General features: G+C 45.0%; 4 protein-coding genes across 5 annotated transcripts in view; 3 read left to right on the top strand and 1 right to left on the bottom strand.

Annotated features, from left to right (window-relative positions):
* The first annotated feature begins 44,064 nt into the window (after positions 1-44,064).
* On the top strand, positions 44,065-47,708 carry PFN2 (profilin 2). Of its 2 annotated transcripts, none has more exons than XM_088530497.1 (3): positions 44,065-44,305; positions 44,966-45,158; positions 47,070-47,708. In XM_088530497.1, the coding sequence occupies exons 1-3, from the start codon at positions 44,174-44,176 to the stop codon at positions 47,165-47,167; spliced, it is 423 nt and encodes a 140-aa protein (XP_088386623.1). In that variant the 5' UTR covers positions 44,065-44,173; the 3' UTR covers positions 47,168-47,708. The 2 variants fall into 2 exon arrangements, with proteins under 2 accessions (XP_088386623.1, XP_088386622.1); XM_088530496.1 differs by having other exon boundaries at positions 44,068-44,305; positions 46,761-47,708.
* A 6,535-nt stretch (positions 47,709-54,243) lies between these two features.
* RNF13 (ring finger protein 13) lies at positions 54,244-82,409 on the bottom strand. The gene is made up of 10 exons (XM_088530504.1): positions 82,375-82,409; positions 76,143-76,265; positions 74,035-74,115; positions 71,965-72,090; positions 65,081-65,168; positions 62,640-62,730; positions 61,489-61,594; positions 59,111-59,204; positions 56,903-56,983; positions 54,244-55,376 (listed from the first exon to the last, which is right to left on the bottom strand). Exons 2-10 carry the CDS (start codon positions 76,254-76,256, stop codon positions 55,012-55,014), a joined length of 1,146 nt encoding a protein of 381 aa, XP_088386630.1. The 5' UTR covers positions 76,257-76,265; positions 82,375-82,409; the 3' UTR covers positions 54,244-55,011.
* A 3,847-nt stretch (positions 82,410-86,256) lies between these two features.
* COMMD2 (COMM domain containing 2) lies at positions 86,257-88,863 on the top strand. The gene is made up of 5 exons (XM_088530505.1): positions 86,257-86,323; positions 86,434-86,511; positions 86,663-86,745; positions 87,939-88,112; positions 88,632-88,863. The coding sequence occupies exons 1-5, from the start codon at positions 86,257-86,259 to the stop codon at positions 88,827-88,829; spliced, it is 600 nt and encodes a 199-aa protein (XP_088386631.1). The 3' UTR covers positions 88,830-88,863.
* An 11,442-nt stretch (positions 88,864-100,305) lies between these two features.
* Positions 100,306-144,179, top strand: part of WWTR1 (WW domain containing transcription regulator 1) — a 50,348-nt gene continuing 6,474 nt past the window's right edge. Inside the window, exons 1-2 of the mRNA XM_088530511.1 lie at positions 100,306-100,781; positions 131,414-131,550. Of these exons, the coding sequence (XP_088386637.1) occupies positions 100,363-100,781; positions 131,414-131,550 (556 nt within the window). The 5' untranslated portion in view covers positions 100,306-100,362. The remainder of the gene's footprint in view (positions 100,782-131,413; positions 131,551-144,179) is intronic.

Raw genomic sequence — 144,179 nt, forward strand, 5'->3', positions numbered from 1 at the left:
CACCTGAAATCGGTGTGAGATTGCTACAGTTTTATTTGTAGCCTATGGTTCTGTATAACATCTGCAGTTGCTGATCCATAAATATGTCTCTTTCTGTTGATGCATTTGGAAAAGCCACAGGACACTCCTGCCCCAGCTTGTAATAGCAGACTGCATACGAGCAGCCGGAGCACACGGGCAGGTCCCTCTCCCACTCTTTTCTCAGCATCTGGTTTGCTCTTGGTCTGACCCACAACTTAATCTGCATCCTCTGGTCATGATGTTGCTCTTGTCTCTCTGTGGTTTCTCAGGAGGACTCTGATTTTGCTCTAAAAAGCATCCATGTGTATTATGAGAAACCGTTTATCCAGTAAAATTTTAAAATTTACATTTCTTCTTGACTTCCTCAATATGGATAATTTTGTCAGAAAAGTCTGCTTTGTGTGTCATTGAAGGGATTTGACATTTCACTGTCAAACTATAGAGCACTCTCATTAGTATTTATTCATGTTTTAAAGTAAGACTGCTTTGGTCAGTGTCACAAACCATCACTGCTTTAAACATCATCAAACTCACATAACATGCAAAGGCCAAGTAGAAATCCCTGCAAGTATTTCTGGTGTTACTTCCAGCCAGAAATCACAGTCAGCTGATTCAGGAGAGAATGCAGTTCCCGTTACTGAACGGCTCTGTGCAAACAGCTTTGTTAGGTGTGAACCCAAGATGTGCAAGGTTCGGCCTCACAGAGAAGGGTTTGTGGCCTCTATTAACACATCTGCCTCTCGAGAGGGAACATTACAGCTAAGCTGTTTTATACACAGCTTTAAACACGTGTGATGCAGCCCTATGGTCCCCACCTCGCACACCCCACCCCTCATCCCGTTATGTTTTCTAGGACCACCACAGCATAAAGGATTCCAGATTCTTACCTGGGAACCCAGAAAACCTCTAGCCCTGCTGGAACCCTTCACACTCGACAGGATATGTTACCCCAGGCAAATTTGGTCTACAGTATTAGAGAGCTGAGTAAATTATTAATCCAGCAGAATATAACAGAAGCTTTGTGAGAGAAAGAGAAGATGAAAGAAGGACTAGCACTGATCCTGCTCCCAAAGCTCTTAAAGCTCTGGTCAGGACTAAGCTACAGACCTGAGGGCTGCAGAAGCAACTTCAGCAGCTGTGTGCTGCCCAAAGGCCCCATGCCACTGCGGAGCAAACGGAGCCCTGCGATACACGGGCTCCCTCCGCGCTCCTTAGTGCTCCGGGAATTTCCATTCGGGGCAAGGTTTCCCTTAGCACCAAAACAGCTCTGCTGTGCTGATTGCAATCGCCTTGGGCAACAGGGACACACACATAGCAATGTTTTCTCCAGTTGAGAAGCTCTCGCTGCTTCTCTAATAACCATGGGCAGATTTGCTGCAGGGGTCACTGGCAAAAACTGAACCACTGGGAATCCATCTGCGTCCAAAAGTCGTGGCTGGCCAGTCTGCCCAGCATGGCTCAGCCCGGAGCTGCTGGTACCGGCGATGGTCAGAGAATCGGCCTCTTCTATGTCTTTGCTCGCTCCTTCTGATACACTTGATCTCCTAAGGCCCCATAGACACCAAGCTGAGAGCTAGGGGGATTTCTACCCATCTTCCTAGTACTACCACTCATCCGCTTTCCAGCCTTGAACAAATCATAGTACTGATGTACTTTATCTGCCAGCAATCTGTGGGATCTGGTCATTTGATCAGAAAACAGATTTGCCACTTAAAATCAAACATATTTAATATTGCTTAATTATTTTTTACAGTGCAGCTCCATAGCCCAGTGGTTCATCTTCAGCACAGCTTCATAGCAGAGTACAGCCATTCATCAAACCAAATTGTTCCCTGACAGTCTCTGTAGACATATATTTGCCATCTGCAATCTATTCCTTGGTTTCTGGCACATAGTTTTGGGGCTTGCTTTCTAAAGCTGTTTCGTATTTCCGTGGGCTTCTTCATAACTTTACCAGCAAAGCCTCACACAGTTTAATTGTTGACAGCTGTGTCATGAGATGTATTTTATGTTTCTTTTGTTGTTCCTCTTGGTGCATACATCAGAGTTGCTACATTAAGGCCTACTTAGCATTGTAATAGGTACCAGGATGTGGAAAGCACACAATGACTTCTAAGAGGTTTTACTGGGGCTTTTAGTTGTTTGTTACAATTTTATGGATATATACGCAGATAGGTACATTCAAACACTGATAAGTAAAAGTCCTTGAAGAAACACGCATGAAGACAATTTAGAGCAATTACTCTTAGGCAAGCAAGGAGTTAATAAGTGCAACAACTGTGTATCACGTGCTCAGACACCTATTTCTTATCACGCAAAGGAGGCTCCAAGGTTATTCACATGTTTGTCAGGGTGGGGGAAGGCTTGCGAAGGTCCCTCCTGGTCCTCGGGCTCTGCCAGCCGCTCCGGGTCACCGCGACGCCGCGGCCGGCCCCGCGCGCGCAGCCAAGCCGGGCTGCGAGGGCTCTGCTACGAGGGACGAAACCACAGCCCAGCCAAACCTGAGGGCTCGTGATGCCCTCAGCTGCTTTGTGCTCAGGGCTGTGTCTGCAGAAAGTCTCATTCCCACCTCCGAGACCCATGCGGGTGCAAGAGGTCCACATGGACAGCAAAGGCAGCACAGACCAGGACCCGGCACCCTCCTGCACCCACATTTCACTCAGTGCAGAGTCACCAGAGAAAAGCTGGGTGGGATAAAAGTGCATCTTGCCTTGCTGAGTTTTCATTTCAGTTTGGTGGCAGTGATAAAGACACAACCAGTCCACATTTTTCTGTCCATCCCACCACCCCTCCTTTCTCAAATCACTGTTTAATACATTCTTTTTTTTTTTTTCAGGACAAAAAGGGTAGTGCAAATATCTGCAGAAAATGTGGTTTAAGAAAAAGTGTATTAAGGATGTGTGGGGATGTGATAATAGGAGGATAGATGGAAAACGCCAGGGACTAGACTCTTTACACTCTTCTGTTGTTTTTTCTGCCAGGTTGGACCCAAATCCAAAACATCTGTTCACATGACTTGAGAGCAGCTCTCACAGTCACGCGCCACAGGCACTAACTCTTCCTGACATCAGTGCAGAACAATTATTGGTTAACCTTTTTCTGGTTAAATCTTAAGAATTTGGACACTTGATGTTCCATGCAAATGCAGAATAATTACGGGGTTTTTTTTCTACCAATACATACCTTCCAGATAAAAATTAGCATGTCACAAATCCTGAAGTCATTGTTTTTCCAAAACTAAATTGTACACCACCCTTTAGGAGTTACACAAACCAGCCTGTTGTGACTATATATGAAACATATTAAGCCAACAAAATTGGCGTGTGTGCAAATACGTATATATTACCTGTACTCTTCAAAGTTGCAGGAAGATATTATGAAAGATAGTGTTTCAGAGTTGTATTAAAACACAGCACAACAAGGTCTTGATTCAGCTGATTATAAAGATGCAGGTCACTGGAAAATACTCAGCTTTGAATGGGCACGACCACTATTAAAAGCAAGTTCCAAAGGGCAGAGAAAGGGATTATAGCTCAAAGTATCAAAGACAGAATTCACTTGCAGAATTCACATCCAGACCTCGGTTCAGGGCTCACATCCTGCATTACATTCCCAGGATCTGCAGAAGAGGGATCCAGGTTTTACGTAGGGCTCAGTTCTAATATAAATGCTTATGCATGTTCACACACATGGACACACACACAAACCCAACCGAAACCCTTCTCTGCCTACCTGGGATGCAGCGTGTGCAGAAACGAGGCAGTGACAAATGCACTGGTCTCAGGGCTGCACCCTGTTCAGAGCCTCTGCAGCGCCGCTGCTGAGACCTCCTAGAATCCCCGGAGTCCAGAGCGTTTGGAGCAGGAGCCCCAGTTCTGGACCGGACAAGGGGGTGCCGGACAAGGGGGAGCAGCGTGGCCGGCAGGGCCGTCTCCAGCCGGGACTGCGCGGGGAACACCACCGGGATGGATTTGGAGCTGCCTCAGCAAGAGAGAGAGGGGAATAAAAACCAGCCCTCCTGTTTACGTTCACTGCATTCAGGTGTTTGCCTGCTAACAGTGCATCCCTTATGGCATGGGAGGAAGGAAGGGGGTGAAGGGGCCCCTTTCTGCGCTGGAGCAGCTCTTCCCTTCTCCTGCTCGAGCACATCCAGCCGCGCTGCGGTAGACAAACAAACATGGCCTCCCTGTCAGCGTCTGCCTTCTCCTCACGCAGCAGCAGATGGAGCTGTGTTTGCAGCAGCTCCCGGGCGCGGAACGGCGGCACCGCGGCAAATTCTGTGCTTATTCTGCGAGCACCTGCCACGACGGGGCTCGGCCGCGGCCGCGGCGCCCACAGCGCAGGGCCTGGCCCCGCCGCGCCTGCCGCCCGCGCTCAGCGGGATGGATCCCACAAGGGCTGCGAGGAGAATCCATCCGTCCACCACAGCATCGCCCGTGCCTTCCAGTTACGCATTGTGTCATATTCCTCCTTGATTTGTAAATTGTTATTGGACTTCAACATGGAATTCACTACGGTTTGGGAGGGAGAAGAGGGCATGTTTTGTTTATCTTGCTAAATCAAGATTGAGAAATTCTTGTCACACTTAGAGAACATTTATATAGATTGCATCATTTGTGTGGAGACTGAAGATGATTTTACAGGAAGTGATGGTCAAGAGATCTGTGGCCAATTTCTCAACTATTATTTGCAGTTTTAACACCTGCGATCTGTAAAATAGCAAGGCAGAGGAGGAGGGACAAGAGGGGGAATGCTGGCACTTATCTTCATCTCTGCAAGCTGGGAAAAAACATAAATGCTTATGTTGATTTTTTCACTCCCCCCAGGAGTGCAGGAGACACTGCAGTTGACTCCAGTAAATTCCTGCATGGCCGCAGTAGAATTTCCTGGTGTTGTGCCCTGCGGGAGCAAAGCTACAAGTTATAATTGCCTCAGGACATGTGTCAGGCAGATCTTCTGCAAAAATAGCTGATATACCATTTTTTTTCTGACCACTCAAAACTGGTCCTTGGAAAGGAACTTACAAGTCCTTGGAAACTTAGATCACTGTCAGAGCTGCTCTGTGGGTTCAGATGAGCAGCTTAGGCTGTTTAAAATGAGGGTCTTGACAGAGATGCTGCTGAACTTCTCTCCCAAACAGATGCAACAACTACAACTTCTGCCAGGCCAGAGAGAAGGCCAGAACCTGCTGCACAGGGCAGCAGACGGAGAAGCAAAGAGCACTTGCAGCACAGGGATCCAGCTGAGCATCCATCAGTCACCAAAACCAAAAACGTGGCATGCACAAGAGGAAAAATGGGATGTTGTCTACTGAGGAAGAGACATCAGAGCAAAAGCAGAGAGTACAGAGGAATCACCTTGCCCACAAGCACAGGCAGGAGATCTCCCACGTCCCTTAAGGCTCCCTCCCGGTACTGAAGATCACTTGTTTCCCGTAGCTGGGAAATGGTGACACGGAAAGTAAAAACCCAGCCTGAATCTAGAGGAGCCAGAGGAGCTCTCTGCTCCTCCAGGTACCAAGAGAGCCCTTGGCAGAGCGGCCGGCAGTGCCGGGAAAGGGTCTGGCTTGAGGGCTGAGTCTGCGGGCGCTGCGGCACAAGGACTCGGGCTCGGGAGCTCCCAGCCGGAGCCATGCAGGATCCCTGTACAAAACAAGCACAGCCCTGCTGGTCTCCCCCACATTTCCATTCCTGGAACCGCCTTGCTGCTGACTCAGGCCTCAGGGCGAAGACGCGCTAGACCCGTGCTCGCAGCCCGAGCACAGTTTGTGCAAAACAGGTGACATCAGAGGGGCTTGTCCTTGTGAAACAAGTACAGGAATTCCTGATATTTGGAACTCCATTTGATATCCAAAAGTCACATTAAGTTCCAAATTAATTTTCTATACATGATGGCACTCATTCATCTCCTCTCCAATCGCTCTGAGAAAATGTTCTGCTTAAAATTCTGCAACAGCAGAAAAAGGCGAGGTGGGCGCAGATTCGCAGACGCACTTCACTGCCCACTCCCCGGCTGCTCTAGTGTTTGCATCTTTTCTTAGCGATCCTCTCCTTCCATGAGGGGAGGACCAGGAACCTCCTTCTCTCCTATCATCCCAGCACAAACTGAGCTGACAACTAGCACTAAAGTAAAAGTGAAGGAAGCGAGCGCCAAATCAGGCTGCTGGTAGTTCTCTGTTTTTTGAATCACGATGCACGTGCTGCTAAATTCTCCTGCACAACCAAGTGCAGGCCTGACTTTAAACACATGAATAACCTCATGCTATTGACTGCAGGGGAAAGCTATCTTCAAAGTGTGCATTTAACTTGTTATGCTGTGGAAATATGCAGTCCTATATAGGCAAGAGATACAGACACATTTAGAGCTTCTCTAGATTCTTTGAAGAAGATTTCATGGTACGCAATAGGAAAACTGAGAATATTGTAGAGTAACCTGAGATGCTGCAGATGATATTTGCCAGCAAGGTAATTCAATATACTTCTATTCAACATTCAATAATTAACGAGAGGCCCCCAGCAGTGAATTGCTGGGTGATTATCTCATTGCAGCAACTATCCCCAGCCAGCAGAGAAGTGCCAGAGGCTGCAGAGGGGCAACCAGCAAATGCGCACGTCATCTCATTATAGTGAGGCACTGAAATACAAGTGGAGACAATGTTTTGGCCCATTTAGCAGAAGTGACTCTGTCTCTCTAAATAAAGTGGGGAGTTCTACTGATTCTATGATAGTTCCTGTTTGAGTCTGGATTTAAGACCTTATCCTGCCTCAGGTTCTGGGCGGGTAGATAGGATCTGTGCTCTGTTTAGATAGGATCAGTGTTTGGGCTCTCATGCAGCAAAAATCTAGGTAAGGAATTTAAAGTTTAGTCTGTAATGAACAGAAGCCAACAGCTGACAAGTTAAATACTTCAGAGAAGTGAAAATTAAACAGTCCTGCAGTCACGAGTGCTGGCATATGGAAATCTGCCATTGACCTAACAGTAACGTCTACTTCTATTGGAAGCAGAGGGGAGGCTTTAGAGTTCTGGAGAACACCATACATCTGAGTATCAGGAAAAGAGTCACTGGAGAATGTGTGTTTTACGTAGCACATACTTGTTAACCTCCCTGTCAGCTCTTCACCTTGTGCAACCACAAGCTCGAGAACAGCAGCCTGTGGACAAGGTGCTCTAGGGGCAACATCAGGCTCCTGTTTCAACATTTGAATTTCCAGCAGCTACGAGGAACATCAGCAGGTCTTTTCACGCCCATTGCCTGGCTGAGCACAACATCTTTACTTAGTTCAACAAAAAAACAGATAAATGGTTCATCTATAACCCCCTCGCACTTCAATATTCAGGGTACCAACCTCTTCCACACTTTACTGCAGGTATTTATGAAGAGCATGATATTCCTTGGAGACTGAGTCCTCCTTGCCTTACTCCAGCCTGACACCTGCACTATTTCCTTATGCACAGCTGAGCCAAACTGCTGTGAAAGGGGAGGCCCCTTTTGTGGAAGGTGAGCAAATTCTGCAGAAACTGCTGACTACAAAAGAAGAAAGGATTTACAGATAGGCAGCTATGAAGCTAATCAATAGCACTTGTATAAGGCATTCACCCTTTAATAAAAGAGAAGGAAGAAAACAAATCATGATGTTGGAACTGGAGACAAAGAGCTTAGTTTCATTTGTCTACGAAAAACAATCCAAGTTGGGAAAGCAAGGCCAAAACATGTGCTATGCCACAGCAGTCAGCAGCAAGATCATGTATTTACCACACTGGGGTAGGAGGAGTCGCCGCACGCTCTTGTGAAACACAAGTAGTTCTCCTAGAGATGACAGAGGGACTCTAAGGTTGACTCATAGCACTCCTCCCCAGCAGTGTCCTGCACTCTGTAGTGCAGATAGCTGACAGGAGATAATGGGCACTGCCGGGAGATAAAGTACTAAAGAGAAGAGGGAGATAGAGTGCTGAAGAGGAGGAGGAGATATGCCGGAGTGCCTGCACACACGCACGGAAACAAAGTCTGGTAAAGGACCGGCAGCTTCTGCTAGCTTCAGCACTCAATCACTGCTGTTCTTCCTAGAGCATTTGGCCCACAAACTTCAGGATCTTTCACAGGCACCACATGGTTGAATGCTCTCAATTGCATCCTGCTGATCCGAAGGATTCACTAAACCGAAGAAAAGAAATTTCTGCGAGTTGCAAGAGTGGGAGAGGAAAGGGACAAGCTTCCTACTTTGGAAAACAGTAGTTTTAGGAGCGATCAGCATCTTGTTCTCTGTATGTGGGCACAAAGCACCTGGTGCACACACACAGCCAGACTGCTGCTGACAGTCCATAGTGACAGCAAACACAGCCAGGGCTTTTCTTTAGGTGCATACTCCTGAAAAATCTGGTCCTCTTTGCCTGTGATTGTAGGAAGAAAAATAATCTTGCCAAAAGCCTGCCAGTTCCTTTGTTTAATCTTCCAGTGCTTCCAGGTCAGACTTGTTCAGATCAGAAGTTAAAAATATCCCATGTGCCAATTCTGCAACTTCCAGCTGCTTTCATCAGTTGGTTCTACATTATCCATCAGTAGAATAATGCATTTATATCATGTTTGGTGGGAAACATGATCTTTGAGAAGCTCAGAACTCCATCACATGCGTTTATCATTAGCACTTAGCTAATGTCCCTCTGAGCGTGCCAGGAGATTGGAATCCAGCAGCTGGCTATGCCAGGCATACCTGGCACGGGTTTCTCCGGCGCTGGTCAGCGTTTCCCCGTGCAGGGAGACATGCGGCTCTTTCTCCGTGCTCCTGCGCCCCGGCCTGTCCCCAGCCTGTGGCCAGGCAGGGGGCACTTCCAGCCGGGTACGGAGAGCAGCCTGCCCTTTCGGCTACACAGGGTGCGATGGGAGCCACGGAAAGGGATCTTGGCACCGAGGATGGTGCTCTCCTCCCCTGCCAGCTGCTCAGACCTACATCCTCTTCCTTTGCTCCCATTACGGCTCCTCCTCTGCCGCCTGCTTTGGCCCCCGCTGCCCCTTCCTCTCCCTGCCCCTGCTCTGGCTTCGGCCGTGCGAGGAACAGGCAAAGCGTGAGGAGCAGGACACGCATGGAGGCGGCTTCGGGGAGAGCTCATGCCCTCTTATTGCCTTCATGGGACTGTGTGGGTAGGTGACGTTCTGGCTATGAATAGCAACATCTTTGATTCCACACAGGGAGAACTCATAATTTAAAATAGCAGCAACACTGACAGTGCTCACAAGTCTCAGAAGAGAAAGGCATTTGGAACCAGCATGCTCATCTTTTCCATGACAGGAAACAATTCCAGCCCTGCTACAAGAGTAAATATTGTCTGCTTCAGTCATTCTTTGCAACTCATGACATGCTGCATGAGTGCCACACCAATAAAGAGACACTCTGTGCACTTTGAAGACTCTGTCTGCTCATGATTTACGAGTTCTGGTGTAGGATGCGCAAGGTCTAAGTAAGGCGCCTGGTCCCCCCGAGGCAGCGCTCGCTGACCAGGCCGGCTCCTGGTACGGGACAGAGCAAGCGGAGCCGCCAGCCCCACGGGGCCCAGCTGAAACCAGAACCTGTCCAGCTGCATCCGCTGGCGCTGCGGGAAGGAGGGAAGGAGGGAGACGGTGACGGGCTCTCCGGAGCAGACACACGCACTGCCTCAAGCTGCCGCCTTTCACAGAGCTTCCTGCTTCAGAGTCCTTAGCGCAGGAGGAAAGAGGAAGGAGCGATGCAGACAGCAACCAGCTTCTCTTTGAGCTTCTCACGCATTCATACCAAATGGAGCAGAAAACACTAGAAACCAAGTGTTTTCAAAGCTTTGTGGAAAAGTTTGTTTTTGGTTTAAATTTTTGCTTATTTTTCTAAAATGATCTATGTCCAGCAACTGTGGATAACCCAATATGCAAAAGGCAGTATCAGTAACAACTTCCTGAGGCATTTTAAGTTTCAAATAAAGCTTTACAATTTAATAATGTTAACCAAGAATAACTTAAGCCCTCCGTGGAAATTGCAAGTGAATCCTGGAGATTTTGATCTCATTTGATTTCATTTGGAATCTAGCCATTTCAGATCTTGCTATAGTAAACTTCATAATTCTGAAAACAACAACATAGTAGTAAGTATCCATAAAGTGCATAGGAAAAAGAAAATATATACATATAGCAGTATAAACCGGATGGGATACAATGTTAGATTGGATGCCATCAGAACAGATCTTATCTTAAACCACTCTGAGATGCAGAATCCCTCCGTGCTTTGCTCCGAGGCTACCTGGCTGCATTTCGCTTTGCACAGATATTGCAGTCCCGTTCTGCCCTGAGGCACTGCCTGCCCCGAGCTCGCACTGGCCGCAGTGCAAGGACGCAAGGTCGCACTCCCAAAGGGCTGCAGCCCCTCTTGGCCTCACCGCCGCAGAGCGCGCGGAACAGCAACACGGCTCCCTGCCCTGGTCTCCGTCCCTGGGTTACAGAGCACTGCGCCTCGGCCCGTCCTGCACCCACAGCCCTGGGCTGCGGCGCCTGGGCAGTGTTTTAGGTGCCCCTTTGCAGCGCCCTCCTCCCCTGCAGCGGCGACGCTGCCGATGCCCACGCGGGAAGGACGGTGCCGGCTCCGCGGCTTGGCACACAGGTGGCAGGAGGAGCCGGGACGCTCTGCGGGAGCGCGGCCTGGAGCAGCTGCCCTTGCAGCCCCCGGCCCCGCCGTTCGGGGCTGCACACGTGTGTGCACGCGCGTGTGCACGTGTGCGACGCCGTCTTGCCCCCGCCGCTCCCGCTCAGGACAGGACAGAGCGTCTTTGTGCGGCCCTCTCCCCACCCTCACATGACCTGGCTTAGCCTAATTCCCCCTGGCAAAACAAGACCATTCTCGGTGCCTACTCCAGATATCCCTTCCCACAGACTCGACTGAGGAAGCACGAGGCCTCAACACGTGAGCACAGGGTGTGCTCTGGCAGATGAGCGATCGCCCTGGCCCCGGCTCCGTAAACGGCCTTATCTCCTTGCCTAAGACAGATATGCAGAAGAAACGCTTTGATGAACCAGGAGGAAGATCACCTAGCCCTTGACTCACCCCTCCTCGTCACCCTCATGCTCTTCCTGAGGGCTTAATTAGCAGAAACTGCAGCCCGTCTCCCCAGCCAGGCTGCCGGCAACGCGGAGCATCCGGCACCCGGGGATTTTCCTCCCACTCACCGGCAGCAGCTCGTGGCAGTTCTGCAGGGAGCAGAACCGGCCTCCGGCTCTGCGCATGCTTACACCATGCTTGCAGCAAAGACAGCCACCGTTCTATGGCATTTTCTAGTTTTTTGGGGCAATAGGAATTATGCTTCTCCTGTAAAAGACTCCTATTGAGTCTTTTCCTGAGGTGCTTGACTCCTAAAACTGCTGCTGGAGTCAGTGAGACGAGGCGCAGACAGACGGCTCTGACGTCGGGGGGACATCTCCAGAACAGGAGCGCTGGGCGCGCAGCTCCCTTGGGCAGCCCTGGTGGAAGCGGCTCCCGCTGCTCCTGGCGGCCGAGAGCCGCAGGGGTCCGAGCGGGTGGGCACAGACTGACAGGTACCCGACCCCCAGGTACCCCAGGGACTCACATTCCAGCCGCAGGGAAGCTCCCAAGCTCCGCTCAGGTCTGAACCTCCCTTTCCTCTCTGGGGCAAGATGCATCCCCGCTCCTGCACACCTGACTGAGCAGAAAAAAGGAAACAGCAGCAAATGTTATTTCTCTTTTCACAGAAAGGCCCAGTGAAGAAATAAGTTCCATTTTTTGATAGCTTTTAAAACATTTGGCTATATTCCGATTTAGACAATTAATTAGAGTTTTAAGTGCTCACATTCATTGCATTTTTCATCATGGCTCAAACCACCTTGAGTTTAATTGCACAGGCAGTCTTGGGGGGTCTTATGTACCTGTATTTGGTTGCATTGGTATAGCTTGCCTGTCTAGCGCAGTGCAGCTCTTCCAGGAAGAAACGGCTTTGGCAGCAACAAGCTGTCTCAGACCTAGCAGCAGAGTTCACTGCAGCGTAGCAGCCGCTCCAGATTCCTTCCTCACCCCCATCGTTGGCTATTGCACTGCCTGCCTTCCCCTGTGCAGCAGCAGGGCTCTGTGCTGACACTGCTGCAAGTCTCTGCCAGGGCTTTGCTTCACCAGCGTCATTCTCTTTCACGCATATGGAGATCAAAGCACCACTGGTAAAACAACCCAGCCGCCCCGTGACTGGTCTCAAGGTTTCAAAGGTTAGAGTGAAATCTCCAACCCTGGTCCCAAGGTGCCACCAGTATCAGATATTTGTGTACATGAATGTGATGCACAATTACTCTAAAGCAGGCATACACATGTGCCATTTCGATATATATATTTTATTTATATATATATATAAAAGACAGTTTTGATTACAAAAAAAAATCAAAACAGCAAAGGAGAAGACGATATGGGTAGGAATTTAATTTCACATTACGCTAAATGTGTTTCATTTTCCTGGGTATTTGCCATGTCTGGACCTTGAAAAAGACTTGTATGGGAAAAAGCAGCTGAGACGTCCCATCATTTTTCTTACCATCCGAATAAAGACTAGTCATGCAAGCAAGTGTAGAGAAGCAGCTTTTGCAATTTACTTTCCTGAGATTCTTAGGTAATTACGTAAGATGCGAGTCAGCCGTCACAGACATCTTGCCACCTCCCTGTCCCCTCTGCGCTTTGGTCCTGGCCCTCCTCAGCTAAGAGCTGCCCTTTTCCTTCTCTCCTGTCCTGACTCTGTTTCTGCCAATTCTGTTTTTGTCTCCCAGGTGCCAGACTTTCACCTCTTGTCTTGCTCTGCACAGTAATAAGTGACACAAAGCTAAACTTCACCACTAATCTTAAATCAATCTAGTCCACTAAAATGCTGATAAATCCAAGCTTGAAGGACAAGTTGCTTTCATAAGTATCAAGTGGATGGGTAAAATTCAAAGCCCTAGTGTTAGACTAATTTACATGGTAGAAGGAGACCACTCTCCCACTGTACTAGCAGGAACTAAACAAGGAAGCAGCACCAGCAGGTGATCGTTTCCAGGATGCGCGAGAGATTTATCCTATGGCTCTAGATACGACATCTTTACATAGTGTCCTACCTACCGCATTCATCCAGGCACACTCGGGAGATACGGCAGTGCTCACACAAAAACCACCGTGAAGAAAATCCAGTAGGAACACCTGGAAATACAAGGAAATCTTTCAAGTCCACAATGGGAATTAAACCAAGGAGGAGGCCTTTGAACTGTCCCCACAGCTGCCGCTGTGCTCCCTGTTTGACAGCAGATTCTCACCTGCACAAACACCCTTGGGCGCAGGTCAGGGGCCTTTCCTAATGGGCAGCAGCAGAGGCTAATGAAAGTGTCCAATTTAAACAGTTAGTGGAAAGTTATTGAAGATTGTTTCCGTATACTCTTCTTTCTCCAGTTTAAAGCATGTTTAGCTTTTTAAAGCTAAACAATTGTACCAGCACTGTGATCAGATGCCACCCTCATTTCATCAGAGCTTAAAATAGATCGAGTAACAAGGCAAACAACTGTAAAAATCCCAAGCTGCTGCCAAGAGACACACGGCAGGCAGCAGCAGCAGCGCTTCTAATGACCGTGTTGTTCATAGAAGGAAAATCTCCTCCACATTTCAGGAACACAGTGAGCTGAGTGCTAATACAGCCAAAGACAAACTTCATCTGTAAAATAAACACTGCAAAAGAACCCCCAGACAAAATGCAATGCGAAATCAGAGTGGCACACTATTAGAGGTGTCTCTAAGCACAGAGCAAGATTAGCCCCATATGGGTGCCCTTAGCCATGAGCACGCAGGCAGGAGCCCCCTTCCTTGCTGAAATCGCACGCTGTGAACCCAACCCACGGGACAGGCTGTATGTGAACTCACAGACCCATAGTCTTCACAGATTTTTTCAACACCCTCTGTCAAGTCCAGATAGTTTCTTATTTTAGCCATTAGCTCCACAGGTTCTGTTAGTGCTAGAGGCTGAGGCTTTGTAGTAAACCTTGGGGAGTTCGGTACATTCTGTTCAGAGTGCTAAAGATGCCAAATAACCACTTCTATTTGCACTTGCTTAAACATATCCATACTGCAAGCAGCAGGAATAGGTTTAGCACTCCAAAGTACTAGTAAAAAACAGCAGAGACCAAAAGAAAACATATGAAACAATAACTGAAAGGGCAGTTTTGTGTAGACGCTGAAGCAAAAACAAAGGCTACGAATTATTTTTTTTTACACAAACTTTAAAACCCATTCTTAATCAATCACTGTTTAACAATCAGTATGTTTTATAAGCTCTCTAGAAATGCCCAGCAGCTCCTCAACGCCGTGTCTGGGTTTAGACCTTTGCTAGGGAGGGCAGGCGTGCAGCGGGAACGCTCCTCTCTGCGGCAGCGCGCAGGGACGGCGCCAGCCCGACAGCAGAACTGCTGCATTATGAATCAGATCATGCTCATTAGAAAGGCAGGCAGCAGCGCCTGGGTGGGCTGAAGAGCCAGGAGACTCGGGGTTCTACTCCTGTTTTTTCCAGTGATTTGCTGTATGACCTTGAGAAAGCAACTTAATCACTGCGCGAATCAGTTTCTCAGCCTCTGCTTATCAAACATTAGCAGCACTGCATAGCACTCAGCAAAGGCTGTTCTGCTTAAGAAACCAAGAACAGGAAAAACAGCATTAGACTATCTGGAAAAAAAAGAAAAAAAAAAAAAGAAAAAATAAATAATTTAATGCTTCCTGGTACATGCACATTTCTGATTCCAAAGGCAGTTTCAACTATTTGGAACACAGGTACTAAAATGAGAGAAGGTCTTGTAAATAATAAATTAAATGTTAAAAACCCAAAAACACAGTGCACAGTGCTGCCTTATAATCACTTTACGGCACTAGGAGTCTGACGAGCCACGTTACCGCTCGGAGGTGCACGGGTTCCCTCGTTCCCGGTGCTGCAGGAACGCGTGTTCACACTCCCGCACCGAGGGGCGGCCGCAGGGCAGAGCCCGGCCCGCACGGCGATGCCGACCAAGGCGCACAGCGCCAAAAAACACATAAACGTGGACCACACGTCACGAGCAGAAGAGGCGGCTATCTCCATAGCAAGGCTTTTTGGAAGCACTAGTCTCTTAGCCACACAGTTGAGGTTTATTGTTGTGACTGGCCTCTTTAAGAGCTCAGTGTTGAGCTGTGCAGAGAGCATCATCCACCGCCTTGCTACCATCTCTGGGGAATCTTGATGCCTCCAACCTGTTTGAAGAAATCCAGATCCTCATCAAATTGCGACCCAAATTTCCGCTAAGCTATATTTTTTGCCTTTTAAACTCATCTCCCCATGTTACCAGCCTTCCCGTGCTCTTGTCAATCTCTCTGAACAGCAGCATTCATCTGCTACAAGTGAAATCCTGTCTTGCCTACAAGCTTTCAGTTTGCAGGTAGGCATTGCACATAACACAGTGTCTGTGTGTTGAGTTGCATCCTGGTGGTTGAGACATTCCCTGCTACGGGGACACATGCACAGAGGGCAGGGCTGCAGGTGCTTCATCCACATCACACGTGCACATCTCACATTTCAGAGAAACCAAAAACTCCTCCAATGTTGGGATTCCCCTATGGTTAAATGCACTAGTTGGACACCAGCTGTGAGCAGGACTGGTCTCCAAGCTGCAGGCAGCCCCGAGGCGCAGCCAGACCCAAACCTGCTCCAGCAGCCTCTGCCCGGCATCGAGCACATGAAGCCCATCTGTGCAATTTAAATCAAGATTTTAAACCAGTTCCATTAAAACAGTTATATATAAAACACCTCAGTTAAATCAGTTATTGAATACACTCGAGAGCTTCTACACCTGGGTACTTGAAATAAACAAACACACAAATTTTTCAATTACTTTGCCACATATCTATGGTCACACACAAAAAAAAGTGTGAACTGAACAAAAGTTCAAAGCTGATTTTGAATAAAACAAGGCTAGCTAATCCAATGAAAAAATGTCAAAAGTGGTTTAACTGAACTAAACCTAGTCTATCCAAAACAGTTTAAATGATTAATCTGCCAGTATAAATGTACATACTTCACATCTGAAGAGAAATTAAATATCCTAAAAATACCCCACTTGGTGTGTGAGAACAGAAATTTTTTGCCTAGCCAAATATTTTTATCAAATGCATTACAAATGGCAGATTCTTTCAAACTGTAAGATAGATTTGCAAAAAATAATTGGTTTAATTATTTAGAAACCAAATCTGCATTGGGACTGCCTGTTTGAAGCCCTGCTCTAACACATCTGTTCACAGCCTGCACCCTCACATGTGGTGTGAAGTGTTCCTTTATTTCATTCTGTTTGTTTTTATAAAGCATCTTCAATATTGCAAATAGTAAGCCATGCTGAAATTCAGACTACCATTTTTCTCAAGCGCATTATAAACATTTAGCTTCACCTTGTGCTCTTGAAGGCACCTGACAAGTGACATTAATCACGGTTACTGTATGGTCTGTCATTCCTTATTTGCAATAAACAGGAACGCTCCATACACAATATGGGATGCAATAGGGCAGCAGTTGCCAGGGAGAAGTTAATTTAACTTGCAAAATTGTGTTGGTCAGAGATCCATTTGCGCAGGGTTTTTAAAAACAGCAAATAAACCTGTGGGTGCAGATATGAAACTGGCTTTTCCAGGCGGCTGTGGTGAGGTCCCTGGGGCCGGTGCCGGGACACAGCCCGTTCCGGCTGTCGGTGCCGGCTCGGGAGCGCCCGGAAGGCAGGGCCGCTCGGAGCGATCGCGAGGGAGGCGCCATCCGCCCAGGCCGTGCGTGAACGTCCTCCCCGCTCCTGCCTGCGTTCATCGGGGCCTCCTGCCCTCGGTGTTTGCCCACGGTCTGGCACACGAGGGCCTCACACTGCACTAGGGATCCTGCTGTCTTCAGTAAAACAAATAATCATAAAAGATAATCATTGACAATCTTGCTGGCAGGCTGAACGTCAGGCCAAGAGCTGATGCGCAGCCCACGGGAAGTCAAAGGAAACCCCTCTATTTACCTTCTATTTACCTTCTGTTCACCCCCGGGGGCTTTCAGCGGGCGGGAAGGCACTCGCAGGGTGCCAAGAGCCCACGGCTGCTCTCGGGATCCTGCTCCCCTCCACGGCGGCCGCGGCTCTGGATGCAGGAGGACAGGGAACTCTCTCCGCACCGGGGGCGGGCGGCTTCCCCGGAGCTATCCCAGCTCCTGGAAAACGCTGCGGCCACGGATCAGCGCAGGAGCCTTGTCCTTAGCAAACAGGAGCTGGAGCTTATGCAGAGCAGGTGCAAGGTACCCAATTTTACCATCCTTTAAGAACATGTGGAGCCTGCTTTCTATTTATACTTGGCAATGGAAAATGCCTAAGAATCCTCAGACATAAAATGAATTCCCTTTACACTGCAAACTTTAATCCGAGCATGATTTGCCATAAAAGACTATATAAAGTCTGTTGCTGCTGTCTTTTTTCGTTGTTGATGCTTACATGCCATCATAAATTTGGAAAACAGAAAATTATATGTAACATTAACACATTTTTACCAAACCCACTTGTTAGCTGATAATGGTTTGCAACAGATGTATGGAATAAGGGAGGGGAAAACACACACACACACTCACAAAACTCCTGAGTAATATATTGAATTGTTTTGCCATCATTAGATGTTTCACTTTCACCTAGCAGACCACTAAATCAAGTTTAGAATTTTTGAGAAGCAGAAAATAAATATGAAAAAAACAATTAATGACAAGTTGCTTTTTCCATTTAAAAGACGGTTTGTTTCCACTAAAGAAAATATTAAATATTAGCCTTTTCCTATAGTCAAGGACTATCCTAGAATCTAACACTAGTTTGTGAAACAAAAAACTGCTGGGATATGCAAAATGCCTCACACATGAGGGTGAACAAAGAATTTGTGACTTTCCTTTATTTCTGCTATTAAAAAAAAAAAAAAACCTACTCATCAGCCTTCATTTGATATTATGCGCCAAAATCCAAACTTGAAATTAGGAGGTGAAAGTCATGTTGCCCCAGAAACATGTTACCAGTTACACAGCTGGAATCCAGGCCGTATTTTGTTGCTTTCTACCTACATCCCTCTTGGGCAGTCCAGGTTCACCCTACAACACCAACAGCAGGGCTGAGCAGCGTCCAATCCGGTGGGGAATATCAGCATTTGTGCCTTTTTACAGAGCCATGAAACAGCCCTACACAGGTTAGCGTAATGCTCAAGTAGGTGCTTCAGTGACAATCCATGTTGTCGACCACAGTTTTTGCCAAAGGGAGGGCTAAGATGAACTTAAAACAACAGGCAAACTCACTACTTTACAATTCACTCACATGAAGCAACCAACACCTGAACGCAAAGTCAGATCAGCCCAGATTCACAAGATGCTGTATGCAAAGCAATCAAGCTTGTTCAACCCTGAAATAGTAGAATTGCCCCATTTTCAGTATTTTTTTAGTTCCTCAGCTTAGGAAGAATATTGCAAAACTAGAAATGCAATATTTTAGATGTGTTAGAGTCACATGTGGACTGTGGCATTATTTTTGTATTTTCCTGTGATCTCTCCCTGCGCATACAGGGACTGTTTGCAGATACAGCAAAGCATAGATCTACCTACTGTCCAGGCTGTCTGGCACGTCACGACTGCTTCCAGTAGTCGACAGCTTTGCCAAATTGCAACTGTTCCGGCTGTATTTTCATGCCAAGGGTTTGTCCCAAAGCGAAGGCTTTTGAAAGTCTTTACAAAAACAAATCAGCTGTTTCCAAGAACAAGAACAGGGAACCATGCAGTGCCTTAGGGATAAGAGCACTAATAACTATGACCTCAGAGCAGAGTTTGTCAAGCAGGCAGTAGAAGAGTCAGCAGGCCCCAACTAAACAATATAAGAAAGGAAATACTGCAAAGCATGTATTGCTATGTATACAGCATGCAAATTCTTCCCCAAGGAATAATATTGAAACAAAGTTAAACATTAGGACTAATACTTTGACTTATTTTATAAATCAGTCTGCAAAACATAACCTGGCATCCTTCATCCTTTCTAGATTTACTTACAATTTGCAGAGTTAATTTCATTACTTTAACTGGCTGCGTGATATTTTTGTGTCTAAGAGCACAGAATGATAGGAGCTTGGCAGAATGCGGCTGACTAAGAGAGAGAAAAAAGTTGTTCTAATTTCCAAACATGCAAGAACAAGACCCTGCTCCTTAGCCTGCAGAGCTTGATTTTAAAGCAGTAAGATGAAAATGATTCAGCCTATCTTAAAATTAGAAGTATGACAAGATTGAGAACACAAGATACGTACTGAATTAAATGCAATTTTAACTTGACTTAAAGAGGTTTTTCTGTTAATGCCTGGTAACGAAGATGCTGGATATTTATTAACTTTCAAATATGTGAAATAGTGAAGCCTATGGGGTGCTCTTTCAGCTGGCTGAGCATCGCCCTGTTGCTTGGGGAGAGCAGCCAGAGCGGAGGAGCTGCCGAGCCGAGGCCACGGGGCCAGGGCCAGCACAGCCCGACCGCAGGGGACAGGAGAGCAGCGACACGGCCATTCCCAGCGGGAACGGCCCTCAGGAAGGCGCTCCCACCTCCCGCTCCGCGGCCAGGCTCTCCCGCCAGCCCCATCCCAGGAGCCGCAGGACCCCGGGGTCCCCGAGGCGGCCGTTCGCTCACCCATCTCTCTAGGGCTTTAGCAAGAACCTGAAACGTGCAGCTGAATTGCTCACAAACACACGGCTTTTCAAATTAAATACTGGCATAGCTAACACAACTGTAAATCATTTAGTTCCAGAGAACCCTAATAAGTTTTTCTGTATCACCTATTGCTTTTCATTGCACCAAGACAGAAGGACAGTATTCATGGAGCCATGTATCACAAACAGTTACCTGGGGCAAGGAAAAAAAAGAAAGAAAAAAAAAATCCATCCAACATTTTGGATGCTAATAAGATAAAATTAGTTTAAAATAAGGAGAGAAAAGAAAAAAGAAAGAAAAAAAGAAAAAAAGTTACCTGGGTCAAATGCCCAAACTCAGACATGCTCTTTCACTCCTTCCAGATAGATACAATATTTAACAGCCAGGACTGTACCTCCTATCTCAGTGTTTCTCTACACTCCCCTCCCTGGGGTAATTCCTTTTCTTTAAATAAAACCCTCCAGCTGTCCCTGTTTTGTTTCACAGTGTGCTCTAAATTGGGCTTTTTTGCACCTATGGAATTCAGCTGTGTGCAGGCATTTGCCACCTTCCAGTATGTTGGTGTTGCTCCTGATGAGTTTTCCTTACTTTCTTTATCACTTAGGTTTTCCTCTGAACAAATTCATAAGTAGCAAATTAAAAAAGAGTTAATTTCCTCCTGAGTAACTCTTTCCATTTTCTTCCTGCCCTTGCAGGAATCAGTTTAACTGTGTCTGTGCTTGCGCTGATGGGTTATTCCCTGCAGTCATTGAGCCAGATTTTACCTTGTATATATGAGCAGATCCCCCACTGAAACCAACAGTGTATGTGTCTAGCAGTTGAATATGGCCCAACTATGAGTCACTAGCACACCAAGAGAAACCTAAAATAATAATTTATGTTAGAAAAATGCTGGTCAGCATCCATGTTCTCACTTGCCTCCTCCCCTTCACATTGTGCTAATTGCCAAGGCAGCTGGTATAAGCAGAAACTTTATCCTTTTTTAATCATCCCACTCAGCTGCCGCCTGCCTGGCTCACAGATCGCTGTCCTGTGTATCTGCATGACGCTGCATTTTGCACAATGACAGCGATGGGCCGTGAAGACAGATAAGAAGGGTTTCTGACTTCCCAAATCCTTGCAACTAGGCAGACAGAACTAGGGAGCAAAGAAATACAAACTAGCTAATTAGATCTTACAACTAGGATGCAGTATTTTTCATAGTCTACATGTTTTTTTATTTATTTATTCTTTTACTAACTCTATATAATGGCATCAAAGCTTCAGGTACAGTTTTATGATATAAGGTTATTTTAATGCCTGTCATATGCAACCAGCATTTTAACGCTAGCATAATTTTAAAGAAGTGGCAAGATTAATGAAGAGTACTACGTGTACTAAGTCTGTACAATGCACAGAGTGTGATTCTGTGGACGGACGCATGCGGCATGGACACTGCTGTCAGCACATCTTGCAGCAGGCACCTGTGGACACGGCTTGCCCTGACGCGACGCGTCACCGCCGCGCGCAGCGCGCACTGCACCGTAACCACCGCGTCCGGGTTTGCACTGCCCGGAGCAGCTGGATTCCTGATTTCATTGAGTTGCTTTCCCTGAACAAGGTACCTTCGAAAAATGAGCGTGGGAAGCTGATTTTGCCCAAAGTCCGTTTTCAAGGCCAGGTTCAGTGGCTCAAATGCTGGCATTGCAGTGATGTCCCTTCTAAGATGTGCTGTGACCAGGCTTTTTTAGCAATGTGGGTCTTGCTCACATGGGTGTAAGCTGGGAGTAACTCTAGCGCAGCCGGTGAAGTCACAACAGTGCAAAACACGCACGAGATCAGAGCCACTCTCAAACACCACAGCTGAGAGGCATTCATGAGGTTCACCTCACTTTATTTACCTTTTTCTAATGCGCATACATATAATTCCAGTACATTTTGTTAACAATGAATAATAGTCAATACTAGAGCACTACTGCTCATGTTCAGAGAACTCCACAGTGACATTAGCGATGGACTTTCAACTTCTCAGTTTTCCTATCAGTCAAGTGGGAATACTGCATAACGGCTGCTCTCTTATTAATTAGGCATACTCCCACTCGTAACCACGGAAGAGGCCACTGATATTCCCAGGAAGCCCTTAACGGAAGAAAATGCTGGATATTGGAGTGCGAGTCTTATCCTCGCCTGTTGGCGTGACGAGCGCACAGGGAAGCTCAAGGCCAGTGCGGGGGCGAGCGCGCGTGAAGGCCACGGCGCGCAGGCGGCCGGGCGCAGAGTCACGATGGCTTCTGAGCAGCCTCAGCGCAGCCCTGCGGGACGGAACACGGGACGGGGAGCAGCCCGCGGCAGGGAGCTCGGGCAGGGGGCAGGGGACACGGAGCTCGGAGCTCGGTCACGCACACGGGCCCGGCCGACGCTCCGTCCGCAGCCGCGCAGGAGCCGCCTGCGCTCCGCGCGTGGAGGCGCCGCCGCCGGGGGACCGGCCCGGCCGCGGCAGCAGCAGCAGCGGCGGCAGCAGCGGCAGCAGCGCTCGCCCGGCCGCGCGCGCACGGCGCTTCCTCGCAAGGCGCGGTGAACAGCGCGCTCAGGTGCGGTGAACAGCGCTCCTGGGGCTTGGTGAACAGCGCGCTCAGGCGCGGTGAACAGCGCTCCTGGGGCTCGGTGAACAGCGCTCCTGGGGCTCGGTGAACAGCGCGCTCAGGTGCGGTGAACAGCTCTCCTGGGGCTTGGTGAACAGCGCTCCTGGGGCTCGGTGAACAGCGCGCTCAGGTGCGGTGAACAGCGCGCTCAGGCGCGGTGAACAGCGCTCCTGGGGCTCCAGGGAGGCCGTCCCCGCGCTGCGGCCTGCGCCGGCAGCGCCTGCGGCCCCGCGCCCCTCGTGGCCGGCTCTGACACGGGCGCGCGGGGACCGACCGGCGCTGCCGGAGCTGCCAAGGGCTGAGAGGGCGCGAGAGCAACCGGGCCGCCCCTGCCCTCCCGCAGGCCCACGAGCCCTTGCACGGACCCAGGCTCGCCCTGGGCGAGAGTGCGGCGCTCAGCAGGGCGCTCAGCTCGGCGCTCAGCTCGCTGCAGGTGAGAGCACGGCGCTCAGCTCGGCGCTCAGCTCACCCTGGGTGAGAGCACGGCGCTCAGCTCGGCGTTCAGTACATCCCGGGTGAGAGCGCAGCTCAGCGCTCAGCTCACCCTGGGTGAGAGCACGGCGCCCAGCACAGTACTCAACACACCCCGGGCAAGAGCACAGCGCTCAGCACAGCGCTCAGCACATCCCATGCAGGAGCGCAGCACTCAGCTCGCCGGCTGCAGGAGCGCCGAGCCCGGGGCCTGCTTGTCCGACAAGTTGCTTCCAGAGCCTGGACTGGACAAGCCCCCAAAGAGCCCCAGTGACTGCAGGAAGGGGAAGCGCTAATTACCCTCCCTTCATAGCTGGCCATGTGAGGAGGAGCGTGCACAGGGCACTGCCTAGGAGCACGACTGCTGCTACAGCCCAAGGAAGGTGAAGTGGTGTTGGCTCAGCAGCAGTATCATTAGACAGTAGCTAAAAGAAACAAAACGGGGTGGCAGGTAAGGCCCTTGTGAGGAAGAATGTCTTAACGTGGGTTCCTTCTGATACCCCACAGTTATTACCACTAAATTGCAGAAGAGTACCAAGAACGTAGGATTTCTGTCCCCAGAACACTGGACAGCATTTTCACAGAGCAAACATGGGCCGGTTGGATTGTTTAAATTCCTGGCGTGACTGGGCACGTCTGGTCTCCGCGCACGAGAAAGCAGCAGCGCACGGTGAGGACGCCGGCACATGTGAGGTGCCTCCGCGCGAGCGGCGCTGACGGCAACTGCAGGCAGAGGTGGCGTCGGTGCGGAGAAGCCGCGTGCTGCAGGCGAGTCCATGTCTGACACGTTTCTGGCTGCAAATGTTGTGTCTACTGCAGCTACAAATAGCACTGCTGAGTGATAAAACTGAAAAAATGTGAAAAAATATTTTCTCTATTTTCAAGTCTGTTTGCCTTGTGAATCCTACAGCACTTTGTTTTGTCAGTCATGTTTCAGGCCCACAGTGCCAGCGGTTCTGGCACCTTCAGACCGGTGATTATTATTAACAGCGGCAAACTTGCAGCAATTCATATGGGACAGAGAAGGCAATCTTGTTATATCATCCTTTAACTAGAATGAAATGAGACTAAGATACCCTTAAAAAAGAAAATTGCCCTTAAAACTTCAAAATACGCTCTTTAATATCTGCTGGTTAAGGCCTGCCCTGACAGAGACTGAAAGGATTTCACAGTATGAAAACTTTCCTCCTACGAGGTCACACTGATTTCCTTACTTGTTCAGGATCACATCTTAGATGACACTGCTTTCATCTACATGAAGAACAAGCAAGTTTAAAACACCTTAACCCCCAAGTTGAGGCCACGTGTGTTAAAGCCGCTCTAATATAATTAATGAACATATTACTCAGCTGAGAGCTAACAGTAAGTGTGGCAGTTTCATGTCACTAATTTAATTATTGAACAGAAATACTCTATAGTAAATTAGTAGACTTATTTGTTATAAGTAAAGCTAAAACTTCAATTGTCAAAATCAATGAAGCAAGAGCATTTTGTAACCCAGAATCAAACTACTAAAAATTTGCTGATTTGAGTAAAATACTGAATCTGCGTTCAAACATAGGAAGGAATTCATTAATATAATTATTAATTTGGACAACACCTCAGCTGCAAAAAGACCGAAGCACGTGTTAAATCCTGCACACAAACCAATGCCAGATAAGACACCAGTCCACACGCCACACAAACACCCGGGTCCATCATCGCCCCCGAGCGCGGAGGCCGCGAGCCGCCACGGAGGAGCTCTCACGGAGGAAGTGTCGGCTGCGGGACACGCAGAGGGAGTGACTCCTGCCTGATAGCGCAGGACAAGGGGAAGAAGGGGAATTTTCCAGTCATCCCAGCGGAAACCACTTGGTGATCAAGGAGGTCGATAGGAACTAGGTGGGTCTCTTCAGGCTGGCTTTTATCCCAATAATATCTGCTTTACAAGGCAAGGCAGATAGCTGAGTGCAGGGCACCGCAGAACTTGGTTTTGCTTTGGAGGGGAATTTAGAGCACTTCAGCTCGTAAGATCTAGGGATGAGAGGAGGCAGACAGGTGAACAAGACATGACTAATAACAGTGCATCTTTTAGAGGGATTATTAAAGGAAAGATGCTTTTGTGCAACTTCTTAAAACTGCTTTCTCCATTACTTCAATCAATAGCAAGTGTCAAATTGTTTTGCAGAGGTTTTGTGTTTTTTCTTTTTTAGGCTCATTGAAATAACATGTTTTTCTTTTTTTAGAAAGACATAAAAAGGTCTGACAAACCTGCTGCTTCATTATCTCCAGGCTAATTCTGTGTTTGGCTCCTTCACTTTTCTCAGCCTCCTGCTCTGCCTCCTCTGAAGCATCACGGAGTTTCTACCTGCCTCGTTTGGTTGGTATCTGCTCACAGGACAGGAAGGTTTATCTACAGCTTAAGCTGGCCGAGCCAGCCCCGATGCCCATCCGACTGGAGAGCAATTCCCGCTGGGAAGCTGGGGCCACGTCCCGTCCTGCGTCCTCCCGCGCGCCCACGGAGGCGCCAGCTGCTGCCCACCTCCCTCTCCAAAGCAGCAGCCGGTGCCACAATGGGCTGAGTCCCCGGAACGGCTCTTTGGGGGTTTTCCCATGCGGAGAGGGCTCCGTTCACGTTTCCGCAGGCTCCGAAGGCCTCCAGCGTGCAGCACGGCTTGGAAGATCCCTGCTGCCGACTCCGTGGGCACCGCTGCCCTCCTCCCCTGCAGCCCCTGCCTCCCTCAAGGAGCACAGAGAGGGCAAAGCTTTAAACACACACAGACAGCCGCGACTTGGGCAGTTGCACCGCGGCACGGGGACGTGGCCGCGTCAGGGATACCTCACAGTGCGCGGCAGCTCCCACGTGTCGGAGCAGGGACACGGACGGCCTGGGGGAACGGCGTTTGTGGCTGTCCCCAAGCGCAGGGCATCCTCCGCCAGGCCGTGATGTGATGCCTACGCTCCTGGAAGCAGTCGCTTGGAGGCTGAGCAAAGAGTGGCCTTTGCTTTTTGTCCCTTGTGTTCTGTTCACAGGAACTGCAGATCCGCAGGCTGCTCTAGGCTGTCTCTAGGCCACAGGAGGAGATTCCTCCAGCATTCGCTGATGCCAGGAGAAAGGGGGATGCAGCGGGGGCACCGCAGTGCTGCGCTCCCCCAGGACGCTCTGGTAGCTGAGAGCTGAAGCCTGTTCCTGCTGCCTGTGCTGCCCAGGATGAGGACACCGGTGGGTTTGCAAGGACAGTCTGTGATCCTCACTTGTTTTAAATAATGGATTAATCTCATCTCTGTTGTTTTGCAGGGACAGAATAGCTGACATAAGATTTTTCCAACCTTTGCAATTGTTGCTAACAGCTGTATCAGCCAGATATTAAGTATATAGCTATCTCCCACAGACTGACTTTATGTCCTTTTTTCTTTTTAATAGCCATTTTGTTAGGCAAGTCTCTCCTGGTATTTTAAAAAATCATTTTAATCAATTTAAAATTAATAAAGAAACAGTGAAATCCTTAGGGTCTGAAAGCTCCAATCTCTGCTGTAGCAAAAGTGATGAATCAGCTGCAGCCGAGCCCACCGTGGTGCCTGCTCAGGGAATTGTCTGAGGAGCTGTTGCTGCAGCTGAATTAGGTCACTTGGTTTGTCCTGCGAAGGAAGCAACCATTTCTGTGACTGGATGCTGCTTTGTTTCTTCTCTGAAAGAGAGCTGCTCTGTTCTGAGAGTACAACCTCTGGCAGTATCTAACCCTGGGCACCTAGGCCCTCTTTCTTATGCATTTATGACTAAAGGAGTATAAGCACAACTGAGGACACAGCCGACAAAACCCTCGTGCGAGGAGGGAAGGGGTTGCTGCCTCCCATGTCATCCGACTCCTACAACGTGCTATGGGGCTGCTCACAGGATGGCCTCCACACCTGTCCTGATCACTGGCTCCTGCTCTTCCAGGGGCCAGGAGCACAAAGCAGGAATCCTGAACGCCAGCCCTTTGTGCTAACCTCTAGTTCACGTCTCCTCCCAAAACCAAGACCAAATTGCCCGAGCCCAACTCTCCACACAGAACACTCCTCCCCAAGCCAGGAATAGATCCCACAAACTGCTCAGTCTCTAATCACTCAGGTCTAATTGCTATGTCACAACCGTAACAGGCAGCTCTCCAGGGGATTACATTAAGCCTCTGCTTTGTAAACTAACGCAGCATATGAAGAAAAGCAGTTCCCAGCTCAGCCGCTCGGAGCTGGAGAGACGCACAGTTTAGCCACTCGTGGCTGTGGGCCACAGCAATACCTTGGCTGCAAATCTGCTTTGGTGCATCCCGTCCGTGGCAGAAGTAGGTCTGAAGGCAGCTGGCATCCTTAGGCTGTAGGCAAGAAGGCCTGGGATGCACTTCGGGATGGATCCCTGTGTCCTGTTCGGCTCCCTACCCCCTGTGCCCGGGAATGAGCAGCTGCTGAGGTGCGCTAGCAGGAGGAGAGCCGGGGAGCGGGAGCTGCCGCTGATGAAGGGGCAGAAAGGATGAACAGCGGGGCAGAAACCCTCGTAACCTGCCCGCTGCAGGCCTGCTTGCAGCAGGACATGCAGCCCTACCTACCCCTGCCCCGGCACGCTGCGTCTCGGGGCTTTCCGGGAAAGGGCGCAGGCAGCCCCGGAGCAGGGCTGTTCTCTGAGGGCACGGGACAGGCTTTGGGGCTGCGTGATGAGACGAGGGGGACCTGGAGAGCTCGGCGCTTCCAGGAACAAACAGTCTGGAAGCAGACGGGCTGCCCATGGGCTGCAGCTATGCTGAAAAACACATCTGAATCAACCCTGGCTTGCAGCACTCGTCTAAAAACACCGGTGACCCACTTTGGGAAAAAACGAGCATAAAGTGCTCCACGGCAGCAGGCACCACCTCCTCATCCTCGCGGGCTGGTCTGCATGCGGAAAGGACTCGTGTTTGAGAGCAACGAACTCAGCCCTCCGTGCACAGAGGCAGCTGCCCTGCCTCTGGCCCCAGTGCTCCCCTAATACTGTTTAACTGTAGAGCAGTTCACCTAATTCCGTTATTTCTCCCTTACATTAGAGCAGCAAGAGAAGCTGACACGGAAAGCGTTTTCTCTCAATGAGAAAGGAACGAGTCGTGCTCAGCTGGGCCTTAAAAAGGGGAAACAAAAAAGTCATAAAGAATTGCTTGCACTTTCTCTCAAAAGAAGCAGTTTCACTTCCCTTACAAGCAGCGGCTCCAAATAACAAGATGCTGTGAGTAACTAACTGAATGTTCTTTGGACAGCGCTTGCAAAGGAGCTTATACATATTAAACAAGAAAGAAAGGTCTACTGTCTATAACTTGCTCTTTATGAACAAACAAAAGGTTTGGGCTCAATCCACTTTAGGGGAAACTTTACAAGAGCCTTACACTGAAATTATTCAATAGGGAACAGAGTTCAGGGTATTTGTGAGGGGCTGACCACCAAAAGCCGCGCGCTCTTTTGTGGCATTAGCTTGATGGAGCAGTAAAGATTTAGCAGCTGCACTGCATTAACCTCCAAGAAACATATGAAATAACTGCTCCCTTAGGTAGATCAGCTGCTAGAGCAAGTGTTACAGTGAGCATGATCAGAGCCAGAGGTAGAGGGGAATTCCTCCTTAATACAGAAGACACACAGGCCCCTCTGCATTGCTAGGTGCAGGTAATGATGCGCTTTATTTTCATAAAATGTGCTCACCCAGGATCGTCTGATGTTCCACTATGAGTAACACTGCAGCAGACAGTACTTAGGTGTTTAGTATTCAGTTGTAGTCAGTATTTAGCCATTTAACTTTACAAGTGGCATTTAAAGACTAGACGAGCTGCTGCCCTTCTGTGCATTTGCCCTGAATCTGCTGCGATATCACACAGGAGAAATCGGAACTGCCACGTGGCCGCCAGCGGGACGAGGAAAGCTGCGAGAGCCCGTGGAGGCAAAGCCCACCAAGCCGTCCTCTCCCGAACAGCCAGCCCAGGAAAACCCGACGGACACGAACCGAACCGCAGGGCCTGCGGAGACGACGCAGCGCCGCTGCGCGCACCCAGCGGGGCCCGTAACCCGCTACGGCAGCCGCGTTCTCCTGGCAGTGCCCCTGCCTCCTCCCGAGCATCCCCTGCTCACTGCCTACCTCACACACAGGCCCTCACACTCACAAAGGCTTCTTGTCCCCTCTGGAGGAGCAGTGGGACAGAACTCCTTACCATTCACCTACTAATGGTCAGCTACAACAACGAAGATTTGGGCTTATGCTCTTATTTACTCACTCATGAGAGGTAAAGATGAATCAAAATGGTTGACGGTGTTTCATTTTTCAATTAGTGCTTTTCCATACTAGAAATTTAAGTCCTGCTTCACCAGAAGGCTCCAAGATGAGTACAGACCCTAGTACATCAGTAAAAACACAAATCTGTGAAGTTCATGTAAGAATTCAGAAAGATTTCCTCAAATGTTTCATGTTTCAAACATTTAACATCACAGGCATTCCTAAGAAAAGTAATTCTATTACTTAAAGAAACATCTTTTAAGCTGTTTATACATATCAAAAGGAAGCTGGGGAAAGGGCACAAAGGCAATTTCTTTGTTTTCTGCAGGTAATATCTAGCATCATTCTGCAGCTGAGCCCCTGGAAAAACTGCTGTGAATATCATGTGTGCAGGGCTCAGTAACTTCATTTCAAGGTGATATAGTTGTTTTGCTTTTTAAAAACTTCCTGGCTAAACAACATTTTAGATTGTCTCCTTTTCACCTATTTTCAAAAGAAGCTTTTCTGTATTTTTCCCTTTCAGGTTCTTGTTTTACCTTCTTTAGACACAACCTCTCTCCTCCTCCACACTCATGCCATTGCATGCTTTGCTGTGGCCTCCTTGTTGTTCCCACATCATCCTATTCACATAATCCTGCTGGTCAAAGCAAGGTCTCTGAAAAGACGTGCCTATAAGAAGATCAAAATTCAAGGTCAGATTTGGTGGCAAAACATTTTCAATGCTTCCATGACAAAACTTGTTACCGACGTCATCATCTCGGTTGCCAATTTCTGTTTTTTTTTTTCTCGTACCAAGATTGTGTCTGGGTAAAACACAAAGTATCAAAATATGGTCATAATCAAAAAACAGTTGCTTTATTATTTTTTTTCTCCCTTGGCCAATTAAACATAGCTTAGTGAGGAAGAAAAAAAAACCAGTAATACTCAAAGAGAAGCAGCCTCTGCTTTAGGTCATAAGCTGCTTTCTACGGTTTGGGTTGCCACAGTTACAATGGACCTAATTTTGTTGAAACATGAATGATTCCAGGCTCAGGAGCACTATCGTTACAAGGAACAGGACATGGCCAGAGGCAGCTAAAGAACTCACCCATTTGCTCTTTCCACTTCTCATGCACCGTTCTGTCATCCTGCCAGACTGACAGCACAACAAAGAGGAAAGAAATCCACCCATGCTTTTTTAAGCAGTATTCACAGGCTGTGCTGGCCTCAAGACTCTGATGCATGCAACCCAAAAAGAATCTGCTATACAATTTAAATAGAACATAACAAGAATCAGATTTAGGAGAGCCTTCAGACTCAACTGTTAGTATGATAATATTGTTTCACTTAATCCCCCGAGGATAAGGCAGCGCTTCCCTCCCAGCGTATGCAAACAGAGCGCTCCAGACTGCTCCGTTCAAGGTAGCAGCGCTGTTCTGGACCGACACCAGCAGAGCCGGGAGCTCTTTTGCTGCTGCTTTGCTCGATTTCATCAGCCTGATTCCTGCCAGTAGTGAGGATTATTTTCAATAGTTGTTTATTTTAACTTCTCATTGTGGCCAGTTTGAATTTACAATATTCACAATTTGCAAAAATGCAAGACATTTTTTTCATGTAGCAATCTTCAAGTGTGAACTACCTCGAAAAGAATCTAATTAATTACATGGAAACATTTCCCAAATATGCTGCAGAAAAATATATGTTTCTTCCCAGTTACTCTTACATTTCAAATATCGGTAACCGTGGATTTAGTCTCGCACAAAAGAATGGGTGAGGACAAAGACGACGTCACGTAGCTTGGTTCTTCCAAGGGCAGCTCCCTGTGACCCTCCAGCCCCAGCTGTGCCTGGGCAAGTGCAGTGTGCGAGGAAGGGAGGAGGAGGTGGGTTTAGCTCTGCCTATAGCACCGGGGAACAGCCCTGGAGTCCCAGCTCTGGTCTGTGCACCCACATTAAAGGGGACACTAAAGTCAGCCGTGCAGACGAGCTACAACGGCAACCACAGCCATGGAAATAACGCCCAACACTGACAGACTCGAGCAGGTCCGCATCTAGAGCTTACCAAAAGCAAGAGTGAGGGGCACATCATTACCAAGCACACATGGCCTCAGTGGAAGAAAATACTGAGTATTAGAAAGCTCCTTAATGTACTATAAAGAAGCAAACAAGAAATAAGGTGCAAAATGTTAGTACTGTAACATTAGTAAAAAGTCTATTCATTGAATCAAAATTGGATTCTCTCCTGAAAGACTGACTTCTGTTTGACTAAAATATAACTGTTCAGTACAGGGATAACAGGGTAAAACGTAATCACCAGCAATGTACAGATTGCATTTAACCTTCTAGCAGTATCTCCTGATCTTACACGTTGCGAGCCCACTAACTGCAGTGGACGGGTATGCTAAATACGACCCGTTTCACAGATGAGAAAACAAAAACAGGGAGAGGCAGGTTCAAAGCCGAAAAAAGCTGCTGCAGCTCCAGCACCGTTTCTCCTATTCACACCAGCCAGGAAAGTGACTCAGAAGTTATATGCCCGAATCCGCTTCCAGTGAAGTCAACTCATTGCTTTTTTTTTCCGCAGTCCTCAGCACTGCTCTGTTGGATACTCAGTCTGCCTGGAGTCCCCGGGCTAGCGCGGACCATCCGCGCCGCGACGAAGCACCGCAGCCCCCGCAAGACCTGGCGCTAAAGGGGAGAACTGCTGCCTTTCTGCAGGGCTGGGCCTGGGGCCTATATCCAATTTACTGCCTCTTGCTGCAAGTCCAGGCTTTTAAAAATGACTTTTAATATAAAATAGCAGCATGCAAAATATAATAATATAAAACAACTGACAAGGCCGTGCACACGCTCAAAGCCACAGCCTAGTCCTCCTGCAGCCAATGGAAGCAGAAGTAAGTGCTGTTGTCCCCGCATCCCAAACTGTCATTTGGGTGCTTCAAACAGTAACGTTTTTATCTCTGTTAACAAAATCAAATAACAACAAACCTAAGCAAAACTCAGTGTATATTCTATGGCTTATAAAAACCTTTCTTACCGTGGTACCAAATAGTTAAAACAAAAAAGCACCAAACAATCATATTTTATGAAATACCAAATAAAAAATAATTAAAAGCAGCAGCTCTCAAATAAGACTTCATCATGAAGCTCAATCCAGTGCATGTGGATACAGCAAAGTTCACACAGACATATTTCCAAACAAAACTTTATTGGAATTGGTTACAGCAGGAGAGAACAGAAAATGGAGGCAGTGTAAGCACCGCAACAGGCAGCGCTCCGCTAGGGATGTCCTCCCGCGCAGGACGACCTGGAAGGGCAGGAAGGATCAAGGCACAGGCAACCCTGCTCCTGTGAAAGTTCCGGGGAAACAGCAGGTTTGGAATAAATCCCCAAGATGCAGAGGAGGATTTAAAGCCCCGATCCTGCTGCCAGTGAAAGCAATGCAAAGCTAATGGCAGTGCTGGGAAGCCGCTGACGCACCGTGCAGTGATCAGAGGCAAGAGCAGCACCCGGGCCCTAACCCAGCCCCGACCTCCAGCACGTCACACCGCTCGCTCGGGAGTTCACTCTGTACCGTTCTGCCGTTGCATGCAACAACCTTGGGCAAGCACCTGTTTTACTGTCTGATCTGCAGACATCTATATCCTTCGCCATGCAAATAGAAATCTTCCCTACCCAAAATCTTAATGAAAAGAGTTCAAAGAAGAAGCACCAGGCAAGTTTTCTAAACTTTCTAAACTAACATCTACTAACACTGCAAAAGAATTCGTAAAGCAATGGCATAAACCATACTTTCATCAGCAATTAAAAGCAGAACAGCAAACAGTGCAGTATATATATCTGTATAAATATGGTCCTGCTGCTATATTCTCTGTAAACCAATAAGTCAGTCCTAAGTCATACGGAATCCTGCATTCTGCATTCCCTGAGCCAATTTCCTTTATTTTGCTTGCCAAGATGTTATCCAAACCTCAGAGTTCCCAGTTATTTATTTGAATGTTTACATGAACTTAAAATCTAACTTCCACAGTTAGAAAAAGGAAATATTTCCAAACCAGAGGTCAGAGGAAGCTTTGTAGGTAAATCCTATACCCCTCTTGCATCTTCTCTTCCACTTGCAAGGTAAGAGGGAACGTTGTCCAGCCACATTAATTGGTGTGTGGGACAATGAGGGACAGACCATCTGGAAAAAAAAAAAAAAAAAAAAAAGGAAAGTCACTTTGTGAGTTTATGATTGTGCAGCCTTTTGACACCTACTTCTCTAGAGATGCTTTTTATGCAGTCACAGTGGTACTAAGGGCCCCTTGGCAGCTGCCTCCACTCGTTCAAAGAAACAAGTCCACATCTGTAACAGCAGAGGATCTGCTAAGCACGAGACAAAATGCCCCAGCACAGCTCGATCCTTAGTAATATTAGCTACTTCTGTAAAGAGAAGTGGAAATACGAACAAATAAGGTCATTAACCCTTGTTACGCCCTGTGTCAGTGGTTCCTCCAGGAATTAAAAATCCTCACTGCCCTCCAAAGGCAGTTGAGCAATTGGGTATTGCGACTTCTGTCTTCAAGGCAAGACAAACTGCTTCCCTTGCAAACAGCACTAATGACATTTTATAGACCAAACGCTGCGACATCCTCATAAGAATATATTCTTTGACCACAACTGTACACCGAACTCCTGTTGATTTCCATGGAAATGAACATTTTAGACACATTTAAAAACCTGGCCACAGAGCTTAAACCCAGCCAGCTGAGCTACAAAGTGCCCTCCTAACACTGCTTTCGAGGCAGAGTCTTTTTTTGCAAGCTGCTTCTGCTGTTTCTACACAAAGCACGGCCAATATCGTAATCAGATTCCCAGGTTCGAGCAATGTGCTATACTAGCACACACATCTCCCTGATACAACAGCAGTTTTCAGAATAGCGGAATTCTTCCCATTTTAGCAAAAGTGTGTTTCCAGGACTACTGCAGCCACGTAAAGCTTCCTGCAAAGGCTTCTATCCTGTGATATCTCTGGAGTCCCTGTTGATAAAGAGTGAGGAGCACTGGAGGATTGTACCTGGACAAGGACAGGGAATGCAACACGCCATCGTTCCTCTTATCAACCCCACTGTTCACAGCATGAGCTGCTGTAGGATTTTTTGCACTCTGGACTTCTGGGTTTACCATTTTAAGCCATTTGTTAAAGAAGTTGAGAACACTAGGTAGGAATTGATTGCACAATTTGACAGCTCAGTGCCTGGACAAGACTGGACTAGTTGTTTGCTGGTAAGTACACAGGCATCCCAAAACAATCCTAAATCCATTTATTTCTGTGGAAGGTGGAAAGGGTCTTAAATTTCTTGTAGATGTTCTGTACAGCCTGTCAAACATGATGCTTGCTAAATGAGGAGCATTAAGAACCCGAGTTTCAAAGCCGTTTTTTATTTGTTTCTATTTGTTCAATATTTTCAAGGGTAACACATGGAGTAAAAAATAAAGTGACTGATAACAGATGATTCCAAACTGCTGGCTTTGATAGCATGAAGTAAAAATGCAAATACAAATTACTGAACGAGCGGAGCAAACAGAAGGCTTGGTCACCCCCACCCATCCTGAAATACAAACAGAAAACACAATTACCTTTATTCACACAGCCTCATTTTTAGATTCAGCACGCATTGCATCTTTAGTAGGTCTAATATACAGCAATTCCTCCCATAAGCGTGAAAGTACAATAGAAAAGCTGCTAATTAAGTATGATTATGAACCACCTAATGGATCCAGGAGATTCTGCTCCACTACTTTATCATTCATATCACACTGACACCGAAAGGGACAAAGGGCACTATACTGTAAATGTAACAGCAGGAATCAAACCTTTATTTATTCTTCCTTACTTTTAACTTGTGGATAAATTTAGCACTAACCTCTAGGTCCAAGTAGACTAAAGCCCTATCTAGTGCTAGAGTACTGGTAGTTAACTGAAAGATTTGCAGTCAAAAAACAGCCAACAGATGCTCAAAAACCATCAAGACACAACAAAGTCATCACAGCTCAAAGCTGTAACACACACAGTGAACTGGGTCTGCTCCGACACCGCACGGGGGCTTCGCTCCACAGGGCCTGCAGCTGCCACCAACGGGAATAGAAGACTCCTCGGAGCAGGACAACGTTCTCCAGAAGCGCCTGATGCAGCAGGGAGACGAGTCGCAGCCAGCGGCACCGAGCTCCGGCCCACGCACCGAGCTCCGGCCCAGCCGCACCGAGCTCCAACCCGGGCACCGAGCTCCGGCCCGGGCACCGAGCTCCGGCCCAACCGCACCGAGCTCCGGCCCAGCCGCACCGAGCTCCAACCCGGGCACCGAGCTCCGGCCCACGCACCGAGCTCCGGCCCACGCACCGAGCTCCGGCCCAGCCGCACCGAGCTCCAACCCGGGCACCGAGCTCCGGCCCGGGCACCGAGCTCCGGCCCAGCCGCACCGAGCTCCGGCCCGGGCACCGAGCTCCGGCCCGGGCACCGAGCTCCGGCCCGGGCACCGAGCTCCGGCCCAGCCGCACCGAGCTCCGGCCCGGGCACCGAGCTCCGGCCCACGCACCGAGCTCCGGCCCAGCCGCACCGAGCTCCGGCCCGGGCACCGAGCTCCGGCCCGGGCACCGAGCTCCGGCCCACGCACCGAGCTCCGGCCCAGCCGCACCGAGCTCCGGCCCGGGCACCGAGCTCCGGCCCGGGCACCGAGCTCCGGCCCACGCACCGAGCTCCGGCCCAGCCGCACCAAGCTCCGGCCCGGGCACCGCTCCTCCGGCCACGACCGCGGCTGCCAACGCGAGCGCTTTGCACAGCTGCTCCTTTCCGACACGGTGGGTAGTTATTACTTACGGAATAAAACTTGGGTTTTGAGATTTTATTTTTTTTAATCTATCCCTCACTTGTTTTCTCTTTCCTTTAAATGGAAAATATTTTTAAGCCACCAGCTGCCATTCTTGAAGCATTTTGTAATTAGTAATCAAGACAACTGTTTTAATTCTAGAAAGGAACTTACCATTGTGGTATTTAACAGTAGTTGCACACAGGCTTGCTTCTTTCTTTCTCTCTCTCTCTCTCTCTTTTCGAAGTATTTCTGATTAATACTGAAAATTCCTGAAGACTGGATTTAAATTTAAAAAGTTTTAATTATACTTTGAAACTATCCGGAAAACTATTTATTTTTAAGCACTTCATATGATACATTTCGATACAAAAGATCGCTACCCTGGAAGAATCTACTGCAGGTCACTCAGTTAATCCATGCCCGAGAATAGGGCACCGATGGTTTGGAAAGAACGAGGCCTCTACTGCTTAACATGGGGCTTCACAGGAACATCCGTACGGAGTAATTCTCAACAGGCTGTGATATTACACTTCAATTAAAAGTATTTAAAAATTAAAAAAGTATTTAAAAGTACTTAAAAATTTAAATTAGGACACCTCTGTCTAACATGCTTGTGCTTCTAAAAACCGCTCCGACCTGCCAGCAGCTCACCCTTATTTTGCTCAACATCTACTGATGATGCACCAGAAAACTAGAGCTCGCAGACCAGAAAAAGCCTCATTCTCCAGCTGGGGCCAGAATATGTTAAAACTGTCCCTACTCCTGGCTCTTCCATTGCAACTATATAATGTGTTGTACCCACTATACTGATAATGAGCACAAGGGTTTCTGCAGCAGAAACTGCTTTTTCTGATAACTGTTCACAATCAAAGCAGCAAAACATTAGCTAGGGTGTAATATACAATATGTATTTTCAAATATACTTGTCGTGTATTTTTGTTTAAGAAAAATGGTCCTAATTTTCCATTTTACACCTGACTTTCAAAGAAAACTGAAATAGGAGGAATCCTTTGCTCTTCCAGTAAGATTTTATATCTGAGCTATAAATCTTTAAAAACTGCAGTTTGCCAATTCCATGTTTATTTTTAACTTTGTTCAGAGAAGAGACAAGCTGCCTGTATGTCCCTCTGTGTGTCTGCACATCACCGAAGCGTTGGGAAACACGTCCCGCTGGAGACGCACCAGCCCAAAACGCAGGTTCCACGGCGGCTCCCACCAAACACAGCACCGCAGCTCGGCGCAAGCTGCACCTCCGGGAGAGCATTGCAGGAGGACGGGCACGAACAGAGACGCACGCGGGGACGGCTGGTCCTACCTAGCAGGATGGGCACCAATGCAGACACACGCGGGGACGGCTGGTCCTACCTAGCAGGAGGACGGGCACCAATGCAGACACACGCGGGGACGGCTGGTCCTACCTAGCAGGACGGGCACCAACGCAGACACACGTGGGGACGGCTGGTCCTACCTAGCAGGAGGATGGGCACCAATGCAGACACACGTGGGGACGGCTGGTCCTACCTAGCAGGATGGGCACCAGTGCAGACACACGCGGGGACGGCTGGTCCTACCTAGCAGGATGGGCACCAGTGCAGACACACGCGGGGACGGCTGGTCCTACCTAGCAGGAGGATGGGCACCAATGCAGACACACGCGGGGACGGCTGGTCCTACCTAGCAGGACGGGCACCAATGCAGACACACGCGGGGACGGCTGGTCCTACCTAGCAGGAGGACGGGCACCAATGCAGACACACGCGGGGACGGCTGGTCCTACCTAGCAGGACGGGCACCAATGCAGACACATGCGGGGACGGCTGGTCCTACCTAGCAGGAGGATGGGCACCAATGCAGACACACGCGGGGACGGCTGGTCCTACCTAGCAGGATGGGCACCAATGCAGACACACGCGGGGACGGCTGGTCCTACCTAGCAGGATGGGCACCAATGCAGACACACGCGGGGACGGCTGGTCCTACCTAGCAGGATGGGCACCAGTGCAGACACACGTGGGGACGGCTGGTCCTACCTAGCAGGATGGGCACCAATGCAGACACACGCGGGGACGGCTGGTCCTACCTAGCAGGAGGACGGGCACCAATGCAGACACACGCGGGGACGGCTGGTCCTACCTAGCAGGATGGGCACCAATGCAGACACACGTGGGGACGGCTGGTCCTACCCAGCAGGAGGACGGGCACCAATGCAGACACACGTGGGGACGGCTGGTCCTACCTAGCAGGACGGGCACCAATGCAGACACACGCGGGGACGGCTGGTCCTACCTAGCAGGATGGGCACCAGTGCAGACACACGCGGGGACGGCTGGTCCTACCTAGCAGGAGGATGGGCACCAATGCAGACACACGCGGGGACGGCTGGTCCTACCCAGCAGGACGGGCACCAATGCAGACACACGCGGGGGACGGCTGGTCCTACCTAGCAGGATGGGCACCAATGCAGACACACGCGGGGACGGCTGGTCCTACCTAGCAGGATGGGCACCAATGCAGACACACGCGGGGACGGCTGGTCCTACCCAGCAGGACGGGCACCAATGCAGACACACGCGGGGACGGCTGGTCCTACCTAGCAGGAGGATGGGCACCAGTGCAGACACACGCGGGGACGGCTGGTCCTACCTAGCAGGATGGGCACCAACGCAGACACACGCGGGGACGGCTGGTCCTACCTAGCAGGATGGGCACCAATGCAGACACACGCGGGGACGGCTGGTCCTACCCAGCTGCTCATTTCACGGCAGTGCCATCACAAGAGGCCCCTCCTGGCTGCTGCATAAACACCGATATCAAAACCCGGCCGGGCTTCGAAACAGCCTCTCACCCAGATTCAGGCTCTTAATTCAGGCCTACCACGTAGTAAATTTACTCTGGCTTAAATCCCGTGATATCCAGGATTGAGGGGAGGGAGGAAGGGCGAGGAAGGGGACAACCTACAGATAGAAATAGCACAAAAATGAAAATCTGGACTTTCTGAGGCCGACTACCAAGCAAATGTCCATTTACTGCAGCTACTGAAGTACCCCCACCTCCTTTGCTAGCTGTAGTAGTTCTTACTATTCTTTGTAAATTTATATCCTCATAACATTTTCAGCATGTTATTTTTTTCATAAAGAATAGCTGTTTGATCAAGACAGAATTATTTCCACTTTCTCAACCTCAGTGAGGAAGGAAAAAAAGGGAAAATGTTCTAAATAAAAGCAGCCATTTTAAAGCTATTTTCTCTTTTACTGAATACTTATTTTCCCTAATCCTCAGTTTTGTATTCTTAATGTTTCCTTTCATCTGCAGTAATTGCTCTACAGTTCAGCAGTATTAGACTTTCACATCCAGTATATCTTTTCTAAAAAAAGTAATTCATATATATAAAAAATATAACGCGTGCACACACACACCCCCTTCTTTGGCCTGCTCTTGATACTGTATCAATGCTTGAACAGAATAATTTTCATATACCTTCTTCTCATAAGAAGCAATATTAATGTGGATAAATTAACTGAGAGAAAGACAGGGTTAGGATAGCTGGGGCAGAACCACTCTGGGTAAAATACTTAGTTTAGGTACTAAACTAAGAACTACAGACAGAAGTGCACAGTCATTTCAGCTTCATTCCAAGTATAACATGATTTTACAGGGCAGTATGCAGATTGCAGTTACATAATTTCTTTAAGAAAATTTGAAGACGGTAACTTTCAGGTAGAAATTACTTAACATAAATTTACGTATCTGTTACAAAAGTCTTTTATATTGTCAAGAAATAACAAGCATTAACAGGGAAAATATGTTTGATTAGAAGGGGAAATACCATCCAGATAGACATAGTGCAGAGACTTTCACTGGAAGAAAAATTAATGGAGAAATAACATTCTGAGCAAACCTCCAAATCTCCGCGGCTGTCTGGCCCTGTGCTGGACAGGCTGAGCAGCAGGAAGCAGTGCAAAAACAGTCACATAATGGAAAACCACAGAGGTTTGTCAGGGTAATAACAGGGCCACGACAACGCACACAGGCCCAGACTGGACACGGTGACAGGGCCGCTCTGCCAGGCTGCTGCCGCCCACGTTCGACCACGGTGAAGCTGGAAGGGCGACGCGCTGCGCGGCGCTGCGCCGCCCCGTAACACCGCGGGAGCAGGCGCAGGGCAGGAACGCAGAGCGACCACCAGAAAGGTAAAATCACACACCCCTCGGCTTTGAAGGAAGCGCGAGGTGGCACCTTGGACAACTCAAACACTCTGCTTTCCCATCCCACAGCGTTTCTCGGGGAAGTCAGTCCAGTTTGCACAACAAGCGGAGACTTCCCCGTAACAATCGAACAAGCTGCTCCTCGGCAGGGAGCGGCCTCCCCGGGAGCAGCGGCGCTGCCCGGCACCCGCGCGCCCCGCTCGCCTGCTCCGCTCCCCGCTCTCCCCGCGGCGCTGCGCTCCACGCTCGCTGGTCCCGCCGCATCCCACCTCCCTCCGCTCGCTCAGCTGCGCGCGCACGCAAACAACCGGCCACCTTCAGAGCCCGGGCTGGAGACGCTCCCATGGACACAACAGGGTATCCCTAGACTTCCCCTTGCTTCACAACTGAAAATTAACATCCAAGTTCTCAACTTATTAATATTTTATTTACACTATTTACCTCTAGTTAACACTCATCCTGGCCTTGGGTGTCTTGTGTCTCACCCAAGTTACTCCATCGGTTGGGAACCATCCTAGACGCACTGCCTTGGGATGAGCGGATCGAGCCCCCTGCTCCCCGGCTCCTCGTTCACCTCCGCGCTCCCGACGTGGCCGCGGGCAGCGGAGCCGCTGCAGGACGCGCACCGCGCGCGGCAGCGGGAGCCGCGGGGCGCGGGGGCTGGAGACGAGCAGCACACCCACCACCCTCCTTGGTTTAATGCGCTGAATTAAATGCCACAGACAAACCGCAAGAAACCCACAACGTGGATTTTTTTTTTCCATGGTTTCAGGCAGATTGGTCATAGTGATTTATTTATTTATTTTAGCAGAATAAGGTTTCAATTTCAAGAGCAGCAACACAACCATCTTGAAAATACTTCTTCTTGAAAAAAGATAACCAGAGCCAATCAAAATAACCATTTTTGATACTTTCTCTGTTTGCACTCTAAACTTTAACTTTCATTGTGAAGTTAGTCTTGCATTGGTCTTGCATCTGTTGGTGGTCACCTGCTCTTCCTGTCCATCTAAAGTGATCTCCAAATGGGTGAATTTGGTGGAAAGAAATCTTAATCACAAGAAATCTTACCTTTAGCCCTCCAGCCATGCTGGGCATGGCAGCAACAGTTGTTATTACAAAGCCTGACAGAACACTGAAAATTTTGCTAACAAAATATAGATACCCCTCAACCTTTATGTGACTAAAATAAAAGCAGTGAAGCTTCTTACAAAGCTATCAATAGTTCACAGCCTATATTTATTTAAAAAGAGTATTTGTTCCTAGGTTTGATCGAATAAAAACGTGAGGTGAAATTCTGAACTGAAGCCAAATGACCAGTGACTGCTACACGCTGCATTAAAAACGTGGTGGCACAACCTGGCAGAAAGGGACACTGGTGGGAATGTGCAAAGGGACTGCAAGGCAAGAAACCACAGTTCTGCAACCATTTGCCATCTTAATTTTAGAGCTTGTGTTGAACTGGTACCTTTAATGCATAAATATAGGCACCCACTCTAAGACTCACCACGTATGAATGTTTATATAATCCTTCATTTACCAGTCCTAATGACTGTCACATATTCTCATGAAAATTTCTAACAAAAAACTAAACAAAATTAAAAAAAAGAAAAAACAGAACCCCTCTTTCTTACAGTCTTTAACATTAAGTACACATCCCCATTTTCTTAACTCCGTCTCAAAGCTGCTGCTGAAAAAGTGACAACACAAAGATGTTATAATGCTTCTGTAAGATAATTTAAATCAGACTCTACTCAGTGAAATTAGAATTAGAGGATTATGATTACAGGAATAAGTACTGGTGATTGTTGGAACCGTAGTTGATCCAAGCTACAGCTCTAAATAGCAGTAACCCAATGGAGGGCCGCACTTCCTACACGTACTGCTAGTGTCACTCCACGGCCACCCCGTAAGAGCCGAGGGACCAAGGGAGGACGTGGCCAGTCCTGCGCTCCCTCCTGGGCCCTTCTGCTCCGCTCTGAGGCCCCAGTGCGGCTGCTTCCTACCTGCATCCCAGAGAGCAAACCAGGATCCTGCGCTGCTAACACCACCCCTCTCATCCACACCACGCGGAACACTCCCGAACGCCAGCCCATCCAACCGGGCTACACGGACCCCTTCTGGGGATCACGGAGGAGGCCGCCCGTGCACGCGGAGGCTGCTCCGTGCCACCGAGGCCGCTCCGTGCCACCGAGGCCACTCTGCGCCGCCTCGGCCATCCGCTCCACGTGGAGGCCGCTCCGTGCCACCGAGGCCACTCTGCGCCGCCTCGGCCGCCCGCTCCGTGTGGAGGCCGCTCCGCGCCGCCTCGGCCGCCTCTCCTTGGCAAAGCGCAACAGGGCTCACAAGCAGCAGCCCAAACCCCGGCCCATTCCCTGGCTAAGGGCAGTAAGGTGCCCACTTCTGTATTCATCAAATCCACTTACTACAGCAGAACCACTTACCTCCAGCTTGCAAAAAGAACAAAAAGCCAAAAACACACATAAACAAACAAACAAACTACACATTTTCCAACTCCAAAAAAAAATGAACCCATCAGCCTTTTGTTCCTTCCAGACTGATGCACCCCATGTGTGCAAACAACGGTGTCAAAGCAGGCCCTTCTGCGGGATAACGTGAAAGAGAGAAGCGGCTCCAAGGCCACCTCCGACAGAAGAGGCCGCTTCCTCCCTCCCGCAGAGGCAGCCTGGGACAGAGGGGCATGGCAAAGCAAACACCACAAACTCCTCAGCATTCGAACAGCCAAAAGCAGATGCGAGGCCTGTAACCCAGCAGCAAGCACAACTACATATGAGGATACACGGATGGAAGAAAAACCATAAAGCAAACATTAGCGTTCAAATCAGCGAGGGAAAGACACTGAAAATAAAATAGCAAAAATACTTATGTATCTGAGCTAAAAGACAAAAAACAAGCTCTTCAGTAAGTATGAAGCAATCCAAAGAGTCTCTGTTAGTATATGAACCACAGTCACCTCCATGACCCCCGAAATAGGCTTTGGTTTCAAAGAGAAGAGCAGCCTCGAACACGCAGTGTGCGCTGATTGCAAATGCCTGGCAAATATTTCTGCTGGGAGAGATAACCTCGTGTTGAATATTCAACTCTCCCGTTTTATGCCCTGCAGAACTCACGCATAAGCTCTCAGCTTCTTGAGCCCGAGCTCCAAAATAAGCTACACGGAAACCACTTCACACTCTGCTCGTTTCTCTTCCCAAGGGAATCATAAGCAATACCAAGGAAGGCAAAATTGTCCTCCTCAAAGGAAGGGACCCCCCCAAAGCAGCGCTTTAAGCCAGACTGAGCCACTGCCCACGAGCAAGGACCCGCATCAGCAGGACGGTCCCCGAGCAGCGACCCGGGCAGGCCGCAACCCGAGCGGCCAGCACCAAGGCCAGACCTTCCCGACGGAAACCAAGTCCCTCCAACCCGAACTCGGCAGCGGCTGCAGGAGCGAAACCCGCAGCCGCGCGGGGACAACGTGCGCGGGCGCTGCCGTGCGAGGCGCGGGGACGGCGCGAGCGCGGCGCCCCCCGCGGGAGCTCCCGCTGCGGAGCTGCCCTGCTCCGCGCGCGGACAGCGGCGCGGGGGAGCGGACAGCGGCGCGGGGGAGCGCGCAGCCGCCCGGGCCGGGCCGAGCCGAGCCGAGCCGGGCCGAGCCGGGCCCTCCCGCCGCCCGCGAGCGCCGCTCCGCGCCCGGCTCCCGCCCGCCTGCCCGGCCCGGCCCTGCCGCCCGCCCGCGCCGCGCTCCTTACTGCACCTGCCGGCCGCAGCGCCGCGGAGCCCGCGCGCCGCCTCGGAGCGGGCGGCCCCGGCGCCCCTGCAGCGCGGCCTGCGCGGAGGGCGGCGCCGCGCGGCCCCTCCCCTGCCCGCCCCTCGGCTCCGGCAGCGGGTGGGCTGCGCCGCGGCGCCGCGCTGGGCTGGGCTGCGCTGGGCAGGGCTGGGCGCGCCGCTCCGCTCCGCGCCGCTCCGCTCCGCTCGCTCGCTGCAGCGCTCCGCTCCGCCGCCGCGGAGCAGCAGCAGGAGGCCGAGGCCCCCGACCGGCAGCGCCTCGCCCGCCGCCCGGCTGCTCGCCCGAAGATGGCCGGCTGGCAGAGCTACGTGGACAACCTGATGTGCGATGGCTGCTGCCAGGAGGCCGCCATTGTGGGCTACTGCGACGCCAAGTACGTCTGGGCGGCCACGGCCGGCGGCATCTTCCAGAGCATCACGGTGAGGCGGCGCGGGCGCCGGGCGGGGGCGCGGGGCGCCGCGGAGCGGGGCGCGGGGAGCGGGGCCGCCGCCGCCTTTTTGTCTGCGGCTGCGGCAGGGCCGGCGGGCGGGGGCGCGGGGGCGCTGCGGGCGCTGCGGCGGGGCCGGCGCGGCCCTGCGCGGCGCGGCGCTGCGGCGCGGTACGTGCGCGGCGTAGGAGGCTTCGTGAATGCCCGGCCGGCGGCTCCATGTTCTCGCTCGCCAAGATGGCGCACTGCCATTGATCGCTGCCCGCCGCCTCCCCTCCCCCGCCGGGCTGCGGCCCCGCTCCGCGCCCGGCGCCGCCACCCGCGGGCCGCGGAGCGCGGCCTGTCCCCGCCGGGCAGCGCCGGGGCCGGGGTTGAGGCCGCGGCCGGCGCCGGCCGCAGTGCCGGGCCCTGATTGCGGCGCGGGGCCTGCCGTGACTCGGCACTTTGCGGGCGCCGCGCAGGCCGACACGGGGCCGCCGAGGGGCCCGGGGCCGCCCGCGCGGAGCCCCCGAGCGCCGAACGGCGCTCGGGGGCTCCGCGCGGGCGGCCCCGGGCAGAGGGGGCTTCCCAGCCACGCGCTCGCGATTCCTTCTAAACGGGGCTCACGCTACAAAGCATCACCGCGCTGACGCTAGACCTTTCTGTTTGACAGCCAGGAGAGATAGATATGATTGTAGGAAAAGACCGAGAGGGGTTCTTCACCAACGGGCTGACCCTTGGTGCAAAGAAGTGCTCCGTGATCAGAGATAGCCTGTACGTTGATGGCGACTGCACGATGGACATCAGGACAAAGAGCCAAGGTGGTGAGCCGACGTACAACGTGGCCGTAGGGAGAGCTGGCCGAGGTGAGCACCGCTTCCCACCGCTCCCGTTCACCCAGCTAGGAGTGTGACCCTGATCCTAGGCTCAGGCTGCAAGGGAGCCCAAAATCTCGTGTTTAACACTTAGGTTCAGGATGTGACACCGCATGGGCGGACGGCTGCCGCCTGGCTCATCACCTAGGTCTCTGCCCAGGAATTCCCCTTGTCCTGGTTGCCCACACGTGGTCGCAGCTGCGCACCAGCCTGTGGAGCGGCTGAACGTGTCCCTGAGAGGCAGCAGGAGGCTGTGGCTCCAGGTCAGCTTGCCAGGAGCATTGTAACCGTTCAGCTAAGGCTTACATTGCAGCATCGTAGGGCTGTATTAGTGATTTCTACTGAAATCAGCTTTTCCATTGCCAACTCAGTAGAAAATTTATTCTACAGAGATGTCAGTTTCTTGTATGAGCTACGTCTACATGTCTTTTACCAAGTTCCACACTAACTCTTCTTGCACTTGCCATGAAGTCTGTCTTCAGGCAAAAAAAGCTAGTCCAATTTGGAATCATTGGGATACTTGATTTTTGCTAGATTGACTGCGCCTTGTGCTGCTCATTTAATTCCATGTAAAACATGGGAGTGCACTGGAATCAAATACAAAAATCTTGCCTCAAAATACTGGATACAATTAGTATGGTTTGTATTCAAACCTAGGAATTTTTGGAGGGCTGTGCAGTAAATTGGTGAGCAGTGGACTTTTGCCTGCAACGTACAAAAAGCTAGCACAAAACTTGTCTGTAAGCGATGCTGGTGAGAGCTGCTGTCTTAGACTTCGTGTGAGCAAACTGCTATGGAGATGCTCAGTCCCCTTTAGGAAGGCTGACTGCAGTATTTCCAATTACAGTGTTCCAACTTAGAACAAAACTATTGTGCTCTGAAAGCGCAGTCCCTAACGTGGCCACGTGCTTGCTGGTGACATCTGGTGGCAGCTGCGGGCGGTGTCGCGCTGGGGAGCTTCCCTGGCACCTTCTGCTTTGCAGCACAATTCCACACTTCATCCCCCAAACGGTGGAACTAGAGGGTCAGCATTAAAAGTGTCGCTGACCTTTATCTCATGCAAAAAGTTAGGTATATTTTACAGCTGTATTGTTGCACAGGTGCCAGCTTAAGCCTGACCCAGTATTTTTTTAATACTACCAAGCCTGGTTCTTGTACCAGCAGTGACCACTACAGATAAGGACATTCTCTTGTCTGCTTTTCAGAATCACTTTTCTTCCATACATGCTACCAGTTTTGTTCTTGTTAACATATTTTTTTTCCATGTATTTAAGATGCAGCCGGGGTTTTCTGGCTGGTTGATGGTGGATAAGCATCATCATGTTCTCCTGAGATAGTCGGTAGCCCTTCAGGATGACTTCATTTTTAGCAGTGGACTTTTATGCCTCACAGTTATGTAATATCCTGGAGGATAAATCATGCCTTCCCCCAACCCTGTCTATGTCTGTATTTTTACAACATTCCCGTTAAACTAGTTTAATACCCAAATACTAAAACTTGAATTTGAGTGTGTTTATTGCACTGTCTAAAACTTGCATTATTTCCTTGTCTAACACACTCTTTTTAAAACTTTTTTTTTCTTTTCTCTTTCAGTCTTGGTCTTTGTAATGGGCAAAGAAGGGGTCCATGGAGGCGGATTGAATAAGAAGGCATACTCAATGGCAAAATACTTGAGAGACTCTGGGTTCTAGTTGCTAGGCAGACTGTTAAGTATTAGGGAAATATTGCTATTAAACTTTCCTGGCGGTGAGCTTTAAACCTTACATTCTGGAAACTTTATTAGCAATGCAGGGTGATGGGGTATGAACCTGTGTCTCCTTTGTATCCCTTTGTCGGTGGGGAAAGGTGTTATTTTTTTCTTTAATTCTGTTCATTTTTGTTTTGTTTCCTTGTGTACTCCAGCATTGGTTATAGTCATGGGAAAGGAAGGTGTCCATGGCGGGACACTCAACAAGAAAGCGTATGAACTGGCTTTATACCTGAGGAGGTCTGACGTCTGAGCAGCCTCTCCCCATCCACCTAGCAACTGTCTTCACCACCACCCAGTTGTGTTCAGTGCTACCAGACCGTAGATGGTAGTTTGTGTTTTTTATTTACCCATTTTCTAATGTCATAATTCCCATTACCTTGTTCATTTGTATGTTAACGACTGTATGTAACCACATCCCACATCTGGCACCATTACTGCACCACGAAGATGATATGCATGAACCTTGAAAAACTCCTGGGAGGGGGATATGCTTTGCTTTGTCTCAGCAATTAGTGCGATACTGACAACTAAAACAACTTAAACACTAAACAAGGTGCCGATTGTACAATCTAATTTGATCAATGCCTCTTCAGCACTTTGAGCAATTACACAGCTCACTTAGTCTTCCTTTCATAGAGCATGGTCGGGAGGAAAAAAAGTGCATGCATATCTTTACTTTTCTCCCTCTCCCCTTTTTGATTCACATTTTGTTTGCTTAACCTATTTTTATAGTGCCTGGTTTGCTTAACCAATTTGCCACTGAAAAGCTATTAACGTTACATTAGTTTTGTTGTTGCACTTCACTGTAGGCTCGAGTCTTTTATTCTTTCTTCACGGTGTCTGGTGCGTGTCCTGCTTCCTCGTGCAGTCCCGGAGCTGCCGCAGGGCGCGGACGCGCTGCCCCGTGCCCCTCGCCAGGGACGCCCCCTCCATCGGCGCAATAGCTCAGGCACTCTTTTTTTTTTTTTTTTTTTCCCTGCCAGCTCCTGTTCTGTAGTTGAATTGTAAAAGGCTGCCATTATGGACATTAGATATCCCAACATAACCATCTGGAGTGTGTCAGGTTTCAGTTTTTCATAGGACCAATTTTAATTTGCAGCTTGAGGATTTTTTTTTTTTTTCCAATATGAAACTGCAATGTCCTTGTGGAAAACTGCCACCTTTAGCTGTTCAGGGAGCACTGACTGACCCCAGTCTTTCTGCCAGTACACTTGCTGGTAAAGAGTCTTGCTGCTCTGAAGCCACTATTTGGATGAAGGGTGGTAGTTTGTAACCTAAACTGTCAAGATGATGCCATTTCAAATTGAGTATCTTCATTGGGCCTGTCACACCCTTGCTGCAGAAATCATGAAGTGAACTGCCTTGTGCACTAGTCGTCTGAAATGTGCGTAACCAAACTCAGTTCAGGCACGGTACTAACTTGTATGTCCATTTGAAGAGAACTGCAGAATTCTGTATACAAAAAATAAATGGGAGATGGTATTGGTTGGAATAACTGACTTGGCTGTCTTGTGATGAATTTTTTAATATGTATTCTGTGCCATACTATTGTTTAAAAAAAAAAAAAAAAAGAACTGTTGCTATTGTGAGATGGATTTTAACTGACTACAAGGGTTTCTTTCGAATGGCACTACTTTAGGGACACTCTAGTATTTGCTTCTGTTGTTGGGCCTTGTGGATAATGTACAGATTTAAACAAATTCTTGTTGCTGATTTGTCCATTTCTTTCCCTGCACTTTGTTACATCTGGGATACAGTCTAACTCATCTGATTTAATATGCATTTCAAAAAATGCCATAACTATTAAAAACACCTTGTTTACAGACAGATGAAATAAATTTATTCCAACCAAACGAAATCAGACTATTGGTTATTTTTCTTTTTTCCACAGACATCCACTGAGACCCTTCTTCACTGCATGGCAGACTTCCGTATTACTAGGTCTAAGCGCAGTTGTAAGTTTTGCAGCACAGTACGAGTGTGATAATACCCCTTTAGTTAAAGGACAAAAGGCCAAGTCTGTAACAGCCCAGCCAGGCTCCAGTAGATGCTGGAAACTGGGAGACCAGCTCTGGTTTACGAGACTACAAGGGGACTCCCGCTGTAGCTAGCGGGATCAGCCCTGCTCTGTGGACACGTTACTCGCTCTCTGTACTTCCCAAAGCAGGAGCTAGAAGGATTTCTGTCCTGCTAACTACACCTTGGATAAGAACAGCGAGGGAAGAGACTTCAGCTCTCAGTGACTGTACAAAGTTGTAGAGGGCTTTTGGGAACCTTCCTGGCCCCGCACTCTGAAAGCACGAGCTAGGGGAATGGCTACAATGTGCCATGTGGACACAGGTGAGATGTGATAGGAAGCAAGAGGAGCTCCGGGGATGGGACAGGAAAGAAAAGCCCAGAGCACAGTGGTGAATCCTCATCTAAAGCCACATTTCTCTTCACAGTCCTGACAATGTCAGGCTCGTGCTGCTTAGATGCTATTGGTAAAATTACTGTTTTCCCCTCATCAATTTATCTTCAAGTGTTGCAACCCCTCCTTTGATTGTCACTAGAGCACACGTTCAGCTAAAGCTGTTAACGGTAGTACGTGAGTTCAGTTACCTGGTATCTGAAGTGCATCTTCCACCTTTTGATTTTTATTTTAGTGCTGAAATTAAAATAGCTAGAACAAGCCCATAGCCCTCAAGGGGGTTTACTTTTAATAGTGTTTGGTACAGAAGACACATCTCTTGCCTCTCCCATAAAATCACAGAATCCCAGAAAGGTTGAGGGTGGAAGGGACCTCTAGGGATCACCTAGTCCAACCCCCCCTGCTCCAGCAGGGACACCCAGAGCAGGGGCACAGGGTCCATCCAGGCGGGTTTGAAGATCTCCAGAGCAGGAGCCTCCACAGCCTCTCTGGGCAGCCTGTGCCAGGGCTCTGGCATCCTCACACCAAAGAGGTTCTTCCTCAGGTGGAGATGGAACCTCCTGTGTTTGAGCTTCTACCTATTACTCCTTGTGCTGTCACTGGCCACCACTGAGAAGAGTTTGGCCCCGTCCTCCCTACATTCACCCCTCAGGTACTTGTACCTGTTGATCAGATCCCCTCTCAGTCTTCTCCAGGCTAAACAGGTCCAGCTCACCTAGTCTTTCCTCCTATGATTCATGATATTAGTACGTGAATCGCTGATTTGCTCTGTACCTAAACTTCACCTAACAGCACTTGAAAATTGTGTTATTTGGGACTGCTGGCTTTGGTTTAGCTTTGGGGAGTTTTTTTAAGGCCAAGGGTAGTAATCACTGTCATTAACATGGCACTGAGTACTACTCATCCCTTTTCTTAGGCAAAACCAGTCTTAAATGAGTATCTGCTCTATTAGGCATGTGTCTCTAAGGCATTGTTCGCGTAACTAAAAAATGGATCTAGGAACTAAGAAGTAGATGCTCCAAGATGCATTTGTTGAATTTACAAAGCAAAATGTTGTCTGTCACTAGAATCTACCTAGAATACCTTTCTTCAATAACATAAGCTATTAGCAAATTTCATTCCTGATATTTAACTCCCATTTCTCAGATTAAAACACAATTTAAATACAAAAGCTTATTCTCCAGTGTTAAAGCTTATTCTCCAAATTGTGACCTCATTCAGACATTTTGTTTGCATTTTGTCTCGCAAGTTTAAAAAAGAAATAGTGAAAATAGTCTTAACACTTTAAATAAAGTTCCAGGTGAATAACTGATTTTATCTGCTGAGATTATATATGTATATACGCTCAGCATATATATAAACTGTTTTCCTTCCCTTTTGCTTAGTATAATTAACACTTTAGATTCTAGCCCATTAGTCAATGTTACATAATTTAGCAGTTCCAAAAAGTCCCAAGGTAACAAAGCTTATTAGCCTCCTCCACCTTCCCAGATTTACCATTCAGGATTTAGTAAAAGGATTCATAAATTGGAACAGTACAGAAACCTGATTTGCACAGTTTCTCATGGTTTTCATGCTTGTAATTTGCTCTTTGCTGTCTTGCTAGCGCATGGAAAACTTGTGTCCAAACTGCTCATACCTTTCAGCTCTGCAGAGTCCCACACGACACACAAACTTCCTGCTGTTACAGTAGTTTCTGTGATTCAGTCTGTAAAGCTGAGCTTTCCATTCTACAAAACGTGCTCTGGGCACTCATTTGCTTTATGCTTGTTGCATCTTCTCTTATACGAGCGTTTCCCAAACACCAGGAAGCTCCCCCAATCCCAACACATACCTTTTTTTGTTGAAATATGTTCTTATTCAAGGTTTGGATAAGAGAACACATCACAGCTAGTGTAAGAGTAGAAAAATGTGCAAATGGTAGCCGAGAGCAAAGCCCTCAAAGGTGCGTGTGTGGGGAGGGGTTAAGCATAGTTCTAGCCTATTCAAATTCAGAAATATATACTGAATATTGACCAAATTGCTTCACTTTCCAAAGGCATACTTTCCCTTCCTTTACCCCTCATGCTGTTTTGCTCTTAGACTGCACGGCATCTACTGGAAGACGGTTGGGGCCACATTTATTTCCAGAATCACAGGGCTTTTTAAGTTTTTAATGCTGATTTCCAGGCCATTCACATCAGCCACTGCCCTTTCTGCAGTTAAATGCCACTGTGCTACTTTTTTGCACCATTACCATCCACAGACAGATTTTAACTGTACCGGTCCATATTACTTATCCTTTCAAATACTTTTGCTTTTAAAATGATTTTGTGTTATTTAGAATTCAGTTACAGAGTAGAACTGCAGAAGAAAGTGCATTTTAGGCATTACCCAATTTTCACATGCAGTCACGCTGTTTACATGTAGCTCTCCATTAGCACCATCTGCTCAGCCCTGGCCCTGGAGCTCGCCCAGCACTGGGCACTGCCCTTCGGTGGGAAGGAGGGCGACTGTTCTGCTCTTTTTCCTCCATACCTTGGGGTTAGATCTCCATTACTGACCTGTCAAAAAAAACAGAAGTAGCAACACCTATCACCTTCCTCCAGACACTTCTTACTGCATTCCTTCCCCCCAACAAACGAGATCTGTCACCGTCACAAGCTGCAGTCCCTGCTCTCCCATGGCTCCCGTACGTTCCCGCAGCCCCACCGCTCTCGCGGTTGGAGCCGTCCCATCCTGCCGCCACCCCGGCCGCACCGTTCCTCCAGGACCGCCCTGCCCGTTACCCACCAATAATTCTGTTCATCATCATCTGGGTATTTTCTCCTCATGCAATGAAAGGGTTAGGGCAAAAGCTTGCTTGTAAGGAGCTATTCATAGTAGTCAAACAACTATATTTTGTGGTAATTGCCAATGACACCTATGCTATAATCAGAGAGAGATAATATACTTTCACACACAAAATGTGTTAATTTAGACATTAGTTATGGACAGCTATTAGAAGAAAAAAATCAACCAAGTAATCAAGCGTGGCCCTCTGGAGAACAAGGGTGCCATTCCTGCGGACAGCTCGGAGTCTGCAGTAAGACCGACAGACTTCACGTGAAATTTGAGGTGCTCATGGCACTTCAGACGTGGTTCTGCTTCATGTGAACAACGTAAGCAAGTCACAGTCCAACAAGAAAGCCGTATATATCTTTTCCTGTAGGTTTGGACAGGCCATGCCTTTAGAGACACACTTATCCATCAAGTCTTAATGAAATGCACAAGTTCAACAGAAATAAAAGATTCTTAATCATCTAGAGTATTTATAATATAAAATGTTATTCATTTTCTTCCTCATAAGCAATAGCAATAGACAAATAAGATAGATTACGGAGGTGTCACTACAGTGATTATTACCAAGGCTTGCTGAAATAAATTTATGTCCACACCATTCGAAAATGTATAAAATGGGACAAAAACGAAAACACACACTAGATTTTGCATGGAAACAGCGGCTCACTTGCTGTGTGCTTTTCCTGTATGTGATGGGGAGTAGGACAGAAATGAGTTTAACTTTGTCATGGCAGCAAACACTATAGTGAGGGCTACATACATCAGGCTGCAAAGTTCACTGCAGCTCAGGCACCCCAAACGTGCAGAGGGCATCGGCTACTGCGCGAATAACCACTCACAACACACAGTAAAAGGGAACAGCAGGAACCCACGGCCTGAACTGTCTGGCTGCAAATAAACAACCTTCAGCTTAGTCATTTTCAAGAGATCAGTTTTCATACTTGGACTTAACTAAATATATTCAAGTTTGGGTGGAAGTAACACTCATTTTAAAACTGTGGAATGGAATTTTATGTGGTGAAAACACAATCCCTTGTTTGGCCCTAATCCCACAGCTTGTTGGTGGCAGTGGTTTGAACACAGATCATTCTTTAGTAGTTAGCCTTTTGCCACGACTATTTCTGAAAAGTCTAATTTTTCTTAGCCAGTCCAGGAGGGATGAATTCCCTCCCCAGGGGAGGGACAGGTTGTAAGCAAGGAGGGTGGAGATGCACTTTGCGTTAGCTCAGAAATAACAACTGAAAAAGCCTCACCTGTAACACGCTCAGCCGGGATTTGGCAGCTCCTGACTTCAAAGTCTGCAGCTGCAAAGGCCTTGGCACAGCGGGCAGGAGACACCAGGGCACCCCGGTCTTCTCTGCCTTTCCCCCATTAAAGCACAGGCAAAGACCTCGAGCGACTGAAACTCCTACTCTGAATTCACGAGTTAATTACACAAAGGTTTTTTTTCCCTTTTTTTGTTGTTGTTTTTCTTTTCTTTTTTTTTTTTTTTTTTTAAGTAACTTAGTTCTACTGCATATATGGTTGCTCAGTGTAGTACTCTGTGTGGGTGAATTAACCTTACTTAGAGATCTCAACAGTTAGGTGTTCCGAATCTTTGAACATTTTTAAACTTACATTGATCGTACCCTCTTCTATATTTATTACTGTGCAAGTAATGCAAAAGTTAAATAAATTCCGTTTGATACTTAAAGTGGAAAACATGTTTATTAACATTCTTTCAAGCTTTCCTTATTCAAGGCCATATAAAAAACTCTGCATTTTGATTATACATATGTGTTGTTACTTTCTACATAGTTACAGAAGTATTCTATATAATTTACTCTTTTCATGATACACTGTTAAGTATTGAGTTCTGTTAAATAGTTGTTAAGCACTTGTTTTCAAATCAGGTATTTTTGAAAATAACTTTTTTTTATATATACATAGTTTAGCAGACTATTGCAGCACAAAATGCTCTTTAAGAGGTATATGACTTGAGGACCAATTGAATACTTACCTAAAATTCTTTTTCTTTTTTTTTTTCCTCTTCCCTCTTTTCTTCCCCCCTAAGAGGAACTTTGCTTTTTTTTTTGTTTTTTCTTCCCCCCTCTCTCTCTGTTTTGGTCACCCCACATTTCCAACATGATCACAGGAAACTAAACTACATGGAAGTAGCAAGTAGGGTCAATTAATGTGTTAATGAGAAATCTTACTTTGTGAATCACTTACAACTCAACACAAATTACAAATTTCCTTATCATAGGAACTGCTCAAAACGAACTGCTTAAACTCAGCTGCTGTTGCAATTGCCAAAAGATTATTTGAAATAAAAGTGTCAGTTCTGCTTTGTTTTAATACACCAGAATATGGAACACAGATCTGTTCTATATTTTTTTCAGAAGTGATGGCAGTTTTCAGGAAAACCCTATACAAACATGCATCATACATTTTTAGTTGGGCTTACGGAGTAACACCATACACATACTAAATATTGCTATCGGTATGACATATGACCCAGCTGTACCTACAAAATGTAATTGGAGAGGTGGGAGGGAACCTATTTCCAGCTAAATCCCGTTTCAACAAGATACTGACATTTAAAGTAGAGTCTGTGTGACATTTCTGTTGATGTAAACTATTAACATTATTCATTAGTACAGTGAAATCCAGTTAAACTCTTCAAGACAACAGAATGTGTAACTGAATATCAGAATCAAAAACAAATCTATCTGTAGTATGATTAAACCATAGTACTATTACATGAACTGCTCCTACTGAAGTAACCAAATGGATTATAAAGTAAAATATATTCCCTATGTAAATGTTTGTAAAACACAGCCATAAGAACTCTTTTGTTCAAACATTTTTCATCATTAGTAGTCTCAAACAGTGTTTGCCACTCTGTACTCCCTGTCATCACTGGGCTGCAGTTGAACCACTACACTTTCTTCATTTACTCCATTTTCTGCATCACTACTATCAATATTGTCATTGTCATCTTCCTCGTACTCCGAGGACTCGGTCATGTTTTGATGGGAATGAGATTCTGACAGAGCCCCAAATGACTGAGTACTGACTGAGGCGAGTGGCCTAAGCAAGGGAGTATTTTCAGATACTTCGTTCTCTTCTTGACTACTGTCTGTCTCAGAATCTGAGTCCCCCTGGGAAGGGACCACTTTCTGCTTACATACAGGACACGTTTTTTTGGTTTTTGTCAGCCATGGGTCCACACACTTGCAGTGATATGCTGTTAGAAACAAAATACAAGTGCATCGTTATCTAAATACAAAGGACAAATAAATCCACTAGATTGTATTTATGTTAAAATAATGATTACAAAATTCTTATACAGAGAATTTTAGTTGCAAGCTTGTTGGCATGAAGGCAAGGTCTATCCTTCCGTGCAAAGCACCTAATCAGGTCCAAAATCCTTATCTATGATAAGCACTATTACAAATAACACAATAAATGATTATTCAGTGAGTCTGAGCTGCCCAACATCATTATTCTCATAATGCCTCTACCTCATTCATCCAAGGAGGCTGTATCAAAACACCTTGTTATTAAATAAACATTAACATTGCAAGTTTTAATTTGGGTTTACAATCAGCACAGCAACTGTACTGGCCTTGTTCAAATTCAGCAAAACTTTGCTTGAGTGTCATATTTATTATATTAAAAACTTGGCTCTACATGTTAAGTTAGACCCCTAACTGCAGGGAGCTGGGTTTAACCACAACTTCCACTTTCAAACATAAGTAGCTTGACATGGGTACACACGTTTCATACATGCTTTTTTGTGCATGTAATTTTATGCACACAGCAATTCATGTGATGCTCTGCATTTTGTCAGGAACCTCTGGCATCAGTGCTGAGGTTTAGCTAACTTTGTGGTCCCTGGGCATGACGGATGGTTCTGTGCTTTCCCTTTTAAGAAGTCTCTGTTTGTGAGCCTCTTGGGAAGATGGTTTCTCTGAATGAAGTCTCATCTGCTCTGCTTAATGCATTTGTGGGACTGTGGCAGCGGGCGCCTCTTGCGTGTCTCGGTGAGGTGGGACTTGGTTTTGCAATGGGGAAAAAGAGCAGGAATTCACACAAAGAATCTGGTTAAAACTCCACCCAGCCAGCATGGCTGCAACATGATTAATGGACTGAGGTGAAGAGAAGGTCTAAAGCCAGAAATAATATATCCTCTCTTGATAATTGTGTATATATCTTTACCCAAAAATGTGTTAGTTTAGAGATGCTCTTGGGCTTAGGCCTCTTCCTGCATTTCTGGATACAATCTCTTAGTATTTACACACAGTTGTGGCAGTCCTTTCTGCTGAGTGCATACCTGTGTGGCTGCTAGATGCAGTTTTTGCAGTGGGATTTATTTGAGAAAGACTGCTCAACTCGTTACAGTAAAAATGCTCCACTAATTTTTGCACTGGCAGCACTGACTTCAAGGACACAAGTCTATACAGATTATCTTCACACTACTGGACAGGCTGCTACATCCATCCACATCTCCATGTCACGAGTAATCAAAGAATTACATTTAATAAAATCAAGACTTTCATAGATGGACATCCAAAGTAAAGGTAAAGTAGTAGTGTAATCTTTTTTTTTTTCTTTGAAAAAAGAAAAAAGTTTCTTCCCCCAATTTGTATACACTCTCAGGCAAAAATAATTTTTAGAAATCGGTAAATCGACATATTCACTATGATTTTTAGACAGTGTTTTAGATAGCTGTTTTAATGCAAATGCCAAACCTAAAATACAGCTGCTTACCATGAGAACACGGAAGGATCCTGAGCTTGTCTCCATCCTCATACTCATCCAGACAAATGGCACATACGTCATATTCATCTCCTGCAGTGCAAAGCAGAATCAGTTTTGCATCAAAAGATTTACAGCAGACCTTTCCAAGCACAAACAAGTTGTTTTGGAAACAACTGCAAAAATAAATTATCTTGATTAAATAAACTGCATTTGGGAAATCTTTAGTAAGCAAAGTTCTCTCCTAAACTGCTTGGCATATATTAAGACAAAAATATTTTTAGAAATACAGAATTACCCATCTACACATATCACAATAGCTGTGTACTTAAGAACAATGAAAAATGCAAAATAAAGCTGCCAGCACTTCAGCAGATCTTATGATTTGCTTTGTCAAGCCTACATTGTAACTGTGCAGCCAGGCAGATGGACAAGTAATGAACAGTAATTAGATCAGTGACAATGCCATCTGCAGGAAAAAGACAATTTAGAAACACCTACTAAACAACAGAACTGTACTTACTCTGGGGCAGATTTTAAAGAGGCATTTTAGAGATCTACATCCCATTATGTCTCAGTCATATCTATGTACACACATACACACGAAAATTCAACCCCCAGCTCTCCTAAAAATACATAGGATCACAGAATATTATGGCTGGAAAAGATCTTCCAGAGCCCACCCGTAAAACCAAACAGCTTTGTGTCAAATTGTACATACTCCCATAGCCTATTAGTTGCCACACATATTGTGCTGTTTTCCATGTACATGTGAAATACAAGCATTTTTGAAGCTTATTTCCTGAAGTTAAGCTCTTATTTTATTTAAGCAAATGGACTAATTTCTAGAGATCTTCTGGAAGTAGCAGTGCCCTAACTCTCTTCTCCAGTGTTCATTTTTTTCAGTGTTTCAGGTATACCAATCAATCCTACAAAGTAATCTTTATTTTACCATCATGTGCTTATCAGCCTATTTAATTCTAGAAAAGTGCTCAGGCCACTGTTTGCCCTTAACAACCCTTTTATAGTCATATGCAGCCATTTATTCAAAAGTGATTCATGATATAAAGCAATGTAAAAAAAATAAAAAAAAAAAAAAAGGAGAACTCTAGCTATAGTTGGTCAAAAACAAAGCTTGGTTGAGTATAAAGACAGACACAGATGTTTTAAGCAGTAAGACTGCACTACAGACAAAAAGAAAATCCAGCCTTCCCTAAAACAGTATTACAGTCCTCAGGAGTTGCTTTCTGCTATCCTTCCAAAGTACTAAATACTTTGTATTTAAATTGCTCTGCCCTCCTAAAAGCATTGTGATAAAATGGAAGGACCATTCCTCTGGAAAGTGCGTAAAATATACCCACAGAACAGTTTTACTTTTATAGTCTATACAGAATCAGGGAATTTACAGGCCACAAACACCTACGCATTTGCAAACAGATGACCGGTAGAGTGCATCACACAGTGACTGACTACTGTGGTCCCTGACAACAGAACAAGAAAGTTTTTTGAAATTTCTGTATTGATTTTCATAGAATCACAGAATGCTTAAGGTTGGAAGGGACCTCTCGAGGTCATCTAGTCCAACCCCTGCACACGCAGGGTCACCTACAGCACATGGCACAGGACTGCGTCCAAGCGGGTTTGAAGATCTCCAGAGAAGGAGACTCCACAACCTCTCTGGGCAGCCTGTTCCAGTGCTCTGGCACCCTCACTGTTAAAAAATTTTTCCTTAAGTTCCTGTGGAACTTTTGGTGTTTCAATTTCCGGCCTTTTCCTCTAGTTCTGTCCGTGGCCACCACTGCAAAGAGGCCGGCCCCATCCTCCTCACTGCCTCCCTTGAGGTACTTCTAGACACTGCTCAGGTCCCCTCTCATCCTTCTCTTCTCCAGGCTGAACAGGCCCAGCTCCCTCAGCCTCTCCTCATAGGGCAGATGTTCCAGGCCCCTCATCATCCTTGTAGCCCTGCACTGTATTTTGTAGTATACTATAGAATATTTGAATTCTCATCACTCATAAGTATAAGGAACCTACTAGAAATGTTAGAACTTTTTATTTCAGTGAGTAGGGTTAAAACATTTTTTCATACTTTCACTTCAGATTCCACTAGCCATGTCAAGTATACTCAAAGTTGTCTTGAAAGTTACAAAACCCCTTCACTTAGACTTTTTAGTGTTAGAAACAACAGGGTGTAATTTTTTAGACAAATAAAATTTCACTTGCCTTTCTTAAATTTATGTACAGGAATTTTCTTAAGCTGATCTTTCCTAAGTCGATTCCTTCTTGCCCTATGTCTGTCTTGCACAAACTTTGTGATCTGGAAAAAGGCATAAATAAGACAACAATAAATTAAAATGGTAAAAGAACATCAGAAGTTTTTGCTTGTGAGTAGCCACTTAATTTAGTTAGAAAGGAATCCTGGCTCAAACTGAGTCATCTGCTTCCTGTCTGGGCTCAAGGATGAAGCCAAACAAACCCAAAGCAGTAACATTCTTGATGACCACGGCACTTGAAAACAAACAAACAAAACATACAAAGCTTTCCTGAAAATGAAAGAAAATAATGTCCATACTATACAAAACAATCCTCATTGCTCCAATCCCCTACTGAAATCAGGCACAATGGAGGCAATGTTTCAGAGCTAATATTGTTCGTGAAACTTGACTGGCTTCACTTAGAGCAGATTTAGATTAGCAGAGCTCTTCCGCAGGACGGTTGCCACGTTCATCAGAATTGTCTCTGTAGTACCTATGCTGTCATTGACCTGCTAACGATTCTTTCTCCATTTTCCTAATAGTTCTTAATGCGACTTCTAGTCTATTTCAAATTTTAGCACTTATGGTATGACATTGTTCTTCAATGATGACAACAAATGTATGTGACAAAATGGCCTTAACTGAAACATACACACTAAATCTTTTGAAAAAGCAAAAGCAAAGCAGCTAAAATGTAGGTGTACAACCTCTACCTGCGGACAAAGTAAACGGTGGGTGGATATTAATGTTACAAACAGCATTAATATTTCAGTTTGGGATATCTAAAGGACATTGCTATATTTCAAAACGTATCATGTGATACAGAGTAAGTGGGAACCTACTTATCAGTGATATGGATAAACATTATTTGGCAGAAATGGTAATTAGTTCTTGACAAAAAATAGAATTTATTCATCCTTCTGAAACATACATGGCTTCTCTTTTTAAACACAGCTGGATCTAAATTGTTAATTCAGGTATTTTTATCCTAGCTAAAAATGAACTGTATGCATGAACTGCAGTTTTTCTGCTGAAATTCAGATACTTAATAACAACCAGAGCCTCATATTCACTTCTTTGTTGAAACCAAGACTTCCTGAAGAGAAACACAGCGGTAATAACAAAAGAACATGCATCAAATCCAACCCAGCATCTCTTCAAGATTAAATTCCTGCCTGTAGCAATTATGTAACTAAGCAAGAGTGCGTTCAAATTCCAAAACACAGCTTTCAATCAACTTTTTCACAAAGAAAAAGTATTTAATCAAGCTCGTTGCTTTTAGCATATGGCTGAACATTCACCTAACAGTCACTTTCCTATCTAGAGTCTCCTTCGAAAAGTATTTCAACACTTCAACATAACTTAACAGCTATTCTGTTTGATCCCTCAGCATGCAATATATATGTATTCATCCTGTATCTAGGGTTAATCAGTACACATCCATAGATGCTGTACTGCAACCTGGAAAATGCTTTCAAACACTTTTCCTCAGCTTTTTAAAAGTTTAACATGACGTGGGTAAATGGATTTAATAACTTCCAACACTACAGAGCCCACTTTCAAACCCCTCAACTATCGATCCCAAATATATACACATAGTACTCTACATCAGGCCTACTTACATGATATTCAGTGTAATATTCTCCAAGTTCCTGGCTGTTTTTTCCTGCATTTTTTTCCCCACAACATTATTCTAAGACATGGAAAGGGTCATTTATTTTAGCACTAGGTATGAAGTTAATACTTTGGACCAGGAAGAGAGTCCAAAGTGGCATGCAAAGTGTTTGGAAATAACGTGCAGTTGTGCTATTTTCCCTTTTACAGGCAAGGAGCCTGGTGAGTGCCTGGTGAGAGCACGAGCCCACTGAGCAGCCCGCCGGGAGGGGATCCGTGGCGAGGGCCCTGCTCCGGCAGCTTCCGAGCCTGCAGAGCCACGGGCACCGCTGCAGCAAGCCTCAGTGCAAGACCTGCACACTGCAACAGGGGCACCAACGGGCATGAAACAGCACGGGGCTGAGGAGGGGGGACCTGCCCGCAGGTAAGAGGGCACAGGGACACGTGGTTCATTAGGGAGGGAAGCGGGAAAAGCCTGTGCAGTGGAAGGGTAGGGGCAAGGACAGCCCTTCATTAGGGGATATATACTGAGGGGGACGCCCTAGGGGTGTCTGACATCCCTTTGACAAAATATGCAGCTGTTTATTGCACTGAGAAAGAAGGGATTTCAGGCAGACACAGTACACAGAATTCCTTGTTCCTTTACTGAATCCCTGCATTTTAACTCCAGGAACCTATACAATTATGATGATTTGTTTGGAAGCAAAAAGTCATTAAAGAGAAGGAACTTACCATAAATATCACTATGAGAATAAGACAAATCCCCACTATTATTAGGAAAGGGATTAAGTAATACTCCAAAGGAAGACTGAACTCTGGGATTAACACAACATGGCCACTGTGGAGAAAAAAAAATATCACTTTCTAAAGAGGTTAGAATTTAAAAAGCAGTGAGATTATAGAATACAATGAAAAAAACATAAAAGTTATGACCACACACATTAAAGAACATAATAAATGATAAATAAAACAACAAATGACACTTGGAGAGCTAAAACTAATAAACTTTCCATGTTCATATACACTAAAACACCTTTAAAATAATGCAGTAACTAAGAGGACAGAGTAACCTCCTGAACCCATACAGTAGTCAATATAGTCCAAAGAAAAATTCTGCTTGCGCTGTTTTGCTTTTAACAGCCCCTAGGGCCCCTCAGGGGTCACACATACTGACTGCTCGCTTCCCTCCAACCCCAGTTATGCAAACAGCACTGATGGTCTGAGCAATCATGGAGCAAATCTCAGCTTCTCCTAACACACCTTCACACATCCAGATGGCTCAACATACAACTTTGTTAGTTTACAAGACTCCAGTGCAGAAAGCAGCAAACTGGGAACACAGTGCTGAGTAAGCACTTCAAATTTGACATTTAGCTTTACATGGCATTTCTTCCAAAACGTATCTAGCACATAATATCCTTTAATAATATGGTAATAGGCTCAAATATCTCAGAACCTCGCCAGTGTGGTGTTCAGGTTACAAGTGACAATAAGCAGTAGTCAGTAAGTATTCTTCAAACAAAAATTGAAAACACAAGTTGGACTGATTTCATCTTTCGGGCCCAAAGTGAAGTTTCATGCAGTTGCCCCAGATAAAGCAGTTTAACTGTCAGTGACTGAACTAATTTCACTGTAATACATCAGCCATTCTGTCACAGTGTCCACTTGTTCGTAACTACTTGAAACCACATACTAACAAAGCAGAACAGGAGAAAATGCAAAATTGCAGATTCAGTGAAATCAGCAGCAAATAAGGTTCACTACTTCCCCGGGAATACCTGCAGCCCACTGTTGTTACAAAACCCTCTTTTAAACCTCTAAATACTAAAAAGAAGCAATGTTGTAATGCAATGGACAATGCGGCTGCTTGTGAGGTAACTTACCCCTTTTCATAAGTGAATTCCTCTTTAAGAGCATTCGCTGATGTCTCACCAATAAAGACAGAAGGAATGTCAATCTTCTTTAAAACCTCAACTGAATAGAAGAGAGGGAAAACAAAACCAGCATTACATAGACCGAGTGGGTACGCTTAGGACACAAGACTCAAAACATTAAGCAATCACACCATGAAGAGAGACATCTTTTAACATAAGGACATATATACCGATGTATGAGCATGCTCTGCCTTCACACCACATGAGGAGTGGTATTTTTTTTTTCCTGCCAAATATCTAGAGGCCTTATTGCAAATACAAAACTCAAATTCTTAATGGAACATTTAAAACTGACATAAAAGACCTTTTGACAAAAAAGAATTATCATTGGATTAATTTTAATGAGAGTATCATTATTACTCTGAGACTGGACAAAGTCACACAGCTCCACTGATTCCAGAAGCTCTGACAAGTCGTATGATTTTATGACCTAGTTCTGGCTTATCAGCCCTACGCCCCTGCCTTTCCCCTTAGACGTAACTGAGCACTCTGAAAACAGTCAAAAAACAGAAAGGAGAGAATGAAAAACCCTCTCCTCTACTTCAGTCCAGTAATAAAGTGGATGAAACTGCCACCCCCTTCCTTGCTAACTACTCAGAGCAATAAGCTCAAAAAAAGCAACTCAAATTAAAAAATACTGAGAGATAAATAAAAGCCAACCAATGAAGCAGTCTGAAATGTATGAACTAGAAATGTCTTAGCTGACTGAGTTTACATCCCACATTCCAGAAAACCTTTTCCTCGACTTCATGTTGATTTGCATCTCGGACTTAGTTTACACTCCAAGGTCAGAAGAACCTTAAAGTTAAATCAGTAACAAAGCATTTCTTCCCACCTCTATCCCTCTTGAAAAAAAACACTGTGACAAAGAATGTGTTTTTAATTACTACAAAACAGAAGCAGAAACAGCTTAATGTCACTCTATAATACCCCTATCAGGGTTTGTTGTATTCTACATTTTGAGTTTATAGTGAAACCTGAAAATAAGTTTCATGTGGTTTGGGAATTCATTTAAGCCATGTACATATAGCTTTCTGGGCGACTCAGCAATCACTTAGAAATTAATTTTCAGTAAGATATTTTGCTCAACACTGGCAAATGCTGGGAAAGAGCTTTTTGGTTCTCATTAAAGTTCCTGTCCCATTGTAAGCTCAAGAGGGAGAAAAAAAAAAAAAAAAGAAAAACTGCCACAGAGAAAGCTTTATCAGCACTACATTGACATGAACAACTTCACAGATCTAGTCCTTTGAAACGATGAACACTTACACAAACAGTGCTATTTTGAAGATAATGACATTTTTAAGGATCAGAACTTCTTAAATTCTCAATAGTACATTTTGTATGCTTTTTTTACAAGTATTTTATAGGGAAAAAACACACACCAGAAAATAAACCAAACATTGTGGCTAGATTAGATGATGTTCTGTATATATTCATTCCATGAAAGGGGGAAATCAGAATCAACCAGGAATTGACATAATGTTCTCTAGCATATTTCTTCCAACTGAAAAACTGAAAATATATGTGAATGTATATACAACATACATTCACATAAGCTTACTCAAATGAACAGGAAAAAAAATGCACCAAACAGTGCAATAGCAAAACGAAACCACTAACCACAGGCTGGCTGAGGTCAGAGGGGCCCCCAGAGCTCACCCAGGTCCGTCGCGCACAGCTCGGCCGCAGGATCCGGCGCGGGCGCCTTCCGAACGCACCCGCGGTGCCCTGCTCGCGGGCTGCCGCCCCCACAGCCAGGAGGGGCTTCCCCAGAGCCAGGAGGAGCCTCCCGCGCTGCAGCTGGTGCCCACTGCCTCCTGCGCTGGCGCTGACAACAGGGACACCGTCCTCACGGCGCCCTCCCTTACGTGTTCGTACGCGCTGGAAAGATCCCCTCTTAGTCTGCTCGAGGCTAAACAGGCCCGGCTCCCTCAATCAATATTTATTATTAAATCAATATGTATTTAGAGGTTGCATTTTACTGTTTGAATTCCATCTGACACAATAGAGCTTGACTGATTTTTTTCCCTGTGGTACCACCTAATCTTCAACACAAGTTGCCACAGCTCAGCTCTCTTCCATGCTCAGAAGATTCAATTATGTTAATCTATCCAAGTCAGTAAAATAAAGTCAGCCATACAGATCCATCTCAAATTTAACCATTTAACCCAGAAAAGCTCAACTAAAACATAAAGGAAAACAAAAGAAAGGTAGGATGTGAAAAACAAGATAACATCAAAAAGAATATACAAGTATACCTACACATTCTAACATATTTTATTTGCTTTTATAACAAGGGCTTGTCATAATATTTTAAAATGACTTTAATATGGCACACTCTAGTGGGTGAAATGATTTTCAAACAGGAGAGAAGTGATACCTGTACTTACTGTCGTTGGATCCCATGCTTATGAGGTCATCGGAATCAACATTGTGAACTATCGCTGCCTTGTACCCAGCTCGCTGGGCATTTAAAACCTGCAAGCCATAAGAACTACTATTAGACTGCTTTAAAATATAGTAACTTGCTATTCTTCTGTAAGACAAGTTGCACTTCAGGAAATTGAAATATCAGCACAATTTCATCTTCACTTAGAAAACAACTATCAACTTTCAAAATAAAAGTAACACAATTATTATAGCCATACAATTCAATACTGTTTCTCCAAGAGAAAAAAAAAAAAAGAAAAAAAGAAAAAGCTTTTACATTGATTAAAACCAGGATTAAAATCCTCCTCATGTATAGATAAAAATAATCTGTAATCTATTTTTAAAATAAAGGCTATAACTGATAGCCCTTGAGATGGTAACTGGAAAGCTTAAGGAACCACAGGGCGCAGGACGCGCTCTGAAGGGGAGCGTCGCCTCCCCCCGCGGCTCCGCGCGAGGCACCCGGACACCCGATAAATTCAAGAGAAGCACTGAAGAATGTATGTTTTACTATCAGACAGATTACTCACATTTATCTTGCGAGTCAGCTTCTTCAGGATGCCTTTTTCTGGGCTTTTTTTGTTAAATCTATTTGCTTTTTTTGAATTATTTTCTATTTTGGGTGACAGCACAAAAGTCTGAAGTAACCTTGATTTCACTGCACCCTTCTATCACTCCTAAATTGCAAAAGGCATTTTTTGCCTTTACATTTCCCCTTCTGGTGTTACCTTTGACATGCAAAACTAGTCCTCAGGAAGGACCCTATATGAGCTTTTCCAAGTCTATCACTTCACTCAGTTTATTTTCTTAGAGGTTGCAGCTTCTAAAATTTAGAAGATTAGTAGTTTGGGTACCTTAATCTCACCACAGAGTTCTCTTCCCAAAAATCTGTTGCTCAAAGTAACACAATTTCAGTCTCACGCTTTAGTCTTGGTCTTTCAGGTTAGGGGAAGGACATGGAGACTTTTGCTGCATGCATGCCTCATCTCTTTCCAGCTCTAACAGTCTTGCAGCTAATATTTCTTCTCCTGAAGCTCTGCAAAAATCTAGTTCTGTTTCTCCCTACTTCCAATTTACTTTTTATGCTCTAAATACGCCTTGAATTTCCTACTCTCCTATCTCCAGTTCTAACATCTCCCCAGTTTCTTCACTGTTGGCCATACCTCCAGTTAACGGGTCATGAAGGAGTTCAGGCACTTAAATTCAGCAAATAAACCAATTTGCATTTTCCTCCTAAGTAAGCTTTCTCCTTCATTTCACATCATTTCTCTCTGTAGTTTCAAAATCGTATTATGCAATCGTAGCCACGGGCATGCAGAATGATACCTGCTCTGCCATCTTAGCTTCTGTGGAAAATGCTGGCATTGCTGCTCTTCTGCAACGCAGACACAATCTAAGAGCTAAGTGGTTCCAAGGAGTACTAAGGGAAAAGGGAACTCAGGGTGAACAGTTAAAGCCTTGCTTTGTGGAAAGATTTGATTAAGAGAAGCACATGGAGCCATTCAGAAGAATAGTACTGTAACAGAAGGTTAAAAAAAAAAAAAAAAAAAGCACAACCATATTATTCTAATCAGTGGGGAAAAAATGAAATAGTGCATGATTTTATCTGACACTTTAGCTTCATGAAGAAAAACAATTTAGCACAGGAAACAAAGTCTGCATGTTTACACTACAGGAGGATAAAACCAAGCACAAACTCCTTTAAAACTCCAGCTACGGTCCCTTGGGTAGAACTGAAAGTTACTTGGGATTCAACCCTCTACCACACAATTCTTTCAGTATTAGTTGTCTACGCCATGCACTTATTTAGGGCCTTCATTCCAAGTTTTGCTTTATCTAGATTATAACCGTTTCACCCTTTCAGTTTTCTGATCAAAAATGAAGAATTAAAATATTGAATTGGAACATGAATTAGCTTATCCTGCTGTACTGAAGATTCACTACAGAAGCCAGACAAATACATCTTTTCCTTATATATGGCAGCACACATTTCCTGGTTATAAGAGAGACGATATGAACTCAAACAGAGAGAAAGAAATTCCTGGAAACAAATCCCAAGAAAACTGTTCTGAAACTGAAAAGGATTTCTTTAAATCCTCATACTGGGCCACATTATATCCCAATGTATTTCCATTAAATCACATCTATTTCATAACCCACTGCACCCAAGTCTGCAGTGCATCTCCTCTATAAAGACTCAAATAATCTGGATTACATGTGTTTAATCTTAGACTAACAGTTACCATATATCTTTCTATAAGCATGAAGAGCAGAGCAGTCTGCCCATTTAAGGCATCGCTATTTATCTTGAATGTATGTGGTAGGTGATGGTTTCTTTAGACACGCTTGTAAATTAGTGACTCAATTCCCAACTCACAGCTTTTAGTACATAGTTCCAGCACTGAATCAGTACTCCCTGTTAAAGTGAGCACTTAAATTTGCAGTAATAACAGACCCATTTCAAGTTAGTGATTTCAGAATCTATCAAGAGGAAAGCAAGCAGGTTGTTTCATAAAATGCACTTCATTTCATAGCAGTCATAAAACTTCAGTCAGTGACAATAATAAACTTTTTATTTTTCATAAAGTGCTAAAGCAAAAAGAATTTAGAAGTCTGTCTCTATTCTTAAGTTGCTACTAACGAGCAGCAAGAGACTAAAGATATTTCTCTAAGTGACTATAAAATGAGCCAATTTGTAAAATACAATCCAATTAAAATGGATAAAATGCTACACTTAATTTCTTCACTAATATTAATGTTGTTCTTGCCTAGATTTAGCAACATATCATTATTAGTTACAAAATCTGTACCTCAAAATATTTAAGAGATAAACACAAACACTTAATCATGGAAAAAAAATCATACTTGTTTTCAGAGAGTGGTAAATATTAAATATTTTTATATTAAAATTAAATATTTTTAAAATATTTTAATTCAACTTCCTATAATACTGTCAAAGGTATGTTTTGTTCATAGAGCGGTTTGCTTGTTGCTATAGAATCCCAGCACTCCAAGTATTCAATATTTGAGGAGAAGGTGCTCTTAGCAGTTCCCTACCCAAATACAAGACATGCTAGTCCCTGAACCCAAAAACATTAAGTTGTCAGATGAAATGTTAAGTCACTTGCTTTAAAGGTTAGCAATTTTTGTTATACCTCAAACATTCAAAGGGATGCACAATTATTTTTATACCAGAGAAATTTCTAAATTAGGTCAAAAAAATATGTATTTAAATGTGCAGTTTTACACCCAAGAAACAAGGCCCTCCAATATTTTTCCAGGGCAGCTTGAGCTACAAATATTTTGTAGAATTTTTTAAAATATTCTTTTAAGTATACAGATAACCAGCAAGTTCATAAAAATTAAGATGAGACAACCTGACAAAGTTATTATTGCTGTTATTACCTACAACCTATACTCCGTAAGAGCAACGAATGCTACCTCAAACATGATGCCACCAGCAGTAGCAGCACACAAAGCAGCATGTAAGACCCCTTGACTTTGCTCCGTTCAGAAACGCAGGGTTACGGGATTGGAAAGCTAATACTTGCTCATTTAATCATTCTGTATTTTTGCTAGTCTGGTACACCTATTACAAAATCAAAAGGTGCAGGATGCTGCTTTTATGCAATGGGCACATAGGATTTGGCAACACATGAAGAGGAAAAAAATAGTATGCACTTCTTACCGTCAAGACGACATCCCTTCCCCGTACGCAAGTGAAGATTGATATGGTACACAGATAAAATCTGCAACAGCAGGCTCTCTAGACCGACCTGCTAAGCTCCATTTAGTGCATGAAAATCTACCACCCTCATGACTTACATAATCACAGCACAGTTGGGGCTGTGGAGATGCCTCTGGAGATCATCTATCCAAGCCCCCAGCTTAAGCAGGGGTACCTAGAACATGATGCTCAGAGCTGCGTCCAGTCAGGTTGGGATTATCTCATCAGATGGAGACTCCACAATCTCTCTGGACAATGTGTTCCAATATTCAGCATCCTTGCAGAAAGAATGTTTTCTTACATCCAAACAGAATTTCCCAGTTTCAGTTTGCGCCCACTGCCTCTCGTCCTGTCACTGGGCACCACTGAAGAGCTCTTGTCTTCACACTCCTGCTATCAGGTGTTCACAGACGCTAGTAAGATCCCTCCGAGCCTTCTCCTCTCCAGGCTGGGCAGCCCCCCGTCCTCGCTGCCTCTCCACACTCGAGAGATGCTCCAGTCCCTTCAGCACCTTGGCGGCCCTTCACGGGGTTCACTCCAGCCCACCCACGTCTCCCTCGTACTGGGAGCCCAGCACTGGACACAGTTCTCCAGCTGTGATTTCAATTTGTATTTAAATAGTAGATTTCAAGATTCCAGTTTTATAAACAGGATTTTTATTTAAATAGGAAAATGATAACATTCCTTAAGAAATAAGATAAGCACTATGAGACCAAAGAAGGTATTTTTCACAAACTCCTGCAGGTAGAAAACAACATACGACTAGCTTTCTGTGTGTCATAACTGGGTTTACTGTGCTTCTTTTGTCTTGTCTGGAGCAGAAAAACAAACAACCAACCACACACACACAACCTTTTACTACTGCTTTTTCACCAAGAACTGCACCCTCTGTCACTGCACCGAAATAAGAAACTTATATTACACTGCAGTGTTTCCAAATACTACTTCTTTTGGTTAAATGTTGTGCAGATAAAACATTTTAAATAGGGTTCAAATCACAGTTGTAAAACAGGCTCATTGTCAGAAGCACAATGCTTAGAAACCATGACCACAGACAAACATCATCTGCAACTGCTACCACAAGCACACATTTAAAGGCACATCTATCTGTAAAAGCAGTTTTGCTTCTTTAAGCTGCATAATTTGGTCAGATTCGGAAGCTTTAACTTCTCTAGTTACCCAGGGCTCCAAATATAAAAATATTAATTATGTGCTAAACCTGAAGTATGAATCTATTTTTAACACACATCTATTAATCCATTTTAAACACTCATCCAGAAAGGGTGTGGCAGCTTCAGGAATTTGTTTCTTATTAAAGAGCAACTTGCCATTACAAGAACATGACAATCAGCTCCTTATTAAATGATTACGTCCCTCAGATTGGCATCAATTCGGCTTCCCTCACCATATTTCTAACGCCAAGCAGCAAAACAATCTTAAGGCAATGCACAGACACCTTGGGGCTTCTCAGTGTTTTTAAGATCAGTGTTACAGGTAGAAAAAGAGACATGGCTTGGAGCCTGCCCAGTATTATGTCGCTAGAGAAAATATGCACAAAATATCTAGAACGATGCATGTGTAATAGTGTGGCTCCTGTTGCCGAAAGAGGCAGAATTTTAATGCATCTTTACCTAAATTATATATAATCCAAGAACATTCTAATATGTATTTTCATATGCAACACAATTTTACATTATGTTTATTTAGTTGGACGACTGTTTTATGCAGGCAGAAAATATGTGATAGCCCTGCATGCTGCAGATGACTTTTTTCCACATTTGGCAATGACCAATGCAGGCCTGAGAAGTTAGTTTTGTAATTACACGGGAGTTCAAAGCACAGTACCACCTACAGACACGTCCCTTCCACACAGCTCACCAACAGGAACAGCAGTAGGGATCACTTACAACAAGTGAGAAGATGCATTACAGGGCCCTGAAGCCCTTTCATTTACTTTCAGTCTTCACCCTTCACCTTTTGAGACAATTCTGTCTGTAATAAATCACTATATGTGAAGAAAGAAATGTCAGGAAATAAATGGTTTCTGTCGTAATTCACACATGAAACTAGAGAAGCAGATACTCATCTCTATTTTGAGTTATTAAATATAAAAAAAAGGATAGATGGGACTTCACAATGGACGGCATTTAAGTGCACCTGTCCTGTCCTACGTATCTGACAGCTGATCATAAAATAACTCACATCTCGACGCAGATTTTCAGGCCCTGTCTTCCATGAGCACCTGACTCACAGCAGCAAGAATCTCAGGCTGAAGACACGTTGGCCACACACACGATCTCTCAGTCCGAAACGCACGCAAGCCCCCAGAGCAGTCCTCGAGGGGAACACCCTCAAACATCACCTTCCCCAGCATTCCAGATCTGTGGTGTTACGGATCCCAAATCCCTGCACCACCAGCTAGAGACAAAGCTCTGCAGTTTGTTGATTTGCTGAAACCCTTGGACAACTTACTAGCATATTAAGCCCTGAAAATTCCTGGTCTAAAAGTATGTAAACAAGGGCCTCAGAAATTAAGCCTCAGGCATATAGTCAAGAACTCAAACAGGGGCGAGCAGGAAATCAAGTAATATTTTTAATGGCTAGCCACACACTGATTTCTTCAACAAAATAAGTTTTCAGTGAAAAAGCATTTGTTGTATTTTCTGACTAAAAAAAGTATTCTGTTAGAATATTCCTGACCTGTGCCATTAACAATAGCTGCAGCTGACCCATCAGCTTAGGGACAGCAAACAAACAGGCAAAGAGAATATGTGAAAGTAGCAGTTAATTTCCCACCACCATCACCCGCTTCTTCCTGAGCCAGACACACACAAGGTGAGGAGGGATTTAGAGTACAAAATATCTGAAGTTCCTGAGCTTGATGCTGAATACTTTCTATGATAAAACTACAGCATCAGTCATCCTTATTTGCCACACATGCTGACTCAAACAGGTAACTCATACAACCTTGAACTAAATTGCATTACAAATAATGCTGCTTTATCTCCCTGCAGACAATAGATTTCTTTCTTCTCTTCAGAGTTTACTCTGACGTAAACTAAAGATATTTTCTGCGACACAGGTAAATTCTAAGACCTTCAGTTAAAACAAACTTACCTTTACATCAAAGTTGCACTCAAGCCTTCGAATTAACACAATAAAAGCACCAGACGAGTTGTCTTTCAATGGAGGTGGGGCTATAGGCTCACATGCATTCTCTGGCTTTGAGTTTATTAGAAACCCCTGAAAGAGTAACAGAATACAAACAGGTTTATTTCTTCTCAGCAAAACAAAGTATTGTCAGACAAATATAAAGAAAGAAATCTGTACATTTCCATACCCCCGTCAAACATATTCTTATCAACCTGACCTATGCCACCGCAAAATTTGTTACATCCCTATTTACATTGATCAGAATTTTTGTAAAGAAATAGAAATTTTACAAGAAAATACTTTTTTCCAGTTACATTTGAAGTTCATATCTCACCTTCCAGTACAGTCTAAAGAGTACCGCATATAGTACAATAATATGGTTTAATTGACTTTCCTAAAACATACCCAGAGTAATTAAGAAAGGATTAAACTGGACCAAGAAATACAAACTTAATACTTGGCAATTAAAAGGGAAAACAGAAGATAGATTTAAGTGTGAAATTGACTTTTAATGGTAAACTACCACACAAAATAGCTGATTTGATACAGTATGCAAAGACTACAAATCATAACACCTGCTCCAGTTTAAAGATTCACAGAAGAAAAATTCTTTGAACCTCAATCTTAAAACAACTTCTGGATTACTTTTAGCTGAGTACTCCACAATCAAACACATCTTGGACAAAAACTGTCCTAAACTGCTGCTTTAGCATCTGCTGAAGAATTCTAAAACTTCTCTATGAAGAAAAATGCTCCTCTGAATACTGAATGCCTCAACCCTCTGCTGTCTCCACAATGTTACTTTCATGTTGGCTACTCTGTGAATCTTTCTTCACTACTACTCTGCTTATAGAATAAACACTCTGTAAAGACTACAGATAAAAAAAAATCCCTTAAGTTACATGCTGAAAAAAATATCATGCATACTACACATCATAAATTACTGCAGCTATGAGGAGAAAAAGACCTTCCTCCTTCTTCTGGAACACATTTACTTCATTGTTCAAATTTCTAGATCGCCTCAACAGGTGATCTAGAACCACATAGACGCTCTGTTTCTATATGTGCATCCTGTACCCTGAAGTCTTATCACTTCAACCAGTGAAGGCAACCTGAATCTTTAATCTATTTTGCAATAAGTAAAATCTTAATGTCGGCAAAGAAAGAGAGCTTCAATATTACTTCTGTGACCAAAATTCATTATTTCTACATGGGTGACATCACCTTGGCTGAGAGTGCTGTCTAAAAGTTACAAAAAAGACTAGAATCAAAGCTCCTTATCCCTATTTTTGATGGAACAAATTGGCTCACTACTTGTCCTTCGGCAAATCACAATCTCCCCGTTTCTTCTCACTGGGGATGAAGAATTCTTCTCGAAGTTTCATTTGCCAAAGAATTCTTACAGAAAGTCTATAGCAATTTATTTCCCTATAAATTCTGGATATCCTTTGGGATAAGAATGACACTACACAGTCTAAGAGTGATCAGGCCTTGAACCTTCACAGCATTTTTGCATTTTTTACTCAGTGGCATTGCAGTATAAACAATGCTGCACAGCAAGATCTGGGGCCCAATAAGCTACAGACAGAATAAATAAAAAGTAGCTCCATGTGCTATTCACTGTCTCCATAAGTATGCAACTTGTAGCTGTTTCCCTGTACTGAAACTTGGACAACAGTCTACCTAAATATGTTCACAGCCTAGAATTCTTATAGAAATTAAAAGAGAAATTAAAGAGATGTACATCTCAGTCTCAAATAGTTACCCATAAATCGTTTAAACCAACAGTCTGACAAACAGCTTACTGCCCTCTGATTCCATGTAGCCATTTACAGAACACAAGAAGCACTTGAAGAAAAAATCCCCAAACTTCTTCCCCTGCTTATACTTGTTTTATATATATATATATATATGTGTGTGTGTGTGTGTGTGTGCGCGTGTGTGCGTGCATATATATATGTATATATATTTTATATTTTCAGGGTTGTTTGGGTATTTTTGCCTCCCCCCCCCCCCTTTTTTTTTTTTTATTACCTTCAGGCCTTCTGCTGGCAGCCTGTAGCCAAACCTAGCAGGTAGATCATCAAAGGTCTGGGTTCCATTTTCGAAGTTATACTAAGAGAAAAAGATTATAAAAAAGTTTAGGTTTGCAATAAGAGAGAAATACATAATTCTAAGAACAAATAAATAGTATCATGCACTTTTTAGACTAAAGCATTTATCAAGTGTAATAGCTCTTGCAATGCTAGTAAAATTATAAACTGCTTCTTCTACAGGTCTTCCATTCATATGCTACCCAGCAGTCTAAAAAAAAAAAGTTATTTATCAACTTATGCTTATGCTAAGTCTTTCTTTCTACTACTCGCATTTCAAGTATCACCACATTTACAGAAGAAAAGCAGCAAACTCCTCTGAAAATACTTAAGCAAAAAAAAAAAACACATACATATACATTTGCTTTAACTTATATACACTGAAAAGCAGCTTTTAAAAAATGGTTTGTTGATAGCAAAGAATAGCCTCCATGTTATCCTTCCTTAGTTACCCATTATCTATTCAGGATAGTAACTAACTCAAGTTAACCAGCTTTAGAGTTTTCTTTTATACCAGCTTCCATTTCAACATACAGGAATACTGTAAAGAACTTAAGTTTGTGGAAACCTTCTCTCCTTTTTCCTGATGTGATCTTTAACAGGCCTATGAGATGACTATCCAGTGGAGAATTCATGGAATAAAAACCGGATGCAAGATAAAACTTATTTTCATTTTATGTAAGAAAGTTAGCTTCCTGCAAAAGTTCCCGCAAAAGCCAATTAGATAATAATTAACTTGAATGCACATTATTGGCAGTTGCTGGTTAAAATAGATAGATTAGTGACTCGAACATTTCTTTACTGTATAATTCTACTGCCAAACACAATAACTAAAATATCACCTTTTATTTCGAAGTGCTAATGCCTTTCCTAATAACCAGACTTAGACATGGAACTCAAACTCTAATTCAAAGACTAATCCTTTTATGAGTAATCTTACTCTTCTGAAAGGAGTAAAATTTCAAAGGAGCTCCCTTCTGGCAGACTTTTTACAAAATTAGTAGTAAGGTGAGAATGGAGCAAACTTCAACAGAATGGGGTTTGTGTAATGCCTCTGCTTCCCACAACCTTTATCTGCTATTATCTGCTATTCAGAAGCACATAGCCCAGCTCTGTGCAAGTCAGCTGCCTTCCTTCACCCTCCTCATCTACCATTGTGCAAACACTGTTCTTGTATTTGTCATGTTGCTTTCCCTGGAGTCACCTACCTGGCCCCCTGCTAGGGATCAGTCACAAACCTGTATTTTTACTCATTATTAAAAAAAAAAAACAATCATGCTCCACACACAAAACTGAAACTTTTAAAAACATAAATCCCTGATTAAAAGCTGCAGTTGTATGAGAACAGAGAAGCATAAAAATATACCTAAATCAGTAGGGGGGGAAAGAGAATTTACTTTCTTGGAGAAAATGTAAAAATTTGCCTGAATTTCATTAACCCACAGAGACTTCCAAACCTATAAGGTGCCTAAATCCAAAGACTTTAGAGATAAAACTAAAATTTCAGAATTACTTTTTTTGTTGTTGCTAAGAATGTTTATTTTTAAAGTATGTCCCCTGAAAGCAGAAGTAAGCAAGGAAGGAAATTATTTTTTCATATAAAAAGAGGAAGCGTGGGCTTTGTGGGAGAAAGGGGAAAAAAATCAGTTTTACAGTAGAAAGCTGTAGAAAGTTTCCTTGTAAAATGATGATGACAATACACAATAATAAAACAATCTGCGTTGTTGCTTATTTTTTTAACTACAAAGACGATAAAGTAATAACAATCTTAAGATCCAAATAACATAATTCAGTACTCATCTACCCCACACTGTGACCAACTTTATGTATTTCTATTTGAACTATTTACTTCAAGAATTTTCTCTCACTCCTAAATTTATAGTGTTAACAACTTTCCTAGATATTACCATGAATAGTAGAGAATACACTATTACACTTTGTATATTTAATTATTTTTAGTAGCTGCAACTACTAGCATTAGTAGCATTATAAAAGCTAGTAGCATTATTAAAGATTCCATCCATGTGTAAAGAAAATACTTATACTTACTGCTAAAATATCTGCCTCCACAGGCAAAAGATTCAGGAAAGCGAATAACTGAACTGTCAAAATAGTGTATATCTGAGTTGCAGACAACATCAGCATTCCTATTGACAACAGCATATTTAATACCTGCAACAACAACAAGTGTTAAGACAGACAGCAAATATATTTCACTAGGCTCTATCATTCAACTAAAACTTATCTTTTGAAGAAGCGTGCAAAAAGATAACATTTAAAAAGATAATCTTTAATTTATGTAGTTATTTTGGAGGTGTAAGTACCTTTTGATAAAAGCATGAAACCCCCATGGGAACGCATGCATAACGCACAAAAATTACTAGAGCAGCACTTCAGAAAGATTTAGCCAACACATGCCTGTGCAAGCAGCATGTAGTTAGCATATAGAAATGCACATTTGCATTATGCACAGGCTAACCATCCTTAGACATCTGTAACTTTAATTTTCCCTTCTTGTAGCATAAATCCAAATCACTCAAATTCTTCACAAGGCTGGAACAATTCTACAATAAGCATTTATTCCAAAAATATATACCTAGAAAAGCAGTGTGATAGCAGCAGATAACAAATACTAACTATAAACTCCAGTGAAATCCACAAATATTCCTATATAACTTGTGACCTGGACAGCAAAGGCGAATTTAGCCCATTCAGCTTCCTGTAAAGTGTGTTCATTACTGTGTTTTTTTTTTTTTGGGAGACCTTTAAAAACAAGAATACAAGACACTCTCACATGTGTTTCATGAGTTCACAACATTAAAGGGAAGTTAATTTTACTTTGTCAAAAAGTTTCCATCAAAGCTGACAGGAAGCAACGAGTTTGTCTTTTGAAATAGAGGGGTCATCTTTCCTAACATAAACTAAAATTGATCTATTGTTAATGAGGGCAAAACAAAGTGAAGAGAAAAGGCGGAAGGAAGGAAGGAAAATAATCGCACTGTCTTTTGCCAGGCATTTTTTTTTCCATAAAAATATTAAAAAATACAAATTAAAGGCCTGAAAGCTTCCCTTATACAAGCAATCCTCGCATTCTCATGGAGGTCACAGAGTATCACAGTAGCCTCAAGTTCTGCATAAGCCGCACTGAAGAATTGTAAAACACATTAACTGCCACAGTAGGAAAACCTCATTACACAACCTTTCATATCAAGAACTGATCAATTTTACAACACCCACATCTTGCAGCCACAGAATTAGGTCTCCTGAAAACAACATAAATGTTAATGTTTGAATTTTGAACATTTCCAGAAAAGACAAAAATTAGCACTTAAAATATTAACCACTATTGCTCAGCTTGGAAAATCTGGATGTCATTTGAAATTGGCTATACATTAATTTCCATGGGTCTCTCTCAAAAAGTTATTTCTTCTGGCACCAACAAGAAATCCAATCTTATAAATAACATAGCATTTTAAAGTGAATCCTATTTATTTCCATTATTTGTAAAGGTTGTTCTATCACATCACAGAATTTTTTGACTACATGTGAATGATTTAGTTTCCTCCAGACTTTTTTTTTAGGGTATTCAAATTTATGCACTTATAACATGGAACAAGTGCACAAGTTTTACCAAGTACTACTTGTGCACATGACATTGCAGTTCCCAGCCTCCATTATACTGTTTACACGTAGTAATGGTCTGCCTGAAAAACATGAACCTGTTCAGTACCACGGGGCGCTAACTCAATGTGGGTCTCTCAGGCTGCAGTATAAATGCGAGACAGTGCACTCAAAAAAGGTAAAAATTCTGCTAGTTAAATCGCAAAGTAATGCATCCAAAAATGGCAAAGGGAAAAGTTTCAGCCTTCCATTTATATGAATTACATCTTTCAGTTGTATATCACACATATTGAATGAAGTAAAGTCTTGTGGAAGGAAAAAAAAGTATGATTTATTAGCCCCTACAACCATACATAATAAACAGGCAAAGAAAAATGGTACAAGTAGTCATAGAACTAGAATTTCCTCATTCCTGAGTCCTTGACTTTCAGTATAAATCGTATCTCTTAACTCTTTGTTTACAAGCTTCCTAATGTAGCTGAAAGGTTGAAAATTTCTTTATGCACTTTTATGCACTCTTTATGCATTTCTTTATGCACACTGCACAGTATGCAGAGACATGAGGGTTTGAGACTTAACCCTAATTTGCACTGCTGAGAAATGCTCCCGGGAAGTGCAGGCCCCGTTCAGGGACGGAGGGAGGAGCGAAGCGAGGAATGAAGCAAAGCTTCGAGCAGGGCTTTCCTCGTGCCCGTCCTGCCATCTCCCCCAGCCTGCGAGCCGCGTGTAGAGGCTGCTGTTCTGCCCGCTGCTCCGGAGGCAAACGCTGGACCGATGCCATGACAGAACAAACAAAAGCAACAGGCCACTTCTTTCTCTATCTCCTTACTTGCGTTGTGCTTTCAATTTTTCCCTTTCAGATGCCATGTTTTATCAACTTGCTTTGTTACAACAAGCTCAACATCAATGTACAATTTCACCAAAGCGCTAGTATAAGATGCTCTGCATCAATATTCTATGACTCACAAAAGTAACAGTTAACCTTCCTAAGCAGTTTATGAGCCTGTAAGAGCCTAACAACTTGAGATTTGATTTCCACATTTACATTATAAAATAGTAAGTTAAACTATCTCTTAACCTAGAGTATTTAGTAGCATCTCCTCCATCCGCAGGCCTTGAGAGGACAACAGCAGTTCATTTCCATAACTAACGCCCTTGCAGCCTGACTGCGCTCCAGGGAAGCGCAAGGGGACAGCAGCAAGCGCACAAACCTGCATGGGAGAGACTCGGTGGGACCTCGCAAGACAACCCAAATGGAAAACTGACCCATCTACGGGGTCAGTCTATTCTTAAGAAAGAATAAGAAAGACTCTACATGAAAGTTCTATCAAATAACCTCCAATGAAGTGAGGCAAAACATTTTAGTGGCTTAACTAGTATCTTTTGTTTGTCTTTGAGACCTGTCTTAACAGCAAATAACCTCCATAGAGTAATAAATTAATGCAGAAGTTCCCCAACTCAGCCACCCACAACAGCATTTAACCTACCGATTTGAGACCAAAGAGACAGGAACATACAGTCTGATCATCATTAATATCCCGAAAACCTGTAGCCCTAAGAATGACGTTGGGGAAAGCCACCATTAAGTAGAGCAGCAGAGAGAGCTTCCCCTGAGCTCTCACTTTCAACACTTCTCACTATAAAACGGCAACCTGAAGGCCAAGGCCAGGACCTTTGCCCTCCACTGCCAGCAGTTTAATTTTTGCACTGTTGCTACAATCATAATCCAGTCTTAAAACATCCACTGACTAGTCGTCTGCAGAGAAACTTTAGATTCTTTTGGGATTAGCTATAACATGATCATGTGCAAAAACTCTCTTAACAAAATACACATATTATGCATTTTATAAAAAAAATGCACCTAAATCTGGCTATAGAATCCCACATTCGAAGTTCCACCACATACAAAAGGGCCAAACAAGTAGGACACCGCTTATGTCACTGTACAAAACAAGCAGCAATTAAGCCCTACAGCCACCAGAAACATAACCAACGTCGCTACAGATTTCTAAAGGGACTACTTGTTCACAAACACATTCCAGTGTCTCTGGCAATTCTTGAGGCCTCATTGTAAGAATTTAACTGAAAATACGGGAAAGGAAAATAGGGGTAACACCCTTACACAAACAGCATCAAACAAACTGGATCCAATGCTGTAATAGTAACTATTAAAAAAAAAAAAAAAAAACACACACACACACAAAGATTTAAAGTATATTTTACACAGATCACCTGGATCTCCTCTATAACTGCCTTTAGCAGAATGCAAAGTACTTCACAATTAAACTTATTTAGGCTGTCCAAATTGTTTGTGTTCAAAACCCTCCCAGTTGAAGTTTCTCATTTAAATACTTCCATGTGAATTTATTTTTCCATCACGCTATAGGTATTTCATTCTGAAAAATCTCAATTTCTTTGACTCAACCACAAAAGCACAGATCACTTTACTCCATTCCCTTTCAGGATCAAGGGAAAACCTAAGAACACCTAACTTCTTTTCCTATTCTTTGCCTCTTACACAGAAAGCAGTCTGCCTGTTCTGAGCTCCTCAGCATCAGTTACAGCAAATATTACATGGTTAGGCTTAATTTCAACTGGCACTGATATGAAGATATTTAAAATTTAATACTATTGATAGGAGTCAATATTTTCCAAAAGCAGTTCTTGTGATTCTGACTTGGTTGTTTAGACATGTGATATTTGTGAAACTTTCAGCTAGTTAGCAGAACAGAAGAAATTACAGTAATGCAAACTCGTCTCAGATTAATTACGAAATCCATGAATTTTTATTTCTAAATCAGGCTATATCAGTTCCCCTCACCCATCTCCTCTAACAAATAGGGCTAAACAAGGGGGGCAAAGGGCAACCATTAAAAAAAACATATCATTCTTTAATATATCAGGAGAAAAAAAAATCTGAAAATCTCACAGTATTTTATCTGACAGTTAACACAGTACACATCTTACAACATGCAAAAAGCATTAAAATAATAATAAGTGCTCCAAGTTAGAAAACACCAGAATTCAGCAGTCCACAGAAACAACGTGCATATGTAATGGTGGGGTCTTCTCCATAAAATATTCACATACACTCAGACTATTTCGTGTCCAAGAAGGATTTGTTTGCATTTGAGGCAATACAATTCCTGAAACTGTGCCTCAACTGTAGGCTACAAACTGCTTCACTCAGGCAGGAGCATAGAACACAGAAATATGGTGGCATGTAATTAAAAACTATGTTTTAAGCCATCCAAAAAAAGAGTCAAGCTACAAGCTTAATTAATTGGGCATTTTACATCCAATTATCCTAACTCCATGCCATTGCCTTAAGTGAATTTGGGGTGGGGGTAGGCGGTGGAAAGCACTTCTTTTTCTTCACATTTTTCATTCTGGAGTTGAGAACACAAATGAGTCTCAGGGAGACACCTCGCAGTCATGGGACTGATGGGGATCATCAGTTCAGAAGCGGGCAGGAGAAAGTGTGAGATGTGCTGTAGCAGAGCATCTGAAATAGCAGTCAGACAACCACAAAACAAAGGCACTAACCTACAATACAGTAAGTGTTTCCCATAAAGATAAGGAGGCAGTAGCATTGCTGTACGTACCAAGTGCCTTTCTAATGACACTTTGAAGAACAGCATTATGACCTTTCTCATATCAAGACTAGGACAGCTAAATAAACCAGACATAAGAACTATCAATTCATATCATAGATATAGCTATTATCTTGTTATCTGCTGTACCAGATAACAACAACTCTTTCCCTACCTTCTAATAAGCAGATCATATGAGTTAATAAAAGGATACAAAACACATAGTGTTTTAAACATAAGTTCAGTGGCTAACAGACCACAATATTCTATATGGGGAAAGAAGGTTGTTCCAGAGCCCCTGAATGTTATCAAAAATACTAGTTTCATTTCCACCTGCACGAAAAGAGCCTTGGGAAAAAGCTGAGGACAGCCCGGAAAGACGCGGTGGTTTGGGAAACAGGAGTGACAGAACGGGCAGCGCCGCTGGCAGCTGTCCCCGAGCAGGCTCCATGGGGTACACACACACACACACACACACACACACACACACACACACACACAAGCTCTCCGAAGGTTACAGCTCTGCGAGCTCAACACAAACACGGCAGAGGGCAATGCCTTATCCCACAGCTCCAGCGCCCTCAGGGAGGCGGGTGTCCTCCTCGCCCCCACCACTGGCCAATGAGCCCCATTTCCGCGTTCACATGCAGGAGACCCAAACCCTACGGCCGTGCCGAGCGGGACCAGCGCTCCCGCACGCTCCGGACGACCCCGGGAAGCCCTTGGGCAGTCGCGGCGCCGCCGCCCGCGCGCGACTCCCGCGGCTGCGGGCGCCATCACGGGTTCCCGGGCGCCTCCCGCGGCCGCGGCGCTCCGGCCTCCTGCCGCGACCCTGTTGGCGGGGCCCGGGCGGAGCGCGGACCGGCGCAGGGGGCACCGCCACCCCCGGCCCTCCCGCTCGGCCTCTCGCACGGCGAGGCCGTCGCCGGGCGCTGCCAACGGCCGCGGCGCTGCGCGCGCACCGCCCCCCCAGCCGCCGGCCGGGCAGGCCGCGCAGTAAGGCCAGGGTCGCGCCCGAGCTCCCCGCGGCGGCGCGAGAGGCGCGGAGCGGCCGCGGCCCCACTCACCGGCGGCCGGGCCGGGGCGGCCTGGCGGGCGCGAGAGGAGGCGGCGGCGCCTAGGCCGACTCCATGACGGGCGCCCGCCCCGCACGCAGCGCCGCGCTGCGCCTGCGCGCCGCGCCCGCCGCCCCGCCCTCCGCGCAAGGGGGCGGAGCTGCCGGCTGCGGCGCAGCCCATTGGCTGTCCGCGCTGTCACTCGGCGGATGCCCCGCCCGCGGGCGCGGGGACCGTGAGGCGGCCCCGGGGCGGCCGCAGCCCGGGGGGAAGCGGTAGCGCGGACGGACGGGCGGACGGGCGGACGGACGGGGGCTGCCGTTCACCGCAGCAGCGGGAGGGCGGGCGGCGGCTCCTGCTGCCCGCCCCGGCCTGGCCCGGCCATCGCCGTCGTTGCAGGGGAGCGCGAACCCTGCGCTCGAGGCGGAGAGCGCCTCTGTGCAAACCGGTTTGTTTTTCTTGAAACGCGCACGATCAGCTAAAATCGCCTCGCAGCGCTGCGCCGGCGGGAGGCTCCGCTGCGGGTTTGCGCGCAGGGCCGGTCGCCGCTCCCTGGCCGCTGCTCGGGCCCTCCCTGCGCGCTCCCCATTTCTCGGCACCCCTGCAATGACCTCCTGGCTCAAAGCAGACAAGCTGCGCTTCCCCGCCACCTTATCCGTGTACTATCTCCTCTATGCTCCTTTACCTTCTTCTCCCATCATTTTATGCCTATTTCAAACTTGCAATCCTTTCATTCACTTAAAACTTATATTTTGTAATCACCTTTTATGTTGTGGTTTCATGGTCTGTTGCTGCACTATGTTCCTGAAATACACATGTCCCTATACATGCATGTCTCTGAGACCGGTTTCTTCAAGATAAGTCAAAGGGTCTCTAATTTCTGATTTAAGTAAATTATCAGCCGTAATAGAGCTTGTCTGAAATGCAAGGATAAGGATATATAAGGATTAAATATAAGGTATCCTTTCTGGAATTCACTACTGCACTATTTTCTGGAAGAAAAATGTCTACTAAAACTTTTCATTATATAATGTGTGTATTGTTTAGGAAGATAATCAGTTATACCTGTGGCTTTCTTGAAAATTCATTTAGCTAAATGAAAACTCTTAGAAGATTAGTTGGTCAATAAGCCTGATGGTAGCAGGCAGGGCAGATCTGTTCTCTACCAGTGCATGCGTTAGGATTTTTTTCAAAGTACAATCAAGGGATTTATGGTCATAAACTGCAAAACCAGACTGTTGGCCAAGAACAGAGTAGACAGAATTAATTTATTTTCTTGAGATCTTAACCTTTATTGGACAGAAGATTTCAGTTTCCTGCAGAAAACTTAATACTGATTCACCAACCTTGAAGATTTGTAGAGATTCCTTGCGTAGCTTGATTACCACAGGAAATGGAGATCCGAAGCAACGCAGCTTTTATCCTAGTTCCGTGCAAGTACAACTCTCTGTGAAACTTTTTCCACACTCCCACCCATTTTTAAATGCTAGCTCCAGTCTTTCAAGGTAGCTTACAGTTGACTGTTGATTTCAAATTACAAAAATCCATGAGTCCCATTGCAATTCAGAAATGATCTGTCAGTATTCAGTCCCCTTCAGGCTGGAAATAACAAACAAAATAGAGAGCAAATATGATGTAGCAGTAATTGCAAAGAACAGTAATAAATCAGCAAAGTGAACCAGGCTACCAAGAGCACCAACATTTTGTCTTTAATAGAAGGGATTACGTTACACAGTTGCTTTTTCTAGTGCTTTGTTGACAAGTGTGCAACAGGCCCACGATTACGTGTGCTTGATCATGCGTCTGAGACCTGCGTCTCCTTAGAAGTAAGGTTGGTTTTGGCAGGAAAATGCATTTCTGCTTTGACATAAACTGACCAGTTCTGACACCTGTATCTCGCGCTTTGCCTGTGTATTACACAGTGGATGGAGTAAGAGAGGAGCAGCAACCTGCGGAAAGCCCACAGCGGCCACTGGGAATGCTCGCACCGACTTGGATACCCCCAGACAACCCAACACGGGGCAACACGCAGCGCGGGTCCTTCTGCGGACGCTGCAGTGCTTACGGGAGGCTCGTAAGGCTTTTTACGTGTTTGTGTCTTCTCTAAAGTTAAGCTAAGTGTATAAAGGTTGTGGAGAGACCATAACCGAGATTCAGAGAGACATTCTCCAGGGCCAAAAGGTAATTTAATCATATTAAACAAGGGAATGTTCATGTCCTAAATGTAAGCTCAAATACCTTGGAATTTTGGAGGGCTTTTTAATATTGTTGTATGTAATTAGCTGTAAACGGATCTAAGGATTATTTTCTTATTAAATAAAATGTAGTTTGTGGATGAATGTAGCAAATGAATAATTATCTAAATGTTTATTTGTGCAGAGACTGAGTTTGTGTATCATTTACGAATTGGGTCCCAGTGCTTTGGTGCAGAGCACCTAAGATTAGTCAGTTTGTACCAAGCAGAAGGAGCGCAAAGAGGGCGCAAAACTTCCCATCTGGGAAATTCTTTTCTGCTTTGATCATCCGTCAGTGTCACACAGGGCAAAACAACAGTGAATTTGGCTCCAACCCCGCCAAATTAAGCAATGGCAAGACTATAAATAACTCTGAAATGCCTGGGATGTTACAAACATGTAACAAATGAGTGGTATTTAGTTCCTAGATGTATATTCACAATTATTGAGGCACTTAAAATACCCATTATACTACAAAATGAATGTGCTCTGGAAGGCAATGGACTATGAACTGTTTGCAGAACTGCTCCAAGTAGTTTAAGAACTCTGTTAACAGTGTTTGTACACTGATTTAGCAAGCAAAATAGCCCAGATGAAGGGATCCGTAACTTCATTGTGTTTAATGTGGACAACTGCTGGAGGGTCCCAGATTTCTATCTGGAAAACAAACTCTTGAAATCCAAAGACTAGAACCTAAAATCCGCAATGCTTATGGAGCACCAAAACCTGCTTGAATTTCTGAGGATGGCTGAGAACTGACATCACCTTCTCACTGATGCACAATAATTAACTGCACTTGTTTTTCTATGATTTTAATAGGTAATGCAAAGTAATCCAAAGAGCAAGTGCTGGATTTAGTGTCTCAGTCTTTGACATCTTTGCTTATGTTATTGGATTCACTCCTGGAAATCAGTGGAACTAAGGAAAACTTTAAGAATGAAACTAACATATTTCATGGTCTGTCGTGATAGATGTTCTTGGTACTGAGGTACGCTATCACATTTTTTTTTAAAGCTCTTGGATCATTAATTCCTGCTGGTTGGCAGTTCCTGTCAATAACTTCCCTGTGCATCCTTCGGTATTTCCGCTGACTGCGGCGCCGCGCTGCGCACGGAGGTGTCGGAGCAAGGGGGATTTCGCACGCTGCGCTCCGGGAGCCAGAGCGGACACTGCAGCGGAGCAGCAGGACGGGGAGGGAGCTCTGCGGTGAAAACAGCCCTGGAAAAACCCGGCTGTCCCGCGCCGGCGGGCAGGCGGCCCCGGCCCGGCAGCCGCTTCCAGCCCTGCTCTCTGCAGGGATAAACGCGACCTTCATTTCTAAGTCCTTTCCTGAAACACAGAGCAGCAAAGGGCACCTGCCTGCGACTGCCCTGTGTTCTGCTGCACCACGAGCCTGCCGGGAATTCCTGCCGGGAATTCCTGCCGGGAATTCCGCTGCGCGCGGCTCAGGCCGAGCTGCGAGCAGCACCAGGAGCGCAAACAGCGCACGGAGACACGGAGCGCCCCGCGCGGAGCCGCGCGCCGAGGAGGCCCCGCCCGCGCCGCGCCGTGGAGCCCCGCGGCGCCCCCTGGCGGCGCCCCCGGCCGCGCTCCCCGGACGCGGCCCCGCCGCGGGCGCCGCCCCTTCCTGCGGCGCGGGGCGGGCGGGGCCGGGGCCGCGATGCTGCTGGTGCTGTCGGAGGAGCAGCGGGCGCACCTGGGCTGCCTGCCCAGCCTGGGCGCCGCAGGTGCGGCCGCGCGGAGGGAGCGGGGCCGGGGCCGGGGCCGGGGCCGGGGCCGGGGCGCGGGCGGCCGCGCTCCTGCGGCGCCCGCAGCGGAGCCGCCTCTCTCGTTTCAGGCGCGGGCGAGCTGGGGCGGCTGGCGCTGGAGCTGCTGCGGCGCGGGGGCGCCCCGCGCGCCCTGGAGGCCGCCGCCAGTAAGAGCCGCGCTGCGGGACGCGCTGCGGGGCGCGGGGGGCAGCGGGCGGGACGCGCTGCGGGGCGCAGCGGGCGGGAGGCGGCGCGGGACGCGCTGCGGGGCGCGGGCGGCTCTGCCCGCGGCTCAGGGGCCCCGCGCTTCCTTCGAAGGGAACCTGGACGTGGGCGCCGAGGCCCTGCAGCGCGGCGTGGACGGGCTCAGCTACCTCCTGGCCGAGAGCTCCAAGCTCATGGTGAGGGCTGCGCTCGGGGAGACCCAGAGTCCTGACGAGACAGATTCTCTCCTTTAAAAATAACAGTCTTAAAAAGGAAGTGATGTGTGCCCCTGGCGGAGTGCTCTTTGCACATCCGCATGCGTGATTTGGCTCGTCTGCAATTTGCATTGAGTGTCTTTGGAGCCAAGACCTGACTGTTTCAACACTAAAAACGGGAGCGTGGAGCAGGTAACGGGAGGGCTCCGCAGTGCGCGGGAGGCCGCGCCGCGCGCAGGGCAGGAGACGCCGCAGCTCTGCGGGGCCGCGCGCCGCCCCGCGCCGGGCGCTGCTGCTGCCTCGCTGGGAGCTCCCGGCCCCTGCCCGCTGCGTTGGGCTGCGCGTGAGCAAATACTGCAAGAATAACGTAGGACAATATCTGCTTCCATTGGAAAAACTGCTCACCGTTCACACTGAAGAACTTTTGACATTGAAAGGGTGGGAAACAGATGCAGAGAAATGATTCCAGTTTAGCTCCAAGCAGGCATTGGCTGTGCTGAAGAGCTGATAGGAACAAAAATGAAAAAGTGCAGAATTTTCTATTGAAGTAAGGTGGTTTGAAGGACAGGTAAGTTATTACAGCCTTATCACAGAATATAGGTGATCATGGAATGTGTTTCCTGTATGGAAAATACGCACTCCTTTGCAGGTATGTAACTTTCACCATTCAGTAAATAACCAAACTTCCCCATTTCAGCACAAAGGCTTCGACCTAGGGCATAGCCTTCTGGGGGTCAGTCTGGTTAATAACCCTGAGCTTCAGAGCTTTACACGCTGTCTGCTTAGAGCTGTCGTTAATCAGCTCATTTCAGAGATTTTATAGCTTTAGTATCAATATTAAATCAATGCCATCGATAAACTGGCTATCTAGAAACATATTTCAAAAGCTTAGAGCATTTTTTTCTGTTGTGTCTTGTTCTTTGTTATGAAGGATCAGACATGAATATGTTGAACCTTTTTTAAACATTTAAAACCTGTTTCCAAAGTTTGTTCAAATTAACAGTAATGACTCAACATATATAAATCACTTGCAATGTGGGTGATTTGTTTTGTCCTAGCTGTGATTTCTGCAGGAAAATAATTGTGCCATACCACACTAATGGTGTTTACTGAGCTTTACTTGTTTCTCAGCAAATGATGAATATTGCTAAAGGTTGCACCTTGTTGATTTCCAGATCTCTGAGACAGACTTCCAGGATTCTGTCCATGTTCTGGGATTCTCGGATGAACTGAACAAATTATTGCTCCAGCTTTACCTTGACAACAGGAAGGAGATCAGGAGTGTTCTTAGTGAGCTGGCACCAAGGCTTCCCAGTTACCACAATCTTGAATGGAGGTTAGATGTGCAGGTAATCTCTTTTGTTTACTACTTTTTAACTATTCTGCATTTTACTTGATTTCAACACTGCAAGCAGTTGTGAACAAATCAATGTGATTTGTATTATTCCAAAGTAATTGAGGCACCAGGGTGTTTTTTGTAATATTGACATAATTTTGTTATTGCACAGAAGATAACTAACCTTAAGCTGGACAGGATACATAAAGCAAAAAATGACTTGCATCATTATGAAAACTACGCTCATAGCTCCATTGGTACTTTAAGAATGGTAGAGTATACTAAAAAGATTGTCTTGCATGTCCACTAACTTTCACAAAAGTGAAATCTGAAAGTGTTATTTAGAGTGAACAAATACTACCTAATGATAAAGCTAAATAACAGACAATGCATATCTTTATTTGTGAATTAAAAGGATATTTAAGCAGTCCTGCAGGCAGGTCCTGTAACCCACCTGAACTGCAAATGTGAAAGTTGTCAACTTTCTTGTCTTTGTTTCCTTTTCCCATCCTGCCTGAACTCCCTTGGACAGCTTGCAAGCAGGAGCTTGCGGCAGCAGATTAAGCCTTTTGTGACTCTGAAGCTGCACCTCAGTGAGAGCGGGGACCAGACTGCCCAAGTGCTGCAGACCGACCCTTCTACCCTCCTTCACCTCATTCGGCAGCTGGAACAAGCCTTGGGGGAAATGAAAAGCAACCACTGCAGGAGAATAGTGCGCAACATGAAGTAGCACTGACTCATGGCTGCTGTCTCGTGAGGCAGTTTGTGAAATGACCGAAACGACATTTGGAGGAAAATAAACGTCTGAATCAGATGAAAAACTTTCCTATGCCAGGAGTTTGAGCCAGTAATTATAAGCTGAGCGTCCTCAGCTGCTAACTTTACACAGCTGCCTGATATGAGATCGGTAATTAGTTTTACTTTACCTGCACATATAGTTCAGCATGCAATATTTAGTGTTTTTTTAGCTCTAAATTAGTATACTTAAAGAACTTTCCTACATTAAGTAGAGCTGATTAAATACTGTATAAAGCCACACATTTATTATGTTTATCAAGCAAACTTTTTTTCTTGGTTTTGGTTCTGTTTTGAAATAAAATAAACATGAACTGGATAGAAATGGTACTTTACAGGACGAGTTCTTCCATTTTGACTCATGTTTGCCTACAGCTACGCTGGCAGCTGGGCGAGTGCTGCCCTCTTGCCGAAGCCGGCTGTTGCGCTGCCCTTAGAATCACAAAATCACAGAATGCTCAAGGTTGGAAGGGACCTCTAGAGATCATCCGGTCCAGCCCCCTGCACACGCAGGGTCACCTAGAGCACGTGGCACAGGACTGCGTCCAAGGGGGTTTTGAAGATCTCCAGAGAAGGAGACTCCACAACCTCTCTAGGCAGCCTGTTCCAGGGCTCTGGCACCCTCATTGTCAAGAAATTTTTCCTTAATTTCCTGTGGAACTTTTGACGCTTCAGTTTCCAGACGTTTCCTCTAGTTCTGTCGGTGGCCACCACTGAAAAGAGGCCGGCCCCATCCTCCTCACTGCCTCCCTTGAGGTACTTCTAGACACTGCTCAGGTCCCCTCTCAGCCTTCTCTTCTCCAGCTGAACAGGCCCAGCTCTCTCATCCTCTCCTCACAGGGCAGATGTTCCAGGCCCCTCATCATCCTTGTAGCCCTGCGCTGGACTCTCTCCAGCAGCTCCACATCCCTCTTGTCCTGTGGAGCCCAGAACTGAACACAATACTCCAGATGCGGCCTCACCAGGGCTGAGTAGATGGGCAGGATCCCCTCCCTCGACCTGCTGGAGACGCTCTTCTTAACGCACCCCAGGATCCCATTGGCCTTCTTGGCCACAAGAGCACACTGCTGCCTCATGGTCACCTTGTCGTCCACCAGGACGCCCAGGTCCTTCTCTGCAGAGCTGCTCTCCAGAAGGTCGGTCCCCAGCCTGTACTGGTGTCTGGGGTTATTCCTCCCCAGGTGCAGGACCTTGCACTTGGCCTTGTTGAATTGCATGAGGTTTTTCACCGCCCAGTTGTCCAGTCTGTCCAGGTCCCTCTGGATGGCAGCGCAGCCCTCTGGGGTATCGGCTGCTCCTCCCAGTTTGGTGTCATCAGCAAACTTGCTGAGGGAGCACTCTGTGCCTTCATCCAGGTCATTGATGAATAAATTGAACAGGACTGGACCAAGGACTGACCCCTGGGGGACCCCGCTAGCGACAGGCCTCCAACTAGACTCTGCACCGCTGATCACCACTCTCTGGGCCCTGCCATCCAGCCAGTTCCTAATCCACCTCAGTGTCCACTCATCTCTCCCACCCTTCCGGAGCTTGTCCAGGAGGATGTTGTGAGGGACGGTGTCAAAAGCCTTGGTGAAGTCAAGATAGACACCATCCACCGCTCTCCCCTCGTCTATCCAGCCGGTCATTCCATCATAGAAGGCTACCAGGTTAGTCAGGCAAGATTTCCCCTTGGTGAATCCATGCTGACTACTCTTGAGCACCTTCTTGTCCTCCATGTGCCTGGAGACAACGGCCAGTACGACCTGGTCCATCACTTTTCCAGGGACGGAGGTGAGGATGACTGGCCTGTAGTTGCCTGGGTCCTCCTTCTTGCCTTTTTTGAAGACTGTCATGACATTGGCCTTCTTCCAGTCCTACACTGACTTTCTTCCAGGCCCTTCCACCTTTCTCTTCCCCCACAACACCTGGTTGCAGTTAATCATCTTGGAAATGCTTCTGCCAAGCAGTGGCGTGCTGTGGCATGGGAATGCTCTTCCAGCCTTCTGGTCTGATCTACGTTTTTAGGAGATCTCAACTCTTGTTAGATATCGCTTTACCATCTAACAAGAGTATCTTGTTAGATACCATTAATTACTAATAAAGGATATAGCTAATGTGGGTTATTATAACAAGCTTAATTTCATCTCCTGTGTACGAATCAGCTAATACTTTCTTAAAATGTCAGACTACTGACCCATGATGCCATACTGGCCATTATTTAATAAGCAGATTGTTTGGACATTTATTACATTAATTCATGGTGATAGTTGGGATTTCATAATCACAGAGGTTTCTGCTGAACATCTCATGACTAAATATGATTCATTTAACCTTGTCTGTTGAGACTTCTCTGCCATAGCTCTGACTTGATACATACAGAAAGCATTTGATAGCATACACAGCATGTGCAATAGAAGGGTGTTTTTTGCATATATTATGTTTTGTATGTAAGAATGTGCAATTTGAGCTAAATATGCATTAATGAAGGTTTGTCCACTGCCTACTGCACTTGAATGGTGTCTAAGAATATATGGGGTGCTACTTGTTATTTTGGGAAGGAATTAAAAGGGTTTTGTGGGGAGGACCATTGTATTACAGAGTGGTCTTCGGAATCTTTACTCACACTGCAGGTCCCTCAATATTTTGCTGTTGCCTAAAATAAATGGGGAAGAACAACCATATGCGAGTTGTCTCATAGTTTTGGTGGAATGATTACATGTGGTTGTCATCTGTTGCCTTTTCTCTTCACTTACATGGTGAGCAAATGTTTCTACTTCACACTTCTGTCTGATGAGTTTTTCCATGTAATTGGCTTATTTTTATATTTATTTTTATAGATATTTATCTTGTATTTCACTTGTAAGTGAAATACAAGAACAGCATCTACATAGGCTGGCCAGCATTTTCTCTTTACTCCATACCACCTTCTCTTTTGTATAGCAATAGTCCAGAACTCATAGCAGCAAATAAAAAGGATTCTAAAGTTAAGTCCTAGATCTTCATAACTAATCTCCCTAAAGCCCTGTGAATCTGAACATTTTTACCTATTTCTTCATTGTTTTGTAAAAAGAAAAAGAGCTACCAAAGTTAGCTGGCATTACGGCAAACAGTGGTCGTTTCTCTGAGCACAGTGCCCCAAATGTCATTACTGTCATTGACGTATTTGGGCAGCTTTGAATTGCCCATCTTGCAATTACTCTATTTGTATAAAATGCTCTTTTGTCATGCAATTGAAGCTGAAGAGTCTGAAAAAGCATCTCCTCCTTCAGTACCCTATAAATAGTGCTAAATGAAAGTTCACATACAGATCTGGATTTTTCATTTTGAATGTAAACTATACAAAATGAAAAGTGATATTTAAAGTTACATTTGATATAGCTTGTTTCCTCTCATGATTTTGCTATTGCTTTATAGAAATCACTAAACAAGAAGAGGAGAGTACAAGACATTATTTATAAACTATTAAAATTGTGGTGTAATATTACTTTTGGTCCACCTTATTTTTTATAAACTTCTAAAATCTGCTCTTATATTTAGTGATTAAAAGCAAAGTTTTATTTGAGGTTGCTTCTCTATTTTTTGCAAGTCTGCAAAAAGGGAGTCCTGCTTTTATAAAAGCAAAAAAAGTGTCATTCAGCTTATCTTTTAAGATCATTCTTTTCTCTTTTTAAGGTGACTCCTCAGATTTGCTGTGCTGACAGTGGCACTACTTACATGAGCACAGGAAAAGTTCATATGTTCCTATTAATAACTTCTGGAAAGTATAGGGTGCTTTGGAACTGCACTGTACTGGATTGACGTATGCAATATGCCTAGATAAAGTGGCTCTGTTTTGTGACTATGATATGGAATAGACGACCTCTCAGTGCCTCTCTCAGCTTTATTTTCCATGTCATTTTGATTAAGGGAGCGTTCAATGATAATATGCACTTCCATAGTAACATTACTTTCCACAGATCTCTTGTGTCATGAAGTACTGGAGTGTGATTAGGATGAGCCAAAATTGGGGTGCATGCTGCACTGTTTAGGGAGGATTGTTTTTTCCTTCATGTAATTTCTGACCTAACACATCATTTTAAAATGTAAAAATGTTGTTGAAGGGAGGATTTGACATTTCTTCTATGTATTATACTTCCACATCATAATTGCAAGATGGCTCTGTGTATGTACATATTAAAATAAAGCATGTAATTTGTGAATAGGTCCCTGTCACATTTTTGATAGTCCACTGAGTTCAAGGGAATTTCACTGAGCTGCAAAGGTCCAAGTGCCTAGAACAGCTAAGTGTCCCACATCTTCTAAACATAAACTAGATTACATTTTCAGAAGTTAAGGTTGGGTCCTTTGCTGTTTGCATTCCATGCAGATTTGTACATCTGTTTATTTTTTACTGGACTAAGCAGCAGGGGGCAGAAAGTTTATGGGTTTTGATCCACAAAGTACTAACTTCACTACACAATTATTCTCAGTGCTTGTGCTCCACTAAAAATTGTTTATAGTATCAAGACCAAGTTAGGAATGTATTTCACTTTGTATTTTCCAAATTCATATTGATATTAGCTGAAAGTATTTAAACTTCTAGTATTTCAAACCACTATAAAACACATTGGTTGCTTTGTCTTTTTTTTTATTTTCTTGAATCTGCCAATTAATTTGCTAATCCATTTAGCAAATGATACGACATAATCTGATTGTTGAAACAGAGGAGGATGTCATTTGTTTGCTGTTGTTAAAACACTTAGATTCTTTAAATCGTTAGGTAAACTAGTGCAGCAATGTTTTTCTTCCTTTTTTTTTTTAATCCATGTTAATGACTTACGATCACTGTCCATATTATAGAATATATTACACATATTTTTATCCAAGTTTAATTGTTAATCAATTCCCCATCTCAAAAGTACACTCACACTCTCCTACAAGCTTTACTTTCATGGTATCTTTGCCAGTACCTTTCTTAGGTATTTCTAATGTACTAGACTGAATACACCTTCACCTTTTATCTGTCCTTCTAATTAATCACAAGTTCTGTGAGTTACAGGTGGAAACTGTTTTTGTTTAAACAGATATGGCATATATAAATAAATGGGTATCTGAATGTTAGGATTAGGCCTTGAATAAATACTATGACCTTCACTTAAGAGAAAAATAATTGAATTCTAAGACAAAAATCTTATTTTTTTAATTTAGTGTTAAAATATATTAAAATATATTAGACCTTTTTAACACTGCATGAAATGTGTCCATATAGAGACTCAAAGGTACAAATGGTGATTTTTTCCAGTTCCAGTTTATGCAAGAACGCCTGTTTCCTATACTGTGACTTTGTAATGTGAACAATAGGTGGTGTGCAGGAAAGGAAATCCAAGATTAGGAATAACCTGGCAAAACTCCATGAGTAAAACTGTATTGCTCCTTACTTAGCTAAATAAAGGGAAGGAAGTTTCCTGTCTGTGTTTGGCTGTGTGGTCAGGGTCCGGGCTGTTACAGGGCTTTTTTTTTTTTTTTTTTTTTTTTAATACTGTTCCTGATTTTATTCTCAAGATAAATACAAATTGTGGCAGTTTGAGCACTGCACTGCATCTTAGGTGGGTAAAATTTCAGATTTAAATTTCACTCACCCATCAGGTTATTTGTATCAATAGAGGATTCCTATTTTATGGTTCTGGGTTTTAAGATATTTTCAATGCATTTTGCAGAAGAACTGCTGATAATAAATATTTAAAGATGGAACAGTGGTCAGGGTTTACTGCATTTTTTACAGTGATTGTATAACAAATAATTTATTTTAGAATTACCAGGCTCATTACCTTTATGAATTGTACGTGTTATTGTAGATATTTAAGGACAAGCAATCACTCAATTCATTTACCAAATTACTGAAGCTTGTTGGAGGTATACAGCTCTTAATATTGCATCCAGATTTTCCCCAATATGTAAATAATATTCTGGTTAAGAGATGAGCCATAGTGACAAAAAAAAAAAAAAAGCTGCAAAGTACACATTTTTTTTTCCACAACTAAATAGATAACAATCTTCCATTATTCTTAATTCTTAACTTACTCCAATTCCTTTTCCTACCTACTACTCTCAAATGTTGGGTTTTTGTCTGCTTTTACAAAATGAAACTTCATTAAAGAGAGTGTAACATAATTTCATTTAATGGACTCTGTATCTTACTCTGTAGTGTGTTTGCGTGAACATTCAAAGTAATATTCCTAGTGTTCCAAACAGATACTAAAGAAACAGAGCTGTGCAAGTTAGGAAACTTGCCCACAACCATACCTTACACAGCCAGCCTGTCTTCGCAAGTGCACCACAGGATAACAGAAGAACTTCCTTACTGCTAGGTCTGCCTTCAGCAGAAGTCTTGACAAAATCTTTCAAGGAAGCTTTACAGAAACACCTCAGTGATGATCCACACTGTAATTGAAACAAAAAACTGTTATAAGGATTTTAAGAATTTCAGAAATTGTTTTAAAAAGAATAAGTGCTTTTCCTGGTCAGCCTACTCCCACAGCCCGCTCCAGCCGACCAGAGAGGGGCACTGCTGTCACCTGGGTATTTAACACTTCCCTTAACACTGTCTAGAAAAACATTTCCCTCTCACCCCTGCTCTTTCTCCCACTGAAGTTCACAAGTTACTACCAAGGATGACTTTCCAGAAAAAAAGAAAATCCACACCAAAAATGAGAAATAGCATGCACGTTACTTCTACTTTCTAGGGTAAGTAGGGGATTCTGCAATTCATGTGAATTATGCATGTGTGACAAGGGACTAATCAGTCACATAGGCCTTGTCTTTGGTAGAGAGAGGGTAAAAAGTGCAATATACAGCGCTAAATGTCTACAGACAACAACATGCATTCAAGATGTGTTAGAAAGCACATGACATTTCCTTTTTTTCTTTTTTATATTTGCCTAACAAGTCTATCTATATAACTGGTATGTTTATGCTAACAGAAGTAGTGGGATGTCAGACTAATGAGGCTGTTTCCAGTTGTCCTGCTGAGCTTCAGCAAATGACAATCTCTTTAACAGGACACAAGAAACTAAAACTGAAGACCCTCCCCAAAGTATCAAAGCTGTTGTGCTTCAGCAATTAGCTTTGTGTCCTTGCCAAAACTGCATCATAAAACCATCTCCATGTACATAGCACCTTGTATTAACAACAAGGAAAGTAATATTACCATCTTTCTATAAATTAGTTCTGCTAGCAAAAATATGTTTCATTCTGGTTTAACTGTCAGTGCTGCTCTATGTTACTCTATTGCTAAAGGTTGTAGAGCTATTGTAAAATATTTTTCTCTATAGCTACTCCTGGGTATTTTTGTTTTGTGAGCAGTTAATTATTCAGGTGTTTAGACAACAATGTTCACACAGGGAGTCAGACAGACATAACCATTTCAAAACCACTCTTTTTCAATAAAATCATAACAAACTTTTTTTTTCCCCAAATCCGGACTTCTATTTTCTAATACTAAAGTAGACCAGGTTCCACTTTATTTTAGATTGCTGTTTTAAGATTTATTTATATCACAAGGCTTGGCCAAAATTCATGTCCCAGATCTGTCTTGAGTAACTCTTAAGTCCTAAAACTAGCTGTTTGTCTGTCCTCTACACGTTACCATGAATGTGAATTTATTTCCTAATTCATTTATGTGTCAAGTCAGCTGCTTAAGCAAAACTCATTTTCCTCTGTAGTTCGCAGTACCTGAGCCAAACGAACCCGGTCTGTGCCCGTTTTGTTCCAGTACCATCTTGGTGGCGGGGGCAGGAAGGGAGAGGCAGCAGGAACCTCGTGGCAGTTGAAACAAGCGCCTGGCGTGGGGCAATAGCTGACACGAGTGCAGCTGTTGGCAGACTAGATGCTGCAGTTCGGGCCGGGTCGCTGTTGCAGGCTGTTTCAGTGCGATCTGACTGACTTGGTATCGATGTGGATGAGCAGTGTCCACACAGCCCATTCTGCTGGCTGTGCTGGAAGGGGAATAGCCTCCGAGACACAAACATTGCAACGATTTTCTGGTTAGCACAGCTGTTTCTGAAGTGAATGTCTGAGCAGTCATCTACTATAGACGTTAACGTAGGTTTCCTGCCAGCAAAATTACATCAACTTATAAAATAACATAAACTAAGCTGACAGGAGCCCTTTTTTTTGCTAGCAGACTGTGTCCACACTAGAGGTTTTGTTGGCTGGGAGATGTTGGCTGACATAGCTATTCTGGTGAAACTTTGTAATATACACCAGGCCTTTGTATTAAACAGCCCACATCAGATTCGGCTACAAGCGATATGCTTTGCACGCATCCTGAAGCACCAGCCAAGGTCTAAAATCTTCCAGCTACCTGAAAAATAAAGAGGTACAAAGCACACAGAGACACAAACGGAATCTTAAGCATCGATCCCTTTGCTTAAAAATACAACATGTGTACTAAGGTACACCTTTCCAGAGAAAAAGTTCCTTGAAAATTGATTATAGAACTATTAGCGGGAGTACAACATGCAAAAAAAGAAAAAAATAAATAAAAAAAAAGACTGTATGATGTTTTTTAAAGTGAGAATGCATGTATATAAACATTTATAAGTGAAACTTTATATTATGCATTTTATTATGTTCCTTAATGTTTATTTTGCAGAAATATTACTTTATTTTTTATTTTTGGCTGTTTTTTACTGAAGTATATGAAAGTGGGTAGATGCAGTGAATAACTACCAAGTCTCTGTATATACTGCATGCCTACACAAAAGAGGACAAGCCTGCACACTCCTTGGTCTGCACTGTGTAATTGCTGGCCAGTTACCCAGAAAAGAGATTTTTTCAAAGAAATCTTGAATGTTTTCTCTTAAGACATCACACATGCATCTTCACCTATATAGGCTTTCTCAGAAAAAATGTTAATGTATGCAAAACTTTGATACAAACAGGAATGGATCTATATTAAAAATACAACATAGCTGTATTTTTGGCTTCTTATGCATTTGGATGCTCTATTATCTGTGAGTATGTTTGAAAGTGCACTTACACTGATTGCTTGGCTTTCCACTGAAGTACAGATGCCGCTCTTGAATTTCCTGCTAGAAGATGCACTAAGAAGGTACACTTGAAGAACTGCACTTTTACCAGACCTTTCAGTTGAACAGTAGAATTTCTGTATTGTTCAAGAACAGCTGAACAGCACATAAAAATGAGATACATTCACGTTACTGTCAGATTTTTTACAATATATGTAATTAGAAAAAAATATCATGACAAGGAAGCATTCTGTGTATGACATATTCATGGTTATGTTCTTTAATCAATTAATCCAATAGGTGCTGAGCACAATTGTCTTGTTTTGACCTGAATGTATTGAATGTTTGTCTATAAAAGCAGGTAGCCATGTCATATTTTTACAATTGGGAAGTTACTTCTTTCTAATAGCAATCGTACTATGAGAATGGGTTAAGTTGCTCTAGACCACACTAAATAGTAAAATAAAAGATGCAGTAAAACGTAGAAATGAAATCCTAGTATCTTGCCTTAGAATATGGTTATAGCTATAACAAATACTACTGCTGAAGTTTAAAACAGATGGGTGTATACTTACTCATCAGATGCAGTATGTCTTATGGAAGTGGTCTAATTAATTTAGATGAGATGTCAGCATGAATGAGGCTATCAGAGCCTTGTCTTTAATTGGCCTGTCGCTTGGAAAGGAATGCAATAGGTAGGTGGGTCTGCCTATACCCAATGGTGCAGAGGCCTGGAGGGAGCAAAAAATCATTTGTAAAGACTATATGAAGAAGCACCATGCTCAGATCATTATCTGCACAATAGCCACACACACATCTAATATACAAAGACTTTAAACATAGAAATTGCAGAAAAAAAAATACATGTAGGATCTGCATTACCCTGCAGCAGGTGCTGTAATTAGCACAGCTGTCTGTGCTAGTAAAAAAGCTAGCAAGTGACCCAGCAAGGAAGCAGCAGAAGAATGGTACAAAAGATAGCAGGGGAAATTCTCAGGGAAGGGAAATGTAAACAAGTCTCAGGAGTACTAAGTTTCCTGATCAGAAATATAGCAGATGTGGCAAAAAAATACACAGAGGAGATCTGCCTAGCCAGTGGAAACATGAAAAGGAAATGTAAGGAAAAATAAATAAATAACATCATACTTGTTGGAGCAAGGAAATCAGGAAATGCAGATGCAAGAGCAACTCCTGTTCCCCAGATCCAAGTTTAATGCAGAGTTCACGTACAGACTTGAACTGTGAATCTCGGCATCTGCAGCACTAACCAGGAACACAGTCAAATCTAGGGATAAGAAGCATTCAGGCCCTAGTTTGACGCTGCAGAAGCCATATGGGGTTCAGAATAGGTTAAGTGTCTTCTCCTCGCAAGAAATAAGCAACAGATCAGAGCAGAAGGCTTACCTGGATTCTAAGTTCAGATCCTGTTTAGCAAGGAGGATACTATGTTCTATCAGTGTATTTTGCAGTGTATCTGGACTGCAGAAATAAAATGAGGACACATGTTAGTAAAATAAAGACACATTTGCACAGGAATTGCAATATCTGTATGTGAACAGTCATAAAGACACTGCAGGCTCCCTACAGTCCAAAGCAGCCTCTGGCAGGGAAGCGAGCAGCATTGTTCCCCAGAGATGGAACCAGGGCGTTTCAGCAACTTGGGGTCACCCCAGCACCACTCCCAAGCTATCACAAGCGCCACCCTTCCCCCAAACGTTCCACGGGAAGATGAGGACTCAAGGGGAGCGATCCCGCCACCACAGCTCCGGCCTCCGGGTCACAGCGACGGCAGGCGACAGGCGGCCCCGCACAGACCCGGCGCGTCCCGGGTGGCCGCGCCGAGCCGCTCGCGCCAGGGCCCGCGGCCTCCTCCTCCCGCCGGCGCGGGCCCCTGCGGCTGCCCCCAGGCCGGTGCGGGCCGCCCGCCGCCGCGCAGCCCCCCGCCTCTCCCGCCACCGGCACCGCCGCTCCGGGAGGCGCCGCGGGTGCGCAGGGGGCGAGGCCGCCCCTTGAACCGGGGCGAGCCGGGGCGAGCCGGGCCGGCAGGGCCGCCCCTTCGCCCCGCACAGACCGTGAGGGGAGCAGGACCCCCCCGGGCAGCGCCGTGAGGGAACAGCCCCCCGGCCCCGGTCCTGAACGGTGTAAGGGAACGGCCCCCGCCCCGGTCCGGGCAGGGTGTAGGGGAACAGCCCCCCGGGCAGCAGTGTGAGGGAGCAGCCCCCGCGCCGCATAACGGTGTGAGGGGGCAGCCGGCGGCTCCGCGGGACCCCCGAGCCCCGCGCGCGGCTCCAACTTTCCGCGGCCGTTGCGTAACTGCGGCCGGGCCGGGGCGGGGCAACCCCGAGCGCGGCGGGGCCGGCCGAGCCGCCCGCCCCTCGGCGGGAGCCGGCGCTGCAGGCGGGCGCGCAGGCACTAGCCCGCCCCGGCAGAGCGGCGCTGCTCCCGGCGCCGCCGCCGCGCCCGCCCCAGCGGGGCACCATGAACCCCGCGCCCGCGGCGCCGCCGCCGGGCCAGCAGGTGATCCACGTCGCCCAGGACCTGGACACGGAGCTGGAGGCGCTCTTCAACGCCGTCATGAACCCGCGGCCCAGCTCCTGGAGGAAGAAGATCCTGCCCGAGTCCTTCTTCAGGGAGCCCGACTCGGGCGCGCACTCGCGGCAGTCGAGCACGGACTCGGGCGGGCCGCCGCCGCGGGCCGCCGCCGCGCAGCACGTCCGCTCCCACTCGTCGCCCGCGTCGCTGCTGGGCGCCGCGGCGGGGGCGGGCGGCGGGGCCGCGGCCGGCGCGCCGCAGCACGCGCACCTCCGGCAGCGCTCCTACGACGTGACGGACGAGCTGCCGCTGCCGCCCGGCTGGGAGATGGCGCTCACGCACACGGGGCAGCGCTACTTCCTCAAGTGAGTGTCCGCGGCGAGGGCCGGGGCGGCGGGGCCGGGGTCCTGCCCGCCCGGTGCGGCGGCCTCGTGTCGGCCGTGCGGACGGCGCCGCGGGGCGGGCTCGGCTCCGCGCTGCGCGCCGGGGCCGCGGGAGGTCCCTCTCCGTCGGCCGCGCGGCCGCCCGCCCCCCAGCGCCGCGGCGGGGATGCTGCGGGCTCCCGTCCTGCCGTTTGTGCTCCGTAGGAACGGCCCGAACACGCGGGTGACCTCCCTTTGAGGGGCTGTTCCTGTCCGGGGGCTCCGGAGCCTTCCGAGGGCGCTTGGGAGCCGAAGCGCTCCCCGGAGCGGCTCCGCAGCCGGCGGGGGCCCCGCCGTGTCCCCGGTCGCGGCAGCCCCGGCAGCCCCGTGTTCCCGGGGCCGGTTGGTCGCGGTGGCGGAGCGGCCCTGGCCCCGCGGGGGGTCGCGTTTCCCGGGACAGCGGAGCGGGCTGCCAGGAGCGCCCAACGCCGCCTGCACGAGAGGGTCTGGTGCTGGTCGTGACCCGCTCCGGCGCGGCCAGCAGGTGCGTCCAGGCTAAAAACGGCGTACCGTGATTTTTGCTAGCAGTTGGTTTTCAGCTAGGGTCAAAACGAGCTCCTGTGGTTTCACCTTTACCCCACGCGCGTTTCTGACGTGGAGGCCGGTCCCTGTCACCAGAGTCTGAGGAATTCTCCCTGCCCGGGCCAGGCGTCTGAGTCTTTTATTAAAAAAGCTGTGGGTGAAACCCCAAAGCGTCTTTTATACTTTTCCCAAATTGCATCAACAATAATAAAATCTATGAAGATATTTTTGGCAAGCTTTATTTTGTGAATCTGCTTTTTAGTGCCTCTTTAAGAATAGTATATTTTGATTAACAATATCCCTTTTCAAATTACACACATGCAATGAAGATTGCAATTCACATGTTGCCTGAAGTAGTCTTTCTGTTTTATCCAGTTTTAGTTGTTGCACAGAACTTTTTTTTTTCTTAATTTCTATAATAATTAAGTGGAATAAACAATTTCTTTATTACTCAGTAATATTTTGGAGGTTCCTTATTACTCAGTAATATTTTGGAGGTAATAAGCAGCTGTAAAATGATCATATATGAATTATAATGTTTTGCTTTTTTGGTGAAAATAGCATTTTGTACAGAAATGTATTATTTTTGGAATATTTAAATATTTAAAACTGTAAAATAATGTGCAGCGTTTACATCAAGTGATTCATTTAAAAACACTAGCCAGTCAGATCTGTCATGTAAAGTTCTGAGGGATGCCTGTTAAAACAAAAGTAGTTTCTTTTCAGGTTAGTGCTATGTACATGTGCATAGTCACTGGCAAAAGAAAATTGAGAAGGTGGTGGAGCACAAATAGCCAAAAAAATGAATGGCATTAAAGCCTTTATGATTTGCTGAAGTTTAAAAAGCAATTTATTTTAATGTATTACCAAGAGTTATGACACGAAAGGAGCGATGGGGCTTGCAAAGAGCCTGGGTCAGCCTGGCTGACCAGGCGCCAGCTGCAGCGTGCAGGAGTCGCGGCCCTGCGTGTCGGCTCCTGCACAAGGTTGTTTCCTGGCTGTGACTGGGAGAAACACAAGTAGCCTCCGGACCACTCCACCCTGTAATGAAATACCAAACCAAGAGTGGGGGGTGGAAAACAGGCTAATAAACACACACTCACTTAAAGCAGTGTTATCTAAAGCATTTTTCTGTGTGTGCATGTGTGGGGAAAAAAGAGTTTAAGTGTGATTTATTTATGATAAAAAGGATTTCTGGAAAGACAGGCAAAAGTACTTCGTGTAGCTCTTATACTGGTAAGTGGGTATATCAGCTGCCTATCGATCCACATGTTGAACTGTGTACACACATTTGCTGTCATCAGAATTTTTCAAGTATTGCTTTCTACCAGTTTGATTTTAGGTGGTGCAGCCTCATGTTTCAGATGAAGTTTGGGGTGTTAGTGCTTTCTCAGTGTGTGCATTGTGCTTCTGATCAGGCCCTGGTTTCACTCCAGGAGGGAAGCACGTTAGTATAGAGAATAGGCTGCTTGCACTGAACAGATCTGTGGAACTTGTTGCTCTTGCCTTTACCACAGTGATTTTTTTTTTAATGTTGCAGTAAACATTTGTGATGTGGGAACATATTTGCCAGTAAAAAACTGTTTAGGGGGAAAGTGAGCTGGTTACTTTTGATTACTTTTAGCGCTTGATTTATTTCACGTGTCCCTTTTTTTTTTCTTTCTTTCTACTAGTTTCTGTTCGTGAAAAGGTTTGGTCTACACATGGTCAGTTTTATATTACTGAACAGGTTCAGCAGAACATGGTGAAGAAAGGTAGCTTAACTAGTATTAAAATACTTTTTCTCTGAAAAGAACAAAACAACATTAAGACTGTTTGAATGATCTTCTAGTGCTACATTTCCATGAAAACAATCATGTGTATTCTGCAGGAATTGTAACTCCCTAATATTGTTGTTGTGCTGGATGCTGGACAGTATTTAGAGCAGAGATATCGTCCACCTCAGAAAAGTGGTCATATGACTGTGAGCAGGAGCTGGGAGGACAGTGTGGGTGACACCCTGTTAAGTTTGATACAAGTGTAAGGAAATATTAACATCTTTCTGCTGAACTGCTTTGAATTATTGGTCCGCTGTTTAGGACCAGCCACTGACAGATGTAGCACACAGAGCTTTAAGTGGGGAATCACATTCACATCACTTAAGTTTACACTGTAGAAAAGCAGTGCAAGGCAAGAGGCCGCACATCGCCACTGCCCTTAGTGCTGTGTGCCGGGGAGATGCGTTTATGGAAGCGTATGGCTTTGGGGCATTCCATGCACTCTTCAAGTGCTTGGCATTTCCAGCAGTTGTTGGGGTGGAGCAGGGTGATTCCCTTCCATTTGCTCCCACAACTGCTCCCCTTAAAGTTATGACGTGCAGTCGGCTTTGAGATTCGTTGCTGCTGCTGACCTCTGCCTGGGGCTAACGCAGCAGAGCCCATGGGCGGGGAGGCCCTCGTGCAGCGCCCAAGTTTACTTGCTGGGAATGCAGCTGTAGCTCCTTGCACAGAGCTTCCTTGCTCTTCCTGGAGATATTAGGGGTCCTGGGTTTTGGAATGTGCTCATCAAAACTGCATGGCAAGCTCTGACTGACAGCATCCGAGTGCTGGCTCATTGCTCCTCTCGCTGGAATCTCTCCTCCAATTCTGTTCAATGATGCTGTCCTAAATCCACAGCAGCTTCCCAGGCTTCTGTGCAGCTGAGCGCTAGCTTTTGTCTTTCTGCTTGTTTGTGATCAACACGATGTATAAAATCATTTGAGCGTCTGAATTCTGAGATCGTATCAGATCGTATTCGTGACAGATCTCAAGTGATCAGGCTTTGTCCAAGGGAGTGTTAATGTAATCAAATAAAGGGGATGAGCACATGAAGCCATGAGACACAAACAGTTAGTTCATTTAATTTCATATGAAAAATACTTTTAGGGTAATAAATTAATTGGTATATTCCCTTGTTTTAGTAATCACTTGTACTCTATACAAGCAGTAAATATAATGTACTTGACGGTTGTCTGTAAGAGCAGGAATGCTTTAATTAGTGTCAGAGTTTGGTAGGAATTTTGCCTGACAGGGTAAATAAGGATTTTTGGAAATTGACATAGTATGTTGTTTAGAATTAACCGTTTTCTTTCATTTTTAAAAAGTCTAAATTTCTGATGAAAGGAGAATTCTCTAACTAAGGTTGAATGTGGTTCAAAAAGAATGTAAATTTTAAGTACAGTAGAGAAAATAAATAAAATCAGTAATGACAAGAATATTTAATAGGTTTTATTAAAAAGAATTCTTGACAGTGAAAGGCAGTGGATGTGTTAACAAAGGCCACAGCTGGTAGGCCATATTCTTACTCCTTCACGCTTTGTAGGGTGTCCTAGAGGAATTTCGTGCCTCCAACTCCAGTCAGATTTTGCATTTCAGTTGTCACAGCTTTGCATTTCTTGACACACTTAATAAGTGTGTATAGCATGTAACTATATTTCATATGCGTTTTAGCTTTCTGTATGAACTTACTGTAATACATTTGTCAGGTGCAGTAGTTAAATAATAAACATTGATGAGCTGTAACAGTAGTTACAGTTGTCGTACAGAGTTTTTAAATTCGTCTTACATGAAGAAAATACTGTTGATACTGTTTTCTGGTAATTTTAGGTAACTTTTTGGTTTCTAATAGTGTTCTTTTATTGATATGTCCTACTAAATAAACTGAGTAATTGCCATGGTTGTATTCTGCTTGATAAAATGTACAATTTGAAGGCATATTTATTAATTTGTTATTTTATATGGCTCTTCTAAGAGATGTTTGAGCATATGCACTATGAAAAGTCTTGCATGCTTAGCTCTTAAAGTCTGTGCCAGTGTTCCAAAATGGACTTTTCATTTTTTTCATTTTTTTTATTCTTTCTTTTGTTTATTTGAAAGTATTTGTAGATTAACTTCCATACCTAATGCTATGTTAGAAGTAATGCATTGAACTAAAAGCAGACTTGCAACAATCTCTGCAGAAAAAAAAAAAAAAGAAATTACCAAGTTTGAGTCCAATATCCTTCTGTTGGTGCAAAGGAAATAAAATGGAGAACTTAAAAGCCATTGAAATGTATATAAACTAATAATGGGCCGCCTTTGGTTCATGAGCCTAAACATTTTAAACATTTTTGGATTAACATGTTTTTCTGCTATAACTGCATTTGGTGGTAATTTTCTATTGTAAAGATGTAGGAATGTGTCAAGCATGCATATTCAGTTATAACAACAAAATTCTTATAGCAGAAATCCAGTGATAGGTGAAAAATGATTTCTGTGGTTTTTTTTAGGTGATCCTCTTTAGAGATCTCTTCAGATCTGATTAATAGATGTCTGTTCTGGATTTTGGCCCAAGGAAGCTGCTGAACAGAGCAGAATTCTTTTTCTAAGTTATTGTATTGTAGACTGATTCTGCAGACCTGTTGCAGCTGAAGTGACAGGTCCCGTTTATTGACATTGACTTTAAATGGGCTATTTAACAAAATCCATTTTATGTACTAACAGTAAGATTTGCCAGCCTTAAAATTGAAAAGGTAGTTTATGGTGAGATGAGAAAAGTATTATTCATATGTTTGTTTAACTTTGTGGAAATTAAAATTTTTCTTTCCACCAACAATTGTAAATAGTTAGAATAGATTATTTAAATTCAGATCGAGTCACTGGAGGAAATTCTGAATATATGACTTGGATAGATAAATTTGTATATATTTTTGATACATAGTTAAAGCCTATATGAAAAGAAAAAATAAGCTATTTTCTATGGCGATGTCAGATTCCCCCTTAAAAACTTACAAGGAAACACCCCTTGAGGGAGTGTTGGAGAGACTTACTGCGAAGGGCTGCCCGGATTCAGAAGCTGCACTAAATTAACTTGCATTTGCTTTTCAGTGATTGAGGCAAATCTATGAAAATCCTTCTAAGAACAACACGTTGATAAAAATTGTGTATATTGGGCAGGTGTATGCACAGAATTGCAATGATTTTATGAAATTTATCTTAAATCAATCCTTTTAACATTAAATCTCAAGATATTTGTGCATAAATAGATAATAATTATCTGTTTGTGTGTGTACGTATATATAAACGTGTATCTGTCTCATGATATGTGCTGAATATACAATAGCTGTACACATAAATCATTAGAAAAGAAAATTAACATATTTTTAGAAAAAGTAGCATTAAGAATGCAACCATGAAAACATTTTTCTGAAAACAGCTAAAGGTCTATTGGCTGTGTTAGTGGTTTGGGTGGTTCCAAGTAAGAATGAACAGTATATTTGTCATGATGATTTTTGAGAGCTGCTGTTGTCAACTTGTAAAGGTGACCCTCCCCGACCATCTTTGCTCTGTGGCTGACAAATAGATAACGGGAGGCAGAGAGGCTGCTGCTTGCCAACTTTAAATGTGCTTTTGCTTCTATGTCCAACTTTCACAAAATCACAGAATGGTTAAGGTTGGAAGGGACCTCTCGAGGTCATCTAGTCCAGCCCCCTGCACACGCAGGGTCACCTAGAGCACGTGGCACAGGGCTGCGTCCAAGCGGGTTTTGAAGATCTCCAGAGAAGGAGACTCCACAGCCTCTCTGGGCAGCCTGTTCCAGGGCTCTGGCACTCTCACTGTTAAGAAATTTTTCCTTAAGTTCCTGTGGAACTTTTGGTGTTTCAGTTTCCGGCCGTTTCCTCTAGTTCTGTCCGTGGCCACCACTGAAAAGAGGCAGGCCTCGGACCTCCTCACTCCTTCCTTTGAGGTATTTGTATACACTGCTCAGGTCCCCTCTCAGCCTTCTCTTCTCCAGGCTGAACAGGCCCAGCTCCCTCAGCCTCTCCTCATAGGGCAGATGTTCCAGGCCCCTGATCATCCTTGTGGCCCTGCACTGGACTCTCTCCAGCAGCTCCACATCCCTCTTGTCCTGGGGAGCCCAGAACTGGACACAATACTCCAGATGCGGCCTCACCAGGGCTGAGCAGAGGGGCAGGATCACCTCCCTCGACCTGCTGGAGACGCTCTTCTTAACACACCCCAGGATCCCATTGGCCTTCTTGGCCACAAGAGCACACTGCTGCCTCATGGTCAACTTGTCGTCCACCAGGACGCCCAGGTCCCTCTCTGCAGAGCTGCTCTCCAGAAGGTCAGTCCCCAGCCTGTACTGGTGTCTGGGGTTATTCCTCCCCAGGTGCAGGAACTTGCACTTGGCCTTGTTGAATTCCATGAGGTTTTTCAGCACCCAGTTGTCCAGTCTGTCCAGGTCCCTCTGGATGGCAGCGCAGCCCTCTGGGGTATCGGCTACTCCTCCCAGTTTGGTATCATCAGCAAACTTGCTGAGGGAGCACTCTGTGCCTTCATCCAGGTCATTGATGAATAAATTGATCAGGACTGGGGCGAGGACTGAACCCCGGGGGACACCACTAACTACAGGCCTCCAACTAGACTTGGCACCGCTGATCACCACTCTCTGAGTTTTGCCATCCAGTCAATTCCTAATCCACCTGAGTGTCCACTCATCTATTCCACATTTCCGGAGCTTGCCCAGGAGGATGTTGTGAGGGACGGTGTCAAAAGCCTTGGTGAAGTCAAGATAGACGACATCCACCACTCTCTCCTCATCTGTCCAGCTGGTCATTCCATCATAGAAGGCTATCAGGTTAGTCAAGCATGATTTCCCCTTGGTGAATCCATGCTGACTACTTTAAATGGTTTGACCGCGTAGAGTCTATAATAGAGTCAGTTCTTCTCGTCTCCCTGCAGCTTACTTTTCAGTAGTGATGGAAGGGTCAGTAGTTAGACCTGACTCGAGGTTCCTGCTTTAAGTGTACTTTGGGGAAGGCTGGAAACTTGCTTATGTTCCCTACTCTGATGGTCTCTACCCACAGTTCCTTCACTTTGATTGCGGAGGTTATTGTGCGACAAGAGCTTCTTTGTAGCAAAGCATGTTTAGTGCCCTGGGACCTAGCGTGACTAGCAGATAGAAATTGTATGGAAGCAATTAAATTCAAAGCAAATGTCATGTGGGCTGAATTTATACATAGACTTGTGGCATTGGTTACTGTCTTCACCGCCCTCATCTTATTTGGAGAGAGGGTTTTGTTTCGTTTTAACATTTGGTTAAATTAGAGTCTTAGTATTAATACCTGTGACTGATGTTTGCAGTGATGTGAAGTCGGGGATGTTGCACTGTTGTGCAGCACTTTGCGGTAGCTTCAGTTAAGTCGGCCTTAAAAATGGTCATAGGTAGAAGGAGATGTATACGTGCTTGTTTAGAACCCTGAAGAGAGTGTGTTTATTAAAATTGTAAGAAATGCTTAGAATATCATCACAAATAACTGTGTGCAAAAGGCTCGGGTGCCGTGTGCTTCTCGGTGGCCAGCAGCGTGCGCGGGCAGCGACGCTCGGGGAGCCCTGGCTCTCCCTGGGGCAGCCCCGTAGCCGCCTGTGTCCTGTGCAGCGCGTGCCGGCAGCTCCCCGCTTCCCTGCTCAGAATGCTCCTTTCTGCTCTCCGGGGGTTGATCTGTCCCTTGTCTTCCTGGAGTTCAGCATCCTCCAGACAGTCCAGGTTTATGCATGGAATGATGACACTTCCGTGGTACGTTAGCTGGATGGAGAAAAAACTCTGATCTCTCTTTTTTTTTTTTTTCTTTTCCCTTCCCACCTCTGATTAGCTTTCCTAGTCCATCCACTGTCGTTTTATTAAAGTATCTGCATTCCTGCTTTTCAAGGACTGATTAGTGGTTAAGCATCACAAAATAAATACACAACCTTCTGTCAATAAATTCTTCCATCTCTTTTTTAAGGGTTTTATTGAAGTTTATTCTGTTTACTGGGTTAAATAGCATATTTAAACTGTGGGATTTCTGTTATGTGAAACTCTAAAGGCCAGTGTCAAATATTCTTAGGATATTTTCAAAAGACCTGTTCTTGACTGGTGTGTTTTCTCAGACTTTCCCCGCGCTGCGGAGCCTCTGAGCACAGAAGGAAGCGCCGCTCCCTGGCCGGGCAGCCGGCCGAGCCTGGAGGAAGCGGCAGCGCGGTTCCTGTTGTGCTGCAGCGAGCACCGCGCTCGTGGAATCACAGAATCCCTCTGTGCTTTCATTTCTCGTCTGTAAACCACAAGAGCTGGTTCTTCCACCTGTGAAGCACCTGTGAGAGCTGTTAAAGACTGCGAGGCACAAGCCTGAGGCTCAGAACCAGCCACAGTGACATGGGTAGTGCAGGGCATAAGCGTGAAGAACTGATCAAACTATGTTTTTGTCTATGAAGGAATTCTGCATGTTGAAGCAGATAGTGTACAGGAGGAAATACTAAATATTTGTTCCCTGGGGATGTTCTCACAGTGTGAGGTTATGTTGTTTTGTGGTGCTGCTGTTCCGAGTGGAAGCAGAGCTTGCCTTTCCATACAGTGTCTTGGACATCAATCACTGCCTTATCATAGGGCAGTCATCAGGATTTTTGACCTCTCTTGAAGCAGCGGGAGTTCAAAATCCCTCGATAGGGCTGCAGGTTGCTCTTTAAATCCTTGTTCTGCAGGCTTATTTACAAAACTATCTGTATTTTGTACAAAAAGTGCAGCGTACACCCCAAACACATTTGGAGGCAGGGCAAGATTTTTCAATACAGAGCATGGGAATGGATTTTATTCAACTCAGAAGATGGTACCTTGTCCAGTTGGAATTAGATTTACGGACTGTATTTTCAAAGGTCTCTCTACCTATCAGTCATTTGGAGGATGTAGTTTTGGAGTCGTCACCTAAAAAATTAGCTGATCTGTGGCATTTGTGCTGCTAAGCAGACTTTTGCATGCATTAAAGTACAAATGTGAATGCTGCTTTTCAAAATTTTCTCAAAACATGGTATTTCCAATATCTCCAGGACTGAAGGTAATCACCACTTGAGAAAGGATTTGGGTTTTCTGGATACTGGACAGTTTTGGCAAAAGTAACTTTCTCTCTTATTATTTATTCTGTGCAATTTCTTTTAGAGCCTAAGTCATTCCGGGAGTTGGGTCGTGCGGATGCGTTTCTCTGCAGCATCTTGCCCGTGCTGCTCTTCACCCAGCTCGGACAAAGCAGACTTTGCACCCGTAAATGAGTGCAGCCTGCTCTGGATGGTCGTCACTGCGCAGCTCTGTGGGGAATAGAGCAAAAGGTCAACATTTTTGAGCTGATAAGCAGAATTTAGTGTGGGAGTGCTTCACAAAAGGTTTTTTATTTGAATTTGCTTTTGACATTACATTTCCCTGATCATTTTTGACATTTTAGTCACTGTATTATATACATTCAAATGAAATTGTGGCTGTTTTGCCTTGAAAGTTAGCAACTTTTTTTCTTTTTTCAAGTATATATGGCTTAATTGGACAGGCTCATGTAAAAAAAAATGAGGATTTTATATGAAGTTCCTGTAAAATTGAGGAAATGTGTTGGATGACGCCTGCGTGCAGCCTGCGGCTGCGGCAGCGCAGGGCAGCGCGGCCGGCGCGCGCGGGTGTCGCCGCGCGGCGCTTCCCCGTCCCGCCGGCGTCGGCCGCGGCAGCCCCGGCTCCCGCAGAGGCTCCCTGGCCGAGGGGCGCCCTTCTCATGGGCGCTGCCATCACGGTGAATCCGCTTTGGCTTCGCTCAAATGGTAGATTATAATTTTATACCAAATACATATATTTTGAGACATGCAGGAGGATTCTGCTTCTTTGTGTTTTATATTTGGCATTTTGTTATTGTCTGTTCCTTAAAGACTTCCTGATAGTGGAGAATCAATAAAGTCATAACATTGCAAGGGTTGATAACATGTGAGTTTGAATAACTAGAGCAAAGGAGACTTCTAATGAGATTGTTTACACATTATTGTAAATGAAAAATTAAATGACTGATACTTGGGACAAATTAAGTTTTGCTCTAAATTCTTTGGAAAAGTATCTAATCAGTTATTCTGACAGTCTGGTAAAGACATTTGGAAACAGTTGTTGGTACCAGGGTTGCGGATGTGTTCCACTGTTGCAGAGCCTCATCTGAAGGTGAGGCAGCAAAAGTTCTGTATGGCAAGGTGTTTTCCACCCTTGGGAAGGAACTCCGGTTCTTATCTTGTTTTTGATTTACGCCTGTAAAGGGAAAATAAAGTTTTCTGGGAATTCTTAGATATTAGGTGACATCGTATTTTTCAGTATCACACTCTTAATTGGGCAAATGTTTTACTTTTGAATTAATCATTGGGGTTTTGTTTTAATTTTTCCAAGGACAGTAACAAAGGCCTTTCATATTGTTTGAGCAGTGCTGCTGGACTTGATCTTTAATGCCTTTTTTTTTTTTTAAACAAGGCAGTGGAAAAAACAAGTATGTGTAATGGAAAGACACAGGCATAGCTGTTCTGATAGGTTTTAAAAATGTGTTTATCACCACTGTAATCTAAAGAAAGAGTTGCAGAACATCTAATTAGATAACTTCCCAGTACAAAGAGACCTTTCTGTTTGAAAACAGTTTTGCCAAATGAAATTGGCTTAGTGATAGATGCACTGATTTTGCTTGTTGGAAATGAAAAGCTGCATTCAACAAATCCCTGTTTAATGACTCGGATTACTCTGATGGGTAGGATTTGTTTAAGCGAGTGTTTGCGAGATTGACTCCGGGAGCGGGGAGGACCCGTCCCGATCCTCCTGCCTTACGGAGGTGCGAAGCACAGGAGCCGAGCTGTGCCTGGAGCGGGGCGCCCGCGGAGGGGACGGCGCCGTGGGACGGAGGCTGCCGATGGCAGAGCCGGTGCTCGGCTCCAGCTTCCCTTCCAAGGTCCCGCCGTGGATGCGGCAGCTGCTGGTGCTGTGTGTGCCAGGACGGCGGCGCTGCCCACGCAGCCGGTGCTCTGCACCGCGCAGATCCTCGCTCGCTCCTCAAGAGGACCCTGGTGGAACGCGTCCATCTCCGGCTTTTGTTCTTGGAGTTCCCTTTTGCACCCTCGCTGAACAGTTTGTCTCTACAAATTCGTAGGCTGTGGCTGTGATTGCGTTTTAATCCTGTCTCTAAGTACTGGGGTATGCAGAAGGTAGCCTGAATCAGGAATGCCTCTAGGTAGTTTTTATTGCAGCCTGTCAGTTCCCTAACAAAAGGCTGACATCTCTAGCATGGACAAACCACCCACCATGCACTTTGTTATTACTCTGCCAGTGAATTACAGGAATTTTGGTTTTGCAATCTCTGATGTTTTAAGTCCCATGTAATGATTTACCGGTTCTACAGATTGTGTGAAAATGCATTTCTCTGTTAGTTAGAAAGGATTCATAAGAGTAATTTTTATCCTTTTGGTAGTGTATTGGTATAAGCTTTTATTCCATTTTCATGTTATTCAATGTCTGTCATTTGTCCAAGTGAGGCTTTCAAAATCCCAATGTGGTTTTCAAAATGGTAAGTTGTGGGGTATGATCTGAGATGTAACAAACGGCACGACTTCCATAGACAGTAGTTCGTTGTCCGTGGTTAACATTTACTGAAGCGAGGCACAGAGTTTAACGTTTGAGGTTTTTCCCCTTCAAGTTTCTATTTTTAGTACCTAAAGTACTAGTTATTCTCTCGATGAGCGGCCAGAGTGGGATGGTCTGTGTGCTGATGTGCTCAGTAGCTGTCACAACATGGAGAGCTCTTGGCTGAGACTTCCAGCAGATGTGCCTGGCTTTCAATGTTAATTTAAATATCTCTGTTACCATGATGAATAAGTTGGTTTTGCTCATTGATGTCTCCATCTGTCTCTTCCAGCTAGGGCATAGTGTTGGATAACTCCTATTCAGCAGTGACTAGAATGTAGGTTTCAGGGTTTTTTTCTGTGTCCTATCTTACATGAGAAAAAAAAATATTCTGAGCGTGCTGTAATAGTGTGAACATTAAATTTTTTTCTTTTGTGGAGCTTCTTGTCCCTCAGATTTCAGTGGAGTTCTTTCAAAGATGGAATGTGTCCACACAAGAAGTATGCACAAAACAAATGGATATTTGACTCTTCGTGAGAATAGCATTGTTATTTAGGATCTGTATGTACTTCATTTGATAGAAATGGTTATAATTAACTAGGGTAGTTATTTTAGGCTACTGAAAAGAGACTTTGGGAAAGAGTATAAGCATTTTAAAAGATGCATTAAATAAATGAATATTGTGAAGCATACCATTGGAAAACATGTCTTAATTGTCTCTACATTCCTTTTTATATACAGAATGAATTTATATTGGACTTCTTATGAGCATAAGATAAGGTAAAGAAATCCTAAAAGAAGGAGAGGAGGTAAGGTATGTGTAGTGGTCTTGTTCTTCAGCTTCCAGAGCAAATACTCTTCTAGTGCTGAGAGAAGCCTGTATCAAGCCTGGAGCTCTGCCAGCAACATCTTAAATCAGAAATGCAGGAGTGTTGCGAGTTTTATAGCCGATCATTGTCTTGGCAAATGCAGCACCTTGGAAGTGCGCGTGCAGGTTACAGGCCAGTCATGACACTATTCTGTGATGAAGAAAAAGTCAAAATTTTTGGAGTTTAGGTTGTCATATCACTTTAATACAAACTAATAAAATGCAGCATGCTTCAATAGCTAATTAGTCTGAGTAACATGATCTGCTAGCCCCCAAATTAATCACCCAAATCTAGCCATACACTTGTCTATCCCACTTAAATTACGCAAGTGGTGTAAAATGGCTGAACTGCAAGGGTTTTTTATTATTATTATTCCAGAGATTTCTCTGGAAATGACAGATTTTTGTAACCTTGTTTGCTTATAACAATATAAAAACAAAACTTTGTTCTAGGGAATGGGAAATATGAGTCACTAACACTTGAATAGCCTTCTGGAAAACTTTTGCCATGGACTACCTGGTGTGAGTTTTGGTTTGCCTGGCCATTTTGCAGAAATGAAGGATGTAGCAGGAATGTAGCCCAGTTCCTTTGTACTAGACATCTCCTTCATACAATGCATTTTAAAACTACTTTTTTTGGCCCTGCTCTTTCCATTAAAAGATGCTTGCAGAAACTTCTCTGATAGAAACCTTTTTTTTTTTTTTTTAAGGCTGAGAATGTAGGGCTGATCTAACCAGTTCCCTAAATTCTGTTCATTTATATCAGTGCTAGATTTGCCATCTCTTCTGAATTACTTATCATACACAGACTTGTCATTGTTTTCTATTGCTAAACTTTTGGGTAAGCATTTGTGTTGCAGCAAGAAAATGTCCGAATAGCCCGTGGCAACGGGAATGGCTGCAGGACTTGTGCATGTTCAAGAAGCACCCTTGTGTGATCTGGGGCTGTCTCGTTTGAAAACAGAAATGCTGTCAATGTCTGATTGTCTGCCTTTAAAAAATGGCCTTGTACTTCAAAGAGACCCACCCCTGCATCCCCACTCTCCCAGATACAGAGATACTTAGGTTCATTTTTCTGTCAAATAAGTGACAAAACTTGGGTAATTTAATTGCTTCCTCTGGTGCAGTGTATATGTAGTCAAACACTTCTCAGAACAGCCACTAAATTCTGCTTTGTTTACGTGCTATTTTTTAACAGTTATTGCAGTTCTTTCTTGTAACAGCAAAATGAAACATTTGGGGAAAACGTTATGTTAAAAAGTGAGAGAGAAGTCTAATCTTCCCTGTAAGGAATGTAAAATGGAGTGTAATTAATATGATGGTATTGTCAGTTTCCATTTTGCACTGCCTCTGCTGTACATACAAACATATATTTGCGTTTATTTGAATAGTTTTGAGGCACTGTCTGGTTTGCTTTACAAAAGAGGTATCTTTTGCAGAGGATATTGTCTCATGAACACTTCCTTTTTCTGTCAGGATGGTCTCTACCAGAACAATGTTGTTCTCAGTGTTTTTTTTTTTTTATCTTGGAGAAACAAATGTCTGATTCATTTTTCTAGAAAAAAAAACAGGAAACTGAAAAGAATACAGACTGGAAAAGAAATTCATGCTGTTACTCACAATTTAATTTATAAAGTTAAAAAGTAAACTGAAATTAACTATTTGACAGATACTATGAGGATGTTACAGTTTTACTTTTCCTCATATTATCTGAACCTTGTGTAAAGATCAATTTAAGATGAATTTGTAAGAAAAAAATAAATAGGAGATCAGCAGTATCAGCAGTATTTCAGCAAGTAGAAGTTGATCTGTGTGTGGTAGGTAGGTCTCCTTGATGGAGCCCCTGGAAAATCAGGTTGAAGCGTTTCTAGCGGCAGGGAGCAGAGCGCTCCCGCCATCTCAGGGGCAGATGTCCTGTCCAAACCCTCACGCCTCAGCGGCGCGCCGAGCGCTCAGGGCTCTCTGCTTCCACGTGCCCTTGCACCTCAGCGGCGCGCCGGGCGCTCAGGGCGCTCTGCTTCCACATGCCCTTGCACCACAGCGGCGCGCCGGGCGCTCAGGGCGCTCTGCTTCCACGTGCTCTTGCACCACAGCGACGCGCCGGGCGCTCAGGGCTCTCTGCTTCCACGTGCCCTTGCACCACAGCGACACGCCGGGTGCTCAGGGCTCTCTGCTTCCACGTGCCCTTGCACCTCAGCGGCGCGCCGGGCGCTCAGGGCTCTCTGCCTCCGCGCACCCTGTTTGCCTCCACGCGCCCTCATGCCTCAGCGACACGCCGGGCGCTCAGGGCTCTCTGCCTCTGCGCGCCCTGTCTGCCTCCGCACACCCTCACGCCGCAGCGGCACGCCGGGCGCTCAGGGCTCTCTGCCTCCGCGCGCCCTGTTTGCCTCCGCACACCCTCACGCCGCAGCGGCACGCCGGGCGCTCAGGGCTCTCTGCCTCCGCGTGCCGTGGGTCACGCAGAGAGGCCATGGGAGGGCCGTTCGGCCTCCGCGTGCCGGGCAGCGCAGCCCCACGCTCTGCAGTCACTGTCTAGTCGTCGTCGAGGAAGCGATTGAGGTAGTAGCCTCATTTTTTTGAATATGCAGTGGATTTGGCCACTTACACACTAGTCTTTACTGAACCTTACCTTCATTTCTATTCTATTTTAGGTATATACCAAATAAAAAGAATGTCTTACAGTCTGAAATGTGTGTGGGGAAAGAATTTCTAATGTATCATCAACATCAAACACAATCCTTGGAGCAAATACTCAGTACAAGTGTTTCCATTCTTACATGACAGGCATTATTTTACCTTCTGAATTTACATCTCTTTTTCCAGTTGAATCCATGACTGTTTTCATGCTAAGTTATTGTTTAAAGAAGCAATAACTCTCACATGTCTCTGAATTAAGTTGACTTTATGTAACTTGTGTATAAGTAGAGATCTACCAAAGATGTCTGAGTATAAGATATATTTTACATGATGGCCAGCTTCACTGGTGTTACTGTTGTTGGTTATCTTATTTCTGTCTGAATTCTAGGTTAATTTTGTAATCCTAAAAAAAAAAGTCTTGTCTGTAGTAGTGCTAACAGTAATTAAGGGTAAAATACTGAGAAGGTTGTATATGCAATTCCTAGCAATAATCAGATGATTAGGTGCTGTATATCACTGTCTGTGCTTACCTTGCTGTGCATAATCTGGCCCTTCTTTCCCACTCCACTCTTAGATTTGTTTGCTTCTTTATTTGTTGATTTATTTTCTGCTGGGACTTACAGCATCACAATATGACACTGTCTTTTCATGCCCTTTTTTTTTTTTTTTTTCCTCTCTACAGTCAGTGTAATAAGCACTTTTCTGTAGCTTTTGTTCATCTAAGTCTCATTTCAAATTCTGGCCTTCTTTTAAAATGCTTGAACTGGGTACAGTGAGCAGCAATGCAGAACTGTCACCCTGCTTCAGCTGAGGTCAATTAGCAGTTAGCAGACATTATTTCTTTATTTTGGAAAGGTTTCATTTAGCCAAAGACTTGGTCTTTTAACCAGATCTTACTTTTCATGTTTTTGATGGCAAACAACTGTATATTTCAACCATGTGCAAACAGTGACTGTCTGGCAGGATTTCCTGGATACGCAGTAGTTGGAGGTTGCAGAAGGGCAGTTTTCTGAACTCTGGCCATTTGCATGGTTATTTGTACTGCCTTTCTTTCCATGGGAACTAATCAGCTCATTGTATGGAAGGTAGAAAAGGGGTTTCCCGCCCCCTCTCCCCCCCAAAAAACTATCCACATCCTAGCTAGTCACCTTCATCACAAACAGTAAAGAAATAAAAATAATTGAAATGGGATACCTCCTGACCTCTGTGTATTATAACTTTCTGAAGTGCTGGAGCCAATATTTTCAATATTTTGGGAGACGGAGTTTTGTGAGAACTCCTGAAAATGCTATTTATAACCTGAATCCGGCTTTTTTTTAGTAGAGTGAGGTGCTGAGGATCTCACAGCACATAACCCATGAGGCACATAACCCGTTTTTGAGCAGAACAAGATGGAAACTGGTGCTGACTGAGAACTGTTTTTTTTTTTTTTTTTTTCTGTGTTGACCTTTCAAAATTTAAAGCAAAGCAGTAATAAAAACAAGTGAATCCACAGGAAAAAAAAAAAAAAAAAAAGAAAAAATTGACCAATTCATTTCCAGTGAGTCATTCATTGGAAGAGGTAGTGGAATGTTTCTCATGTTCATATGCCATGTAAAGGATGAAGCCTTTGTTACATGTTTTGAGGAAGCCCCTAAATGGGTAATTCTGGGATAGTAGAGAAGACAGCTTTGCGTTTTGCTGATGAGAGCCAGGTTTTTGACACTGCTTTTCATAGGCAATTTTTTTAAGTCCTGAAAGTGAGGATGTCTGTTCGATATGAGGAATCCTAATGGGTTTCTTCATAATCTTAGCAGGAGGAGAAAAGAGCAATTGCTCAATCTTTTTTTCATTGACTGCTGCCCCTTTTCTCGCCTTCTGAGCACTTTTGGAGATGGCAGCGTTCTGCTCTTCTGGCTGTTTAGACTTCTTCCATTTTCCTTTCTCTCCTGTTTACTGGTCTCATATTCTCAAGTAGTGATGTAAACCACCTCAAATAGAGGAAAAAAGATGCAGCCCTGATACATTCCAGTTTATTGTTTTTTTTTTTTTCCGTATTGATTTCAGTGGGTCATTTTTTTACCCAAATAGATTGATTTTTTTACCCATAGAATTTTTGTTTTGTTTTGTTTAAAGGGGGATATTGGAGATATCCCAATGCCCTCTTTCTCTGAGTCTATTGCCTCAAATCTTATTTTTTTTAACCATATGAATGAGATAGCGAAGTTTTGGTTCTGGTGGTTGTTGGTTGGAAGTTTCTAACCCCCCTTGCCCTCCCCAGCTGTGGTTCTTCATGACAGCTGATCTGCACGGTCAGGCACCGAGACCCCCGGCCAGGAGGCCGGAGTCTCAAACCCGGTCAAAGTGATCAGGTCGCGCAGCTCTTTCAAGTAACTGGATGTTCACGTCCCTGTGTCTGTATTACACATTATCTAACAAATCTTGAGGTATGTCTTTAGTTTCCAACCCATAAGTTTTAAAATATGCATTTTACTTCAGAGCAGGTGCCATGCCGAGGGCGGCACAGAGATGCGAGCGCAGAGCGTGGCGGTGAGACGCGCGGCTCGCCGGGCCCGCGCCGCCCTTGGCGGCTCTGCGCGGCGCCCGCGACGTCGCTGCCGCTGCAGCCGCGGGGAAATCCGCCTGCGGCTTCCCGGGATGGGGTCTGCAAAGCAAGTGCGATGTGTTGCGTCGCTCTAGCAGTTTGTGGGTAAAACTTTAGAGTTTGTTTGTAGTCACAGAGTCATTCTTGACAATTTTCAGTAACTACAAATATTTTCTTAAACACTGAGACATTGTGGGGAGTTGAAATTTAAAATGATCCTACCTACCTTGTAGCCCCCATTGCTGTAGATCCCCATCCAAGTAACTTTTTTTCACCTGAATATTTATGTCTGTGATCAGGAAGACCATATGTGAATGAAGCTTCTTTGCCAAACTTTTTTTTTAATTGGTTATATTGTAACAAAATCTTAGGAGCGAATGATTTTGCAAAAGTAATTAAAGCCTTTACTGACAAGCTGTGCATCTTGTTTTGAAGAATTATGAATGTTGGGCATTGGCAGAGAACAAACTGCTACCATGACAACAGAGAAAATTCATTTTGGGGCCTGGTTTGGTCCTGCCTGTCTGTTGCGCTGAAGGCATCGGCGTTTGCACTAGCGTCTCCAGAGTGCTGCCTCCTCGAGGCAGCGAGAGGGAGGTGTCCCTGCTGCCTGGGGGCTCCTCACGGCGCTGGGGCGCGCGGGCCGTGCGTGCGGCCGCCGGCGAGGCCCCGCTTTGCCTCAGCGCGTCTATTCTGAGTGCTGATTTTCCAGTGAAGGAGAATTGTCTGAGAAGTGTATTCCTCAAGGCTGTTTGTGTTGTCGTTTGGAAACTCTGACCAAGCAGAACAGGAAAAAAAGGGAGCCTGTCATAGGAAAAAGTTAGAACAACTGCTGTGCATTTGTGGAAAGAAATTCCAGGGACTGTGGTAATGCTGTTTCATTGTGTTTTTAGGAAATGCTGATTACTGTACAATCCCAGAAACAAAAGGTAGGCTAGATGGAAGATGTGCCTGCTGTGATTTCAGACTGGGAAGTAGTTTGTTTCTGCAACTGAAAGCCTTTTATAAAAGTGTGCTTGAAAATGTCACAATGATCTGAAGCTGATAGTAGTTTTTTTTTTTTTTTAATTACAAAGAGCAGACAATCCATCACAGTTAGTTAAGTAACACAAACATTGGAGATTATATACATAATGAGTTCAACCTCATTAATCCTCTTGTCCAAAAGACACTAGTACTAGAGAAAAAAATCTGTTTCTTTGTGTACCTGCAAAAGGTTCAGTTCTCTGGAAACATTAATGGTCATTTTCTGACACAGGGAAAGCAAAACATGAAATAGGGATCTGGGATATGCAGGATATGTTAAAATAATTAGTGTATGTACAATACAACAATTGTCCAGAAATGCCAGCTTGGTAGAAAAAGAGAATATTTATTAGATAGGGCTGCTACTTCTTTTCTTGTTATGAAGCAGTTCCATTTTACATTCCCTTCATATAAACTCTGATTACTTAAAAATGTGTTAGCTTTCCACAGGGTTTTTCTATTTGTAAATATGAAGAAGCTTTCACATCAAAACATGAGTATAGCCCTCTAGCCCAAGTGGAAGAAATGTATTTATTTTTTCATTTTTAATCTATTTAACAGTTTCATTAACAGAAAAATAACATTTTCTGTAATCAGAAAAGTCCCTAACAAGGGAATATTTTGCTTTCAGATTTTTACATCTATATCCAAATAAAATAAGCATGAATATTTAATAGAATCATTGATATGTATCTTTAATTTGAATGGTACAAACACTCATCAAGCAAACAAATGCATTGAAACAGTTGTATACACTAAAAACTCCTGCAACAAGTTATATATAATAGTTTCATTCAGTGTTCTCTCTTCTTTCTCTTAAGAATTGGGATTTCATCCAAATTCTAAAGGTTAAGTTGTCAATAGAACTCAAAGGGTGTTTTGTTTCCATTTGTATAACTAGTTTAATGTTTTTAAGTCGGCAGCGGATACTAACAATGGCATCAGTCGCTTAGGGGAAGCTTAGCACGACATTCCTAAAGTTCTCCTCACAGTAGCAAACACTGTGGAAACAAATTCAGGAAAAGAGCAACCCTTTTCACCAAAGAAGTTATTTTAATTAGAACTTAGCATAGGCTAATAAATATTCAAATTATTAGGTAATGTTCCAGCTTCTAGATTAGAAATGACAATGGAGATGCAATAGGAAAGCTATGTTCATAGCTCAGTCAGTTAAATAATTACACACACTGTGTCTCCTTGTTAAAGTTTCATGAAATTTTCATGAAATGTTATCAGTGTCTGACAAAACAAGTGCCATGAATGTTTTTAGCTAAATCTGTAAGCTGAAATACAGAACCTTCTGCAGAAATGAATTGTTGAGCTATTGAATGTTATAAATTTCTGCAGTTTCAAAGGAGAAGTGAAAGAGAAATACTGATTTTTATGTATTTCTGCATGACTAGTGATATCATGGAAGATAAAAATGTATTTCTTTCCAACTTTGAAATTAAACAAATAGTATAAGTCAGATTACTAGCTTTAAATGTACTCTCTTCATGTGAATACCATGTATACAAACACTTTCTAAAATATTGTTAACATTTTTGTGTTTGGAATGAAGCTTTTTTTTTTACTTTCCTGATTAATAGTGAATAATGTCAGTAGTTAATTAAAATACTGAACTTGGAAAATAATATTTAACTTAACAACTGTTGTGGCTGCCTACCCCTATTTTTTCAAGGATATAAATAGGGGCCACCCGGAGTGCTTTGCAGCAGCTGGAAATGTGGGCTTGTGGGACACTCGTTGAAGTGCCCATGAGTGCTCTGGGAATGCCCTAAGAATAGACAAAACCTGTTACTTTAGGAAAGAGGAGCTGTAAAAGTTTGTTGTGGTGAAAAGTTTGTATAGCATTTCAGCGTGCATGTTAGTATAGCATTTTCATGTGCCTTTCCCATTCCCTCCTCCTCTTTCAGAATCACCAGGTCTCAAGTGAACATGAAATGGACTGACGCTAACCCCGCTGCTTCCAGCTGAGCGTGCAATGGCGGCGGGAGCCGCTGGCGCCGCCTCCCGTTCCCGCTGCAGCTCCGAGCCCTCCGCTCCCGGCGCTGTGGCGGGCGGGCGCCCTGCTCGCGGGCTGCCCTCGCTGCCCTGCGCTGCAGGGCTTCCTTGCTCAGGCTTGGCGAGCGGGTCGCTCGGCTGCACCCTGCGGCCGGGCCCGGCCGGTCGGACACCGGGGCGGCCAGGCCTGCTCCAGGGCAGCCCCTTCCAGCGGCACCGCGGCCCCGGTGCGCAGGCCCGGTCTGCGTTCGCCGCCCGCGCCTTGCGAGCCCAGCACGGGGGCTGCCTGCGGCCTCGCGCTGCCCGCTGTGCTGCTGCGCGCAGGCAGCTCCGCGGCTCGGTGTCATTCACAGCAGTGAATGTTCCACGCGTGTGTAGCAAAGAAAGGTAATAGCCTCCTCTGCCTGCAGCAGAACCAGATCTATCAACTTCTCTTTATATGATCCTGAAAAATGTAGACTTGTGGAGAAAGATGTATTCTGCAGACTGTCTTCATTTGTATGCTGTTGTTGTAGGGGACAAGGCTACCAGAGAAAGATGTGGCAAATGTTGTATGTGAGACTTGCCATTTTTACCCATTGCTGTTGCAATGGATGTGCTAAATGCAGGGCCTGCCCTGCGTGGTGGCGCAGGTGTCCCAGCTTTCCATGGGGTGTGCATTTGTGTCACGTCTTCTAGCTTGTGTTTAGGGAGGTTTATGTGAACACATCAAAAAAAGAGATGAAAATTATGGATAGGGATGAAATATCCAGATAACAAATTATGATTAGGAATGAAAAATAAGTAACAAAAATGCAAGTAAGGAAAATCCTGTAGTCTAAGCAACAGTTTTACAATTTGGTGTCATTCAGCTGTGTGTCTTTTTACTTTATATGAAAAACAAGTTCTGGTTTATATGTATATATTTTTGCTCTTACTAAAGATTTTCCCACACCACTTGTAAGGATCTAACAGGATCCTCACCAGGATCTCCTGGTGAGGAGAACATCCATTTTCACATCTCTAGCACTGCCACTTCCGTAGCAGTGAGAATCACTGGGGAATCTAAGTGAAGAGAATTGACCATTTTATCATACTCCGGTTTCTTACATTGCAATTGAACGTCATATCTGGTAGATGCTAGAATTAAATTTAATACTTGGACTAAACTTGGGACTCTTCCTCTTGCCTCCACTCTTGTCACGTTTCTTTTCTTTGTTCTGAAAGTAAAATCTTCCATTGCAGAAGCCAATCTCGTAGCATGTTAATTTTATACTAATCTACTAGATGTGTTCAGGGGATCGTGATGTTAGGGCATGGTGCTCTAGCCACTGTGATGCCTCTTGTATTTTCTTACTAGTGTCAATCAAAAATATCAATGTTCACTTTTTAAAAATTATTTTTTACTAAACAGTAAATCCTTTGCCCTGTCAGGATGAGCAAGATGACAGCAATAGTTGAGGTGCATCCTGCAGCCCTGAAGGCTGGTGAACAGTTTCTCTTTTGCTGTTAGATCCCTTCTGCTAAGGGTTACTGTACTGTTGTGTAGTTTGGATCCAGCTGTAGCTTTACCAGAAATTGCTCTATAGCACATGAGCAAGCTCACCAAAGAGACTGAGATTTTGTAGCCTAAGGTCATTTTCTTAAATCTAAAAAATAAACTGTCCAGTTTTATAAAGGTGTGCTTGCCACATCACCCACTGTCAGAGCCCTTCACATGGAGTCTCATTTGTGACAAAGCTTCCCTTTTTTTCCGCTTTTTGTTTATAGAGAACAGCGGGACAGAGAAAAAAGAGTTGGGCAGTGATTCGGCTGTGCTCCCCGTGGTGTAAACAGATTTCCCAATGTTTAATCACGCAGGGGCAGCCGGAAGCGGGCGGCGGGGTGTCCTCCAGCGCGGTGAGCTGTCACCCTCTGGGCGCAGCTCGTGAGTCAGGACATGTGGGGCTGCTGGTGCTGCTGAGTCATGAGCTGCCCCTGCCCCACGTGGCGCTTTCATGTGGCTCCCTCACAAACCCGCCTTTCCTTTTCATCCCGGGACAAAGGCCCGATAAAGGTCCTAGGCAAGTACCGCAGGGTTCACCAAACCGAAAGTTGCCTCCGGTGAGAGCACCCTTATGAAATAACAGATTTCAAATCATTGCCTTTCTCCTCAGTTCCGCTTCAGCTTTTTAGGTGAGAGGATCTGGATTTCCTACTCCTGGAAGAAGATAGGGTCCCAGAACAGGAACCACTGAGATACATTTATTGTTGGACTTAATACCAACAGAAAGGGGGTTCACAGGCTCCATGGCTTGCTGGCTTGCACTGACACCTGGCAAGGCTGCCGTGGAAGTCAGGCATTAGAGCCCAGCAGCTAAAAATGCAGCATGCAGCCATAGCTCAACTCTGGAGAACACTGGTGGATCAAAGTGGGAGGCAGACACCCAACCAGGAGAAAAATAACAAAAGCCATGGGTAGGACAGGTGGAAGAGAAGCATAAAGTCCTGCCAAAAGGTTATTTATATCTTCAGCCTTGCTTCAAACTGTTACGGTGACGGACCACTCTTAGGATACCTTTTACCGCTTACTGAGCTTGTGCACCGAGTGACCGTGGGCGTCAGTGCCATGACTTGGGCAGCTCGAGGGCAGCATTTGTAATGACATGTTCTGTGTGATGCCTGGAAGAGATTTTGTGCATCTCTGCTATCCCTAAAGCTGTAAATACTTAAATTTCCCTGACTGAAGCAGGAACAGCCTTAGCCTCCAGCTAAGCATTGATGGGAATCCTATTTTGAAAACTTTTTGTTTACTTATAATGACCCCCATTAGTATCATGGGTGATGGGGGGGAAAAAAAGTTAAAATGAATCTCTGTCTCTTCTTTCCCCTCCTGCTTGTTCATGAAGAGCTTGTTGAGGAAGGGTCAGCCCTGACACTAGGGTTTGTAAGAACAGTAGATGCAAAGGCTACTTCTGAGAAACTTGAAAGTTGGAGTTTGAATATGTGTTTTGGAGCTGCCTTACCATATATTTGAATGCTTAAATCTCCCAGTACGAGAGTCTTAAAAAAAAAAAAAAGTCTTAAAGAGTTAACTTTTCTAGATAGCAGTTCCTCCTGCTACTTATGGTGAAGCTTCAGTGTGTGATTAGTCAAGATGTCCTCGGAGTTTTGCGCAGCTGCTCCTTGGATTTCTTTCTGTACATGCAGCAGAGTCGCTTGCCTACAAAAATTATAGCCAAGATATTGCACTAATTATCTCTCAAATTGCTAGTCTGACTTTTGGGATAATGCGTGTTGATGAAGAACAGAAAACATTGTGCAATAATCAGTAATTTTGCAGCATTCTGATAAAATTAATCCTTCTGTGAACTGTTCTGGTGTTGGTTTTTAGATTCATCTTTAGTTGAACAATCAGTATATAATAGTTGTTGCAGAAAGCATTTAAATGTGGTTACTATTTCATTCATACGTGCTTTTAAACAAAATTTGTATTGTTGTTTCATTTTGTATTCTCCTCTACCCTTTCCTTTTATGGAAGAAAAAGAAAGTAGAAACGTCAAGGAAAATATTTAAATCCTGTTTGAAACTACTGGACTATTGGATTATTGGAGCTGTTGGAACTACTTTATGAAAATTTTTCAAAAGCTATTTTTTAATGAAAAATACATGTTCAAAAGCATTGGAAGAGCTTAGTATTTTCTATTATAGCTTCTTTAAACAAAGTGAAAAATTTTGCATTTTACAGTAGCAATACAGCTGTTAGTACTGAATAGTATAAAATTAAGTACTAATTTAGGTAGATTTACTTTAGCAGGATACATTCCTATACCACAGTTAAGTGTGTTCAGTGATTTCCACAAAGGTAGTTCCATGGATAAGCCTGGCAAGACTCTTCTATAGTCAGGGCCTCAAGGGATACCTAGCCCAGGGTTTAATTCAATGTTTAACCCATTTCTCTCCATAATCGTGCAAGTTAAATACTGGACCTTTGGCCAGTGCAAAGCTTAGGTGCTGGGAGAAGCAGAAATCCTGTTGTCTTCTGAGCTTGAACCTTCTAGTAATTGAGTTCAGCAGCCAAGGCGTGACTTGAGTTTGTGTTGTTGGCTTTGTCTGAAGCTTTGTTTTCCATCCCATTGTTATGGACTATGCGATAGACGCCAAGAAAAACGTCCTTTGGGGATTAGAAATAAGACAAGGACCAGATGGACTGATACAATCCAGGATAAGAGTATTTGGGTATTTGAGTATATGTTCTCAGCATAGTGCTTTCCTTTTGTGTACAAATACTTATCCCAGAGTTGAAGCATTTAAGTGGCCATAACTATATTAAGTTTCACTTGTAGGCATGAAAGGACCAAGACGAGCAGTGATGGGTATGGTAACATCAGCAATCTTGCCCATGGTCCCCAGGGCTCTGTCCTCTCTCCCTCCACAGGAGAGCACCAGAGGGATGAGGAATTGGGCTGGGCATGAGCCGCGTGCGGGCCTGGTGCGGCCGCCGGCACTGCCAGCGCATGGGCAGGGCCGGAGCGTGTGGCGGGGACGTGGGCGGCCGCGGCAGGAGCCGCCTTCACCAGCCCGGCCGCGGCGATGGAGCCGCCTTCACCAGCCCAGCCGCGGCGATGGGCCCGCGCGACAGGAGCCGCCTTCACCAGCCCGGCTGCGGCGATGGAGCCGCCTTCACCAGCCCGGCCACGGCGATGGGCCCATGCGGCAGGAGCCGCCTTCACCAGCCCGGCCGCGGCGATGGAGCCGCCTTCACCAGCCCGGCCGCGGCGATGGCACCGCGCGGCAGGGGCGGCTGCCCCCAGGGCCGGACGGGCGAGGGGAAGGCAGAGAGCTCCCTAGAGCCGCCGGCAGCGCCCACGGAGCCTCGCGCTTCCCCGCGCCACCGTGGCCGGCCTGCATGGCAGCCCCTCGGCGCGGGCCGTCCCGCGCGGGCCACAGGCTTTGCAGCTGGCCCAGGTCATGCAAGGCACTCTGCGCTTTGGTGAAGGTCACTGTTTTACCTGCTGGTGGAAAAGAGGTTGTTCTGCATCGAGTTTTGTCAGGTCTGATATCCAGGAGACTGTAAGAACCATAGAAATCCCAATTTCTATAACTTCTGTATTGTCTCTGCATGAATAAAAAGGTGCTGGGCCAAATGCTGCTACTCTGGTTTAACCGGTCACTTCAAGGGGAATAGGCCAGTACCTGTTTCTGCAGGGGTCTAATCTAACCTTTAAAAACGCCCAGTGCCTAGAGGAGGAGGGTTTACATAAACAATGCACATCCTGAGGGGGGGAAAAAGCCTTTCTGGACTGTAATCAAATTAGTTTAAAATCTTAGCACTAATTTTAAATTATTGTTGCTTTTGCACATCTAGTGTCTTAGGTTGTTAAATAGGCATTGTCTGATAGGCAGCTTTTTCTTTAATAACTAGATAAAAGCAGATCGGCTTTGCGGTCGTTACAATGAATTCTAGTAACAACCAGCCATTACTTGATCCTGAATCACAATATCAATGGCATTTTTGAGGGCTGTGTTTCAGACGCTCTGTCTGCATGTTTCTAATGAAGAAGCTATGTTTGTGCATTGCCAGGATGGCACCAGCAAGGGCAAGCGAGGGCACTTGTGGCTCCTGGCTATAGCTGCTGAGAACTTACTGTGTTTACACAGAGAATTCCTGTGGGCTTTTTTATGCAGTTGGAGAGTTGAAGATCTGTGATCCTTACATTTTTTGATCAAACTTTCAATTCTTCTGTCAGTTCAGAAGCACTGCCAAACGTCTGTCATTGCCCTTCTTCTCACATGTGTAATTATGGTATGGATCATTTTCTATATAAAAAGAGAAAATTGAGAGCTTGAACAAAAGCAGCATTAGTTTTCAGCTGCAGTTTCATAGCTGGTTGCTTTGCATGACAATTTACAGAACATTTTTATCCTTTCTTACAAGCACTTCTATGTGAGAAGAGGCTTTGCAATCTTATTAAAACTTGATTTGATAAACTTGATTTGCATCTTTTATTTTAAATGAATAAGGGGGAAATCTGCAGACTGTGATGATTTTTGTTCAGGACAGTCACGATGCACTGTAGGATGGCATGAGCCTAGGAAGCAATTCCTTGTTTATTGACACTAGATGATGTGTTTCTCCATGTTTTGTGCTGTCTTGATACTGACTGCCTTGCTGCATCAGTAGCCAGGAAAAGGCACATAGTTCAGAGGAGGCAAATGACAGAGCGCTTCCGCATAATCCTCTGTCGGCACGGCATTTTCGGTGGGCATATTTTAAATAACGTGAAAGGGGTGGAGAACTGGCTCATGGTACAACTTGGAAAAAACCCTCCTTTAAAGAACCACAGCTCCTTTCATCCTAATTTGGTGATCAGAAACCAAGTGTTTCAGCAGGGAGTGTTATGACAAATGTGTTTCCCAAAAAGTAACTTGCTTGACTCTGTGGCATTTGAAGTATACGGAGGATAATATTAAAATAGCACTGTTCATAGAAAGGTTTTTTAGAGTCACTGTTTAGACAATATTTTGTTGAAATAATAATGTTTACATAATTTATGTTGTTGAATAACATTTGTAATGAGTTCTGTTAATGAAGCCCTGTGTTTTCTCCTTTTCTAAAGATATGCTGTATACACATGGTCTGATTTTGTGCAGTTTTAATAAGGTAAACTAATGACACAGAATTAAAAGTACAAGATAAAAAATTATAAAGTTAGAGAAGACTGTCAACTGCACCCAAGCTCTCCTTTCTTTCCTAAATATCTGCCATGCTGTGAAGCTGTGGGAATGTGGAAGGGTCTGATCCATTTCCCATTGGCATCTGTGGCAAAGTCTCCAGTAACTTCAGTGGTTCAGGATCAAGGCTGAAATGAGGAATTCCATGTTTTGTTCAGTGTCCGAGTTCACTATTTGCTGCTCTATTTACTCAGAATAGCAAATTACGTTTCGTTTGTCTCTGTATTTTTGCATACAGTAATAAACTGTATTGAATTATTTAGATACAAAATTGCTTAAAACTTTCATATTTCAATTCTTACATGTAATGAAGTAGCAAATACAAAAAAAAAAAAAAAAAAAGGCAACAAGAGGGAGCGCTGTTTGTAGCAGCGCGTGCTCCGGCGGCTCGCGCGCTTGGTGGCTGTACGAGCCTCCTGGCCAGCCGTGTCTTGCGCAGGTGTTTCGGCTCCCGTTTGCCAGGTGACAGCAGGTCGGCACGCGGCCCCTGCCCGCAGCGGGGCCGTGCGGAGCTCGAGCCCACGCGCTGCCTGCGTCTCAGCAGCCTCGTTACTCCGAGGCCAGGCTGGGAACGTGGCGACGTTTCAGAGCCCTGAGACCTGCTTGGGTACCGGCGGCGCTGGCCTGGGCTTGTTCTTGTTCCGGAAAAGCGCCGGCTCCGCCGCGCTCTCTGGCAGCTTCCCCAGCCCTGGCCCGGCTCCCGCCCGGCCGGCGGGAGGGCTCGCGGGGGAACGTGCCGCGTGGTGGAGCCCAAAGGTGCCCCTGGTGCTGGGGATGCTGTCGTGGCCACGCTGGCCCCTGTGGGCGACGGAGTCCTGCGCTTGCCAAAGCTGCAGCCTTGGTGCAGCGCCCGTGCAAGGGGCTTGACTGCTTGCTCCAGGTTTGCTCTTTGGACAATTTTTCTTTGTGAAACTTAACAGGAACTGCTGGTTAATTGCTTAGGTGGTTTCACTTTTAAAACTTGTCAGAACAACTAAAGTGTGGATTAAGAGCCTTTTTATACATATGAGTAACAATTCAAAAATTCCAAACATGCATATAGGACGAATCCTCCAGATCTTAAGTGCAAACTCACATGCATGACTCCCTGTGTTCGCAGCACTCACCCCAATGAAGAAAGGGATGATCGTATTTCCCTGCTTTTCCGTGCTCATGAAATGTGAGAATGTTAATGCTGAAAGAACTGAGATAACAAAAATTAATATTGAAGTTGACCATTTTCGTTTTCTAACATGTTTTTGTTAAAGGCACTTCCTGCTATTGCTCACTGTACGTAACTGGTAGCCGCAGTCTAAGGTTTCAGATTCATAGTCAGAATGAAGGACACGTTCAAACAAGCTATGGGTTGCTTAATACAACTGACTTCATAAATACTTTGACCCGTGCTTCACGTTTTCCTAACAGGAACTTATGTTTTCAGTTTCTAGAGATGAACCTTAGAGAAAAAAGTCTTTATTTACATTTTTATATTTTGCTTAAATTTGAAAGGTTTGTAAAAATTGTTTTAAAGTGAAAAAACTGTTCTTATAAATCATCATTAAGGTGGTATTTAATTAACCACTAAAGCTTATGTTTAAAAACATTTTTCTTCCTACTTTGGGAATCTCTTTTTCTGTTATAGGTTGATATTCCAAAATTCATGGCCTTTGATGTAGAAGTATAGCTTTATTTGAGTTAGAATGCCAGAGAACAAAGCAATGGAGCTTCAAATAAAAATGTCATTTGAGCACAAGCTGGACTTGCAGAGAGCATTGCCCTAATGTTATAACAACATCTTTAATTCAGAATGCTGCTCTGTGCCTCACCTTAAGAGTAAAATGGAAAAAAAATACAAGAAAAATTAACAGTGAAAGGACAGTAAAAGTATTTGGGTGGTTTCATTGTTAATGATAACATGAATGAAGAGCTCTAGGAGTAATGAGGAGGGGAAGTGATTTAGCTGCTATAGGCTTGGCTTTAGACAGGCTTGATCTTCCTTTGCAATCTGGGGAGTGTACATTGAGTGCAAAATACTAGAAAAAGAAAGTTGACATGGAATAAATACAGACAGTGCTACCATTTTCCTTTCTTTAGAAACTAGTTCTTATTTTTATCCTGCTTGCCATTCACGTTATTTTCACTGATGTTAGAGGTTGGCTTTGAAGAATTTGGACTTGGTAGCGCTGCACTAGGTCAAAACCTGCTTGTCAAATGCTGCTACCTATGAGCTGGGTCTGGGGACACGAGGTGGAGGTGGCAGGAGTGGCAGTGCCTGCATGGGTGGGAAAAGTGAGAAATTTGGGTTCAGTAACAGACTTCCAGGAGCTGCTCTGTATATTCTGAGTATATTCTGATCTTGGAAAAGGCAAAGACAGAGCGGCAAAAACAAAACCAAGAAAAACACCCGTTCTGTCAAGACAGGCTGCTCCAGCGAGATGACTGTATTTTGCTGCATGAGGAATGGGCGTATGTTTGAGTATATAGAGAAAGGCTGGTAGAATAAGAGAAAACAAATTTGGACAATGAAATATGTGGAAGATGAATATGTAACAGTAGTGAATTCAGGGATAATGTATAAGGAGTTAAAATGGAAGGAGACAAGCACGGAAGGAAAGAAATTGTTCCAAGGTGAAATGAATGACAAGAAGATGGATTGTTATAAAGGGATTAGGGTGAGATGGGAAGGGAAGATAAATATGAAATAAGAAAAACAACTGGGTCTTCTGTAGCACTGTGCCTAGCCATGTAATATATGTATACTATATTATACGTATAAACTATATAATATAGTTGGGTGTTTTATGCTAATCTTGTCTTTTATCTTTCCTTTCTTAGTCACATAGAAAAAATTACAACATGGCAAGATCCTCGAAAAACTATGAACCAGCCGCTGAATCACATGAACCACCATCCTGCAGCTACTTCCACACCGATGCCACAGAGGTCCATGGCAATGTCCCAGCCAAATCTGGGTGAGTTCTGGATGGCATCCCTCTGGTGAAAACACAAAAAAAAATGAAGAAAAGAGACACATTTCATTATATAAATGCATGTTGTTATATTTGTTGGCCAAAGTAACGTTTGCTTCGGAAACAGTAGCTCTGATTCTGTTATCAAGTCAAACAGTGTGTTCTCCACTTTCTTTTTTTATTTTGTCCCTCAATAGAGTCGGCAGCAAGGGAATTGGCTCTATTTGAGGTAAAACTCTCAAAATCTTATGCATTTTATTTAGGAGCCTCGATGCTGTTTTTTTTGCCGTAGCATTGGAAATGGAATAATAAACTCTTCCTGTGCATTTTCATTCAGAGTTGCTATAAGGCCCCCATGAGCCTCCACGTTTTTCTCAACACTCACTCTGCGAAGTGCTGCTCAGAGTGTGTCTGCAGTCTTTTCCGTATTTGTTCAGGTCAGAAGTGGTAGCCATTCCTTTTTTTTTTTTTTTTTGTAATTAGCTTCTGCACTGTAATTTAGTCTATTTTAGGATAGACTTACTATAGAAAAATCTATCTTATAATATGAATTACCTGAAGAACTTCTCTAAATAGCATTTAATCGGTGTTCCTGTTCTGCCCTTTACACTTAGTTTTAAGCATCTACTAAAATTCATATGATTTTCCTGAATCGGAGCCTTAGTGAAAAAAGAAAGCCTTGAAAATTCTGAAACTTTTAAAGGAAAGCTGCAAGTGAAGAAAACCTTCTCATATATAGCTGAGGCAAATTTCTATCTTTCACTTCGGCAGTTCAAATCCTAGCAGTTTTAATTTTTCTACATTTGAAGAAAATGAAGAGTAGATAGGTCAGCTGGTAGGCTCCAAATTATACAGCTAGCACAAATAGTTAGTATTAGAAACACAACCTAGATTCCAGTTCAGGTTGATTTTCAATAGGGTGATCTTGTGATTTCATGATTATTTGTTTGCAGTGCAGTTCGTCAGGATTCTCATCACATATCAAGAAAAGCTCAGTAAACTTTTGCCTACCGGTGGTGACCAATAGCAGCCGCACAAAACAGCTATTTATTTTTGCCTTGAGTTTATTAAACCCCCCTAGGCCATCCCCGTACGTGGCCACAGCACGGCGTTGTCCCTTGTCTTGTCCCCGCTCCCGCCCTGCGCGCAGCGGAGCCGCCCGGGCGCCCCGAGGGCTCCCACGTGCTGCAGGGAGTCACCAGTGCGGCGGGGCCAGAGGTGGCTCTGGGCGCTTCTGAAGCAAGCTGGAGGTAAGGAATAGGAGTAAGGAATCATCTTCAATGATGCCAGCACCTATTACATCCAGTGCAATTCAAAAAAGAAAAAAAGAACAGAGAAAATCCCATAAATCTGGATGATAGGTTTTCCCCAGATTTGTCAGTGGAAGTGAATGAAAGCCCACTCCCCTACTGAAATATTTATACAGTGAAACTCAAAGGAAGTCTTTTTTTGTTTGTTTGTTTGTTTTCAGACTACAATAAAATACTCTTAGGGTTTCAATTCGAGTCTCTTCTAGAAGGGACTTTGGATGCTCAGAAGGGACACTTTCATAGACTTCAAAATCTAGCACATCAAATACAGAATATATTTAATTAAGTACCTCTCACGTTTATAGATCATGCTCCATTTTTTTCTTATATATTTGCACAGCCCTTAGTGCAATGGCATCTGGCCTCTCACTGAATCTCCTAAACACTAGTATACTACAAGTGATACGTACAGATTTCCACTGTGTCCATGTTTACTTAATCAAGAACTATTTTATCAACACAGTTGAACATATTGGAACTCTGTGCGGTTTTAGCATCCTTCTGAAGGGATGCTGTGACACTTCTTTGGGAGCAGGCAAATCTGCTAGCACAGCAGGGTTGGTGTTCAGCACCTTTTTATTAAACTCAGCATCACAGCTACTCATTTTCCAGTCTCTCTGAATGGCCACACTGAATGGGAATACCATTTTATTAAAAATATGAAGAAAAAAAAAGGAATTTAATGTAGAATGTTTTTGTTTATATGTACAGAAATTTCAAGATTGTTGCAATCCGAGCACCAGTTTAAACAACATGTGAGTGCAGCACGTTAGCATGCCTCTGTTCTTGAGCTGGCCGCAGCGGGGACGCGCACGGCGCTGCGCTGGGCCCGCTTCCCGGGAGCGCCCGCTGGCTGTGCCGCGGAGAGGTGGAGCTGGACGACAAGTTCAACCTCCTTTCTGGCCAGCTCTGGTTCTTAGCTTTCCAGCAAATGAAGACTATGGCTCTGTCTGGTGCCTTAGCATTTTTCAGTACTGTAAGATTTTTTTTTTTAAAAAAAAAGGTTTTCTTTTGAAGACATGCCACCTACAAGAGAGGGATTTAAGTATTCCAGGTCTGAATTCTGGTCTGCACTTTCAATTACTAACACATGTGTTTTCCTTGCTATGCTTCTCATGGAGATGGAAAATACAGTCTGTTCTGTACAGATTGTTGCTTTGGTTTATAACCTTCTTCCAGCTCTAAATGCTGGGAAGTGTACAGTGCACTTACTGACATGCTATCAGAAGCAAATAGTGTGACTGAGTGATACCACATCCTAGAGTGCTGGTGCTTGAGATAACACACAGCAAAAATTCACTGAAATTCTTAAACGTACCTTAAGAAATCTGCTCTCCTTTTGCTATTTTTTTTAACTGTGGTTTTACGTTATCCATTTATGAACTAGATATCCCTGTTTTTCTATAACTTTACCAGTTAGGTGTTCTCACTAACATTTGAAATGAAGACATCTGAAGGCTTTTCTTATTTGATGCATCTTGTTAAGTTGTTAGTAAGTTAGTAACATTTACATAAAATTAATAAATGTCACACAGGTTTCTGCACTTGCTTACACAAAACCGTTGAAGTCAATAAAATTTTGTGAATGGTAAAGGAAATTTGATTCAGATATTGAAAATACTGCTGTAGATTAGAAGATATTCAGGTATGCCTAGTCACCCTTTCTAAACACTTTTTTTTTTCCCTAAGACAGTTAGTAGATGGAAAGAGTCGTGTTAAGAGTCTTCCAACTGTACATTTCTCTTGCTGAACTGCAGCAGGAAAAATGATCAGTCTCTGCGGAAGGCTTGAAGCGCTGCACTTCCTGGCTCTACATGAATACTGTGTCTGTTCCACGTGCTCTGCGCGTGGACCCGCGTTCTGCCTCTTCTGAAAGCACAAGTTAGGCCTGCTCGGCTGGTGGGTGGAATCCTGCCCCGAAGCCCCGTGCGCTCTCCCCGCTGCCCGCGCTGGCGACGCCGCCCGCCCGGCGCTGCGGCCCAGCCGAGGGGCCGCCCCGGCGCCGCGGAGCCCGTGGGCGCCGCAGAGCCCGTGGGCGCCGCAGAGCCCGTGGGCGCGGGCGGCAGGGAGCGGCGGGAGGGCGGCCGGGGCGCCGGCCCTGGCCCCCGGGCCTGCCGCGGGCAGCGAGGCCTTTACGAAATTCTGCCTTTTGCAACAATTTATAATTAAGTGCTTCAGATGATCAGTCTCTTATTGTGTAGTCTTTCTCTATTCTACATTGTGCAACACTCAGGAAAAAAAAATCTTTTTATTTTCACCCCGCTGCCTTCAAGCCGTTTTAATGAGATTTCTTCTGGAACTGTCCTCTTCCTCCAGTTGGTGAGCACAGTCTGGCCTTCATTTAAATATTTTTAAAGCTTAAAAGTCTGCAAACTATTTCAACAAAAAGTAACAAAAGCTTCTCATAGTATTTATATTTTCTGTATAAATCACTTGAATTTATACATCTAAGTTACTTAGGAAGCAATTCTAAGGAAAAAAAGCAGACTGGCTGCAAAAATCTTAGCCTTCTTGGTAACACGGCATGCATCATTATAGAGCCAGTTGTAGAATTAAGGCCATAAAACATATACTGGTTCTATTTGTGGTAAATGGCTATTCAGTGTCTCTCCATGTCTTAAGTGCCTTGTTTAGATTTTTTGCAGTCCTTCTTCCAAAGCTGATTAGAAGATATGATTATAGAATTTCACCAATTGCTGCTGTTTAATTGTCTGCTCAAACTGACAAGAATTATCTTTACAGGAGCTTTTAAATCTCCCACAAGAACTGTGAGTGCATGGGTAGTTGCACAGGTGGTGAGGAGCTGTGGTGCTCTCACACACTTTGTGCAGCGCTGCAGCGTTGCTGGTGAAGCCTGAAGGGCACGAGGGCAGCAAGGTGGAAGGGCAGAGGCGGGATCCCCTCCTCAGGCAGCGGGAGCGCTGGTGAGCAGCACAGGCCTTGCAAGGCCCGCTTATTCCAGGTGCTATCCAGGTGACCAGCTGCGCTAAGTCGTGCCCTTGGTCTGGTGCTTTGTGGTTTTTGGCCTTCTGACGCTAGGTGAAATGCCTTGGAGTTTATTTGGGAATGTACAGGGACTTGCAGTCCAGCTGGGTTACATGTGTGTTCGGTGTCAGTGAGCGCAGAGAATTCAGCCCGGCTGGATGTGGCTGGTGCTCCCTCCGGTGCGCGGGCTTCACCTGCTCTCCAGTGCTCACAGCGCAGCACGAGCAGCAGAAACGGGGGCTCTGCCCAGCTTCACCTGTGGGCATTTCCCCGTGCTGGCGCGCACTGCGCCTGCGTGTGCTTGATGGGGCCGGTGCTCCTCAATCCGCTGTGACCCATGAGGCGGCTGCGGGGAGGAGCAGCGCGGAGGGGATGCAGGGAGAGCAGGCAGAGCCACCGGGGCTGCCCTCGCGCGCTCGTGCCGAGCCGCCTCCTCCCCACGTGCCCCCCAGGGCCGCCGCCGCCTTCGTGATACGGGCTGGTTGGTGGCGTGGCGTCCTAGCGCGGTGCGTGTGCTCCCTTGGCAAGCTAGCCCTGTCTTAAGAAAATGTTCCCGTATCACTCTTAATTCTGAAAAATGACACAATACCTGTTACCCAGACTTTCTCTTGGGTTCTGCAAAGCTGAATTCATAAATATGTACATTTGCAGCAAAAAATGAAAACAGTGTAATGATACTTAAACGTGTAATTTTTGAGTTTCCCAGTCCCACTCTCATAGTCCGTTTGTATCTGGAGCAGCCCATTTAACCTGTGGGCTCTGCAGGAGCCCGCGCTGCACGGAGGGGCCGCGAGCAGCAGCGCAGCGAGCTCTCCGGCCGGGCTGCCCGCAGCGCGCCGGGAAGCTGGAGCGTTGCAGAGTTCAAGGAAGCAGCACTACAGAACCGTTTCCAGGGAAGGGGCTCAGGCCTTTCCCCCAGCTCGAACAGGAGCAGCCGTGAGATCAGGTGAGGTTGCTCAAGGCTTAACCTGCGGGTTTTGAAAGCCTCTGCAACCCCTGGGAGGATCTCAGGGCAGTTCTTCTCATGCTTTCTCCAGACAGGAAGCTGGCACTGTGTAAAAGCACCTGCTCTGCCATGGAGGATTGCTGCTGGAGGTCCAGAATGTGTAGTGCAAATGTAAGAGTAGAGAATGATTTTTGGCAGAGGAAGAAGGGTGCTATATATACTTTTTTTTTGGACTTGGTAATGTCTTTCACCTGATTAGAGCACCTGTAAATTTACAGGAGTACAAGAAAAATGAAACTTCATGGCGCATCTGGTACATCAGTTGTATATGGTAGTAATGTTATCTTGATTTTACAACTGATTTAGGATAAATCCATAGAGATCCTGATTTTAATCTCCTTGGGATCAGTGACTGCATTAATCCTCATAGTTCAGTAGTTCATTCATAGGAATGGTTCTTTTTTTTTCCTACCAAAAAAGTTAACACTCCCTCCATTAGCAGCTTACTCCTTCATCAAGATTTACCAGCGAGCATGAGCCAGGTGATTAGAGGAGGCTGCTTCTAGCAGTTAAATACACTGGTTCTAGCTGGTGAAAGATGGTGTGTATTAAATAACAGAATTGGATGTGAAGAGCACTTTACACTGGCAGTGCTGTGTGCCGCAGAAAGCCGTCTATGAATCTGAAGTTTGGTCTTCAGCTGTATTGCTCAGTGTAGTTTAATTGGTTCTGGACATGACTTTGCGGTTTCGGTGCTTTGCACCTGCTTTCATTTTTTATAACATGTAGGAAATCCAACCAATAAAAAGTTTCAGTAATCTTGTCTAAGTGCAATGAACACATGAACCAAAGTTTCCGCATCCTGCATGATAAAAGAGGTGTAGCTGCTATTGTTTGGAGATGATAAAATGCAGTTTTGGTTGCAGTGTCAAAATGAGACCCTGGAGATCAGACCACACAAACTCCCAAGGTGTTTAAAAATAGGCAGTGTGTGTTTTTGTGATAACTAACGTACATGGCATAGCCTAGACTTCATGAGACTTGCCTTGGCTGGGATTTTGGATAGAAATACTTAATACTGAGAGGGACACGCTTTTCCCCATCTGTAACCCGTATCCATACCCTACTTGCACAGTGGACAGGCTTCCTGTTACAGGTCATTTTTAGTTACTGGCTATCCTGAAAGGAGCTGACACACTTCAGATGTGGTCAGTGTGAATAATCTGGGGACTCGTTTTTGGTTAATGAAGTAACATTTACAGGAGAGCTGGACCCAGCAGAGGGAATTAGCCCGTTCTGTGGGAATGGGGGTTTTACTGCACGGCTTTGAAAAAGAATGCGTTTGGTTATTTGCAATTAGAGCCTCTAAGAAATAATTTATGAGGTAGATTTCAAAAGGAGTAAGTTATTCGTGTTTTAAGGGCAGTCAGTATCAGCTGTAGAGATTAACAGGAATTAACTTAAGTAGCAGGCAGATTAAATCCACATGTCTCCAAGAACACCCTAAACCCAGCAACTTACTGTCTAGTAAATCTGAAATATTAAAGATTTATGTGTTCAAAAGAGATGCTGGTATTTTTGCAAAATCCATTAATTTTTAATTGCAAAGTTCTGTTGGTGTAAGCATTTCCCTACTAGGTTAGCAATCCAGGCATGCACTACCCCGGGAGTGGAATGTCATCTGCATAGTTTCCAACTGAATGAAATGTAAAGGCTAAAGATTCCACAAAACAATTAAGAGTAAACAACATATAATTATTATTTTAAATAATAATGGTCATCAGTAATTGGTCATTAGCATGTAAGTTGCTGCTCCGGTCAGGCAGCCCCTGAACTGTTTTTTGTTGATTGTTATTTATTCAGATATTCTTAAAAGGAAGAGATCTGTGTGCCTACAGAGTAAATCTCTAATCTTTTAAACAATTTTCTGCTAATCCATAGCTTTGATGCTGCACCTGCAGGATTTGTTTTAGGCTTGAAGCATTAAAGACAGGAAACTTTAGTTAAATGTGCCTGTCATAGAACTTAGCAGTTGAAACTGTTGAGAAATTTCTGTATAGCTATTTTCAGCCCAGAAATTTGAATAAAGGACTCTCTGTACACTGGGATAGTGCAACTTTCTGGTTTAATACTTTACAGATTTTTGGAACAAAACGCACTCAAACTGAAAAGCAGCATTTTTTGCTGACCTTGTTGGAAGGCTAATGCTGTTTCTGGGAAATAAGTGAAACAAGAAGTTCTTTGTTGGCAGAAGCAGAGACAGAGAAGGAGGGGAGCCTAGTCTTTTTTTCTTCACAATGTCGTGACTAAGTCAAAACTGTAGTATGTGTAATATGGCGCTTTTTTCCCTTTTTTTTTTTCCTTTAAACCTCCATAGACATGTGTTTTTCATCAGACTGTGCTGCGTGACACCTGATGCTGGCCAGTTCCTATGAGTTAGACACTGAACTGCCTATAGACAGAGTGGAGAAAAAGACCCACAGCTGCATCCAGACAGTTCTGACACTAAAATAATAAAAGCTGGTACAATCAGTTCAGCACATATGTCAGAAACAATTTACACCTGAATGTTTTGGCTTCTGTAACTTGCAGATCCTCTTGCCCGCAGATTTATCCTTGCTTAGTATAAGCATATATCCAGCAACGTAATCAACAGAAAGGTCTCCTACAATGTTAGAAAACCTAGTTCACTGGAATATTATTACTTTTAAAGCAAAGAAAAGCAACAAAAAGTGTTCACTGTTTGTCTTAACTGCTAAAATAAATTTACACAGTCCCACTTGAGAGATGAGCTGCATGGTGGTAGGTACATTCCAAGGACTGTAAAACTCTGAGGAGACTGGCTGCATACTCCAGGTTTTGGTCATAGCTCCACATTTTTATTCACTTTCAGCTGAGCTGAAAAATTGTGTAACAGCTGTTCAGTGAAGAGGCTTCCTTCATTTTGCAAAACAGGTTCGTTTCCTACAAGAGAACTGAATTATAAATGCCACCTTGAGTCTCTCAGCTAGGTGGATGAGCACTTTTCAGTTGCCAAGTCCCATTTTAATCTCCTTTACAGAAGTGATTTTGAGCTTTTGGGGTTTTCTGTTGTTTGCAGAACCTCAGAAATGTTCCAAGGGGAGTGCCAAACCCCGTCTGGTGAGTTTGAGCCTACTGAATGAAGGTCGGTTGTCTTTTCTTAATTCTTCCTTTCCTTTCGACCCCTCAGAAGCAGGCCTCAGTTTTAAAGCTCACCCCCAAAACAGGCTGAAAATAATTATTAAAGCATCACCAGTTTGATGGGTATCGCTGAACTGGAGTTGATTCCATGTTGGGTAGTCTAGCTGGAATGCAAATGGCTTTTTTTTTTCTAACCCAAATTCTGTAATGCCTCTTATAGCTTTCAAATATAAATTCAGAATTCAAACATAAACAATAACAAGCATTAATAAATTCAAGTAAAATGGACAATAGTTGTGCCATATGATGGTGCAGGACCAGACCTTGCAGAATGTCACTGCTCTGTAACGCTGCCCACTGGGGTTGACATGGAACTTCCCTCTGGCCTCTCCAGGCTCCTGCAGACGTTCAGTGACAGCGGTGTCAGCTGAGCACTGAAACAGCCCCCCGGGACGTGTTCAACTCCATGGCTCAGTCAGGAATGGTCACAGAGAATCAGTAACAGTTTGGGGTAGTTCCAGGAAAAGTAAGTACAGTAACAAGCCCAGTTAGGTAAAAGACTTTCCTCAAAATAACTTTACATATGTAGCGCAGGGATAGTTTTGCATTATTGAGATTCTTTTCATTCCAAATAGTCTATTTATAAAGATACACTTTGAACTTGAAATATAGCCTATATCAGCCATATCAAACATACTTAAAGGTGTTCCAGGCAGTCTATTTGCTTCTCTCTGCATGTTTTTATAGCCTTACTTTTAGGAAAAGCCTAACTTCTATCCTCAAAGTATTTTTCTTTTTGCTGTTTGAAGAACTCACACAGTAAGAAGGGAAAAGCAGTGATAACTCTAAGTCTGTAAGAACTATATGAGTGTACCCTTCCACACACAAAGAGCGCACAAAGAGCAAGCAGAGGGGAGTCGGGAGAAAGAAAAAGGAGGCAGAAAATTTTTGTCTGGCTTTGTCTACGACATCATCAGATTTCCCTGGAGTGTGTCGTCTGTCTCAAGTTGTCCCTAGCACTGCAAGGAACCTGGAAAGCTCATTCATCACTGGTAGATGTTCTTAATGGTTTTTGACCTGAACCTTTCTTTAGGTCTTCCAATTTTCTCAGCTTAGGTCAGAATTTCTCAGAAACCAGTAGCTGTGGATGTAGGAAAATTCTGTTTTTCTGCATTCAGCTAGCGTGGTCATCCCTCTTGCTAATTTAGGAGCCTAATGCAGGATCTTATAGATCTGAAATTGTGTGAAAAGCCAGGCCAGGTGTGGTAGGTCTTCCCCAAGCTGGGGCTGTTACAATTCCACAACATGAAGTGGATGCGTCTGCTCTGCAGTTGATGCGTTGAAGGAGGCTTAGCTGGGGATGAACTGCGTGTGCCTCTGGAGGGGTCACGTAGAAGGGCACCCTGGCGTGTCCGTGCGGCGCTGCCCAGCGCTGCCCGTCCTGGGAGCGCGTTGCGGAGATGCCGTGGTGTCCGCCTGCTTTCCGCAGGGTCCAGAAGCGTTTATGAGCAGTGGCTGTGCCTGACCTGCAGGTAATACAGGTGCTCATGGACCCAGACTGGCGCTGGATCTAACACAGGACTCATCCAGATCTGTTAGATCTGGACAGTTAGTACTGATCTGCATAAATTAAGTATATTGCATATATATATATATATGAGTACTTAAAAATCTACTGTGATTTAATGACCATTCAGCTAGTGCTTGGACTCCGCTGTTTTATTACAGTGCATACGATATTTTGACCCTTAAGGTATATTTTTAGAGCAGCTGAATGCAGCATTTGCTGTGGGAAGTGTGGCAGCATGTCCAATAGTATGCATGCTAGATTTTAGGTTCATTTCGTCTTTTTGCTCTTTTCATCATTTTGTCTTCTAGTTAATGACTATATAAAAAAAACGCATTGCCTAACAGTCTCATATTTTATGCTGTTTCTATTTGCTGTAAAGATTTGTGTGGATCTGAATGTGTATTGTGTGTATGTATAAGCACACTGACCCGCAGCAGGGTTTTCTGGGCCTGAGTGCTTGGTGAGCTGTGAAGGTGGGTGCCTGGCATCCATGCTGAAGGCAGAGTTGCCCAAACCCCGTTTTTCATTGAGCAGCGTTGCTGGAGGACTGCGCGTCAGCAGGTTCGGAGCTGACCAAGCCGCTCTGCCCGGTGCGCGGGGGTTTCGGCTGGGTGCCCTGGCGCTGTCGTCCCGGGCCCCTTTAGCAGGCGCTGGTGAGCGCGGGGCGGCAGCGCGCGGGGCAGCCGCGGCTGGAGGGGCTCGCGGCCCGCGCGCTTCCGCGTCTGGGTCGCAGCTGCTGCGGGGCCGCACAGAAGCGGCCGCGGGAGGCTGAGTTGCTGCTGGGCAGCTCCCGGATTCCTCCCTGGGCCGGGCTGGCTGCCCTGGAGCGCGGGCTCGCCACCTGCGCGGTGCCCCGGCCGGAGGGCAGGCTGGGCTCAGCCTGATGTAAGCGCGCGCAAGCGCCTTCCCAGCGGGCCGGGCCCGGAGCCCGCGTCCCTGCGGGCAGAGCGCGCTGAGGCCTGGGGCCTGCGCAAGGCCCGCGGCGCCGGCGGCCGCTCGGAAAGCTCAGCTGGGCCTGGCGGGGTGAGCGCGGGGCAGGCGAGCGGCCGGCACCGCCAGGGAGTCGCCGGCCGGCCGGGTGGCCGTCGCCAGCCGTTTCCTGCGGCACGCGGCTCCGCTCGCGCCTCACGGCCAGCCAGGGCCGGCGGGACCGTGCGCGCGCGGTCCTGGCTGCGGCGCGCCCGCCCGGGCGCAGCTCCCCGGCGGCGAGAACGGCGCGAGGGAAAGGTCATGGGAAGGTGCCCGTCTGAATCCTCAGGCAAAAAAACCTTGTGCCCCCTCCGGGGTTTTGGTGGCTGGGGTGTTTTAGCTGGAAGAGAAGAGCTTTTCCATTTATGTTATTGCCTCGTTAGCGAAAAGTCCTTGAAAAAATGTCAGTGAATTTTTAAAGAACTACGTGGCAGTTCTCATAATCCAGACTGGCTTTACGCACCATATTTAATTTGTGTATTAATTTTTTTGGAAGTGCAAAGGTGTGGAAGGAAAGAAGGTTACAAGGTTTGTAAAAGACCTCAGGCCGCGCTGCTGGGAACTACTCGCATATAAAATAGGAACAGCAGAGTCCATCCTGTTTTCCATCTTGGCCCTTTTCCTTCCTGGCTCGTCACAGCTTGGTACTGTGAGGGATGCCTCCCTCGAGGCATCCGTGACCACATTGTCCTTAGGGGCGGCAGTTGAAATTTTGGCTTTGTGGTGCGATTGTGGGGTTGTGCTGCTGCACAAAGACTTCTTCTACAGCAGGGTTCTCAGTAAAATGCCACTCCAATAGGGAGTTGTGTGCTGATTTACAGTTTCTGAATTTGACCAGAAAAGACTGCATTGAGACAAGTAACTCCGCTGTCTGAGCAGCCTCGCTCTGTTTGCAAGGGAAGGAGCCAGGTCTGCCCCGGACAAGCTCCCCCTGCAGCGGGGCTGCCCAGGGGCCGGCCGCGGGCGAGGGAGGCCGCCCACATGCAGAGGGCCATCCCCAAAGGCCCTAACTGCACAATATGCTGCCTGCATATCCGGATATGGTGAAAGGCTTAAAAATAGCCCTGCTCTGTTAAATCAGGCCTAAAATCATCAGTCTTTTTTTGATCTTGATTTATTAGACCTTTTTCATTTTGAATATGAAACCATGAGTTGTACTCAAGGTTTACCTGACGTAGGTAGAGAGGAGATATAACAGGGCTGAACTTGGCCCCTCTTGTTTGACTAATTTTGTACGGACTCACATATGAGAAAGTTGTTAAACTTCGTTCTGGCTTGATGTACCTGCTTAAAATAACACCGAATTTGGACTGCTCTTTCAATACAAGATCGATAAATATTTCTGCTGAACTTTCTAAAGAAATCGGTATAATGTACCAGTAACCTGCAGTTTACGCTCTTTTGCTGTAATAATTCTTGCACTGTAAACACAGATGGATAGTCCACTGACTCTAGCCCAAAACATAACATGACTGCAGCCTTTTGGAAGAAAGGCACAATTTTTGTTCAGAAGAGACCGAAACATCTGTTGGGAGGAGTGAGCAAGTGCCAATAGATCACTGGGATTTTTTTTGTTGTTGATTGTTTGTTTGTTTTTGTAATGAATGCATTAGAAATGCCACTTAACTGTCTTTTCCTCCTGTTTATTGCTTGGCTACTTGAAGGAAGGAGGTGAACCTCCAATAAGGTA

The sequence above is a fragment of the Tinamus guttatus genome, unplaced genomic scaffold (genome assembly GCF_059628265.1).
Source record: "Tinamus guttatus ecotype Peru unplaced genomic scaffold, ASM5962826v1 Tinamus_guttatus_pri_ptg000376l, whole genome shotgun sequence".
Lineage (NCBI taxonomy): Eukaryota > Metazoa > Chordata > Aves > Tinamiformes > Tinamidae > Tinamus > Tinamus guttatus.

Bases quoted from the DNA above. Each gene is read 5' to 3' on its own strand.
- PFN2 (XM_088530497.1), top strand. From the start codon at position 44,174: ATGGCCGGCTGGCAGAGCTACGTGGACAACCTGATGTGCGATGGCTGC. The intron at 44,306-44,965 runs GTGAGGCGGCGC...TCTGTTTGACAG, and splicing joins GCATCTTCCAGAGCATCACG to CCAGGAGAGATAGATATGAT. The intron at 45,159-47,069 runs GTGAGCACCGCT...TGTGTACTCCAG, and splicing joins CGTAGGGAGAGCTGGCCGAG to CATTGGTTATAGTCATGGGA.
- RNF13 (XM_088530504.1), bottom strand. From the start codon at position 76,256: ATGCTGTTGTCAATAGGAATGCTGATGTTGTCTGCAACTCAGATATAC. The intron at 56,984-59,110 runs GCAAGTGAAATT...TTTGCACTGCAG, and splicing joins TGTACATAAATTTAAGAAAG to GAGATGAATATGACGTATGT. The intron at 55,377-56,902 runs GTAAGCAGCTGT...TGTTTCTAACAG, and splicing joins GATCCTTCCGTGTTCTCATG to CATATCACTGCAAGTGTGTG.
- COMMD2 (XM_088530505.1), top strand. From the start codon at position 86,257: ATGCTGCTGGTGCTGTCGGAGGAGCAGCGGGCGCACCTGGGCTGCCTG. The intron at 86,512-86,662 runs GTAAGAGCCGCG...CTTCCTTCGAAG, and splicing joins CGCCCTGGAGGCCGCCGCCA to GGAACCTGGACGTGGGCGCC. The intron at 88,113-88,631 runs GTAATCTCTTTT...TCCCTTGGACAG, and splicing joins AATGGAGGTTAGATGTGCAG to CTTGCAAGCAGGAGCTTGCG.